Consider the following 102,743-nt stretch of genomic DNA (forward strand, 5'->3'; position numbering starts at 1 on the left):
GCTGTGCGGTTGGCACCTGCTCACCGCGTTTGCGACTAGGGTGACGAAGACTCCCCTTTCCCACGCACGCGTGAAAGCGTGTGGGTGCGTGTGCGTGGGAGGGAAATGTGTGCATTGTAGTAATTTTGTTGGTATTCCAGCTACCGGTATTTCACAGTCGCCTTGAACTTTTCTGGAAGGTACCGACGAAACGGGGACAGGGCCTTGTGAGGGGTGCGCTGAGGGGGCAAATCCTCAGGTCCCAGTGACCCCCCTGGGCCCACTCCCACGCTCAGGCCTGTTCCCGGGTGGGGACCCCCCCCCCCCCAGCTCCCCCCTCCCGTCCCACAGCGGCCCCTGGCGGCGCGGGCCGGGGAGCGGCGGCGGCCGCGCTCGGGGGTTCGGGGCTCGGTCGGTGCTGCCTGCCGCCGCTTGGCGTTGTGGCAGGCAGTACGAGCCGCGCGCTGCGGGCCGCCGGGCTACGGCGCGCCGCCCTCCGGGGCCGCCCGGCAGCGCCGCCGCGCATGCGCGCGGGGCACGTACCGCTCGCGTCCCTGCGTGGCCGCCCCGGGGGAGCCGGGACCGGGCCCGTTGCTGCTGCCGCTGCCGCCGCCGCGTCCTCGGGGCGAGGAGGGGGGGGGGCGGTTGAGGTGAAGCGGGGCGCAGGCTGAGGCGGGGGGCGCGGGCACTGCGCTGCCCTGCCCGGAGCGTGCGAGGGGCGGCGGCGGCGGCGGCGGCATTATGTCGGCGACGGGCGGCGGTTCCTGCGGGCCGGGCGCCGCGGCCTGCGGCGGGGGAGCGGCCGGCTCGGCCTCGACGGCGGGCGGCGGTGTGTCCATGTTCCGCTGGCTGGAGGTGCTGGAGAAGGAGTTCGACAAGGCCTTCGTGGACGTGGACCTGCTGCTGGGCGAGATCGACCCCGACCAGGCCGACATCACTTACGAGGGGCGGCAGAAGATGACCAGCCTCAGCTCCTGCTTCGCCCAGCTCTGCCACAAGGCGCAGACCGTGTCCCAGATCAACCACAAGCTGGAGGTGAGGTGGGGGGGCTGAGGAAGGTCCCCCGAGATCTCTGCTCGCAGGTGGGGGGGCTGAGGAAGGTCCCCAGGGACCTCTGCTCGGAGGTGGGGGGGGGCTGAGGAAGGTCCCCAGGGGCCTCTGCTCGGAGGTGGGGGGGGGCTGAGGAAGGTCCCCAGGGGCCTCTGTTCGCAGGTGGGGGGGCTGAGGAAGGTCCCCTGAGACCTCTGCTCGCAGGTGGGGGGGCTGAGGAAGGTCCCCAGGGACCTCTGCTCGGAGGTGGGGGGGCTGAGGAAGGTCCCCTGAGACCTCTGCTCGGAGGTGGGGGGGGCTGAGGAAGGTCCCCAGGGGCCTCTGCTCGGAGGTGGGGGGGCTGAGGAAGGTCCCCTGAGACCTCTGCTCGGAGGTGGGGGGGCTGAGGAAGGTCCCCAGGGACCTCTGCTCGGAGGTGGGGGGGGCTGAGGAAGGTCCCCAGGGACCTCTGCTCGCAGGTGGGGGAGCTGAGGAAGGTCCCCAGGGACCTCTGCTCGCAGGTGGGGGGGCTGAGGAAGGTCCCCAGGGACCTCTGCTCGGAGGTGGGGGGGCTGAGGAAGGTCCCCAGGGACCTCTGCTTGGAGGTGGGGGCAGTGGGCTTCTGCCACCGGGGTCCTGCTGGGCCGGTGGCCCCCAGCCCCGGCTGGAGGTGGTGGGGTGGCTGGCAGGGGCCGTGCCCTGCCCGTGCTGGGAGCTGTTGGGGGGTGTGTGGGGGGGTGTGGTGGTGGTGGTGGTGGTGGGGGTTTAACCTGGCCCCGCGTTTTGGGAGGCAGTGTGCAGCCCTTCGGGATTCGGGCCTGGTCATGCCGGCCCTCTGGTTTGGGTTGTTACAGCGTGGGCATGAAGCGATGCATGCCAAAAAAAGAAAATAAATAAAAAGTAGTTCTCTGATGTTGAAAGCAGCAGTCTTGAGCAACAGATGCTGCTGACTGGTCTTCTATTTGCATTAAATCCCTCGTGAATTTGGAAGGCCTTTTGGAAATGGGACAAAGACATATGGTTGAGATGCTTAAAGCTTGTAGTCAGTAGTCAAAATGAGGACATTATTCCTTCTTACAAGTAAATGAAACAGAAAAATGGATTGGGGATGGGCTTTGACAGGTCTTCTTGTCCCTTTGTACTCCGAGGCAGATCATATATCTCTCTGCCAGACTTAGTGTCAGAAAATTAATAGTGGATATTGCACATTGTGCAAGGAGAAGAATAACTGTCCATACTGTTGGAAAGTTGTCTTCATGCCTAATCTAGAATTTCAGTCAGGGTGGGAGGAAGGAAGCGTCAGCTGGAGCCAAGCTGGCTGGTGCTGATGCTGCTCAAGAGGCAGGGCTGCAGGTCCTGTGACCGATGCAAGAACTGGAGCCCTCTGGAAGGAGTTTCTGGGGAACTTTAGAGTCATTTTATAACTGTCCAACCCGAGTCGTCTTTGGTTTAGTAGGTGATGTCATTTGTTTTGTCCTTAGCAGACGTGGATGTTAACTGCCCTCTTGCCTTTCTGTTACATATTAGAAGACTGTTGATGTGTCTTCCCTCAGTTAGCTCTTCCCTGGGCTTTATAAACCCTCCAGTTTATTCAGTATCTCTCGTACATCATGCTTTTTAGGGTTGTGTTGCTTGTTTTACTAACTTCTAAACATATGGAAGTAAGGGGAAAAACTTCAAAACCAAGAAGATACGTGCTTTGTAAGAGCTTCAGCAGACGAGTAAACCACTGAATTCAGTTATGTCAGTCCTTTGTGTTATATTTAGTATAATAAAGGAATTTAAGAGCCTCCAAACAGTAACCTCTTCTGAAGGTCTGCCTTGCAGTAGGAGGTAAAGTAAGTAAACTGGCTTTGGTTTTAATCAGGCTTCTTCCTGGTGTGAAGACTTTGTTATGCAAAATAATCCACAGAGTTTAGCAGAGGAACAGGCTATCTGAGGGTAGAACAAAGGCATCATTAACCTGGGAGCTTTTTTCATTGCAGTCTTTATTTCACCAGAGTACTTACTGTAGTGATGTTCATGGTATTCTTTGTGTTTGTACTGCTATGCTGTCATACACATTTTAATATTGGATATGTATCTATACTGTCAACCTATACAGTAGACTGAATTGTATAGGTGTAGTAAAGTAAGTTTTATGAGTTTATAGTAGACAATCAGTGTTTATTGCATATTACACAGGGATGGTGGGTGTTGTGTACAGACTTGTAAAACAGATGAGTTGACAGGGTATTTTAAGAGAATGAGTCAGAGTCAATGCTTGGTAAATATTTATTTGAAAAGTTGTTTCAAGCTTAAATATTTTGAAAGGAAATGACAAAACTCAGATCCTGAAAGGTATTTTGGTATCTATTTAAAATCATCAGGGGCACCTAAATGACTGAAGATTCGTGCCTCAATCTCGAATGAGTTGAAGAGGAAAGGAGCACAGTTAGTAGCTGTAATAGCATAATTACAGTGTATGTCTAAGAGCATGAAGTAATTGTTTGGTAAAATGATACTGAGAATCCAGAGTGAGTGCTTCAGAAGTGAATAAAGAGCCTTTTATTTTGTGAAATATTTTTATTACTGATAATAGTACTAGGCCTCATACCTATAAAGGAGTTTTTATCTTTCAAACAGACCTTTAGAAGGTTATAGTATTGTCTTCAAGGTTGTTAATTTTAGGACCTCATGATTATTAGAGTCATAAACTTGAAATGAAAACTGCCATTTAAAATCACCGAAAGATGGAGCTGCTATGTTGAGAATGGGTGTCTTGTCTTTTTACGTGCACAGATGTCTAGTCAAAAGCCTCAGTGTCCAAAATGAAAAATAGTGGCATATTTTGAAAAAGTTACATCAATACTGGAGTTTAGAATGTGATCAGCGGATTTACTTTTTTTTTTTTTTAATCATGCAAGTTGCTGTATTTCATATAACTCTTAAAATTGCAGCCATTTCTTAACAGCTCATAATTGTAACTTTATAGTGCTTGGACATTTTAATACAAAGCTTTCATCACATTCATAAAAGTGTCATTAGTCATAGTTCACTTAGGTACAAACCCTTATTCAAGCCAGTAAGTTAAATTCATCTTCAGAAATATGCCTTTATTTGGCTTAAAATAATACATTGACTGAATGTGCCAGTGACTGTTAAAAGATGACTTTACTCTTGCAGCTGTGTTTGCTTGGTGTTGTCTTACTGAATGAGTGATATTATTTCCTAAAGGAAAATCAAATTAATAGTTAAAAATGATGAATATTGTTCTGTTGTGTGTGGGTTCCATTTCCTTGACCAGAATTGTTGGTTCTTATTATAATATTACAGACAAGAACAAAGAAATGGGGTTCGGACTTTGATTTATCAACTTCATCAGCTTAATATGCATTCTCTGATTGATACAATTGCTTTTAAGAGGCACAGCATAGTTGATTTGGTGAATGGAAGCTCCTGCTGTAGGAGGCAAAAATTGTTTTGGCATTATGGTGTATAACTACTGCTAGAGATGAGTGTAGGTAAAATATTGTATGAGGGATGTTTCTGAATAGTGGAAGTAGTATTCCAGGAGGATGGTAGTTTCTAAGGAGGAAGTTATATGTTGCCAGTTCAAGGGTAAGTTATTTTTAGAAGGAACCTGAAGGTATGCAGATGTACAGTGGATGTATGCAGATAAATTTACTTGTGCTTTAGAGTGGTGAAAGGCTATAAACGTACTGCTGTGCTAATAACATTTGCAGTCCTAAATTAAACTAATTAAACAAAAGGGGAGGAGGATTTGTTTTCCTATTTTTCCTGCTGGTCACAGTAGGACAGAGTTGAATTAAGTAGCTTATCAAAGAGGGGAAAAAAAGTGTTAGGTGGTAGAAGCAATTGCCTTTTCTGAGATCAGCTTCACTTCAGTATGAACAAATGAAGTGTATCGCGATGGAGGACAGTAAGGGTCTAAGGCTGTTAGAACAAAAGGAGATGACAGACATTTTAAAGGAGACTTTTTGTGATGCTGTGTCTCTCAGAAAGCATTATACATCAGCAGGTGCAGGCTGACAGTTAGTGTGTGAGATTTCAGTAGATTTTTAATTGAGAGGATGTTCATAGGATTTGTTTTTCCTGTTTGACAGTCACTTGAGGTGAAGAAATTACATGATGCTGTCATTGTCTAAACGTCCATTTCAAAAAAACCAGAAGTTCTGTATAGTGCTATTTTGTAGAAGTAAAAGAAGTAGGTCAATGTGCCATTGAAAACTGAGCTTGAAATCAACTCTGACACTGACTGCCAATCTGATTCTGTAATTTTAAATGAGCAAGCTAGAAAGGAATGTCTGGTGGAGCACACCCTGTATCTTGGTAGTTGTGTTAAGCCAGCATACATGCTAAAGTTAAGTAAGAAATTCAAGTATATGTCTAAGAAGTTAATCACCTGTGTAGTTTTATGTCTTGGATGAACTTGTAATCAGTTAGCAAGTTTAGAGGAACACGTACCTATAAGCTGAATTCTTCTGAAGTAACTTGTTATCATGTTAGCTAAAACATACGTAGTATTACGCAGGTAATCTGAAGGTCCCCATTAAAAAAAAAAAATACATCAAAACCAAAAAACCTAAACATAGATGGCTTCTGTGCATGGTGACTTTTCATACAGTGTGTGAGTCCATCTTGGGGAGCACACTGCTGGCTTGCAGCCCTGCTTTGTTGTTTAGCAGTACTGCTTAAACCAAGGTAGGACCATATACCTTCTTATGAGGGTTGGTTTGGATATTTTCCCCTTTCTCCTTTGCCTTGTAGTGAGAAATGCACCTGTTAAAGACCAGGATACTTCTTTGCCCCATGACAGATGTGTCTATAAAACTGGGAACACGGTTGCAATAATTTAATAAGAAAAGTAAATTGTTTAATTTTTTCAAATGGAATAAAATTTTCCAGTGTTTATTGAGATGTTACTTTATTCGTTGCACTTTTAACTCTGAATACATTTTTCTCTTTTGGAATAGAAATCTGTTTGTACTAGATAGAATGTGGTCTTTTGGAAAATCAGTTGAATGAGATTTGATCCAGCTAATTTTATATCCTAAAATGTGAGCAGTTTTCACATATTGGGGAAGTGGAATTACAGGTTTGCATAAACTTTCCAGTTGGGTTATATACTAAATTGTCATTAGTTTGATACATATGACTTATCTTACAATAATTGCACACTTTTTAAAAGGGGTCACTTAATTTATATTTTCCTGTATCAGAAGTTCTGGAGTTCTGTACAAGTTTAACTAGCTTACTTTAGTTTCTGTCAGCAAGTAGTACAGTGTTTTCCTTTTATCTGTCTTGTTTGTTAGGAATTGACAAAGAGTAATTGATAGAGAGCCAGTATTTAAGTTTATATTTCTTAGGTTTTTTTACTGTTATTCTGTATAGCTAGTATGACTTTCAAATAATGGCAGTAATAAAACTACCAGTATCACTTCTAAGAACAGGTTTGTGCTGTCTTAAACAACTAGAAGCATGGGCAACCTGAAAAAAATATCTTTGTGACGCAGATGGAAATTTGGCCCTGGCAGTAAAGTGTACAAGCAGTGATTTAAAAAAAAAAAATAAAAAATAAAAATATATATATTAGTTAGTGCTTCTGTAAGTAAGTGCAAACAGAATGATACAGTTAAATACAAAGTAAAACAATGTCAAGAAACGGTACATAAAGCAAAGTGAACACAGTAATAGGTTGCTGCAGTAACAGATATTTCAGTGATAGAGATTAAGAAAATTAGTGACTGGCATGTAAATATTGGTTGATGTATTCATTTATGTAAATGGCAACCAAATTTTTAAGATGCTTTACATGTATTATTATTATTATGTTATCTTTTAATTGTTGGGAGGAAAAGTGTGCAAATAATCAATACCCAGAACGATCTTCAGCAGAGAAGATAAAAATGTATGAATGTTGTTTTGCATCCTTTTAATTTGCTGATCAGTCTTCTAGGATGGAATCTGAGAAATGGAGCAATTAGTTTGTACATGTCTCATGTACTTTGTATTCTATATGGGACATATTAAAAGTAGACTATATTAATTTATGATTCATTTGTATGTTCAGTTTCATACACGGCATTTTTACTGCTGTAGTGTGTATTTAGGGAGTCAGTAGTCATAAATTTTGTTGTTCATCTTATTAGCTGCATGATAAAGACCATTTTGTTAAATTTAAAGCTTTAATTAAAAACTTAAGTGACATGGGTCCTTTTTGAGGTCACAATAATAATGACATAAAGGGTTTTAATTTCATTTCAAAGTTTGTAAGTACAGTCTTTTAAAATAGTTTCTTGAAACAGGCCAGCCATTTTCATCAGCAGCAAGTGGTAAGCATTCTTTGGTTGTGTTGAAATCAGGGGGTTTTTATCAATAAAAATTATGGTTCCCAAGTGTATGGTTTATTCAGAAACGCACATTTTTACAGTGCTGTCACGTTTAGTTTTGCAAGAGATTAATAGGGCTCTGATCTGTTTCATGGTTTCTCATTCAAACCAGTCTGTTAAACTTAATAGGGTTGTCTGCAAAATTGCAACAGATGTTGATTATTAATGGACAGGAAGAATCAAATAGTCAAGACTGAGGAAAGGTAGAGTGTTCTTGTCTTTTGGAGAGCTGTAGACGGAGTGGGCAAGTGACACTGCTGAGATAATGGAGACAATCCTTTCTTCCAGCAATTAGAGAAACAGTAGTTAAGAAGAGTTTTGGCTATTTCACATCTAGGGGCTGATGCCACAGTTAGGGATCCCCATGAAAGCTTAGTATGTGGGCTGCAAGGTTCGTAACTGTGCAGGGCAAACTCTCTTGTTGTTGAAGCAACACCACTTGCATATCTAGTCTGTGGGTATGCTTAGGCCTCGGGCTGTACGGGCTACAGCTGTCATATCCTGAAAAATTGTTTTTTTCTATCCTGCGGTTGTGTAATGTTACGGGAATACTTAGGTATAATGATTTCATTGTTTGGAAAGCATAATTGGGGGGGTTTAAACCTCCTTTTGCCTTTAAGTGACAGTTCTGTCTTTAAAAAAATGCCTCCAAAAGATAATGTTAAACAAATATACTAGTGTTGTATCTTGATAGTTATACTGCTTTTCTGTGCATATACTGGGGCAGAAGCCACAGAGTAATTCCAGCATTGTAGTGTGCTCTGTTTTGTTGCGTGATCCTAGATCCTTCAGCCTTTAAATCAGATGGTTAGTAGTCCGTATCTGGAGTAAATACGTAAACACATAAGTCAGTAAATTTTCTGGAGCGTAGCATAAATTATATGAGCACACACTGCTGAAGTAGTGAAAACACCTCATATACTTTTTTTGTCTATCAGTTTTGGTTTGCTCCTGTGGCAAGATTCATAGGGACCTCTCTTGTAAAGTTAGCTATTAAAATATATATACCAGAGGAGTTTTATTGGTAACAGAATCAATGGAGCTTGTGAAATCTCACTTCCTACTGATTTGTGGGGAATGATTTGTCCCAGTGCAAACGTCGAGCACTTTCTTGAGTCACTAAGACCTTCCAGTTAAGGCACCCACAGTTCTCTGCTATGATCCATGAATTTCTGTGCCACAGCATCCTTTGCCTTTTCATCTATCCACAGTTTTGGTTCGCACGGTCCCTGGCTCGGAGCTGCGTGCGTGGTGCCTAGCTCTTGTCTCTGGGTGAATTAAACAAACTAGCGAAGGGTCTCACGTTTCCCTCTGCGAGGGCACTAATCCATCACTCTTTCCTTCTGAGCAGTTGTTTTGCCCAAAAGGAGTCTGTTTGTAGGGACTTTAATCATTCACACCTTTACTCCTCTAACGGATTTGTTTGAATCTCAGTGGATTCAGTTCAAATCAGCAGGGAGGGAAGGCAAAACAGGAGAAGCTTACGCATGCAGATAAAATGATGGTACTAGACTGCCTTATGAAACTAAGATAAAAATGATGAAATGGTACAAGTTTTTGTGGGTTTTTGTTATTGCTAGTCTGCTTGTGTTAGATGTTTCTTGAAGTCCTAGCTGCTGGCATCTAGAGATTATATGGTGGAAAAAAATCATGTTTCATTTAAAAGAGACAGTTTTCAAACTTCTATGAGTTTAGAAGGCTTGGTATGAGGATGAATTAGGTGTACCCTAAAGGCCTCAAATGAAAGGAAAATTAAAAAAATCTTTAGAGAATATTTGCTACTTTAAAGGCATTTGATGAGTGCTTGGTTTATGACTTTTAGTCACAAGAGGCTAGTAATAACGATGGATATTTTTGTATGTATTTAGCTTTCCTTTTATGAAAAGTCTGTGTGTTTTCTAATATGTGCATTATGCTTAGTGTTTTTTTTTTCAGTTAGAAATTGATATACCGAAAAGTGCATCATTACAAGCCTCGAAAAGCATTCATTACACTCTGAAATTGGTGTGGTGAATAATGCTGCTGCCTTGTCCTAGATTATTCAGCCCTCTGACCTAGCCTTCCGATTCAGCTTGCCTCCATTTGGAATCCTCATGCCTGGGCAATGGATAAGTCTTAGATACTGTTTCATATCTATTAGCTCAAATAAAACTCTTATCTGTACTGCAGAAATTATTGGAAAGATTGCTCAGAAAAGAAAAAAGCTTTTCCCAAAGCTAAACCCATTGTCATTATTTTATCTGACGATGCCATCTCTCTGCCCCCCACCCCCTGCAACTGGTTTCTCTTTCTGTAGTGAGAGGTAGATTGTTTCCTGTCAACATGGTAAGTTAGTCACCATCGTCTCACTTGCTGAAGTTTTCTCAGTCTCTGTGTGCTCCCCCTGATGCTTTAGATCTCAGAGGTTGCGATACTGCCATCTTCTAATGCCTCGTTCAAGCAGTGATGGTTATGAGAAATGGTAACTTGTGGTTTTAGCGTGCCATCTGCCTCCTTCCTGTGGTGCGATTCTGTACACAGATACATCTGTATTTGTACTTCTCTTTCATGTTACATTTATTCATCGTTTCCTTTGTGTACTTGCATTGCAAGTTGTTCAGGGGCAAGATCCACGTTTTTATTCTTTGTGCAAACCTGGCATAGGATCTTTGGATATGACTCTGAGATCTTAGAGAAATAAATGATTTTAGGTTAGTTATTCTAATGCTCACTTTTCTATGAAAAATGTACAGGTGGATGAATGATTTATTTCTTTCTGAGAGTTCAGACCATCGTATGAAAAAAATTATATGCTAGGATATAAAATAATTGGAAGAGACCTCAACGATGTTTTGTTCTAAGGCTCCTAATGAAAAACACTAGTTAAGATTTTAAGAATTCTGTGACTGTAAATGCAATCAATCCCAGCATTTAAGCTGACATTTATTGTATTGCTAGTTTAAAATACATATTTAGCATAAGATCATCTGTAACAAACACACCTTTTTGATAACTCATCACTGCTTGAACAGAAAATAAGAACTGTTGATTAAAAATAGAAGGACATTGTCTGGACTGTTTTGCCTAGAGGTTTTTTTTTTTATTTTATTTTTTATTTATTTATTTTGGCAATAATATTTTTCAATGCTCTGCAAAATAAGTATTTATTTATTGCTCAGTTCCATGATTTATTTTCTTTTATTTCCTATGGGGGGGGAAGTAATTTGTAAATTCTTGAGTTATTTCAGTTGAAATTTGGTCTTAATTTTCATAGGTGTAAGATCTATGTGAAATACAAAATACTTGGTAAATGGCAAAATAAGCCCCAAAATTGAGTAAATACTTAGTTAGCCTTTCAAAATTATTCTGATGTCACCACCCGTGTGTTAAATTGTTTGGCAGATAAATACTGAGTTTTACTGTTTGATTAATTTGACCAAGCTCTGCAGTGTACTTTAAGTAGTACACTTGTATTTAGAGTTTAGAGGTAGCTTGATTATAGACCAATGTGGTAATAATATGAAGCAGTGGCTCTTTCTGAAATGGTACATGTTTACTGGTACTTTGTGGAAGAAAAGAAAAAACAGACTTAGGGAGTTACCTCTTCTCTCCCCACCCCAGACAGATCAAGTCAGTCTTAAAGGTTGTTTTGTTTTTTTATTCAGAACTGCGAGGAGAAAAAAGGTAAGAAATCAAGGAGTCTATCTTGTATAGTTGACAATGTATGGATTGTAATGGGGACAGTAAATACAAAGAAATTAACAGTAATGTGTCTGGTAATTATTGATAAGCTGGAGAACAAGCCTGATTGTCAGTAATGCTGTTCTTTTTTTCTCAGTCTATTCCATGTTGACTCCTTTACCAAACTTCTCTGAATTCTCAGTCAGCATCCAGTATGGAACTGAAGCGTTTCTCAGAACACTTCAGGAAAAGTTAGTGATCGTTGTCTATCACAAGAGAGGTGAGAAAAGTGGATCATTGATACAAGAGGCCTGACTTCCTTTAACAAAGAAGAAACTTGGGTTATTTTCTGATTTATCTCAGTAAGCTTTGGTTTCGATTGTAAGGCCCAGATCAGGCACTTCCATTGCCATTGGCACTGGATTCCAGGTGGGGATCTTGGTCTGAGAAAAGTATCCAAGATTTCAGTGAGTCAGAGACAAACGGGCATATCTCAGAAAGCATTGACCATGCCAACATGTGTCAGAATAAAAGGAAAAAAGAGCTGCGCAAATTCTCTCTTGTGTCCTGTCGATTCATCTAGCACTAGGTGTAGGTCTTCAGATTTTCACGATTAAATGATGTTTCAGTGAGGCACAGTCCAGTCCTGCTACTGTGTGTTGCCGGGGCCATGGACTCACAAATGAATTAGGGGAAAGAAACTAAGGTGTTACCTTGCAGTATGATACTTGCTAATGCGTGATAATTTCTAATCTGCACAGTTGTATAATGCCCTAAATACAGAAGAGTTCTTCTTTTGGCTGTATCAGCAAATTACTGTTCAAGGATGTTATAAAGAGAAACCTACTTCAACCTCTGCCCCTTATTGTTCCCCAATGAAAGTTTCTGTTCTCTGTTTGATGTTTGGTAGCTTTTCCCAATCTCTCCTAACCATAAAGCTCAGTGGTCTCCAGTGGGTGAGTGTTCGTTGCTTCTGCCCCAACTGGCTTTCTCCACAAATTGTAGAACAGTTGCAGGTGACCTTCAAAATACATGACATCTCTCATTCAACACTCTTGTTGGAAAGTACATCCAAAAAGCTATACCAATTAAGGGATTGGTACAGTTGCTTTTTCCACATTAATTTATCCTCGTCGTGCTTATGCAAATTGAAACATTATAATTGTGAGATCTGGCATAATTTTTTCTGTAGGAACCATGCCTCATGCAGTGAATTGTGCTCTTGGAACAAATGGCCTTACGAATAGTTATTGTTTGTGCTCGTCATTTCCTCTGCAGTCTCTGCCCTCTCTCTGTTTTCTGCTGAGTCGCTTCCAAATTTGAATGTAGAGCTGTTGAATTTCCAGTGGTGTTTCCATATAATTCCTTCATAACAAAGTAAGGGAATGTGGATAAAAAATACCGTTAGTAAGAGTAATATAAAAGAGAATTAAGTGAGCTGGCCAAGCTGAGAAAGGCAGAACTTCTGTGAAATCAAGAGAAGGGTGGCTAGGAGTTCAAGGGAGGTGATTATGCCCCTCTACTCTGTTCTCATGAGACCCCCCCCCGGAGTCCTGTGTCCAGCTCGGGGGCCCCCGACATGAGACGGGCACGGACCTGCTCGAGCGGGGCCAGAGGAGCCACGAAGATGCTGGGGGGGCTGGAGCAGCTCCCCTGGGGGGCCGGGCTGAGAGAGTTGGGGGGTTCAGCCTGGAGAAGAGAAGGCTCCGGGGAGCCCTTCGAGCAGCCTCCCAGTACTTAAAGGGGGCTACAGGAAAGATGGGGGGGGACTCTTTATTAGGGAGTGTAGGGATAGGATGAGGGGTAATGATTTTAAACTGAGAGAGGGTAGATTTAGATTAGATGTAAGGAAGAAATTGTTCCCTGTGCGGGGGGTGAGGCGCTGGCCCAGGGTGCCCAGAGCAGCTGTGGGTGCCCCCTCCCTGGAAGGGTTCAAGGCCAGGTTGGACGGGGCTGGGAGCCCCCTGGGCTGGGGGAAGGGGGCCCTGCCCGGGGCAGGGGGGTTGGAACCAGATGATCTTTAAGGTCCTTTCCAGCCCGAACTGTTCTATGATTCTATGAAATGTAAAGATTTGTCAGCCTTCATGTAAGTAGATCACAAGATTTGAAAGCAGTTTACTGTGTTTGTTTTTTTGGTGTGACTCTTGTATCTGCATCTGTTCCAGGATAGATTTATGACTTTTCATAATGTGTAAACAGATTACTTCCATGATGTGCACTCATACCATTTCTCATTTTGCTCTCTTTATTAAAACATCAGGATATGAATTTAAATCCTAGGTCATATGCAGAGTACTATTTTTTCATTATGAGTTTGACAGTCTCTTTGGATCCCTTTGGAGCATCATTCATGTCACAAAACTGGTAGCCGTTGTTCTCACAGTTTTGTAATTTGCACAGGGAAATAACTTCTTTCCCTCCCCTCCCCCAAACTCTGTTCTGTCCCTTACATGCCATTCTCTACTAGGTGAAACTGGTGTAATTTATCTGTTCTGCCACTTTCTGCTTCTTCAGTCATTTTGAATTAGAATGAATGAATGTTTGTGTGTGTGTGTATATAAAAAAAGCAATAAAAGTTGGTACATTAGCCATTAGTACCTGTCTGAAAGGATGAAGACATTAGTGGTCTTTTTTTTAAAGTAGAAGTAATATCATTATACATTATATAATAATAATAAAGTAGAAGTAATATTGTTATACGTTATGTGAAATTGTGTCTGGGTCAAACTGTGCCTTCATTATTAATGTCTTAGTTATCTGCTCTGTACTGTATCATCACGACTCTTACGCTGGCAATATTCTCTTTTGCTACTTTAGTTCAGGTGTGAGTCTGCTTTTGTTTGAGAGTGGATAATCCATAGCATAGAGATTTTAGCAGTGGCTGGTCATTGGGGAGAACAATGCAGTTTTGTAACCCATTTCTCTAAAATTTTATGGCTTTGTAGTATTTTAAATACCGCCTTACTATAGAAGGCAATTTCTGCTTTAGAGTTCCACGAGGGTTTACAAATTACTCAAGTTTTCTGTCTTTCTGACAGTTGGGGGGGGGTGGAAATGGGTGCAGCCAAAAAGTAAATGCTAACCTGATTTGTTCAGGCTCCATCTAAGAGGACAGGGAGGGGTGATTCTGCTCTGTTCTGGGGGGTCGGGTCAGGAATGAGCAGAGCTCATGGACAGGGCATCTCCCACCCCCCAGTCCCAGAGGTGTCGGCCGAGGGGGCATAGCCAAGGGGCAGGAGGGGAGATCATACTTTTCTTGGCAGCAGCAAGCTGGAGATTGGCTTGACCTGTCTCATCAAATGGCACTCTAATTCAGGTGCTCTGAATCACCTCTGGAAGAGCCTACTTATGTCTGAATTATGCTGGAACCTTAAGGAGGCTGTCTATCTAAATTATGCACCTAAAGTTAGACCCCCAGTGAGTTACTCCCCACTGATAGTCAAATCCTTCCTGCCATTTTTTTTTTTTTTCCCTTTTCTCTTTTAACTGGTACAGTCATTTTAAAGCAGTGATTTACATAGTTGAATGGGGTGAGCATTGGCTTGCGACTTGATATTCATTGTGAATTTGAATATTAGTATAATGTTGTTAAAATATCTGAAATACCCTGCTTGAATATGAGAAGGTTTTTTTAAGAATTAGTTGCTTTTCCATTTTGCATTTTAGTTCCAAATTTTGGAAGAAAAATATACTTCAGGAATTTCCCTAAAATTCCCCTGAGATAGTATGTGGGTTTTTTTTTGGCAAATAGTAGCTTTAAAGCTTATGTAAATGTAGTTTATCTTATGAAATGCTGCTTGAATTTAAGGATAACAAGTAACTTGGTAATCACGTTAGAACTTGTTCTTTTATTCCAGATATAAACATGCAAACTGTATTTAAAATGTTTCAAACCCACTTTTTAAAGAGTTAATAACTAATAATGGCTCTCTACAAATGCATTTTAGGGGCATGTAAATTCACAGCTTCTGGTTTGCCCACCTCATTTAATATTTCAGTTAAGCTGTTGGTAATAGACCAATTGTAAATTGGGTTATTTGATTTCATCATCGCATTAGTAATTGTCATTTTACTTGGATCAGTGGGGGGTTTTTTTCAGTAAGTTTTAATAATTTGAAAGTTTTAAGTTGTGTTTATGTTGCAATAGTTGTAACTTTTACATAGGTTTAATGCCATTGCCCTGTTTTGGAGTTGACATCAGCATCACATTCCATTGTTTGTGTGAGGAAAAACTCAGCTACTGTTAGCATTGGCAGTATGGTGGTTTTACCCTGGGCCTGTGGACGAATGAGTTTTGTGGCAGTTGGGGGGAAAAGCCTGCAAATGATCTAGTGCTTCAGTTAGGGTACAGAGGAACTTGTGGCAGCACGTACTCTTTATCTGTATTATACCATGTACATACAGTATATATGTAGCAGCAAGTGATGTATCTCTGTATCACAGTTCTGATGACCCCATTTAGTAATTGCTCTAATTGCTGCAATGGGTTGTATTTTCACAGGCACAGTTAGTTGATCTGAAGTCTGAACTGACAGAAACACAGGCAGAGAAAGCGGTGTTGGAAAAGGAAGTGCATGATCAGCTTTTGCAACTCCATGCTGTTCAGCTTCAGCTACACGCCAAAACTGGTCAGAGTGTTGATTCTGGGGCTATTAAGGCAAAACTGGTGAGTATGGTGGCTTGAATAGAGAATTATATTATACTCTTTCCTCTCCTGACTGAAGTTCTTCCTTGGAAGGTACAGATAAGCTGATAACAAATTTTCACATTAAAAATGTTAGAGTTAACTTTTTCTTTTTTAAATAACCTCTATGGCTGGTTGTTAGCAACCATTAAAAATAACATAAATAACATCAGAATAATGGATAGGAATTTAAGAAGTTGTTTTTACATAAACTGGTTTTTAGTGGTTTCTTAAATAAGAAAATATTTTGGTGGTTTATAAAGCTGTTATGGAGACAGAAGTTGCAAAAGCTAATAGCTTCCAATAATATACAGATACAACCAAGTCTTCATGTATCTTAAAGCCTAAAGTGAGGTAAGTCTGTTATTTTTATTGTAGTTATACTCTGATAAGAGTAAGAATGGGATTGCTTTGCCATACAGAGAGAGGGTAGATGGCATCACAGTTCTCTCTGTTGTCGTTCTTTCTCTTTAAGAATGCTACAGATGCATATACGGTGCTATCCGTTCCTACATGCAGCAGACTGTCATAAAAGAACTTGATAAACCACTGATAATTTTGTACAATATGTTTTTTAGAAAGTTAGACCTTTACAAAGCCCGCCAAAAGTTAACAGTAAATAATCTGTGCAATTAATTGGCATTAACTGATAACGAGAGTGTGGTCTGCCTTGTTACTAGCCGCAACACAGATTCAGGCTCTACTATTAAAACTTTGTAAATTGGAAACTAGAGTAATGTGGTACAGATTGGGGCTTCTAACTGTTGGCATAAATCAAAGCCTAGTGCTCTGGCTGGTTTTAAAATTGCTTCAGAGGTTGGTTACAAATACATACTCCCAACATATGTGGGACAAGAGATTAGTCTCCTCTGCTATTTTGTCCTGTTAATTAATGTATAATAAAGCACACTAATAGACTAAAAGGCTTAAAGGCTATCTAGGCTAATCACTGAATAACAGGAGGAGCTCAAATTCTTCCTGTTTCAGATCCAAAAGCTGTAATTGAATGAGAGCTACATACTTGCATATTCAGTATAAGGGTATTTTTTTCTGGATTGCCTGGCCATAATTTATTCTGTATTATAGTTTAAACATGATGAAATTTGTTTAGAGCTGTTAATAATTCTTATGCCTCTGTAAATAAGCATTAGTTAACTATCACCAGCATTTTGTAAGTGTTAGGCTGCAGGTTTACATAGCAAATTTTTTAAGCCAACACATCACTGTGAATTATTTCAGTCCCTAAATTTTATTAGTGAGGCTTAACTTCTGAGTGCAGAGAGTAATACTTTTAACCTTCTTGTTTTTCCTTACCTTGTTATAAACAATTTCTAAAGATATATTTCATCTCCGTACTATTGACAGCAGTTTTTCTTCCTATGGGTGACAATAAATACATTTTACTTGCATTGTTTCAGATTTTTATCTGTGTTGAAATTGAGTTTTATTAACATCCTAGACTGATATTCTCTCCTTAATTCTAGTTAGTTCCTCTTTTTTTATAAACATCAGGGCTAATCTTCTGAGTTTGCTTTACTTTGCCTTCAGGGATTTCATGGTTTTAATGAAGAGAAGCTCAGCTTTAAACTGTTCTAGATGCAGAAAGCTATAAAGGTCTGGGATGCTTGAACAAGCAAAACTGAGGCTGCTTAAATGACGGGAAAATGGGAAACCTGAGTTTTGGGTAAATAAAAACTGTCATGCTGACCTTCTGGCAATCGGAAAGCCTCAGGACAAAGGAGGGCTGTGTCAACAGAATATATGATGGGGAAATAAAGATCTGTACGAGTGAACTTCCTGCTTGCTTTAACGTCACCTGCTCTTCTTTTGTACATAGACTGTTAGCATAAATGTATACACTACACACTGTAAAACTGTACATAGTGGTGAACTAAGAGATTTGTAAATGTTTCAGATTGCAAAGCAATTGATAACATCATGTAGGTAGTTTAGGCCAAATCCCTTTTTAGGAGTGGTGTATCTGCTTAGTCCAAGAACAGTAACTCTTTGTAAGAATATGAAGTTGCCTGATTGAATTATTTTTTTTCTTGAGTTCTACAGCTGATATATCTAATTTGCTACTTCTTTCTGTCCTTTATGTCCTCCTTGTAATACATATTTTGTTATTCTTTCTGAAAGGAGAAAATTTATTACCTGTATAACAGATGTTATATTACAGAGTGTATTTCCTATGATACTTTCAAAACTGGTTTCATGCATTTCACATTATCTTGCTATTCTCTGTAAAGGTTCTTGGTATTTTATGGCAAAGTATTGTTTTTAATACTACAATAAGGTTAAAATTTTAATAAGATTTTTAATTCAATTTTCACTGCAGAATACTTAAATTGCTGCTAAGTACACTTATAGCAGTGTGCTTGTTCTTTATGCCTTCTAATAAAATAATTTACTTTCAAGTAATTCATTTATGTTGCATTTTCTTGACGTTCCTATTGACTGTTTCTCTAATTATGGAACTCTTTTCTTCTGTCTTAAGTCTGTCCTTTCTGTGGATGAAATGGTAAGTATGGTAATTGCCTTTTTTTTTTTTTTATGTTTAAGCAGTGCTTTTGTTTTGTGCAACAACTTATATATATGTTGACCTCAGAAACTGGCAAAACAGATCTGGCTTGTTCCTTCTTCCTGTCAGTTGTCAGGATGCTGTGTAAAGAATTTTCTTCCCATTTTAGCTTTTCTTTTCTAGTTTTGGTGCCCTCTTTCCTAAGTCTGTATGTGTTTTTATTTATTATCACCTCAAATTAGCTGTGTCGATATCTGGCAACTTGACATTCTGAAAGATTGTTCTGGCAATATCTCAAAAAATGCTAAGGTGCTACACAATTTCTAAAGCATAAACACTGTACATATTTCAGTGTAATATAAAGTATTCTATGCACTGTATTTAAAAAAATAATAATAATCCTGTCAACTTTTCCTTGCTTTTCCCTTTCTCAGTTCTTTCTGTGGGCATGATTTAATATGATTTACTGGCTTATGTAACAGCCTGAAGAGTATAAACACGATAATAGATAGATAAGAAGAAAAAGTGAAGCAAAGTTAACTTCTATCTTTCAGTCCTTCACAGTGATAGACTTGAAAGGTTTTTAAACAGCTTTTCCACTTTTATTCTGTTATGTACCTTATCATTACTCAATATTTGCTCTTTGAAAACCCATGAGATAGCTGGTAACTGTAAACTTTGATCTTCAACATTGCAGTTGCATTTTTTTTTTTTTTTTTTATATTCCCAACAGAAAATATATTTTTTGCTATTTTGCAGAACCTGTGCAGTACTGTGGACACTAGAAAACATGAAACTATTCCGTAACTTCCTCAATTTTTTAAACATTTTTGAGACTTCTGTCCCGTTTCTCCACAGTCATTCAAAACAAGACATGTTCTTTCAGTACATTTTCAGAGATTCTGTATTGGAAACCTTTTGATTTTTTTAATTCATGTGGCGATCAGTTGGAAATAGTCCAAAGAAGAATAGCTTCTGAGTATAATTCTTCACCTCAGTCACAGAACAATAGTGATAGTAATGGAGAAAACAGGAAGGAAACAATTTTGTGGGATTACATCGTTCCATGTATTTTAGGCATAACATTTACAATGCATGACTTCAAGTGATTCCACTTAGAAATGTATCATTTGAGTTTCTGTTTAAATGACAAACCAAATTCAGAGAAAATTAATGGAAAATTTCAATTATGATGAGAGTTTTTAAGCTGGCTACTTTGTATAAATAAAGTGTGCTATATTTGCTAGTGTAATCAAATATTTTGGATCACTTCAGCAGCTCACTTTTCTGGATGAGGTCAGAATTCTTCTCCCCAGTCATATTTCAGATACATCAAGGAACTCGTGCATCTCTAAAGCTTTTTTCTGAATAGAAAACAGGACTGGTACATTCTAACAAATTATTGGCAGAGATATTATGAATTTTTAGTTTATGACATTTTATTCAGTAAATAAAGCATAAAAATACCCAGTGAGGAAGCAGATGGAGGTTTGGGTGTGAATAATGTACCTTCATATGTCTGTCATAAATTATAGTCTTCATATATTTGTCAAATAAAAGATGTTCTAAAAGTGAGTACGTTCACAAACGGGGAGCCTGTACTATTTAGAGCATCTTGATGCAATATTGGCAGTATGTACGTAGCCAATGTAAGTGTTACAGGAACACTTTACCTGTACATGGACTCTCCAGCCACTGTAAAATGTGCATTATGTCTCAAGTGTGACCCTTCTTACAGCTGAAGTGTGTGGCAGAGGCAGCGCAGCGTGTTGGCACTCTTGAATTCTTGTAATTGCCTTTTGGCTACTGGCAGTATATATGAATTAAAACAGCCCAAGACCATCATAATAATAGAGAGAATTGATATCATTTTAGAAACTCCAATTCTTTCAATGTAGATTAGTCAAAATTCTTGACTTAGGAGTGATCCTGCAGTTCAAAAAGCGATTTGTTGAAGCATCATCTCACGGGACAATCCCCAACCCAAAGGCCAGGGACCAGAAGTGGCTTTGTGCGACGTGTTTTCTAACGGGCATATGGAGTCAAACCTGATCTGAAACTGGGTCAATGTGGGAATTACAGGAAGTGAAATACTGGCAGTTTTCAAGCTGTCTTTCTGCTGCCCCTCCTGAGCAGTATGCCGGGCAGTTTGTGGCCAACACGTACGCGTGTGTCATGTACTCTGTTCATCTAACCCGATAGAAGTATTTAATCGATGAAGGAGGTAGTAGAGTCCATCAAATTCAGAGTCCACTTTCTGGAAAACAGCTATAAATGCTTACATATACCTATTGTGAAAATATCTCTCTTTGGAAGGACCTACGTTGCTTAGTTTCTCCGATGTGATAGTATCAACCATATTCATGGTTGTGTATCCGGTAAAAAAGCATATTCACAATTTGGTAACAGATTTGTCTTGCCAGTTCTGTAAAGTTTTGTTTCTGTCCTATCGCTTCTTCAGTAGCACTTCCTGGGTTTATTTGTGTCACAATATCGTTGCTACAAGTACAGAGAACAGGGGTTTTTTTAGGTACTCTAAATGTCTTCAAAAATGCGGTATGGTGAACTTAGTTTTACTGCTGTTTCAGTTGACAGCCATTCTTAAAAAGAAGTGGTGATAGATCCTGTGTCTCTGTCCTGGTTTGTGGTGGGTTTTTTCCCCACTTTGTAGAAGGGATATAAAACATACAAGTAGTCGAATATGCTGCTCTTAAAGTAGATTTTGTAGAATAGCAATCTGAGCATTCTAATTCCTTCCACTCCAGTGCTCTGGGTATTAGAAAAGGTAGACTATGCATTTTGTGTACATTTGGGATGGAGCATGGTAGGAGTAATTTATATTTCCATCATTCCTTTTTCACTGCGGGGGGCAGGGAAGATGGAAGATAACTTGTTTTAAGTGGGGTTTCATTGTGGTGGGGTTTGGTTTGTTTGTGTTGATTTGTTTTTTTTAACAGATATTTTGCACTAATTTATCTTTTAAGCTTCTCAGGGTGGGCATCTTCATGTGTAGAATTCTCTGACTTTTTGTGGTCTTCAGTCTCTAATTTGGAAATGTCTCTGGATAGACATTTCTTAGTTGTTTGCATGAAAATAACTGTCATTTTAAGGGCATACAGACTTACAGAACATTTCCTTGACATCATATTAAAAATCATATTAAAATAGTTAAAGAATATTGTCAAATTGAAATATTTAGTGATTTTGTAGTTACTTTTTTATTTTAAAAATACTCCTTTCTTTGTATGAATCTCCTATTTGAACACAGGAAAGAAGGATGATATTCAGGCAACTTAAGTTTTGCCACCGTTGTGTGACAGGAAGAAGCATTGTTGTTAATTTTCATCCATGGATTTTGAATTAGTATATGCATTTTGTGCCAAGGAGTTGTAAACTAGATAAAAATCATGTCGGGGGCACAAAATTGAATGCAAGGCCTCCTTTCCTCAGAGGAGAGTATCCAAACCACTAGTTGCAGTGAGAGAGTCCCTGCTTTCATTTTCTTTTTCCTGCATGTGTGTCTTGTACGCAGGAGAGTGATTTCAGATTGTGTGTGCAGAAACAGTAAATGCTCTTTCATTATTAACTTCGATAAAAGCCTTTCAACTTTTTTTTTTTTTTTTTTTTTAAAGGAGAGAGAACTTGAGGCTAACAAGAAAGAAAAAGTGAAAGAAGCTCAGCTGGAAGCTGAGGTGAAGTTGCTGAGGAAGGAAAATGAAGCACTTCGCAGACACATAGCTGTGCTTCAGGCCGAGGTTTATGGAGCAAGACTGGCCGCCAAGTATTTAGATAAGGAACTAGCTGGGAGGTATGTGAAGTCAATGCATGCCCTTTAGCATGAAGTGGTTTTTGTTGTTGTTTTCTTCCTTTGCGTCCTCCCCCACAGAGGCAGGTCCAAAGTTAAGACTAAGCAGGAAAAGTCTCACATCTGCAGTTAGCTGAATAAAAGGAAATAACAAAAGTCCTCACAGTTCTTGCACTAGTTGCTGCGTGACTGCGTGCTGTAGCCAGATGAAAGGTATGAGTTGTATACAGCACGTTGGTTTACTCTTTTTGTCATTATGTAGAGTGCAGCAGATTCAGTTACTGGGCCGAGATATGAAAGGACCTGCTCATGACAAGCTCTGGAATCAGCTTGAAGCAGAAATACACCTTCACCGTCACAAAACCGTTATTAGAGCTTGTCGAGGTCGGAATGATCTAAAACGACCGATGCAAGCACCACCAGGACATGTAAGTTGAAAAGATGAGCCATTCTTCCATAATTTCGAGCCTTTGTGGAAAACAGATATGAGTTATTTCTTAATTTTTGTGATTGTTTTAATTTCAATATTGCGTTCTTTCAAATGTCACTTTTAAATATATAATTATTTTCTGTGCCGAAGGACAGTTCCATGCTGAATAGCATGTCCCCATAAATGACCATGAAAGATGATACAATTCCTTTGACTTACCTAGGAACATGCAGTCCTTTAGAAAACTGAGCCTCTGCTATGTGTGTGTTTAAAAATTAATTTAACAGCATAATTTTGTTACCCAAGTTTCAAAATGTGGAGCTAACTTGTTTACAGAAAACAAGAATAACAACGCTTTTAGGATTAGATTGAACCGAAATTAATTTTTCAAAAAAATTTTAAGAGCCAGATAAATTGACACTGTAAAAGAACTATTTTTTTTTTTCCCTCCAAAAGGTATGTATTTTAAAATAAAACCTTTAAAAGGCATTTCACTGTGGGTAGCCTTGTTAGAACTCACCCTTCTTGGCACATGACCTATTAATCAGCCCAGTGTTGAGTGCATAAAACCAAACATTTTCAGGAAAGTGCTTTAATTTTAATCAATTTTAAATACCTTAGTTGGTCAGATGGATCTTAGTTCTCATCTTGCTAATTGCATATAAAATGTTGGTGGACAAATATTTGTGATTTCAAGAGTATGTGTAATGGCAACAGTGGCTTAACAAAAGCCTTGATTAATTTACAAATACCTTGATTTATTTAGTCCCTCGTAATTTGGAGTTGAGTGACTTTTGTTATGGTTTGGTTTATTTTTTATAATAAAAACAATCTTGAGCAATCAGTCTCTTCCTTGGGACTGTATTACATCATCTTCTAGCATTTGATTAGTTTTAAATTGCAGTTTATCTCATAGAACTTTTCAGTAATGATCAGCATTCCTTCATGTAGTCCCTTTATATTTTTAATATGCAGCTGATTTACTACTTTTGAAGTTAAGTTCTGTGTTGTGCATCACTCGGCACTGAAATAATTGAAATAATTATTCTCATCAGGAGTGCATAGTGAGGAATCTTTCTGAGTTCATACCCTCTCTGTAAAAGAGCGCAGTAAGTTTGTCCTGTGTGGAGCTAGTCTAAAACTCTTATTGTTGATATACTGCCTGTATATGATTAAAAAAACCTCAAAGTGCAGAAATGAGTCACTTTTTGGTTCACACCTTTATATTTATGCTTTTTTTTTTTTTTTTTTAATCAAACTAGGATCCTGATGCCTTAAAGAAGAGTCAAGGTGTTGGTCCAATCAGAAAAGTTTTGCTAGTTAAAGAAGACCATGAAGGACTAGGAATTTCAATCACAGTAAATACTTGCATTTATTTTCCACTGCAAAGAAGCAGCAATTTAAATTTGTATTTGTACTTCTGTAAAATATGTGGATCAGTGAATGTATTGTTAGAACATACAAAAAAAAGCATACGCAAATGCATAGCTGTGGCCATAGAACTTGAAGACTCATTTTGATAGATTAGGAAATAGGTAACTGCTACTTTATGTAAAACTTATGTTTTCAACTTATTTTTAGGGTATAGACACTTCAACAGATTAGCCAGTGCTGAATTTGAGGTGTGGTAAGTCTGTAGAAGAGCAGAAACCACCTGAGAACTAACTTTCAAAGCTTAGCTGTTGTGATTGTGACTTTTTTTTAAATATTGGTATTGACATCTCACACCTCACAAAACCAGTTTTAACTTTTTACAACAAATTTTGAAAATGCTGACTATTACACTTTCATTCTAAATATGAATATTGTTTGTTGCAAGCCAATATGGTGCCTGATAGGCTTTTTCAATGAGGTTTTGATGTTGTCTCATCTGCTTGTATATAGTTTTATACTGCTGTTATTCAGAATTATGTCCTTTCACTCTTCGAGTATATATTTGGAATTTGTCCATTGTTTTGTGGGGAGAAGAGTTAAGTGAAGCATCTCATGCATTCTTCTTAAGCACGCTTTTTTGTCTGAAGCATACTTTCTAATTGTCTACAATTCAAGTTGAAGTAAGCATGTTAAAAGCAACTACCAGAATGTTGACCTTATGCTAATGGACATCTCAGTTAATTGAAATCTTCTAATCTTTCTCTTTTTTTTCTTTTTGACAGGGTGGGAAGGAGCATGGTGTTCCAATACTGATCTCTGAAATCCATCCTGGACAACCTGCTGATCGATGTGGCGGGCTGCATGTTGGCGATGCTATTCTGGCAGTAAATGGAGTTAATCTAAGAGATGCCAAACATAAAGAAGCTGTAACTATTCTTTCCCAACAGGTCAGTTGGGACCTGTTGTTACCCACAGGCACATTTAGGTGCTTCCTGTGTTCTGCCTATTGAATTACCTTGAATTTTAATGTTTTCTGTTAAGCACAGTGTTATTCTAAGCTACAGTGATTCCTGAAGGTGTATCACCTTACACTTCTTGTAATTGAAGGACAAAAATGCTGGGTCAGTGCTGGTGCAGTTAAACCCACGTATTGGCTGATGATTCTTTAATAGGGCTGATGGAAATCAGCTTGTTACATTGCCCCACAGAAATAATTCTCTAGTGACACACGTTTTATTCTTTTATGACTGAACACTTCCAGCCAAACAGTGTTTCTTACGTGCTTTGTGTTAGAATTTTCTTCCTGCCCTGCTTCCCATCTTCAGACAGTTAACAGGCACACTTAATTTATCAGAAAACTTACTCACTAGGAGTCACCGTTTGAAATATATTGGTACATAACTAAGAAATTCAGGTAACTGGTAAATCTTAGCTGCAAAGCTGTACTTGTTTAGTTGGTAATAACTTAATTGAGATACATATCCAAAATATTCAACACAACTGTAAATGTGTTTACAACAGTGAAGTGTATTTGTTTTAGTAACCTGGCTCATCTCGGTAATCCCGTATGTAGCTGTGCAGTAGTAAGTAAATCTGTAATTTTTGTTGCATTTTAGAGAGGTGAGATTGAATTTGAAGTAGTGTATGTTGCTCCAGAAGTTGATTCGGATGATGAAAATGTAGAATACGAGGATGAGAGTGGACACCGTTACCGTTTATATCTTGATGAATTGGAAGAAGGTGCAAATTCAAGTTCTAATAGGAAAGATGCAAACGTGGATGTCAAACCCTCACAAGGTAAACCTTCTAAAATGTGTTCCATGCAGTCTGATTCTGAAGTCTCAATATGCAAGCCAGTTTCTAGAAAATGCTGGGTTTATATTAATTGTAAAATTAATCTGTTAATTCAGTTAACCTACTAGTAGGCTGTCAGCTCGTTTTGGTTGGTCCCTTACTTACTGGCCTGGTTTAGTTTGATACAACTGAATTAATCTGTGGGAGTGTTTTTTGTGATTGCCTTCTCCCAAAGGTTGAAATTCAAATTTATTCTTACATTTTCCTGACTCTGGTCTAGGAGTAGTTGATTCTCCTTAACACTTCATGTTGTTGGCTTCTTCAAATACTTTTTTTTAGATCAGAGAGGTATAGAAACAGTTCCTTTTTTTTTTCTGTCATACTACGTTCTGTTAAAAATCTATTAGCTCTTATTTTAGTAGTCATTTCAGCACACTTTCCAGTTTCTGAAATAAAGCTCACTGATCTGTCCTTGCCAAGATTGCTTCTCTTCCTTAAATAAAATTTCTTTTTAACTTGCAGTGTTTGATAAGAAGCCAAGTATTGATGGACATGAAAATGGAGACCTGAGGAATTCAGTTGAAGCTGCGTTAGAAGACACTGCACCCAAATTAGCCCGTTCTGCTGAGTCTTTATCCTAAAAACAAAGAAACAAAAAATTAAACTGGACAGATCCCATATTTGGGAACAATTGATAATCAATATTGACTGCTCCAAGTTGCATATACTAGTGTAGGTTGTAAAAGGATGATTAGATGTCAAAGGGAACTGTATTACTGTTGCCTGGAAAAAAGGCGGTTACCTCAGGGCTTCATTGTGAGCAATCCTAAATGTGGAAAACTGTCTTTTGCGTGACACACAGTGGTTATCTAACACATGGCATGTGAAATGAATTTTCTTTTAATAATAAGCACCAAAGCATGGGATTTCTAAAAAGGATAACCTCAATACATTCAACTATCAATCTTACTGATGTCCCCAGGGAAGTAAGAATAAGATGTGGCCAGCTTAATTTTGACCCTTTGATGTCGTAAAGGGACAACTACTATTCAGTTTGGTGTGAAATAAGCTTTAACTCTAGAAGGATGAGGGGGGGGAATTGTACCATTGCATCCATGAGTTTTTGTACTTAGGATTTTTGAACTGTAACTTCTAAAAGAGTTTGTTGTTCTTTTTTTTTTTTTTTTTTTTTTTTTCTCAGAATAGTAAAAACCAGAACTTTCATTTGAGCAAAGACTATCAAAACCCAAATGGGACAGTGGAGTAACTTGCTCATCGTGATCCTTCAGCCCAGGGTCATTTTATGAGTAAGATTTTTGGCACTGTTTTAATGAAATCACTGCCAATTGTTCCATTTGAAATTTGCTCCAAAAGTATTTAAACAGAGTACTGTGGGGTTTTAAAAGCAAAATTAGTTTTAAAACCACTCAAAATTATGTGGGTCCTTTGGTATTTTTTTCTGAGCATCATCAATTTAGTGTTCATTCTTGAGTGGATATGGTTACTGCTAATGCAGAGTGGTTTGAGTTGGTCATCATCTTGACCTTATCAAATGCTGAGTGCTTTTGATGAGTACTGAGCATATTCATTTCACATTAAAATAACCTTTAAAGAAGTGAAAGTCGAGTGCACAGTACTTCACAGGAGGTGCTCAGAATCATACGGTGTCTGGCCCCTATCTGTGTTATGTTATGGCAGTCGTATTAACCTATAATTGTCTTACTGTTGAAACAAAATGTTACTCCTTTCGTACGAGCAGTGTATCTTAAAATAGCTTTTAATTGGTGTGCATCTAAAGGCCCACGGCATGGCTGCAAATGGGAACATTGAGGATGGTTTCTTGGCCGCTTTCTCATATTCCATTTGTAGATCTTTTGGTCAAGTGCAGGACTCTCCGCGTGCAAGTTCTACATTGTAATTGCATTTATTATTTCAGCATGCAATGCCGGCTTTCCTGTTCACTGCTCTGCAGGCTGGTGGACTGTAATGTGAAGAGATAAGATTTTGTACGTTGAGAGAGGAACTAATGTGAAAAGACGTCTTTGCAAGTTCTACTGTGCAGGATGTACACACATAAGACAAAAACCTCAAAGGCCTTTAGAGTAACATCAACTAATCTTATGTTCTAAATTGTGATGTAGAACACAGTTACTTGTCTCTCCTAGGAGCACTATATATATATGTTTATAGAAGAAGCCTAAAAATGTATATACTTTATTCAAAGATTTTGCTATTTATAAATCCCTTAACTTCGCTATTTACACGATCGTTTTGTGAGTGTGTGCGTGCGCGCATGAGTTCCACTTACTCAGTGGAATAACGTTATCTGGTTCATTTTTTATAATAGTCTTTGTCATACAGCATACTGTTGAAGGTTTTTAAAATAGTCAAAGCTGTACAGTTCTCACCAAACAGAAACTAGTATTTAAAAATAAAGCTGTGTGAAGAAGAAACAAGTCCCCAGGCATGTTTCTTTTTCTGAAGCTCCAGAAACTTGAGGACACATTAGCTGTGTGTTAGCAGATGAATCCACTGCCGTAACTTTGCATCCAGATTTGTGTTTTTTTCCCACAGTTACTCAAGCAGAATGTACTCTGAAACTGTCTGTGGGTCTGTGGCCTGGAACACTCAATGTCCTCTCTGTCAGAGAGGATAGTTCAGAGCCAAGTAGGGATCTTGTCTTTGGAAAGTCACTGCTGTATGAACTCTTGCTGCGGTTGTAAGAAATGAGACTCATCCAACTAGTCTAGGAACTTTTAAAAAAGAGAAATTTGCCTGTACAGTTTCCCTTTATTTGAAGGAAAAGGGAATTTTTTAATTTATTCATCCTTCTTTACTTCTTGGCCCACCTTATTTTCCAGTTAATGCTTTTGATCAGTTTTAGCCTGAAGTGGGAGAATGTTTCCAGAGTTACTTTTCTAACATTCCTTGTCCACCAGTTGCTCATGATACTGTGCTCTTTTCCTCATCTTCTGGAAGCTACTGGACACTTTCTCTGCTCTTACCTTATCTATTTTTAACCTATATACGAGATCAATGGAAGGAACAATTGCTGAGGAGAATGCCTAGGAGTAGACAAATCAGGTAGCAGTAAATTATCGCCAGGTTTCCTTCCCTGCAGTTTTTATAATCTTTGTTTAGAAAGCCCCGAATGGGAGGATTTTGCTCAGACACTACAGTCTGTCTCCATGTACTCCATACTTCCTACCAGCTGATTTAGCATGCTGGTTTATTGTAGTCATACTGAGATGCTTAGAGATTAATATTTAAACTGAGAAAAATTTTGCAAGTTGGGATTTCCAGATTCAATAGACAAATGTGTGTTCTTCCCTTTGTCAGTAACTGGAAGACCCAGTCCTGCTGATTCCCAGAGACTGAATGAATTAGGCTTGGGAGAATTTCTTTGGAAAGTCAGTATTCAGACTTCATCTTTATTTTTTAAAGTGTAAAATGGTTTACTTGTGTGTGTATATATATTTTTACTTAAAAAAAATAAAATAATATTCTAAAGAGAATTTTGCGAATTTTTTTTTTTGAGTAGATAATTCCGTGCCTATTAAAAAAAAAAATCTTCAGTGAGACAATTGTATTTTAAGCTAAAGGTGGACAGTGTTTGTTGGTGTCTGGGACCAATGTTAATTAAAAGCATGTAAGTTAAGGAAAGTGCTTTATGGCAATAAATTTAACTCTGATCAAAGACTGTATGTAGTATTTCCTTTGTAGAAGTGTATTCTTGGCAGTGAAAAGGGTTTGTGTCTGTCTGAATATATGTTAATCCACAGTTGTACCAAACAAAATTCAGGTATTTATTATATCTGTCCAAACATTACCTCATGGATTACTCTAATTTCTGTAGCAGCTAGAATATTTTCAACAAATATATACATCTAGTTAAGATGAATATAACATATTTTTATTAGCCTATATTTATTTAGTCTTCTGCATTGCAGTGATTTTTGCACCTAATTAAGTTTGGTATTTAATTTTCTTCTGTTTTTATATGTAAAATACAGACACCTAGCCCTGTGTGTGATCTTTTTCTGTTAAGTATGTAGTCCACACCCAGCCAAAAAGCTAATATGAGGGAAACCAAAACCACATAACATGAAGTTTGACACTAGTCCAGCCTTGGCCAGAAATGGCTAATAGCAAATTATATTTTTAGAAAGGTAAGAGTTATCGGACATGTCTCAAATTCCATTGAAATGCATTTTCTGCTGAATGTTTTTCAATAAAAGAAGAAAAGGAAATATTTGCAGTGTCTGACTGTATAATAATACCATAAATACTCTGAAGCCTTTGGCTAAGAAGAGCTATAAAGACCCAGATCTGTCAAAGGATTAAGTCATACGGGTAAAATTACGGAAATTGCCTTTTTTCTGTCTTTTTTGTTTTCCATGCATTAGGAATAATAAGTATTTTCTGAATTTTCCACTGAAGTTACAGATCACTTATCTTTAAATTACAACTTTTAGTCCTGATATTGAAGGTGGTTTGTTCAGATTGTCTGTTTTGTTTTTTAAATTATATTTAAAAAATAATAATCTCTCACCTATACTTGAGTGGCCGTCTTGCCCTAAAGTGTCAAGTTCAGCTGGATGAACAGAGAGCTCAAATGAGAGGTGATGGTACAATAACTATGGTGGTAGTATCGTCATGGTAGTACTTAAGGACTTACTGAGAATGTGTAAGTAGAGAGTAGGAGACTGACGGTAGGAACTGTCTCAATAGATAAAGCTGAGCCATGTTGGCTGAAAAAGATGTATAAGACACAATTGGTGAGGGCTAGAACTGCAAGTACTTGTTTTTTAGCTCTAAAATTTTTAGAAGGGTTTAGATATGGATGACTTCAGCAGATGGAAGGAAGAGGGAAAGGAGAGAAAACTTACACTTACTTGAGCTGTCATAAAACACGGAGCATTATAGGCAGCTATGAATGAGGATGAAAATGGATAGAAAGGGGAGGAAAAAATAAAAAGAATCTGTCATCTGGGGCCAAGGAAGGTAATTCAAAATTTCTTTGTATCCCAGTGTCCAACTGAAGGACCTCAGGCGCTGCTCCCAGTGACCGCCATCACTGAATTGTCGGCTGCGTTTTTTTCCAGAGATCTACACGTGATGGAAGAGAAATGCGACCTGCCTCAGGATATGTGTAAGGAATCCATTTTTGCTGGTTAAAACCTCAGCTCAATGACCCGAACAGAAAATCACCTAAAATATTTCGAGCTTTCTGTTGTCTAGAGCGTTTCTTTTCCAACACACCATGAATTCAAATTCTTCAGAAGCTTCACAGCTGGAAGGGGAACCCGGGAGTTGAGAAGTGGCGAACATGCTGACTTTGAAAGAAAAATAATCAACTGCTTTGCTTTTTCTTTTCTCAGCAAGGCGGTTAGTTGTTGCTGCTTATTCTTCAGTGTACTCTGGCCTTTCCTGTGTCTGTGGCGTGCCCCTGCCACAGACGTCCTCCGGTATCTTGCGCCCACACCTGTACAAGGGAGACACAAACGGGGCTGAATGAGGCCAAGCGATACCTCCCAAGAGTTTTCCCTTTTTGAGGGGAAAATTGAAGTCGCTTGGGTAAATTTTCCGTACACTTTACAAGAGTTTAATTCAATCATCTGTCAAAATTATTTGATGTCTCTTTGTCAGCCTTCTGTTTAGCGTGCTGAGCCTCGGTTCTCCCAGCTGTACTGAGGGGAAGCATCAGAGCTGCCAGTGTTTTGAAGGCTCTTCCAGTCATCTGTGAGAGTTGTGTTAGAAGTTCATTGATCCCTAAAAAAGAATCCAGAAGAACTGGTTAAAATTGTGCTGTTTTTCCTTTGTAACTTTCTACTGGAGATAGCGTTCGCACTTCCCTCATTAAGTTTTTGGTGCTCTGTATTTCTTCAAATTTCCCTTTTGAAATGCAAAAGCACTGCTCCTCCGAACTGCAGCCTTGAGCCATCCTCCCCAGCTTCCCTCCACCAGTTGTGGTTTTCAGTGGCTGGGTCTCAAGCAGGAGGTTAGGAAAAGGTAAAAACACGAGCAAAGTGAAGGTACAGGCATTCACAGAGATGTTTTGACTGCCCGTAGCACTGGGGTGCTTGGGAGACATCTGATAATTTTTCTGTTAAATTGCAAGTCTTCAAATTGTTAACAAATATATCTGTAAGTCTCTTAAATCCTGTTGATTAAATCTTGATTTTTTTTTCCTATTAACTGTCTAAATATTTGCACAAATACTACTTCTGTAAAATGAAATAAACCAGATTGGCATGAAAATATTTTTTTCTAATGATATTTTATTTGTTGTTGTCCAAGTGTTTATGTTATCAATTTCTTTAGGGGAATGGAAGCGTTAACAGTCATGCTGCTGAACTGGAGTCGTTATGTATTTGGTCCACTGGGCCTACACTGCCTGGAAACGTCCTTACCCTGAACGCTTTTCCTTCTGACAAGAAATGGGGTGTCCCTGTTCACTCCCTGTCCGAACAATCTGTAGTGAATTTGCCACTGTTTACCCTTCCCCGGCTAAAGGTAGGAGAAGGCGACTATTCTGGGTTGCCCATGCTGATCTGCTCTTGGTTTAATTTATATTTTACGTGGTTAATTATGGTTCTGTGGGAAGGAATTCCCAGTGGGTGCTGCGACTTAAGCCCTGCGATGGGCACACACCTCGGCTGCTGAGTGTTGGCAGCTTTGGGCTTGGACCTGAGGAATGGACTTCTTACATATGATAAATGGGGATTTTTATATAGCTGTCGAGTGTTACTGCACAGTTTCCTATTTATTTGATCTTCCTTTTTGTCCAATGTGACAGTTCAGAGTTTCTGCTAATTTTTGACCGACGTAGGGTGTCACAAGACAATTCAGGGAGCTAGCAGAAATTTCTCAGACCCTTTGTGCTCCCAAAGTGGTTATTTTAAATCCAGGTCATGGATTACTAACTTTGAAACTGATTTTATTTTGTAATAAAAAGACATGGCACTTCTCTGTGTTAAGACTGCTACATCTCAGTAAGTTAATGTGGTTGTCTTGAGTGATCTGGTTAAATAGGGATGTGTACCTCTGGCTTTCTCAGTTTCATGCTGTTTTCAACACCAAAACTTCTCTATTATTTAGTAATTGCAATTCGTGATCAAGTCAAGTATATTTGTGATCCAAAGCAGTTTTTAGTGCTCAGTATTTGCATTTGTATTTAGTGCCAGAAGGGGGCACCAGCTTCATTCAAATCGTCAGCATTAACGAGGCTTGGCGAAGCAGAACCGGTTGTTTTCTGGGCTGGTCGGTGTGGTTTTTTTTCCTAATTTAATAAATAGAAAAACTTTATTCGTGAGAACTATTTCTAGTACTAACATGTGCTCTTAACATAACAATCACCCAGTCTAGTTCACATCCTGTGTCAAGTACTTTGCAGATGATACACCTTACGGTAAAAATCGTCCTCTATATCAGTGTAACATATGTAGAAGCACACATAAACACGCCCATACAGATACTTATAATTTCATATAACTCTGGATTCATGACTTGTTAAAAAGCACTTAAATATCCCCATCAGTTACTTTTAAAATGAATGTTCTGCTCTCTTACAAACTCACACCCAAGCAGTGAAAAGTTTAATCTCTGTTTGTTGGGTAGGTTAAGTCTTTCCAAAAGAAGGGACCAAATGCACTGATAAAACACCAAATGAGATATTGGGTAGGTTTGTAAACACTCCTGCCTGTACTTTGTCAGTGGCCTTCAATCATGATACGCAATCAGCCTTGTCGTATTCCCGGGATCTTTGCTGGAACAGAGGCTGCCCATGGTCATGTCAAAGTGTGGTGAGGAGAAATGAAAAAAAAAGTTGATTACTCTTTGCTCTGGTTTAGTTTGACAGAAGCATCTTGGTCAGAGGAAAGAGGAAGGTCAGTTCACGTTGACCCACCATCATCTTTTCTCTACTGCTGTTGGTTTCCAGTCACCACCAAACGCTGGTGCAGTCTCCAGATCTTGTTTGTTGTTGTTAACCGTGTGCTCAGTGAATTTGTCAGCAAAATGTTCTGTGGCGTAAAGTATTTCTGTCCTTGATGCTGGTCCTTGTACAGCAATGCGATTGTACTGTTAAGGGGGAGTGGGATGTAGTGTGACTTCATCTGTCAAAAGTTACCTATATAAATGAAATACTTGCCCTAAAGAGGTACCTTTTGTGAATGAAATTGGTGAGGCGTTTGTAAGATAGTAGAAAAGTTATTGCAGCATTGTTACCGAAAGTGTGGCTCGCACTGTCTTGTGGCATGTCAAAAATGCCTCGTGCTGCCTTTTATGAGGAGATGCTGAAAGCACTTGGCTATCTGTGGAAGAGAAATTGCATGAACTGTCCACAACCTTTCCACATCCATGTATGACTCTGGCATTCCCATAAAACAGGCATGCTTTATCCAGGTCACCTTATTCAAATTTTATAAAACTGTCTGTCAGAACAGATGGTGTCACTTAAGGATAAAAAGCTTAGCCATAGATGTGAAGAAAAGCTGCCTCTTCAAGTGAGGTCTGCTAGTTCATCTTAGTCTTCATCACCCCTCTCTTCTCTCTCTGCATGACAGAGGTCTTTTCACAGGTTTGTGACTGATGTTTTCAGGGGCCTTGAAATTTTGGGGTGGACTTGATTTGTTGCTCTGGACAAGTGGCAGCATATCTGTCTGTCTCAGTTTGCCCATCTGTGAAATGGCTGCCCGGGCCACGGGAATTAAGATGTGTAAAAACCATTTGTAAAGGCAGACGTTTCTAGTACATGCTCAAGGCGTTAAATTGTTCAGAACGGAGGCTGGGTGGTGGCTAATGTAACTTACTGCCTGTCTGCAGTCTTTTCTCCCCTTCTTTTATGGTAAGCACCACCATCTTCTCTGCTATCTGCGACTTCTCACGGAGGAGGACTTCTGAAAAGCTCTCTGTCCTGGGTCAGGCTTCAGCTGTTGCTGGATGTTTCTGTATTGTTTGTATTAAATTGTTCTTGGTGTTTCTTTTGAGCCTAGAATTTTGGCATTACTTTTTTCCTACCTTCTAGTACGCAACATACTTGTATGTTTAAAATCTACTATTGTCTGCTGTCATCTGATCTGGCTGAGAGGATGTCACAGGTTTTGAATAGTTTGTTATAGTGTAAGTTTTCTTCCTCCTTTTAGTAGCTCAGACTCATAGGAGGAAATGCTGGGTATTCAGGGATACTGTTCCTCTTCAGGCCAGCAGATAATGCAGATCATTAAGGGAGTTTTTCCAGTAAGGTCTGTTAAAAATTTTGTGTCTGGTTGAAATTATGGATTCCTGAGGTCAGTTCAGGTTGGTTTATCAGGACACAAAAGCCTTGGTAACAGTACTATGTCATATATGCTGGCTTATATTTTTTGCTATGCTGAAAAATGATGTGCTTTAACTTAATTGTCTCCTTCCTCGATTTCTCTTTTTAATACCTGTGACTGTCTAAAAATAAATGGGATGATAATCTCTTAGATGTCACATGGCAGCTCAGTAGCTGTGTTGCGAGTGTCTGAATAAATAATTAATTAACTCAGTCCAGGATAAGAGGTTACTGAAAAACCTCTGCATACTGTAGATGGCAAATATTTTTCAGGATTTACAGACATACAATGTGAGGCCAAGCCTAAACAAATATTCTGAAGTTTGATTGAAAAAGTCTCTAAATTCTCATGTCCAGACTATACAATGAGATAGCAGAGAAAGACAGATGCTAGGCGTCCTTCTTATCATGGATAACATGAGTTTTTCCCAACTAAGGATATCTTCCCTCTTGACTTTATCTAGTTTAGAAATACTTTCTGACCCCTTCTCACGTGTCCTTTATGGATGGTAGGACTGTGCTGGGAGGCTTCAAAAAGAAAGAAGCCCTCAGGAGAGATTTTTGAAGTTTGAAAGTGATTGTGCAGCAATCGTACCTTCCCTTTAAATAAACATGTTCCTTGAAACTCGTTCCATCTTCAATAATTCATAGGCATTGCTGCTGCTTCTTCATAATGTTGTTAGTCTTGTTAACCCCACACAGCTATGGCAGGGTAATAATCAGTATAGACATCAACAACACTGAGTTTCAAACGAAGCGATAAATTCTGCTTTCACTTACCCCATGCTGTAGTTTTGCAGAGGAGGTTGGAGGTCAGTACAAGTTTACATCATACCTGACATTGGAAAGAAAAGGGAAGTATAGAACTTTTATTATGGAAAATCGTAAGGAAAAAAGGAATGCAACAACATAACCTTGTCATTCCTTGGGTCTGAACGAATGACAGGCTAGGGGAGTCCTTAAGATACCCACTCACTGAGCAGACCTAGCCTGGGTTTGGGGAGAGGGTTAACAAAAGAATACTGATGGGTTTCCACGTGGGTGCCTGACTGCTCAGGACTGCTGTGAGACCCCTGCCTCCCTTCTTAGATGTGACAAAAGTCTGTTCATTTTTACGCTTTTTGTTCCTTGCCTTCCTGAACTGAATTGGAACGCCCTGGAGAAGATTACCAGCTTGCCTTCCCTTTGGCAAAAGGCAGGACACAGACAAATAATTGCCCTTCGTTTAGTTTTTATTAACTACCTCAGTGGTAGTTGCTGACATGCAGCACAACTGCTTTAAGGTCACAGGTTGTTAGTGTAAACAGTGTAATTTGTTATGGCAGTAGTGGTTTTCAGATCCCTCGGAAATAGCGAGTGAGTGAGTGAGTCCTCTTCTGAGAAGATTGCCACCAGCACTATACGGGTACAAAATTGGGGCTTACCGGGGCTGTCACAACAGAGCTGACGTGGGGATTTCCTTAAGCACTTCTCCCATGCAACAGTGGGTGTAGGTCAGAGGCACAGACTTGCTGATACTCATCACCTGGTTTGCTCTGTGTTGCAGATGCAGGTTAGATCACCTGAGCCCTGAAAGGCCTCCGGTGACTTCTGCAGTCTTCTGCACGGCCACAAGGCCATTTTCCTCCAGTGCAATGGAGATGTAGTCCTGGAGCAGCTCGGCTTTTGGTAATGTGTCCAGAGAGTCTGGCAATGATGGAGCGGTGCTGGGGAGTGTGCAGCAATCCTTGCCATATGGGATAGCAGTCTCCAACACCATGGAAAAACAAATCATATATGTTTTAAGGATAGCGATCCACCAAACAGTTCAGCACGGTTAGGTGTCTGCTCCTGTAACAGGGCCTACAGCCTGACATTCTCATCCTGTGTTGGGAATATTTTGTGCCTCCACTAAAATCTGCCCACGGGGTGGAGAACTGCCAAATGGCAGTCAGTAGGAAAAAAATCTAAAGAAAGTCTGCATTAAAATCTCAGCCTTCCTGGGGTTTAGCCACTCCAGTAATGCAGGCAAGCCACGGGATTCACAACCTGCTCCCAGTGGCTGGAATCCAAACCTCATGAGTCTTTTTTTTTTTTTTTTTTTAAAGAAAGAAACAGGGATCCCTCATTTTAGAACTCACGGGTGCTAGAGGCACTGCTGTGACTCCTGCCATGTTAGGTCAGTGCTTACAATACTCATCAGATGCAAGGAATGCGGGTTGGCCCCCACCCCTGCAGAGGCTGCTGTAGCCAGTGGGCTACTGAGCCTGCTGAACCCACCCTGCGGATGGGGTCTGGGGGGGGAGGTGAGGCCAACTGCTTGATCCAGAGAAAGACAGTAAAAGAGAACAGGTGGTAAGTGAGTAGGACATCCACTGAACTGGGGAAATCCTGGTTTCAGTCTGCGAGTCGGGGACTAATTTTAATCTATTGCCTGTTGGATGTGAAGAACCTGGCAGGTTCTAAGGGAGGTTTTAATATCTGTTGTTAAAACTCTGTAAACTGAAAGAAACAGAGAAATACTATTAAGAATTACACTTGATAGGAAAGCAAAAAGCTTTTGTATTGAGTGTTGGAAAGGTGCTTGACAGAAGAAATAAGAATTTGCAATCTATTTTCCGGTCTAAGGAGGTGAGAGCAAAGAACGTTTGTATTTTTGCTGTGGTGTTTGAAAACTTGTTCTAGTTGCTTTTGTGTGGGGGTTGTTTGTTTTTTAAATACAAGGCACAAGCTGGGAATGCATGCAAAGCTGTCATTTTTGGGTTTCGGTTGTAGGTAGTGTACATCAACTTTTATACTTTCTTACCTCAAGAGCCGCCTTCTTCAATTCCCTCGGCCAGAGACACGTGCAGTTACAGCGTGTGACCCTGCTCCTGGCAGAGCCAGAGGCTTGCTGTCAACTGCTGCTGGAACAGCCAGGCCCTTAGTGCTATGATCAGTTAATATTTAACCTTCTTGTGAACTCTGGCTAGGTTTTGCCGTTCCAGCCTACTGGGAGTGCCTGCTCAGGAAAGAAGCTTTGGTTGGGAAAGGCTATTGAAAGCCACCCGTTGACCAGAAGCTCGGACTCCGCTCTCACACAATCTCTAGAGACGTTGGGAGAGACCCAGAGCTGACGCAGCCCTTCCGAGTGTGTAAATGTCTCAAAATGGTGCGTCCTCTAACCTTCACTGGGAAAGGAGGGTTTTGAAAACGTGTGATGCTTGGTAAGGGTGCCTGTGTTATACCTGTAACTGGTTTTGATGGTGAGAACAGGCCGATGGAGACAAACTGGAGTTTGATGTACCCGTATGAGAGAAGTCATTCAGAGGAGGAGCGTGAGGATGAGCCACTACCACGGGGAAGATTCAGGCAGTCCCCTTTCCATCCTACACCAGGATTTAGCATCTCCACCACCATCAGGATAGAGAGACTATGCAGGTAGGAAGTTCCCCCGTGTATCTGCTGCTAGGGTCAGGTCACTAAAAACTTCCTATTATTTCCCAGGCCGAGGTGGAGAAGGCCAGGGCTTTTTTACATTAACTGCCCTCAGCGGTCCCTCAGACGTGACCCATGAAGCACCGTGGCAGTGCCCGGGAGCTGTGAGCACCTTCAGAGCTGCTGCACTGCCTCCGTCCCCGCCAGCACCAAGCCACTGTGACACAGGGAGGATGGAGATGTTTGGGGATTTATTTTAAGCCATCTTTTTGCAGTTTTGAGTGGGTTTTTTTGTTTGTTTGTTTGTTGTTTTTTTTTTTTTTTTTGAGGAGGATAGGGATGAAGGCAAGGTGCAAACTGAGACCCAACTTTTCATGAGACTAAACCAGCTGTGGCAAGACGGGTTTTAACGGCTGCAGAAACGGGCCCGCGCTACCAAGAACCTTTTGACACTTGTGCTACAGATGCGCCAAGCATGTGGTGGAGGCATGCAAAAAGTTTATTTTAATACAACCAGTGTCATCCGCGGCCTGGTCCTGTCGCGCTGCTGTATTATCTAGGTGCCTGGTGAGGTGGGGAGTAGCCCTGCTTACTGAGCACTGCTGATCTGTAAAGTGACCTCAGGGTAATTAGCTGTGTGGGTGGAGTATTGGTTTCAGGCTCTCGGGGAGGGCATCCTCATCCTTTCCTCAATTACATGCACCCAGCAGCGGGGCTGGGCGCAGACATTTGTTCGTGGGCGCTGCTTCTGTCGACCTGATGGACAGAAAGAAAAGCTGGGCTAAATGGGGCACGGAGAGACATTTTTTTTTTTTTAGCCTGTCACAGGACCGTGAATTGCAGCAGCGCAACTGGCACTTTTGCAGGGCGTAAGGAACGTTTCCTTCTCACCCTGCGGGATATGTGGCGAGAGTGGGCGTGCAGTGATGATCGAGTCACCGAGTTAAGTAGCAGGCCTGTGTGACTGATTTACAAATACCAGTGTTCTTTATTTACACAGACATGTAAACAACAGAAGGTAAACAACACCACCCAGCTCGGTCTAACAAACAGGCTGCTGCTGTTTCACTTCAGGACCTGAGGTGTTTTAGACATTTCACAGAAACAGTAATGACAGCAACCACAGGAAGGCTACAAGGTTACCTCGACTCTTTCTTTGCACCGGAATGGCATGCAGGGTGCGGCAGGGTGAGGGAATGGCACCACTTGAGGCCACAAAAACAAGTGTACGCAAAGAACCCACCGAGAGCTTGCCTTAAGGTCGGATGCGGCTGGAGTTAGGACTATCTGTGCGTGGTATCACTGCGGCTAGTCCGTACTCCGACAGCACTTTCCACCCAAGGATCTGAAAGCACTCTGCGAACAGACCACAAATCTTTCTTGCATCCTGTGCAAATTATCCCCAGTTTACGTGCAGGGAAGTGGAGGGCCTTCAGGTAGCGACTTTCCCAGAGCTCAGGTTTTACTGGTCTCGTTTCCCAGCCCTGTGCTTTAAATATAGCACCGTTCTTCCCTCCCAGAAGTATATCACTGCTTGACATTTTAGGACCAGCTTTCGAAGTGCCGGTCCAAGCGCTGCAGGTAGAAGGGCAGCGGTCGGTCCCAGTCGCTACCAGAAGCTGTTTCACTTCAGTGACGCCTCTGCTGGAAGAGGAGTCAGCTACTGTGCGATACATTGCACCCATCCCCATGCTTTTTCAAGTTTGTCCAAAACCAGAATTAAGGGTAACATTAGCTGCAGAAGAAAAACTATTTGAAAACAACTGTGCTGATCTGCTGTCTTGCAAATTTAGCTGCGACCGTAAGCCATACACACACTGTTTTACTTAGTTGAAATATTTCAAATAGAAATGCTACACTCAGTTTGTGAGACAGAAAAATACCTAGTGGAGCAATGAAGAGTTCAGGAAGTTAGCTGCTTTATGGCAAGGAACAAATTTCCTTATAGTTTAGCAGCAAAAGCATCAGCTAGGGCTTGAATAGGACTTAATTTGCAGGTGTAAAATCATATTTTGGTTCCACACACCCTTCCTTACAAAAAAAAACCCCAAAAACAAAAAACAAACAAACAAACAAAAAACCCCAACCCAGATTGACAGGTGTTGGGTTTGTTTGTTGTCTTTTTTCTACTGCAGAGTGATCACCATGGCTTGAACTCAAAAGTGGTTTCAGCCTTTCTACCTGTTTCTAACATGACTAGCAAGTTAAGCAGGCTCAGCTCATATGCTAGATCAAATTTGAGCACGTAAGAATTGCGGCTAAAGGAGCAGCCGGGAAGTTGGGTTTGAGCACAGTAGTTAAATGCTCAGCTGCCTTCTCTTGTGCATGTTATGCTTCAAGTAGTTTACTTCTATCCTCCCAGAAAGAACTACAGTGATGCCCTATCTTCAGTTATCATAGGAAAGGAGATGAACCACCACAACCACAAGATACACCATTTACAGCTGCCAGTACAAAAAACAGGTAAAATAAAGACAGAGAAGGAGGCCTGTTTTTTCTTAAATAGGCTTTTCTGCAATCCTTCCGATCCCCCAGGTGAAAAGGAAACTTAAGAAATTCTCCTTAAATAAAAGCTATGTACAAATTGCACACATTGCAAATGGAGCACTGAGATCAGTTACAGAAAATAAGATGTACAGTCTTCACTGATAACATCTCTCTTGCTATAAACAGTGATAAACAGCATATGCTTTCTTCAGATGTCAGAACCCAGCAAGACTGCAATATTATGTACACAGGGCTTGTTTGCCTTCTGCCTCCCGCAGCAGAGTCCCTCCAAACTCTGTTTTCACTTCAGAAAGCTGTGCAGCCACGTTCCTGCGCACCGCGTCCCTCCTGCTCGGCAGATCACAAGAGAGCCGTCATCGCTGTCTGGCTTATTGGTTTTAGGCAGTCTCTGGGCGTGGAGTAACCCTCGCTCCCGAGGGCGTTGGGCTGAGGTTTCTGGTAGTCTGTGCTGTAGCTCACGGAGGTCAGAACACCGTTAACTTTGGGTTTGTCGTAGTTTATGACACTCTGGGGTGTCTGATAGTCTCCGTTCCTGGTATCGGTCTTACATGAACTGGAGAAGCTGCTGGCACAAAGGGATTGCTTCTGAGACGAGACGACAGGTACGTTGTAGCCGTTTTCAGAGGGGAAATTATTTTCTCTTGCTATGTGCCGCTCTATGATGGGGGTGGCGTATTCGGGCTCTTGGCTGGTCAGGGGCAGAGCGTACTCGTGCCGGTTAGCTCTGTGTGGGCAGTGATAGTGATTTTCAAACTCTGAACTCCCCCTTCTTCCCTCGTCTTTGGTGTCCATGGGTCGAAAAGTAGATCCTTTCCGCGTTACTGTCCCCGTCCCGATCATGAGAGGCTGCTGATAATCTGAAAGGAAGCAAGAACTGCTCAATAAGGCATAGACTGGTTATTTTATGTATATAATACTTATGCATAGATAGGTATTTTATGTTGAAAAACGACTCGGTTATTGTATCAAACGCGTGGTAATTAGGGATGTGAGGAAACCTTTCCCCAACACTGGTCCTGTAACCTCCTTTAGCAAGCACATGTTGCAGAACATGGGAGAAGCTCTCCCAAGGAGGAGCTCCGTTCTGCCACCTCCTTTCCTACTCCCTCCCTCCCTCTCTCTCCCCACCTACCCACCCAAATAAATTAACATAATTTCTGGAGTGTGCTCAAAAGTGCTAAAAAAAAAAAGAGAGAAATCAACAAAATATTAGCAACAAACTGGACAAAGGACACTTCACGAAGATCCACAAACAAGAAGTTCTCAAAAACAAGCGTTCCACTTTCGGAATAATTAAAATGCCCGGAGGATTCTTAACAAGCCCGACCAAGTGCCGACTTTATTTAAAAGGCATCTCGCAGTAGCTGACTGACAAGAAGGATGAAGTTAGGCGGAACAGCAGCCAAGAGAGTCAAGGGAAGTGTGAAATGCACTAAGCCAGCTCAGCACTGCTGCGGGCGCGCGAGGGGGGACGAGCCGGGGGAGGAGGAGTGGGACCGGCGCTGCTGGAGGAACTGGGCAGTCACCCCAGTCAAGGGGGTGGCACGGATGGAGCTGGGGACGGGCAAAGGGCCCAAGGGGGAGCAAGGAGCGAGGTGGAGGAAATGTGGCCTCGAGAAGCATGTGTTTGCACCTCTAGTCGAGGCAGATGCGAGGCTGCCGTGCAAGAAGGAGCTCCGGACTGAAAGGGTTTTCAAAAGATCCAGTAAAACTATGATGAGAAAATTCAGCGTTCTAACTTTCTCGCTTTGGTGCTAGCGACAATCTCTTACAGATACATACGGTGGCCTGAACAGCTCTAGTAAATGACACTGCTAAAGTATCATGTTTTGACGCAGGCGTGAAGAAGTTAGCTCAGTTTCTCTTCTGGCATCGTGGTTCATCTGACATGAGTGTCGAATTCGATCCCATATGTCCTGTGAATCTTTTTGGCAGTTCCTGGCTACGTCTCAAACTTCAGCATGTAGGGTGAAGGTGTTATGATATTTCACTAAGTAAGTGCTGCAGCTCTCCCCGGCGTCGCTGCCGCCATCCCCAGCAATCTCCCTCGCTCAGGGTGAAGCATCTTGACTTGTGCCCGGCTGCCTTTGGGAACCAGCAGGCAGCCGGGGATTCGAAGGGAGGGAACATCACGGACCACGTTAACCTGTCTGCAAGTTGCATGCTGTCTGCAATCACATTACTAAATGGCCCATTTCTGGGCTGCGTTCGCGTTTTTATTTCGTGTTTCTTATTTTTTTCAGGAGACCGTAGGTGAAATGCTAGGGTGGGGACATGCTTGGCCAGGCAGAGAGTTAAGACTTCCCACAAACATGGCAGGAGGGGAGGATGGAGAGAGCAGAGGGTCCCCAGACACAGCCAGGGGAACCAGATAACCGTGATTTGTGAGCAATCTTTATTCATTCCCTTTCCTTCATGAAATAAAACTGCTTTATAGGTCTCTGCATATTTATATTGAAAGTTTCTGTAAAGGATTTAAACCATCTTTGAAAGATATCCAGGGTAGCACCATATGGAATTACAGTAACCATCCATTTGTTTTTTAAATGTATTTCTCTGCCAAATGCATTGGAGAAATTCTAAGGAATTTCTAAGGTTTGGAGGCTGGAAACAGCAAATTAATCTTCCTGGAAGATTGCTGCTCACTGACCCCACGGAATGGCTGGTCTCACTAGACCTTCTAGACAGACTAAACTAGGCACGGATAAGATGTGTTAAGAGGATGATTTAAAAAGCCATCCCTTTGGGATGCAGATAGCACTGCTGCGGGGATTGGCTCTATCTAAACAGTGACCTGCAAAGTAGCGCAGGAGAGAAGCACAGTGGTTGATTTTTATCTTCTCTCTCATCTCCAAAGTAGTTCAGGCACCAGGAAAGCTGCCCAGGGATCTCAGCACAACTTCCACCTGGACATGAAATCCCACCACAAACCAACTAAGTAATTTTTCTATTTGCCCAGCAGCAAAGGACATTATATTTCGTTCTGTTTCCAGAGATATTTGTGTTTAAATCAGAGCACAAAAAATTATTCAGCAAACTATCCTATTCTAGACATGTTTTTGCACTGTATCCATGCCTGAATGCCTTGGTTATCTTAAGCCGTAACTGTTTCAGAGCTGGGAAATCTTTCCAACAACTGCAAGAAAAAATTTCCAAAATAGTGGTCTTTTCCCCCTAATATATCTAGCTGTTTCGCTGTATGTCTGGGATGAACACAGATAAATTTGTTCCTGGGCCTCAGCTTACATAAGAGCTGGCCCATCCCTCTCCCTGTTACTTGTTCTGCACCCAGAGAAAAATGAATGCATCGCAGGGGGAGCAGTTGTTACCTGCCATGTCACTGGTGACCAGATCTAGTTTTTGTGGTGTTTCCTTCTCATTATTATAGCTGATGGTAAATTCAGTTGACTGATGTCTGGTGAAGGGCTGCTTGATTTGTTTCCAACAACCTATAATAAAGAAATAAAAATAGAAGGCTTATCAGCAAGTTAAATGCTTATAATCAGAAGACTTGTCAGAGAGTTTAATTTTTGGTGTACTCATTGCTGTCAATATATTAAGGCAGTTAAAAAGCAAGACTAAAATGGGCTGTTTGTAAAAAAAGCCCCCTAAATTTGGAGGTGAAAGGGAAAAAGTGAATCATCAACTGGGATTTCCAAGTGAAAACGAAACGTTATAGAGGATATTCTTGGCAAGAAGGGCTCAAACTCTGTACGTGCCGGCACTGATGCCTTAACAGAGTGTATCAGTAAAATACCAACTTTAAATTAGTTACATGTTTTTCCATTGCTTTTGTGGCAAAAAGGATGCTTAAAATTTCTTTTTTTTTTTTTTTTTTTTTTCAGTAGACTAGTATAGCTTCCCTTTCCTTGATATCTGAGCACCTGCACTCATCAATTAATTTGTTCTCACAACATCCTCGTGAGACAGAAAAGAAAAAAATCCAGAGTGTCAGGCACTTGCCTGGAGCCTGCGACAGGAGGTCTGTGGAGAGTTGGGTTCGGCTCCCAGCTTTCTGAGTCCCAAACCTGGCTCACAAGGGCTTAGAAGCTTGATTTATGAAGCACAGGCACAACAAATGAACTGACTGGGTAAGACACTGTCTCCCGTTTCTTGGGATTTGTCCTCATTAGCAAGTGAGAAAGGATTATGATGTGACCTCAAAAAATCATATTAACAAATATGGTGTTAAGTACAAATTAATTTTCTAATGAGGGTGAGCTGCAGTGGGTAACAGCATTCCTTTCACTGACGTCAGCACCTGCTGAGGGATGAAATTGCGGAGCTGAGCTACTGCAAAGCACTTGTCAAGAGACATGTGAATTGCTTAGCGGTTTCTTTTTTTGTGGAAAACTGAGATTCACAAGGATATTCCTCTATAGAGTTGGCTGGTCAGGAAAGACAGCTAAACCCCAACTTCCAAGCTGATGGGAGAGCACACGCCAGAAAACATTATTGAGCAAGACAAAGAATATACTGCAGGGTTTTGCAGGCATCTCCTAAAGCAGAGTCCTCAAGCCAATCCCCTGTTCAGATTTTGCACGTGAAGTCCATTTCAGTATTGTTAGACTTTATAAATACAGCCCCAACCAGGGAAGGCAGTGAGAAGGAAATATTAAAGCCATAAAAAATTATTAGCCCTTGCTCTTTTGAAGAAAGGCAATCCCTTCTGCTGTGGGGAAGAGAAAAGGAAAGCAGCAATTTTCTGCAAAATAGGTATTTTGGAGGAGGAAAGGAAAGGGAGGACACCTGGGAGCAGTCTTATGTGCTAATTTATGCACTCTGTATAATAGATCTTTTGCTAATTGCCTTTCTGTCATAGAAACTAAATTATATTGTTTCTCAGGGCACTGTGCTAGGATGACACAAGTGGGACTGTAGTTTGCCGTTCCCCTTGTATGAAGATGTGAATTTGCATGAGGAAACGAAACGGGGATGCTATTTCATAAGCATTTCTTACTTCATTGCATTCCCATTGGCCCAATAGGCAGGACAGGACAAAGTGCATTATTCTCCACTAACCTGATTTCTGAGCACTGGATAATCCATAAGAAAGTCCTTTGGCTTCTCGCCTGCAAGGAGAGGAAAGCATTGATAAACATCTGCACTCGCAGCATTTCAGTTTCATGCCTAAGCTCCAGCAGAGAGAGCTTTTGTGTTTAGCAGCTGAGGACGATGTTTCACTTTGAGTTCCTGGAGGCTGGTCTTTACTAGAACGTCAGGCATGCAAACCAGCGTTTTGACATTCCATTTTTCCCCATCTACATGCAAGTTGTGAGTGCCAGCATTCGAATTTCTTGTGCCTGGCGCTCATCGACTTGATGCGTCCATGTCTATATGTGTCACTCCAGGTTACGTTTTGGGTCTGCTCTTCTGAATTCTTTGGCTAGTTTATACATTTACTGGGAATCCAGGGCAGAGCTGGCTACCCCGAGTGATGAAGCAACATCGACAGAGCATTGCTTATACTTCCAAATCCCCATCTGCTGACAGAAGCATTTCCCAACTCTGCATGCAAGTGCAGAGTGAATGGACACCTAGGAGGAATCACGGTTATCAGTGTTTCTTCCAGTTCTCTGACTTGTGAAGTGACTTAGCTTTAGCTGCTTACCAGTGTATGTATGCAACTCCTTAAAGCTGGGCTCTGCTTTCAGCCCACTAGGTTAAGTGCTCTAACTTAAGAGTCTGGGAAGCAGAAGCACAACAGGAGGGAAATGATAGAAAATGATCCAAATAGATAGCTTAAATCCTCACTTTACCAGGGTTTTTACTTGGCTTTGGTGTGGAAGCTATTCTGTCTTCAATTGCTTCATGCCTTAGTATTTGTGGGTATAGTTAGGCTGAAGAGAACAGCCGGTTAAATTGGACTGTAAGTTGGGGTGTGCAGTTCTGACCTGCTTTACCTTCATTTTTGTCCGACTAGGGGAGATGTACAATAAGAAATACAATGTAGAGAGACACGACATGAGATCTACTTAAAAGGAAGACTGCCACACAGGATCAATTTCCAGCTCCCTGGTGAAGACGCTCTGGGAAGAGGGCATGTAGTTGGACATGCTAACTAGGTAGCCACAAAGGTCTCCTATGACAAAAGCCAGTGTCTTACTTGCGTAGGGCTGCACAGATACAAATTCCAGAGAACAGGAACAGACACAGCACGATGAGGATGGGGACAATTATAGCTGTAAGCTTTAAGCCTGCATGAGGAAGAAAAGGAAAAAAAAAAAAAATAAAAGGATAAAAGTTTAAAAGGCAAATTACTCTGAAGCTGGTAATTTTTACTACAGAGGCTACAGCAAAAGGCAGATAATCTTGCAGAAATGCTCCTTGCAAGCCAGCAGGAAGATGTAAAACTAGAAAACTGCAAGACCACTCCTCAAATATACTTGGTTGCCAGGTACCTGTGTGGAACAGTGTTGAGATGAAAGAGTTAAATACACTTTCTCAAGGCTGACGCTTGACTTAACATCTATATGCATCCTTACAAAGAGCAGTTCTTATTACACACTAGCTAACTTTTTAAAAGCCGCTTACACACACTCTGTTTTCAGTTGCTTATAAAAGTACCAGATGAGGCTGTAATTTTACATGCCGAGTATCTGGCTCAAGCTGAACTGGTTGAAACATTTCAGTCAAAATAGTTCAAAGATTTCCAGGAGTGGAGCTAGGGAAAAACCTGTTTAGCCCCTGTTAGATTCTAACACAACACGGTTTAGAGCAGGGATTTGAAAATTAGCAGTGGGGTGGCTCTTGTGTCAGGAGTGTGCCATTTGCTATTCCTCCAGACGCTTACCAGGCCACAAGAATAAGGTAGTACACATGTCCACAGGGTATTTACAATTTAGCAGATGAAATCTCAGTAGATTTCATTTTCAGTGAACATGGATACAATTTACCCATACTGCTGCACAGATGAACCGAGCCTGCTCTTGGCAAGAACAATGTGGTTTCAGAAGAGCTTTTTTTCTTACAGTGATTGCTTCTTACAACCTTTTTTTTTTTTTTTTTACACATTCCTCCAACTATCAGCTACCTAATGAGTAGCAGCATTTGGTATAGTGGGTCTGCTAATTCCTGCCTGGCTATGGGTCCACCAAATAATCAGTATAAGCAACAAATTTTGTTTGTTTGCTGTTTAAGATCTAAGAAGTTAGCTTCACAACATTAAAAGATGAAGACTGCAAATTCAGGGAGAAGTACTAGAATCAAGATTGTCTAAGCCCCCGTGAACACAGGCATTATGGAAAAATGTTTAATTACATGACCGTGCACTACTGTATGCTGCTTAGAACTGGGGACCTGCTCTGGGAGGAGTCATGGCTGCACAGAGAGAAGGTAACATTTTTGTGAGATCACTGCCTCACATATTACAAAAATTATAAAATATAGGAAGAGACTGAGAAAGACGCCTCAAAAAGATGCTGATGGGTGCACAGTGTAGTCCCTTGAACCACCTACGAAGTGATGAGGGAAACCAAAACCTGACGTTTCACACATCAAGGAAAATTAAGGCTTTCCATCTTCTGTGCATTAAGACAAAAAGAACCCATGCTACTCCCTCTTCTCTCTGTCATTAACCTTTAATAAAGTCTGAAGGGAAAATAAAAGTTTTGTTTTGTGAGAAAGCTTAAAGTTCACTCAGGCTGGGCTGGAGACGTGATACACCCTAGAGAAAATGCAACTCTTGGTAGTGTTACCCAAGTTAGTTTCTTCCGACGGGATGGGCTCCGTCACAGTCCTGTCTTCTTTTCCAAGGGAGGTTTCTGTGCTCTGGCTTGGTTTCTGCCACATTGAATGCGTAAACGAACTATTAGCTGCAAAAGAGAAGGGGGCATCAGTGGCACTGTGGCAGCACGGGGGGCTTTGGAGGCACTGTGCCTGGGGAGCACTGCTTACCCCTTACCTTGCATTATCCGACAACCCATCAGCTCAAGCTTCAGTGCTATTCTTTGGTTCCAAGTTTGAGGGAAAATTCGCACGTAACGGGCCACTATTGGAGGGATGAAGTTATTGCGTACTACATCACCAGAGTTGGAGTTGCCTTGGAATACCTGCAATGGAAAGTAAGCACGTTGTTCGCTCCGTTTTAAAAGTCTCTTTCTTCAAAGTGCTCCATACATCCAACTTCAAAGATCTGCATTATCCTAAAACTAATATAGTGATAATCTGGGATGCAGCCACATAATTTTTGGAATTGAGAGTTCTGGAAAGAAATCATCTTTTTAGTTCTGACAGATGATCACATTTTTCTGTTAGCTCAGAGAAGTAAGATTATCACTGTTTCAATTCTGTATAATTTCTAGTTAATGTATGCTGGTATAATGCTATAATTTTTGATTTAATAGCACTGCAGCACCCATACTTGGGCAACAGGGCATAAAAATGTAAAAAGAGAAAACTGAAGTGAAATATTTCTAGATATTTTAGTAAAATGGTCAGTTTTCTGTATCAGGCCTGAAAAGTGACTATGAACTATGCGGTCGTGTCTCCTTTTCCCTGCGTTTATACAGTATTTCCCAGAATCAGCCTAGCCCATGTGCAGAACAGTAGTCCTTGCAAAATTAGTTCTTGGAGATGCTTCAGTATGATCTAGGAAAACTTAAAAACCTGACGTGATAGGGAAGTGAGCTCAGCATATCTTAGATAAAATGCCGGGCCACATAAGGTTCTGAAGAGACAGGTTTTGTCATGCACCTCATCTGAAACTGAGATCATATATAATAATTTCATAAGATTATTTGTATATAACAAGTCGTTCTGGAAAACTTCAAACCTGGATGTTTTAAATAGCTAGCCTTCCCAGTTCAGCCACTGCTAGGTTGATTTGTCACTTTTGGGCCCAACACCTCCTCAGTTTAACACATAAAAAATATGAACCCAGTTAACATTGTGCAGTGAAACACCTTGCTGCACAAGCTAAGAAAATCAGAGCTAGTAGGAAATCTCTTTACACCTCTAACAAGTTTTTAAAAACTGCTGTCAGGACTGAGGACCAGGTAGACCTGAGGACCTGAGGCAAGCTGAGCTCCCTCATCAATGACGAGTGAACGTCTGACTTTGAACGCCGCAGGGGCAGGGGGTGAGGCTTTTGGGTTGGTTTTTTGTTTGTTTGTTTGTTTGTTTGTTTGAAAGGAGACATGAGGTTTTCAGGGGAAAACGTTATCAGACAAACCTGCGCAGCACATCCTCTGTCTGCAGGAACTAGTTGCGGTGCTTTTATCTGTTTGTTGTTCAAGTCGCCCAGGGTCTGTGAAAGCTGTGGTGTGGACAGGTGTTTTGGTGTAAGGGCATTTATTTTACATTCAGTTACAGGTGCAGGCTGTGCCCAGAGACTCGTGGCAGAAGACTCCTGCCAGCCAGGGGTGGGAAGCGGGGCAGTACCTGATGACCTGAACACAGCCCCAACACAAGCTGGGTCCGCAGGGGCAGCTCCACCAGCAGCACTGTGCTTTTACCAGAGTAATTTTTTTTTTTTTATTGCTTGTTGGGGGGGGTGGGGGGGTGGGGGTGGGATTGACCATCCTGGTGCATCTTGAAGCTGACTTTCAGCTGTGCTGGTGCCGTACCAACCAATGCTTCTGCGCTGGTATGGTGCTCCTAGCAAGGGCAGGCACCGAGCTGAGCTAAAGACTTTCCCAAACAGCCAGTGCTACAGCTTTAACTACACAGTTTCTTTAAAAGAAGGATACACACATACACATGCCTCCCTGTGTGTGTGTCCCAACTTCAGCAAACCCCGGCCAGATAGCTTCCCTGTTTCGACAAGCTCGTTACCTACTCTACGGCTGTAAATTACACTGGTGAAGACAACATATGTCTAGACAAGTCTGGAACTCCTAATCTTTCTTGACAGTGAAAGCCTGCCCTTCAATGTCAAGGCAACGTATGCATTATTGCTCTGTGCTTTCCTACCCCTTCCACTTTCCCTTACCTTTTCTTCATTGCTCAGAATCCCTTTGTAAGTTCTCCATTTTGAGTTGTTATTTTTGTAGTTCATTGTAAATGTCTTTACGTAAAAGTTGAAATTCAGCATAGTGGATCCAGAACCAGTGGTCTTAATCCCTTTCAACAAAATGCAAAATACGTTTTCATTTGTTAGGTGTCTTTTTAGAGGAACATTTTCAAATGCAAACACAGAAGCCAAAACAATTCAGAGAACTTTGCCTTCAAAGTCTTAATTCATGAATTTAAAAGTTGGGTGAAGAATGGAAATCAGTTTTAAATTGTGAATTTAGAGCAATGGAATTTTTAACAGAGCTTAAATTAATGACTCCAGAAATGGTAATAGCTTTTTGATATTATGGTCCATTTCAGCAGTCTTTATATCTTTAGTAGCAACTGTAATTTACATTTCTACAACTAAACCAGGAGTCTCTTTCACCTGGGCCATTATTTCGAAGGCTATAACTTTAATGTTTCTTATCGATTCCAGAACTGCATCATTAATAGGTCCTAAGCAATCATCTATCATTCATCCAGACTCTACTGGTCTCTGTGTAAATATTTTGTTCCGAGCCTACAGCATGTTTACGGATCTGGCATGCATGACAGTTGAGCCCAATCCTATATCCCTAGAGGAAGACCAGTCTTATAAATAGCCATGATTTCTTAAGTATGAAAATAATATTCCTCAACGCAGAACACTTCATTACATTTAATGGAAAAAACGCCGCATTAGCCCATTATTAGCTGTTCAACTGTGTTCAGTTTCTTCTCCTGCTGAAATCCCAGCTTCTAATAACCAGACAGTGACATACCTGTTATTCTCTTCTTCTCTCCCAGGTCTATCTCCAACCATTCACGATTGCTGCTGTGGTTAGAGGCCCAAGCCAATCCTGGGACTTGAAGCCAAGCCTTGTCAGGGGTCCACTGGAATAGTTGCCCAAATTCGTTGGTCTCCTCCCAGTAGGAAGATGCAGTAACCTGGCTCTTGGAGAGGAATCCCTCTTCCAGACTGAGAGATTTATTGCAGCCTAGGAGTCCCCACACAGACAGGCAGAAGGAGTTGTTTTGCATTTTCACAGCATATTTTTACATTAGGCTAGCAACATATGAAGACCACCCACAACAGCAAAGTCAGATGTTGCCTAGTCTAGTGCTAGCCTGATGCTATCCATTAGCTGTAGTGTTTGCCAGTCAATTTGTAGTGGATGATCCAGTCCCAGACTGCTGCGGTCCCTCTCTTTTACCAATGTAACTCCTACATACATGACACCTTCTGACTACATCTGCTATTTTTGTCATTTTGTTTTTTAATCTCTGCAGTTTTGTCTCATTCCCGTGAAGACTTCTTATATTTAAAAATTTTCCTTCTGAAACATAATATTTATGTTTTGAGATTGGCATTAACTAATTTTGCTGTACAAAACATTTCTCAGTTGAAGGCACTGTACTGAAAGGAACACTTTACTGTAAATATTTCATGATTTTCACCTGCAATTAGGGCTAGGAAAGTTACTCATTAGAGAAGCTCCTTGATACTGCTGCCAAGAGGTGATATCACTGAAGATAATAGCTGCAGGTAAGTATTACAAACTCCACCAAAGAACCCGCAAAATTTCTGCACATCAAGGTTCTTCAGAGAAAACAGGCCAGTGGAATAAGGTTTCAATGAAGTTAAAAATAATTCCCTGGCAGTTTCAAAGGCCTATACATGCTCTACAGTTTTCAGTGGAATAGTAAATGATTTTATCTCAGATGACTGAAATACAATTCAAATGAACGAGCACGAACTTTTCCCCCCTCTTTGCTATGTTTTATGCAAATGAACAGTTTGACAGATTAAAGGCGGTTTTGCATCTTGGAAAGTCATAAACAAAATCTTGTTCTGTATCAGTGCAATGTAAATATCTTTTCATTCCTCCTATGTTTTCATTCTCTTCTCGTATAACAAAGATGGAATTTATAAATGTCTGAAGAAAAACTGCTTTCATTTTCTACCTCCTAAAGTACATAAAAATGGGATTATCTGATTGCCATTTTTCATATGCTGGCACCAGAAACGTAACAGCAGAATACTATTTCTTTTTCTTGTCTATGTGTGTATGACCTATTCCCATTCTGTGGTTTTTTTCCTAGCTCACTTCACATCCCTTCAACTTTTTTATTCACTTGCCAATTTAAAAAAATTGCTGTCCTAAAACTTCCTTCCTAGACACAACCTGACGTTCTGCAGATTGCTTTTCAAAACTTTTACAGAAAATACTTAAAAAAAAAGGTAAAATTTGAATAGCTAAAAATAAAGCCATTATTCTTACCATTTGAAGTAAATATAAACCGCTTATCTGACAGCGAACCACTGTAAGAAAAGAAAAAGGTAATTCAGCCTTTCAGGAGGTGGTCACGGGAATGACGAGGTACAGTTTCAGAACCACAGTTTATCTTGCAAAATATCTCTGGCCAGATAGCTGCTTACTTTGCCGGCTGGTTACTGACCCCAGTAAGAGCACTCTCGCGCATCTCTCACCGTGAGTGAATTCAGCTCAGGTTTTTTTTAATGGTTTTGAGCATTTGTTATGCTTTAAAGTGACTCCCCATCCCATCAGCCCGTTAACCTTGCTGCATGCTTCAGCTTTTTGCCTCCGCACAGGTCCTGCGCTGCTGTGGGAAAGCTTTCCCCCTCTGCCCCTCAGACCAGCAGCATACGAGCATTCAGAAGAGCCGGGATCGGGAAATCTGGCAGGACCTGGAGCTACCGGCGGTGCACAGCTCCAGGACAGGGCCCGGCTCTCTTCTCACCTACAGTAGCTTAAATTAGAGCAACTTCACTGAAACCAAGGACTTCCGATTTTTTAAGTCCGCATCTAGTTTGAAGAAAATCCGTCCTTAAGCAAAGTGAAAGCGTTACACTTGATAGTGGCTAAACCACGCCAGCTCTGGCCATTCCTGCTTGGACTACAGGTGTACCATGGCCAGACTGAATTAAAACTGCTCCGTGTTTTAATCTGGGTGGGAACCAGTTCTGTTATAACCACGACCAGCAGCCCCCATCAGGAATGGTTCTTTTTGCTCCATTATCAGCACCACACCTACAGCTCCTCTTTTCTTCCTCCTGACGTGGACTGCTTTGCTTCAGGAGAAAAGCCATTTCTTGGGCCACTCCATAAAACCCTGCACAATGCAAGACAAGATAAAATCACCACTGCAAGGGAAAGCTGAGCTTTCTTTGGCCTCCCATGGAGCCACTTTCTGATTCCCAGCGAGATGCCCCTGAGGTTTCATTCCAGAAGTGATGACTCTGACTGGCTGCCTAATAAAAAGAAAAGCCCGGGCTTTAACGTGAAATTAGTTTGGATTTCTTGAAAATCTGACCCCTGCAACGTCGCTTCGATTAGCTGCACGCATCACTCGCCCCTTTGGAAAAAAGCTTTGGCCAGCGTGACTGAGCAGTAAAACAACTTCTGCACTTAAACATCACGACAGCTCCCTTTCAGGCTGCCCTTTGCTGCTGGCCAGGAAAATTTCCCCCGAGGTACCGTCTGTGGGCTAAGAGCAGCGCGCACGGCTGCGTGTTTTGAGAGCACTGCAAACGGGGAATAGGAAAGTGGTCCCGTGTCAAGGTCAATAAAAACACTTCTTCTTTTTGTCACTGAGGGAAAACTAATGACTACAGGCAAATGAAGCCCTTCGGAGATGACGGAGAGCACTGGGAGGGAGCTGATTTATTTGGGCATGTAGGCGGTAGAGTAGCTAGGAGGGGAAACTCAAGCCCGCCCTCCCTCCCACATCTTCCCCCCAGGCAATCCTCAGGGGCGATCAGATGTGCTCTGCTCGCTTCAAACCAGTTCAACATTACAGCCAAAACAATTTTTGCTTTCTTAGTGAATACAAAGCAGCCCATTTCAAGAGAAAAGAAGAAAATAAAACCCCATGGTGATCAGTAAAACCTACCCAAAACAGAAATCACAGCACTCCTCAAATACTTATTTATGAGATAATGCTTTGTCAAGAAAAAGTCACCAGGATCCCTTTCAAATAAAGGGCTTCAATTTAAGCAAAGAAAGGAAGGAGGTTAGCATTTCTAAGGTCTGTAAATCTACGAAATCAAGCTGAAATATTTCTGCTATAATTCTGCAAGTCACTGAAGAGGACAAACTAATTCAGTAAGTGGTAATTCATCAGTTTCCTAATGTGGCAGGTGGCATTTGTCACACAAATTTCACTTTGTCCTTTAAGGGATGGTATCGCCCCGTGCTCATCTAACAACCTTCAGGATCCTGCCTAGCCAACAGCACCAGTGGTGGGACTGCATGGGAGACCTGTGCTGGCAGCTCTGCAAAAAAAGGATGTTGCTTCCCATAATAAATTTCTGCTAACATCAAATATGTTGTTTGTTGTTTTTTTTTTTTTTCAGAGTCTGTCTCAAGCCAGCTTTTGGTAAGCAGTGCAGGTTAACCCCGAATCTCATCTTTCACAATTCACAAGCGTGCAGTCTCCTGCATTTTCAAAGATAAATGATTTCACATGCGCAGACGTGCAGTCACAGGCCAGGTCACATTACGAAGTTAAACCCCCACGTATTTGTACTGGGGTATCAGAACTGCCCAATAAATCCAGCCACTTGATCTTCGTTACAGCATTTGCGGGTGCAGGTTCACGCATGGATCGTGAGCACTGAAAACCTCACAGATGCTGAAGCGTAACAAGTACACCGAAAAATGGAGTTGGGGGGGCCAAGGTCAGCTCTTCTGGGCTGGTGAGCGAGCGAGCCGTAATTCCACCATCACATTAAAACGCAGATATTTAACAGCTCGATACACTCCAGCAGCAGCTTTTGATGAGGTCAATTTCGGCTCAAGTCGCTAAATAATTTAAATCTTTAAAACTGAAATCCACTATAAATGAGATTTTAAAAACTTGAGTAAGCTTTTACTTAAGGGCATCTAAAAAGCTCTTAAAGCACTGCTGTTCAAACACCAATTTTTTCTCACCAGCGCTGGCTGCTCCACAGGAATTTCTTGCAGTGTGTAGGTACCCTGAGGACAGGGAAGCCATGCAGCTTTGGAAATACCTCTTATAAAAGGCTTTTTAAAGCATGAAATGCATTGGTTTATTTTCCTAGCAAACAGGCCCACTGTTTCTAAGAACGCTTTTTCATGTTTTGAAATAAAAGGATTTCCCTGCATCCTCCAATTTCCCTCTCCTGGGATAATGGGCTCACACCAGCAGTGTCCAGGACTGTCACAGCTTCCAGGAGCAGCAGAAGCAGCCGGGAAAGCGCCGTGCTCACGCTCCCCCTTTTTTCTCAAAATCTCTGCCATCTAGTTTGCAGGCATCCAACCCTGTATGAGTCTGTTTACCTGCGGCTCCCTGTATAATCTGTAGAAAGCAAAGGTTGCCTGCTCGGGGCAATTCAGTCCCTTCAAGATGCTCGAGGAGGGGCTGCACCCCTCCTTAGGGTGCTCTCTCCGGGGCCCCACATTAAATGGGCTGAAGCCGAGCCTGGGTGCAGGGTTCAGCTCTCCTTCCAGTAAGGGGTAGTCTTCCCGCTTGATGTAGTAGAGACAAGTTTGCATCTCTGCGGGTACTTCCATCACCCACGTGAAATATACAGGGTATTTTGTGAATAGCAACATTAAAAGGACGCTTGGCAGTTAAGGTGATGGGTTAATCACACAAACAGCGGGTTTCCCCCAGCACGTGTACATTTGCTGACTTACACACTTCGTTCGTTGCCCACTAGCTCTTGTACTGTGAAAAAAAAAAACCACAAATGGGAATCCCAGCTGCCTTTCATTAGACTGTTTTCTGTGCTACTGTCTGAGTTACTCCTTCTGGGATTCTCAAGGATCACAAACATATGAATATATGTAAACGGTTCTGTAACATCTTTAGATAAGGCACAAAATCTTTAATTTAGGGTTTCACTAAGCTGGCATGTGTGATGGATGGAATTTGTATTATTTGTTTTATGGAGGGGCTTGCTGCCTGAGCTGAGCTCACAGTCCTGCTTTGCTTGAGACAAGTTTATATTAATTGTCTTTGGCAATTTCTTTTTCAATTTTGGCAATTAGTTTTCTAGAAAAAAATAAAATATTTAGGCTTTACAAAATTTTGGCTAGTGGTCTACATGCTACCCAGCTTTGTATGCTCCAGTGCCACTACATATAAAGCATTTCAATCTGTGCTGAGGTTTAAGCACAGCAACAGATCGAATGAGTGCTTGGTTTTGGTTTGGTTTTCTTTTTTTTTTCATTAATGAAACCATGGCTATAAAATTGTCAAGAGGGTGTGGAGAAATCATGGTGAAAAAAGGAAAAAAGTATAAAAAAGACATATTCCCTTACTTCTTGTAGGCTATGGGACTGAGGAGATTTCCCTTCCTACAGAAAAAAAAACAAAACAAAAAAAAAAAAACAACAAACAAACCCTTATGTACAATCCAGATAACATTTGAAAATTAAAAAATATAAACCAACAGGAATGACAGAGGCAGTTGCTGGAAGGGCTTACTGTGCTGGATAGAGATTAGAGGATTTATTTCTACTTCAACAACAATGCAATTAAAAGTCAGAAGATAAGTGGTAAATATAACACCCTTGCTATAAATATTCTAAAAGGGAAGAACTCTGAACATGTCACAAGCACAATGTTTAAGAAGTTGTTCATTAAATCCCCTATGGCTCAACGGTACTTTTTACTTATTCATTCTTCCTAGCTTTTTTTAATCATGAATTTATCATGATTTATTAGCACGTCTATTAAAGGTGTTTGTTGCAGAACATTGTACTTTCATGCATCTGCTACGAAAGTAATTTGCAAATATGTTTTGGAAGGAATAGGAGAAGCCGAAAAAAAAAAAAAAAAGCAGAAAATACTGCCCTACATGGTACAGAGCCTCTGAAATCTTGGATCATTTTCTATATGCAATGCCAACACCATTTGAATAAAGCCGTAGAAACCAAGCCCAAAAGCCCCTAGACCCACACCTAACACCTTTTTCTCCCCCCAAAAAGCCTCCCCACCTGCCTCTGCTGAGGTGGGCAGTGCCCTCTGCCCGGGGGCTGCTCCTGGAGCCAGCCAGGCCAGGGCGCCAGCAGTACTCACTCGTGTGAGGGGTACTCACTCACTTGTGCGAGGGGTACTCACTCACTTGTGCGAGGGGTACTCACTCATTCGTGCGAGGGGTTCTCACTTGTGCGAGGGGTGCTCACTCATGTGAGGGGTACTCACTCGTGCAAGGGGTACTCACTCACTCGTGCGAGGGGTTCTCACTTGTGCGAGGGGTGCTCACTCATGTGAGGGGTACTCACTCGTGCAAGGGGTACTCACTCACTCGTGCAAGGGGTACTCACTCACTCGTGTGAGGGGTACTCGCTCACTCGTGCGAGGGGTACTCACTCACTCGTGTGAGGGGTACTCACTCATGTGAGGGGTACTCACTCACTCGTGCAAGGGGTACTCACTCATGTGAGGGGTACTCACTCATTCGTGCGAGGGGTACTCACTCACTTGTGCGAGGGGTACTCACACTCACTCGTGCGAGGGGTACTCACTCATGCAAGGGGAACTCACTCGTGTGAGGGGTACTTACTCGTGCGAGGGGTACTCACTCACTTGTGCGAGGGGTACTCACTGGTGCGAGGTGTACTCACTCACTTGTGCGAGGGGTACTCACTCACTTGTGCGAGGGGTACTCATGCAAGGGGTACTCACTCGTGCGAGGGGTACTCACTCACTCATGCCAGGGGTACTCACTCATGTGAGGGGTACTCACTCATTCGTGCGAGGGGTACTCACTCACTTGTGCGAGGGGTACTCACACTCACTGGTGCGAGGGGTACTCACTCGTGCAAGGGGAACTCACTCATGCAAGGGGAACTCACTCGTGCGAGGGGTACTTACTCGTGCGAGGGGTACTCACTCACTCGTGCGAGGGGTACTCACTGGTGCGAGGTGTACTCACTCACTTGTGCGAGGGGTACTCACTTGTGCGAGGGGTACTCATGCAAGGGGTACTCACTCGTGCGAGGGGTACTCACTCACTCGTGCAAGGGGTACTCACTCATGTGAGGGGTACTCACTCATTCGTGCGAGGGGTACTCACTCACTTGTGTGAGGGGTACTCACACTCACTGGTGCGAGGGGTACTCACTCGTGCAAGGGGAACTCACTCGTGCGAGGGGTACTCACTCACTTGTGCGAGGGGTACTCACTCACTTGTGCGAGGGGTACTCACTCGTGCGAGGGGTACTCACTCACTCGTGCGAGGGGTACTCACTCGTGCGAGGGGTACTCACTCATGCAGGGGGTATTCACTCACTCGTGCGAGGGGTACTCACTCGTGCGAGGGGTACTCACTCATGCAGGGGGTATTCACTCACTCGTGCGAGGGGAACTCACTTGTGCGAGGGGTACTCACTCGTGCAAGGGGAACTCACTCGTGCGAGGGGTACTCACTCACTTGTGCGAGGGGTACTCACTCACTTGTGCGAGGGGTACTCACTCACTCGTGCGAGGGGTACTCACTCGTGCGAGGGGTACTCACTCGTGCAGGGGGTATTCACTCACTCGTGTGAGGGGAACTCACTTGTGCGAGGGGTACTCACTCACTTGTGCGAGGGGTACTCATGCAAGGGGTACTCACTCGTGCGAGGGGTACTCACTCGTGCGAGGGGTACTCACTCACTCGTGCAGGGGGTACTCACTCACTCGTGCGAGGGGAACTCACTCGTGCGAGGGGTACTCACTCACTCGTGCAGGGGGTACTCACTCACTCGTGCGAGGGGAACTCACTCGTGCGAGGGGACGCCGTTGGCGACGACGCCTTCGTAGCGGCTGATGCCCTTCTGCTGGGTGACGCTGATCTGACCGCCCAGCTCGTCCGCGATGACGCCCGCGTGTATCGCCGACTTGCACAGCAGCGAGGTCTGAAAGGCAGAAGCCGGAGCTGGGGGGGTCAGTCTGACAAACCGCTAACGCTTTCACTTCCAAGCCACTCGTACACAGGTGCTACAGCTCATAAAATCCAGCAAAGGCTCAAGAGGAATAAGAGGCAGGGGAGGTAGAAAGAGCAGTAATCTTTGAAAAAAAAAATACGTTTCCAAAAGTCATCTTTTTTTTTTAACCTTTCAGTTGAAGAAGGAAATAATTTGCTTCGGAGAAGGTGCCGTAAGATTTTAACCTAATAAGTATTGTGTCACTCCTTGGGAAAACTAAGTCAAAGGCAAGTCAACTCTTTGCAAAGAGAAAAGGATAATTACTCGATGGACTTGCCTGAAGGCAGACCTATCTGTTACAGTGCTTTAGGATTCATGGCATACAGGAGGAGAGTTGGCTATGTGCGGACTGGCTGCTGCTGGCTTTTCAGTACAGCTCATTTGCCAGTATCTCAGCTGGGGTAACACTGAAAAATACAGGGTGCCAAATAGGTGGCAACGACGTACCTAAGGGGCTAGGGCAGAGCAGAGAAGGGCCAGTGGAAGGTGCAAAGGAGACATTCCCAGGGGCTGCGGGCAGACTTTGGTCTCGGGCACACCAGCCCGGCTTGGGCGACGCTGCAGGGGTGCTGGGGTGTCCCCTGCAGGGAGGGCTGGGGACACAAAGGCAGCAGGTCTCCAGGGGAGCCCCGCAGGTTCTTTCCATCAGAAAAGTTGAATCCGCCCTTGAAGGTGGAGGGAAAATTTCTTTCAGAAATTCCTCAGCGTAGATAAGATCTGCATGAGGTCATGACATGCAGCTGCTTTTCTTTCCTAATCGCCCTGGTGAAGGGCAGGAATAACTCCAGCTCAGCTCTGCCACTTTCCAGGCTGGAGTGGCATGCTTGAATAACTGGATGAACAGGTTAAACGTGACCACTGACTTTTTGGAAACTCAGCAACTGCTATACTTGTGATAGGGTGGGATGATTCAGTGGTATGATTAAACTTACTCCACCGTGAGAGACCTAAAGATTTCACAGGCATGACAGGAGGAGAGTCCAGAGTGAGGGGCAGAGCACTGTGTGAACTGTGGATAAATGCAACCACTCAGGCAACTTCTCTGGTTTAAAGAATGAGCAGTTACAACAGCCCCAGAGGTTTGTAGTTATGGGTGGGATGTGATTAGGCAGTGTACAGTATTTATTTCATCTCAGAGCACATTGCTGGGATACTGCAGGCATAGTATTATACAAAGCCCGCGTGTTACCAAAATGTATTGTTTTTCCTACAAGAGAGAACTTTAGAAACGAAATGCACATGGACTCCAAACAAGTAGAAGCTGAAGTCATAGGAATATTTAGTACATTGATGAGCACTGCCTCACGAGGGACAAACACCATGCGTGGTTCTTCCAGAAAGCCAGAAGCCACAAGTCAGTAGGCGTATTTGACAATCAGTGGACTTTATTCTCACACAATTGATTGGCCTGTTTGAAAAGTGCCTCTGTGTGCTTGCACACCGATAACATATTCATATACTGATAATAAAAGGTAAATCTCACACAACTGGATAGAATTACTGACAGAAGTCAAGCAGCAAAAGTTGAAACCAAGTTGTGCTATGCTATTTCCCCTCATTATACTGTGAACTTACATCTCTGTATCCTTCTCCGATATCCCCAGAAATGTCACCTGCTATGTCTCTGCAGCCAGCAGGACAGTATCTGCTGTAGTGAGAGAAGAGAGGCTTGTTTAAAATATGAACTGTAGTGACGATAGACAGAAACAAACCCGTACAAAAGAAATGCCCTCAAACCAATAAGTATTTTAACAGTAAGTTCTGGTTGGTGAGTCTAGGAGGTAAATAAATTGGCCCTTGAGATTGTGAGTGGACTGTACACAGCAGCACACAAAGAGCCAGAAAAGCAGTTTTGCAAGGACAGTTATGTTTAATTCTCTTGTTCTAGAAATGCTACCACAGGAGTTTTCAGCACAGCTCAGATAAGAAGCCTACATGCAACATCCAGACAGCAGCCATAAGAGCACAATTTATTACCATTTCAAATCCTATCACAAAGTTCAAGGAACCAAGAAATGATAGCTTGTCCTCAGATAATCTTGTAGCAGCTAGGATGCGATCTGCTCTCAGAAGCAGCACTGGAATGTGAGGCTACTTTGAATTTCAAAGTGGAAACTTTTTACATATACCATGTATATGTATGCCCTAATGAGAACTGCTAGGAGCTCTGTAACTCCATTCCCTCGTTTTTCTCAGTCCCAGATTCCATGCTGCACCACTGCTTCTCACTACCAGGCCTTGGACTATTACAGCATCAGAGCTCAAAAAAAAAAAACAAACCCAAAACCAAATCACTTCTCCAGAAAACCAAGACTGTACCTGCTTTATATGGTATTTTCTAACAATTGGACCGGATGACCGATACTGCAAAGCAAGCCAGAGCGCAGAGAGCTGCAAACCCTCTTTACCTGTATTCAGCCTTTGTGTAGTGGTTTGCTCGTTCCAAACACGTGATTAGATCTGTGAACAGTTCACAAACGTCAGTCCCCATTGCAAGATGTAGAAATACAGACAGATATTTGGCTAAACTTGAAATTACATTTAAAGACCTCGCTGCATAACACTTAAACGATTTTATTAGCTAGAAAGCAACAGCTATGGTTTTCCCTCATTCTTTTCATCTCCTTCTTCTGCTCTTCTTATGTTTTACACCTTCAACAAAGTTGCGCATACTGCCAGAATATTAAATGTAGGAGTCAAACCTTCATCTTCCCTATCCCTTCATCCTATCCTTGTGTAGTAGAATACAGTGGAGCTTCAAGGAGAAGGTACTAATTTTCTCTTTCACTGGGCCTGTATTGCAAATTGTCTAGGTAAGATTTCAGCAGCTATTGTAGCTGGTTAATGTGACAACTGTTTCTTGCACATATGTTATTAAAAATATCATGGTTCATGCTAATCTGGCAATATTTAGGACCAAACATTTTGGCTAAAGTCTCTGTGTGTAGAGAAGATAATGAAATAGGGGGGACTGTGCCACTAATCCTTTAGTACTTTTGGATTTCACTTTACCTGGATGATCACTGCTGGCATAGGACAACAGAAAGCCTCGTCCTGACACGTGGGATCCACTCTCAAAATGGATAGTTGCTTCATTGCTATCCAGAATGATTTCTTTGGGGACGGGCATCACATTACCACAGTATGGCCCTACAGGCAGAACAAAGAAGGTTTCAAAAGTTTAGATCACATAATTAGGATGTAATATTCTCATGATAAGCAAGGAGTTTCATAACACACTCATTCTCCTTCAGTACCAATCCAAATGTTGACAAAAGGGTTTTGGCTTCAGTCCTTTATGGCTATGAGCTCCAAAGTTACCGTGACAAGGAGTGGCCAGGATCCAATTGTCTCTCCATGGTAGCAATTCCAGCATCCACATCTCTCATCACATAAGCCTTAAGAGAATGATTAATGCCCTTTGAAGTACAGCATGCTTACAACAGCAGTAACTCATTAGAGAAAAGAACGCAACATTCAAAGGCAATCCAAGGGATCTGCACGGGGTCCCCTAGATAAACTCCCCAGGCACGTACGCCTCGTGCTGCTGTGGCCCAGCAGTCATTCAGGAAAGGTTAAGATCACAAACTGGGTACCTGGATTTCAAGGACCTATGTGCCACAAGACAAATAGTACTACAAGGCAGTACTACTTTACTCGGAAAATTTCTTAATTTATTTTCCTTTTAAAAACATCATCAGACCACTGAAGCTCACAGTTCAAGCCTCTAGAGTTTTAAACAAAAAAGAGAGGGAGAGAAAAGGGAAGATGAAGGGAATGGGGCAGGGAGACAATAGCCTTGCGCTTACATTGAATTAGATAAGGGTTTTATAGCTACCAACTGCAGTATCTTGGATCAGTCTTTGGGACACTCCTTTCTTGTGACAGCACGCATGCCCGAGATTCTTAATAATTACATTTGCTTCTTCAGAAGTCAGATCCCGAGGGGAGCTTTCTTTTGAGATTGCCACAGTCTTTGCTCTTGCCTTCTGTTACCACACCTGGGTGCAAACACTTGTCCCTGGCTGCCCTCAGGCACAGATGACACACAAAATCCAAAGCAGTTTGGATACACTTTTTTGAATTTATGAGGATGCTTACAATATAAACTGCTAGGGAGAGGTTTTTGTAAAACGGCAAACAGGTTTTTTTCCCAAGAAAAAAAAAAACAACAAAAAAACCAAACAAGACCCTTTACAAGTCCTCAGCCCATCTGTTCTGCTGAGGTGAATGACAGCTTTTGTGTCCTAAAGCAAGTCCTTGGGATGAAAAATGATCACTTTGATTTTTCCTAAGCAACCTCATTTTATTGGTGGTGGCTACTTTAGGGCAATTTGGAACTGACTTCTGTGGTAGATGCAAGAAATTACAGTCACAGCAGGACACAAATCTGAGTGATACACTTCCTAATGGGCTCCTAAAAGCTTCTTCATTTTGCTCGATACTCTTGGGGGGTTCTTTCCCAAATACTTAATTGGCCTGATAACAACTATAAGATCAGCCTATAGAGTAGCCCAATGGGAGCCAACAACAACCAATTATCAGCAGAATGGGACATACCAAAGCAGGGACTCTGTCTTCTGACTTATAAAAATCATATGGCAAAGCCAGGCAGGCAAAGAAACAAGAGTCGAATGTGACATTTCCCTGGAGTACTCATGTATTGAAAATGACTCATGACTTAGTCAGAGAAAACAATGTCTATAAAAAGGGTTAAACAACTTGCTTAGGAAATGAACTTATCAAAAAGACAGCATCTGACACTGTGTCATACCAGACAACTGCACGAGTGATTTATTTGCAAAGGTCTTTTGTGTCAGATTGCAGTGGGAGAAGTAAAGTGCTAACTTCTGGGTATTTTTTCTTTCAAGAGAGAGAAGGGGGAAGAAGACAGGGAGGCACTGCATTTCTTCAAAATAAAACACCTGAGAAAGCTTTAGTCCTTTTCTTCTCTCAAGGACTGTCTCTACGTATTTTCTCACAAGTGCTCTTTGGCTTTCTCCCTGGCAGCAATTGGCAGTGACCTATCTACTCTGTAGGTGTAATTTAGATGGCTGATTCACTCAACCACACGCCGGCTGGATCAGAGCTATGTGTCTCCTCCTGTAGCAAGTCTACATACGTTCCAGATAATTATACAAACAAATCACACATGTCATAAGCTGAAACAATAAAATAAAAAAAGTCTAGACACATAGAAGTGTATAATTCAAACCAATGCCAAAAATTCAGAAACAATCGTATGCAATGCCTAAAGACAAGTTTCTACTCTTAAGTAATAAATCCAAGAAGGGTTACCAGGATATGGTTGTCTCCTGCCAAGAGCAGTTCTGGTGTGCCCAGAGACTCCCATGGGTAGCTCAAAACTAAGGGGACCTAGGATTAATTCCTTAAAGGACATAGAAACAAGAAAGAGTATGCACCAAAAAAAGGAATATTTTCCAAAAGTTTATCAGTTTTGTGCATCGATTTGGAAGAAAAAAAAAAAAAGAAAAAGAGGCATTTCTTAATACTACAAAACATTCACTTGTTCTTTTGTTGCAAACTGAGGAAACCTTGCAAAATATTTCAACACTTTTCTTCTCAATAATTCAGGTGATACCATATCAGCACTACACCGCCACATCTTCAGACTTGCAGATCTATCAGAGTTTATTTCTGTGCTACCAAATACAGAAATGAGCACTAAGAGGCAAGGTTTAGAAAAAAGTGTAAACATTACCTCACCTCTCTATTGCTTTCTTAGAGAAACCGATCAGATACCAGTTTGGCTTAGAGGTTCTTTACTCCCTGAAAGATCTAGAGACATGTCCACTCAGTTTTTAGGAAAGGGTGCTGTTGCACTCTTTTCGGTGCTTACTGTGTTTAAAATGGCCAGTATAAGCACCTTTCTGTTTTGATTTATCGTTTATTTTGATTTATCATTTTACCATTTTAGCTTTAGCATCACCTCTCTCCATTTTGCAGAGTGGCCTTCTTAACCTCAAATTCTCATTTTCCCCCTAATAAATTTCTTTTATATTGATGGTCTTCCAAGAAATTCCCCAGGGGGACAACTAGTAGTGCTTAGAAAATAAAACCGATTCAGGGTCAAGACAATTCTTTGGGTTCAGTTTTGAGTGATGAGAGAATTTTATGCTTTCATCTGTTTTTCAATTTTCTTTAGAAAAATACCTTTCCTATGCACTTCCATACAGCAGTCCTCCGCTTCCTTTAGTGTTGTAAAGCCAGAGAAAGGATAGCATTCCAGGCTTCCTGCATTTCAGCCTGTGGTGTGCCTGAATTAGATGCACTTTCTATACACATAGTAACGCCTAGTAGATTTGCTCTGCATTGACTTACCTATTACCTTGAATGCATACGTTGTGAGATTTTACAGATGTTAGAAGATTAAAACCAGTGATCATCTGTAGACATTAGACTTCATCTGAAAACTGTATTTACTAGTCAGCATCTTCCACTTGCAATTGAGGTGACAAAAGTACTACTTTATCGTCTACTTTTAAAACTCATATGTTCTCCCCATCTTCTCTGTCCATTCCACCTAGGATTTATTGATTTCCCCAGGCTGCCTGTATAAATATGGTACAACCATAGTGGAGAGGATGGATGATGGAGAAAGCTTTAGTTTGTGTCTGGTATGAAAATGAGAAACTTGTTTATAGGCCCTGTTAACTTTTACTGCAGCATTTGGACTTGACTCTGGATAAATATTTAATTCCTAAACCTGGGACTAAGCCAAAAGTTTTTTAAGATCCCTTTTGAGAACTGCCAGATCACGTTATCAGTTTTTCATCTTCTAATGTTAGTTGTGAGGTGGGTTGTTTTGCATATTCGGCTTGAAAAACGAGTCATGAATGCTGATCTCTCCCTGTTTCTTGTTAAAGTGACTTGGCTGGGGCTCTGCTGGGGTAAGTAGGCAGGATTATTTGGTTTGTTTACTAAGAACAAAGAGTTTGATTTAATAAACAGATGTGTTACATGTCATGAAACTGAGTAGGTGTTCTCCATATTTCAGTATTGCTACCTCTAGATGCCAGGGCCTTTTCTTCTTTCCGTGTCTCATTAATGAGTTGACTCAACCGTGGTTCCATCTGTTCGCTCCAGATTCTTTAATATATATATTTTTTTAAATTTTTGCAGGAGAGCTATTAGGGGCCTAGGGATTTCAAATGTACCTATTTTAATATTCTCTATAATTAAACTAACATTTACTGCCTTTCGTCCAGAACTTCTGATCTGTCTGTATGGTTTAGGTGGCTTAAATGAAATACTTTTATTTTGGAATCACTGTCTCCAAGCAGTATTAACATCCTGCAAGATACATGGTAAATTGTCTTGTGGATATCCTTTGGCTAGCTCCTCTGGAGACTGAAGAGACTATTTTACGTGTTGTTTATTTTTTAAATGTTAGGAATAGTCTACTGCTTTTGTCTTTTTCATAATAGTGTTGTTTTGCAAATCTGATGATCTTTACAGCATTGTCTGCTTTTATGAGGTCTAGTTTACTTCTACTGTCAACGAGGCTCTGGCATATTTCCTGAGATTGCTTTGTTGAATTATGTTCCTTTATTTTTTCTGCTTCCTTTAAGAAGTGATGTGCCTAGAGGACTCTCTTCTCTCACACCAGCTAGCAATGCCTACATGCCGTTTGCCTCTGTAGTTCTTAATAATTTCTGCCTCTTCTGTAAGGCTTTTGCTTCCTTTTAAAAGTAATTCTTTCCCTCTGTAGCTATTGCATATCCGGCTCACTACGCTCATTCTGCTTTCAAATTCCCCAATTTCATTTGAAATCTGCAGTTTGACATTCACAGAGGTCTTTAGGAAACTCAGTTTAGATGTCAACTCACGGTGTCCTCTGTTCAATGGGGAATCTTCTCCCTTTTTTCTGTCTTTACTTGCAGAGTAAGCTATGGCTGGCGAGCAATGTATAGCAACAATCCCATGGATCTGTCTCTGGGATTACAATTTCCTAATACATTTGTTTGGGGAAAACAATTTTTTTTTAATTGTGATCCTTATATTCAGTAGTCTTTTCTCAGATAAAGCCATCTGGAAATACCTCAGTAGCTGGGATTAGGCCTGCTTCATTTCAGAGCTAAAAACTCAGCCAGAGCGCAAGTCTTTCACAAGCAGCTCACAAAACCAGCAAGGATTTGTTGTATGAAAACATCTGCATTCCTGAAATTCATCTCCATCCCACATTCACACAAATGCTTCACTTTCATAAGCAGTAACTCTTCCTCTCCGAGGAGAGAGGGGAAAAGGGAGAGGAGAGCTCTTCTCCACTCCAACCCTGCCATGCACATGCGTCACCCTGCGAGGATATGCCAGGAGAGGAAAAGTGCTGCTGTGTCCTTCCTCGCAGGACGGAGGGAAGGTGGTGCTTAATACGCAGTAGATACGAGTTGACAGAGTAGTCGGGATGAGACAGCCCGGTTATTCAACACTCAACTCTGTGCAACACAGTCTGATCTCAGGCTGAGTGGTAAGCATTTCTCATTTTAGGAAAAGCAAATGTAACTTTCGGTTAGTGTTTCCAAAAGGGAGCAATAAAGGAAAGAAAAAGGCATCCAAGTAGAGTCAGGCTGAAGGAGTAATTACGGTTTAAAAAGGCAGGATCTGGGCCACCTGCACAGGCTGTAGGTTTGTCTGCTTGACCTCAGGTGAGATCCTCCACTTCTAACATGGCTGTGGTTTTAGCCAAACCCAAAGACAGAAGCGCAGCAACAGTGAGGAATTGTTAGCAAAGAACTGTAGCTGTTGAAAAAAACCACAGAAAAATAGACAATACATTTTATGCAGCTTAGAGGGAAAAAGGGTCCATTTAATAAAACAAACGGACATTCTTTGTTGCATAAATCTTTCCAAAGCTGAAACCTCAGGATACTGCAACCACTGAGGTGAAAATGAACTGTTAGGAGAGTTTTAACTGTTAAGAAACTGCCTGACTTGATCTTTAGCAAGAACTTGTCCGGGCATTTCCCTGGATTTCCTGAAATACCAGAAACAATACTGTAATAACAGGTTTCCTTTGAAGGGCAAAACGAAACCTGGACACACCCTTTATTCAAGCAAGACATTTATTACAATACATAAGGGAAGACTGGTTCAGTGAATCCCCTAAAGTCATAATGACAGGTAGGAGGCATCCAAAGGCACACGGTTCTCCTGCACACCCGTGCACACACACACACACACACACACACACACGTGTGCACACACTTTCTTGGCAGCCATCGGACACTCACGCGGCAGAAAATGCTCAGTTTGTCTAACAACCCTTAGTGACTGGGTGCAGGGAAGAGAAAGCATTTTCAGTAATTTCTCTATTTCACACTAGTTACTGGCTGTAAATTATGCAAGAACAAGTTAACTGCGCTAACTCTCCAAATTATTACTAGTCACTCAGCAGATCTGACATCCACCCCAGAGGAACACATCAACCTCCTACTGACTGCAAGTGAATGGAGAAGTAAGTAGGCACTTATCTCTTCTTCAATCTATCTCTCCAGTCAAGACTGATGATCATCTCATAAAATTAAGGGAGAAAAATACTAAGCCATTAGTTGGGGAAAGAGAGGGGGGAAAAAGCAAGAAAAAAGGGCCAAAAGAGATACAGAAATCTGGTAAAGACATGAAAAGAAGCTGACTGAAAGCAGTTCCTGTCAGACTTAAAACATTTATGTTACACCTTCATAAATAGTGTAAGTTTTGTTCTCGAGAACTAAAGGGCCCACATGGTTAATCTTGTTTCCCCATAGCCCTTTAACTAATTTAAAAATCAGAAGCTCTTATTCAGAGCTCAGTATTTTAGAATATGCTCACATAATGCAATTAACTCAAGAAGAAAAGCATTTCAGTGAAGGTTGCACCTTGTTTACACCATGAGATCATGCTTCATATTAATTTTTATTCCAGATTCCTTTTGTCGGACAAACACACACCCCCCCTCCACCCCTCCCCATATTTTCATCCAGTGCAAAGCTATGCCCTTGAAACAGAACACGATCATCTATTTGTTTCTCCTAGAGGCAACACGTGCAAAGCTGTGCTAATATTTAAAGGTCTGTCAGACAGAGGTGACTCAGTTTCACCAAAACTGGTGTTAGACTGCTTTTGCTGACTGACAATATTTTCACATCTAAGTCTGGATACAAAGCTAACAGTTTCAAAGAAAAAGCTTGTTACAGGTTCTTTCCTCCAGTGAACACTGAAGAAAATAGTCTGCAGAGTAATAACCCCAAGATAGTGTTTGGCCACTTTGTGCCTCCAGTTTTAGAGCTTCATTAAGATTATTTAAAGACCATCTTTTGATTGCGATATTGGAGAAATCTAAACGGAACGGCTGCCTTCACAGATCCATCAAAGCTGAGAAGTACCAAAAGTGAGAACTGTAGTGTCATGTTTGTGTCCCAGTTGAGCAGGAAGGCTTCAGTAGATCAGCATATGGCTCAGTGCTACATGCTTTTCTAGGAAGGAATTAAATTCCTAGTACTCTCCTATCCATCTACAAAATTTGAAGAATGCCCTGAACTTAAATAAAACCTGCATGTAAGTGCTCTAATCTGTAGTCACCGACTTACGAAAGTAAAGAAATCAAAGGAATTAATGTTCTGACTAACAATAAAACAATTAATCCATTCATTTGTATATAAGTCTCCCCTTACTGCATGGATCATAAATATCCCAAACACAAATTGAATTAGTCCTTGAGGTATTGCATGAATCCCAGCGGAAGGTTATAACGATGAATGAATCACAGTTAAATGTAAAGACAGCACATGGGAGAAATCTGAAAGGAAAACAATACTCTGTCATCTGAAGACTTGTTTACACTAATTTTATATTTACACGCATGATCTAGTGTTTTGCCTCTGACCAGTTTTCCAAGCTTCACATACACTCTCAACAGAGGTTTGTACACATACTGACATTCACTCTGCTGTTTTCTGTAGAGCTGAAGAGATCAGCATGGTATTTAAAACATATTTCCCTTTGGACCTTTTTGTCTTATAATTGCAAAACTCTTAAATAAAGAGCAAAGGCTGCGCTTGGCTAGTTTGAAACATGAGCAATATTCACACTGCCAGCTTTCATACTTAGCTTTTTAGGTTTTCTTTTTTAAACCCAGGTCAAATACAGAAAACATGTAAAGATTAGTTTTTGATTGCTCAGATGTTGTCAATGCCTGCAAAACCTTTTCAACTCTCCATCATACTATGAAAGAAGTTTGATGGCAAAGGTCGGTATCTTCTTGGCCAAAGGGAAGATATTGACCTGCCTGCAGACGTTCGTGAAGAGGGAAGGGTTGTGAAGAGGAGACCTGGGCTCAGAAACAGCTACCTAAAAGGACACTTAACAGACTGAATGGATTTAGCAGTGCTTACTCACAGAGGAACTTACATAAACGCGTACTAAAATCCAGAGCTATAGCAAAACTTTTGAAACAACTGACTTAGAGAAGCTGTAATCTCATCTATCAATTCCCGTGTCTTTTAAAACACAAGCGATACTATGAATATATGCATACAGCACTATTTCCACACTGTTGTTCTGCACGGATTTACCTGAATGCAGAGCAGAGACTCTGTAGGTATGCTAGTGGGAAAGTCTACAGCAAGCTGCAGACCACAAAAACCATTACAGATGGTATGTCTGCCTAAACTATAAAACTTGTTTAATCAGATATGAGCAAAATCTGCTAATTGTGCAGTTCGTTACCGAGAATGCAAATTATAGTCCACATGCATCAGACGTTACCAATCAGATCTGAAAATGGGTGTGGGAATAACTTTAGAGGAATTCATTATATGGATTTGATTGCATAATACACAGATATTCTGTGTTTACAGGCTGAATAACTGCAGGACTGAACTATGTGAAGATGTCTTCAGGCTGATGTGTAAGGAGCCAGAATTTCAATCAACATCCAAGCTTCATTTTTCACTTCAGAAAACAATATATTGATATATATATTTGTTTCCTAGAAAAGCCTTTGAATAGAAATGTCAAGATAGCATCAATAAAAATTATCCAAATATATGATAATGCAATACTAAACACCTATCTCTTACTGCCAAGTCAGACAGACTGCTTCAGGTAGACACAACTCATTACTTACAGTTCTGAAATTAAGTAAACAACATTAAAAAAATCCCAGCACACAGAAGCAGAGGTGTTCCTTATGCCTCAAATCAAGCTCTATGCAATCTTAGTTATTAACATGTCACTGCCCATTCTTAGCGAAGGCTGTTTCAAAATGTAATGCCTCCCCCGTGAGAACAATAATTACCTTTACCTTCGTTTGTGAGCAAGGCTTTAATACCTCACTTGATCTTATCTTACCAGATGAGTGATACGCCTATCATGCTCATGAATGAAAGGCAATCATCCCTCCTTACGACTAAGTTACCTTGCGAGTCCTCATCTTAGGAGAACCACACACTTTACTGAGCCCAGGGATGAGCTGGGTGATCTGGAAAACCTGCAGAGGCTCTGCTTAACTCGGCCCTTCATCACCCTTTCCCACTGAATCCATTCTGCTTGTTAGGTCCAGTACAGCACATTCAGCTTCAGCTGCCTGAAGGGCTACCCCCCGCCCTCAGCAGAGAACATTTTATGAACTGTTGATTCGTGAGTTTATTCCTGCATTGTAGAGCCCCTTGCAGCCCTGAATTTAAACTGGACTTCTGAAAAAGGGTGCGCTGGCTTGAAAATCAGTTTGACTGTTCTAGAAAGAGCAGATCAGAAGTTTCAGCGACAACTGGGAAAACCAATTTGAGGAAGGCCTCAGGTTCTCTCTGGGGAGGATCCTGTTGTCGTTATGATTGCTTTAAGTGCACAGCTATAGCAGATTACTCGCTTATCTTCCTGTGCAAATCTCTTACAGGAGGTCACACTGGCTGCACGCATTTAATATCTGCAAGTATTAAAGCCTGTACATTAGCAAAGGTTATCAGTGACTAATAGCTAGCAATAATAAAGGTTATCTCCTCTCGGAGCCCTGAACTGCCTAGGAAATAGAGACGTGCAGGATCGCTGACTCCAATGTCTCATCTTGTCTCCGTCTAGTTCGTGGGCTAGCTCTTCCCCTACGCGAGACGGGTACAGGGCTGGTGTAGATCCACGTACCTGCTGTACCAAAGCTGTGAAAATACAGCTCTGCAGGTCTGTGGGCAGAGCCCTTGGGGTGGACGTGCCAGAGCCGGGCACAAGCCCCTGTGGCCCCAGTGTCCAGCACGGCAGCACCCCCAGCCTCGCCAGAACCACACTTGAACATTAAAAGGAGAGGGGAAAGGACAAAAGCTGACATTACTGGCACTTCGCTGAGCTTTTACTCACACTTTTACCCATTCATGCACTGACCGCTGCCTTATCTTTTGCATACCATGCAATGTTGACGAGCTCTGGATGGTAAGGTAGCTGGATTCGCATTTCTGTGATTCGATATCCAGGTCTCCAATTTTTAAGATCAGGCGTTTTCCTGGAGGCACTTGGATTTTCTTTTCACAAAGAGTGTAGTTTGGGTATGTACCAGGATAGTTTTTGGATGCCAGGGTACCACTGTCTTGATACGTCACCATGTGCCCACATCCATCCCCTGCAGTAAGAGAAGAAGCAAGAGAAATAAAATGTATTCCTCAATAAAAAATGTCTAAGAAAATAATGGCCACATAATCATGTCTCATGCACGCTTCCACCTTTTAAAAAAAGTATTTTGTAATATTCTACCTCAGTTATGCTGTTGTTGGAACGTAGGTAACTAAAATAAATACAGTCATATTTCTCTTGTAAAGCAGTAGAAAGGAGGGTTGGAAACACTCACAAACTAAGATGTATTTGTCAGTCCTGTACAAACTGAGTCTCTCTGGCTTTCTATTTTACAGACAAACCCTACTGGAACCTCAAAGATGCAATTCCACATATAATAGGTAGGATCCTTCCTTAAATAGTTTTCTCCCAATTATCATTCCACATTTTATTTCCATAGAAAGAGCTGTGGGAGAGAATCATACATGAAAGCAAGACATGATTTAACAACACACTATCACGGGCCTGACTCATCTTACTTTCCTGTTGGTTTTCTTGTGCCACTTGCACAATACAAAAAGCACAGGGGACGAGGTGAAGGCCACAAGAGGGGCTTCAAAAGTAGGATGTGCACTGCTAATGGTACGCAGGCTACTTCACGGCAGCATGCCGCCTTGCTCAGGGGGTGATGGTGGGCGCCCCCAAATTGCGTTTCTGTGGCACTGCGTAGGAGTCAGCTCGGCTTTGGAACCTTTCTTGCTGGAGAGGCATCTGAGGAGCAGCTGCAGCAGAACGTAAGACAACAGGAAAAGGCACATGGAAATACATGGGGGGGATGTGGGGACCGACATGGAAAACAGGAAGCATCCCCGGAGGGGAAGGAAGCAGGTATCAGATAAGAGACCTTGACTACTGCAGGAAGCAATTTTTACTGAACTATTTAAAATTATACTAGTAACTTAAAATTTATACATTAAAGCTTGAGCCATTACATTCTGTTGAATCTTCCAAATAATGGAAAATATTGCAACAGTGAAGCTAGTGTCATATGTACACGCACGTAACAGGCAGTTCTCAGTTTCGGGTCAGTTAGGGCACAGCCACTCCTCACACAGGAGTCTTGTACACTGTTACCCTTTATCACTGCAAAGATGAAGCTAGTCCTAAAAGCATTAATAAAATAAAGAATCCTGCAGAGCTGGAAATTCACAATGTTCACTTTAACTACCCAAAATTTTACTTTTGGGGATATTTTGGTTAAACTGTTTTGCTCTGTGCGTTTTAATTACTGTCAGAATTTCCTTTCACAACCACTAGGAGAAACAAACTTAAGGTTTGATAAGATTATTTAAAAACGAACAACTAGAAATGAAGTGTTGATAAAGAAACGTGCCATCCTGGGGGTTGGGGGGGAAGTGGCATGCCATGCAAAGATAAGGTCCATGCTATCAAACTTTGACTTGCTACTATGTAATTATACTGCCATTTCATCCAACTCACTCAAACTGCTTTTTCACAAGCAATGGCACTTATTTTGAAACTTTATCATTATTATTAGCTTTGTTGACTGCTATTTAATTTTGTTGCAGGTTCATGCTTGGAATAGAGGTGAATAGGAGACATAGATCCAAAATCGTATCACCATAAAACATATTAAATGCATTTTTTTTCAGATCTGCTTGTTCACATGTTTTAAAAAACATCCGTTGTTCGAGTTTTTTCTCCAACCACTACTGATTTCAAAATGCATAGGTAAATACTCAAGTTGAAAGGCAAACCGGCCTCTTGAGCAAATCGCCTTTTAATGGAAACTTTCTACAGCAGGAATAAAAATATAAGAAGCAATACAATACATGAGCTATCAATTTTCTGAACCCAGAAAGGGGTCCATATAGGTCCAGGCAGTGTAAAACCAAATCACTTATAGCAGGACATAGGACAACCTTGCTGCCTGTATAGCTGACTGCTGTGTAGTAAAAAAGAACTGCCTGGGGCGTTTAATTTAAACTGCATGTTTCTAACAGTAAGCATTTACTTTAGCTGGTTGATGAAAATAAAGTAACTACAATCTGGAGCTTGGTTTGCAACTTATCCTTATTGAGAAAGAAAAGAAAAAACAAAAGGAAAAGTTACATAACCACAACAAAATGTCATGGGGATGAACTCCTTAAAATGAAAAGTCTAGTGTGCACGTACTCATCTTGTTGGGCTACGTTCTGGCCTGTGTCATCTTGGTACAATCCCAAGGATCCTTTGTGGTACAAAGCACTCCTCAAAACCTGAAAAGATATTGCTATCATGGTAAGACCCTGACAACTGTCCAGGGTACATTTCTGCAGAAAGTGTAAAGGCAAAACTGTGCACCAGAGACCTTAGCCTGCCATTCTCCTCTGTCGAGGTTAAACAAGGTCTTGTTCCCAGGGAAACTCCTTTTTTTAAAATCTGCCTTCAAGTCAGTGTTGAAACATATTAGCACCAGAACATCTTTTGTGCTAAGAAAGCATAAATGCTATTTTCTGACTTTTCACTGGTGGAGCAGCATCATTCAAACACTCCAACGGATTGAGGCAAGCATGGCATCGTCCTGCACCTGTAATGTCCCTTGCTGCCTCTGTTCTGCCTGCCTGCCTTCCTCAAAGGAAAAAAGCTTGTCCACCACAAGAACCGAAGCAACATCCAAAAAGCCAGACCAAATCCTAGTAACTATTGCTTCTTACAGAGAAGCCTGACCTCAGCTCTAAATTTTGAGTTTCTCAGCAAGATTACCAGAGCAAATGAAAATCTTGCACTGAACTTTGCTGCAAAAGGTACCTCAGAAAAGGAGTCCGAAAGTATAGAGGGAAGGTAAAATAAAACTCAGGATCTGGTAATTCATTCAAAGAGAGACTTAATGACTAAATGTAGTAAAAAACTTATAACCCCACTATATACCAAGGGCTCAGAAAAGGAGGCAAGTTGTAAGGAACTCAAAATGTACACCCATTCACATTTTCAAATAGAAAGTGTGAACAATACTACCGTTAGTTTTGTTCCACATGAAATTTTGATTTTCGGAAATGTATTGGCCAAGCCTCAGATAGATTAAGGTTAAAACAACTGCTTGTCCTCATGAAAATTATGGTGTAAATACCTGATATTGCACTCTTTTCTATAGGCACAGCTCTTCTGGCTGGAAATATGTGTATCCAACCAGTCAGTTCAACTTGGGATTTCTTGCTAATGCTAAATTATCACTTAGCGTTACTTCTGAGAACTGCTTTCTATCACCCCATTTGGCAAGAAGCTGGCAGCCTTGCCTCAGACATCCAGGTTTCATCACTTCGCACTGGACGGGAGCAGAGCAAAATATTTGAGCAGGAGGTACTCAGCAGCCAGAAAGTCTAAACACACTTAGATTTAATAAAATCTCTCCTCGGCACCAGGACTTACTAAAAGCACATCAAACAAGCTTTGTAAACCAAGTTCCCGTGGCCGTTTGAATCAAGATCAAGACGGTGGTCTCTGGATTGTGGGTCCCTGCTTGTCGGCCTATGCATGGGTTGTATCAGAGACCACATGGCACTGGAATTAAGGCTGTTTACCACAGATAAAAATAGTCTCCTACTGCAGACGATGGAGATAACTCCCCAAGAAGTGAGAACCACGACCGGTACGCCGGCACACGCTGCTGTGATGAAATCCATGCCCACAAACAAGCTCCGGCCCCACACCATGAGCTGCTGTGGGCACAGCCCCTGACAGATGCTGTGGCTTTAGCCAAACAGCGGTAGTCCCAGAAGGAGCAGCGTCGGTGATCTCTGAAAAGGATGCCGGTTCCTTCAGGTAACCTCCTGCTACCCAAAATCACCTGGCTAGGCTGCCTCCCTCCTCCCCTCTCTTCCCAAACCCAGGGCCCAAGCCGAGCCCTGGCCTCTCACTCCTCTGCTCCCCGGGGCTTTTCCACCCCTTGTTCACACGCACAAATGGATGTGAGCAGCACCCCCATCCAAGCACTCCGCCCATCGCCCTCTCAGTTAGGGAAGAGGCCACAGTTTTTCAAGTAACTGCTTTAAAGAGCTTCCCCTTTCACCAAGCATGTTTGTGCCACCAACTACAAAACGGTTACATAGCATGATATCAAAGCGAGTTTTCAAAAGCATTGCTACAATATCCTGGCAGCAAACAGCTGCCTTTTTCATCCTTCTGATTCACCCTTGCTAAGCAATTAATAACGGACTTGGACTCGCTCCAGTGCTAAATACGTGTTATACCTAGGCATGCTCATGCACACAGCCCGCGGCTCCCTGCCCTCTTCCACCCCGCTGCACAAGCGCTGCTGGGCACCAGCATTTCTCTCTCAGCCTCTCTGGCTGCAGAATCCTGCTACATGCTGCCCCTTGGCTGCTGATCTCTTCCTACCGGGTTCAAAGACCACCCCCAAGGCAACCTTAGTTCCGTCTCTGCCTCCTCTCGCCCACTTCGACAGCCTTTTGCACGCTCGCCTTCGCGGTGGTGCGTGGGGCGAGGTGTGCTCCCCCCCCACCCTGCGTGGAGGCCAGGGTGCAGCGCCGGAGGGGGGCTGCCAGCCTGTCCTCCTTCCTTCCCGTGAGAGGAGAGAGCAGAAAACTGGGTTTGTACACCCATACTTTGGATTCAGGAAAAAAAAAAAAAAAAAAAAAAAAAAAAATCAGTGTTTTCTGAAGAGCCACACCAAAGTGAAGAAAACACCGTTGAGTCGAGGGTACAGCTTTGTGAGCTCTGAGGAGAAGACCCATGAGGGGAAATGAGATTTGTCTCATCTACCACATTGCTTTCCCTGAAGTAATAGCTACAACTTATTAAAAGATACAATAATAACTGAGTCAAGAAGGAGTTCTGTGCCCGTGTTTGAAAGAAAATTAAGATTATGCATAAGAACAGATAAGTATCTAAAAAATAAACTAACTCTTTCCAGTCAAACCTGTGCCTTCCCAGCTCATGTGGGATAGGAGAAGAGACCAAGGGAAAAGCAAGTTTGCCATCCAAATCCACCGGTGTGGTTTGACAACATTTTAGGTTTTCAGACAGCTGCTCTGACCTTCATCACTAACAAAATCGTGCACGCTGCAAACACCGACAGGTTTGTGCCTTCACCACTTTCTGAGGTGAGGGAGTAAAATCCAAAGTTAAGCTCTTCATCTCTAACCTCTCTGCTGCCAAACCCGGGTCAAGAGCATTAGTTCTTTACTGAGCCACTATAACAAATGAAAGAGACCACTATGCGACCGGGACCGAAACCCGTCACTTCTGCAGAGAATGATGAAAGATGTCAGACCTCTGCTTTTCCTGGCAGTGGGCTCAAGCAGGTAACAAAAATGAAGGGTAACACCATAAGCCTGAGGCATCGCTGGGCAGGCAGGTACCCCCAGCGCTCCTCCCCGCCGGTGCAGGGGCCCAGACCCACGGGTGTCATGAGGGGCAGTGGGGAGTGGGGTGACCACGCGTCTGGGGATTTCACAAACCACCAATTTCAGGGCAGATGCCATTCACACCAGATGAGCTGCTGGCTGAGCCCTGCATCTGAAGAGGTATATAAATCCACAGCAGCTTTTTTCAGAAGTCCGGCTTTACATTCTTTACAGTATTTTGTGGATACAGCAAAAACTAGTTTCAAATAAGGAAAGAAACCACTGAAAATGAAGGCAAGTCTATAATCATCTGAAAAAAACAGTGGCTGCAATCTTCCATGGCCTTTAAATTAGTATTAATACCTTTTCAAGTCAAGAGGTTCTCTACTTTGCAGCACGCCCTACTGCAGAAGGAAAAATAAATAGTGTGTAAACTTTTTCTTTGCATTGCATTTTCATTTGTTTGACTACATTAGATTCCCAGGAAACATTTTAACCCCTGTGCTGCAGCAGCTTTTCAGGACAACCATTTTGCTGCCCAGGCTAACCAAGCAGTGGCTGGGAGGAGGGCCAAGAGCAGGAAGGGAAGGTAGGGCAGCAGAAGAAACAAAGGAACATTGTGGAGTGCTGATTTCGTTGCCCAAATTATTTACTTACCGACTTCAAAGGGATGCAAAGGGAGAAGGAGGTCAAACAAACCACAGCATGTTTTTCCCTCCTCTTCGCAGACATTATTTACCGTAATGCCCCTCTTAAAGTAGGAATGAGAAAGCAGCAAATGATCGCCAATTGGTTCCGCAGTGGTTCCATAAATCACAAATTCCCACCACACGCCCAGCTGCGATCGCTCGCCCCCCCGGCCGTCCGGGCTGCGGCTGCGGGCTGGCTTTCCTCGGGGTGTTCCCTGCAGCCGGCCTCAGGAGATGCTCTGCCTCAAACATTTAAGAAGTTATTTTGGTAACCAGTTGGATCACCATCAAGTATAGGAAAAAAAAAAAAAAAAAAAAAAATCCCTGATAACCATTCTAAGTGCCTTATCTAGCAAAGTAGTTTGCAACCATACTGCCATTTTCCAAAGTTTTTTCAGCAATTGCAGGCACAGCCATATGCCAGTAGCTGGGGAAATCTTTCCAGCTGTGCTAACCTACATGGCAATGACTTTGCTGGATTGCCATAAACAGCCTGGGCAGCTTTTACTCCCCCAAAATCTCTCATCTTTGAAGAAGTCTGCAAAGACAAAAACCTAGCAAGACGTGACATTTCATTTATTTAGCTGCTAAAATGTCAAACAAAAGCAAAAATTTCCTCATGAGCAACTTCTTCAATCAACAGGAAGCCATACTCCCCTAAAGAGGGAACTTTACACTCAGCGTTCAGGTTTGCAACCTTAACAAGTAGTAGAGAAAGTCTTACTTAAACTAACGCAGATGTGAACCAGAAACTCACACAATGAAACACTTCCAGTTTCGCTGTACCCATAAAGACTTGATTAATATTGCCACTTAATCAAATAACTTTCTGGAGAGCAACCATCTCATCTCCATATTCATCTTAGGGACTTATGTCAGGACAAAACCTAACACTACCTGGCTACGTTTACTCATGAGACCTCAGTGACAAGATGATTCAGATTACTGTAGAAATCACACTGCTCAAAGGAGAGAACGGCAGTTACAGCCTGGTAATCCCTTTCCAATGAATTATTTATGAGGACACAGGATTAAGAAATTGCTGCATTCTGTAAAGAACATGATCCTGCAACGCGTAAAGGACAAGGTTTCCACAAAAATGTAAACACCATCATAGAGTTTTCTTGCTTTGCTTCTATTAAATACCCAGAAATAGTAGCAAACTAGGTTTGCCTTTGCTTTTCAGGATCACTATCTGGTTCCATCACAATCTGTGAAAGACAGACAGTATCGGAGTACATGTCAAAAATAAGTATGTTTTAGTTACTGCTTCCAGGACTTAGGCAGTATAACCAAATGTAGCCCTCCAGAGAAGCAAGTTTCAGCACTGGAATTTGCTTTTCAGCACTCTAAATACAGCACTCTCAAGCCTGTGGGTGTGAGAAAACTTCTATGCCTTTTTAACAGCTGCAACAAAAGAGATTTGTAATTTTTAATTTATTTATTTTTTCCCTGCGTAGCCGCACTTAATATTTGTGAATGCTTTTCTTTTATGGATGCAGCATATTGCTGTGATTGACCACTTCAACGCTGTATTAGCCCGTGTGTTTTTGGAAACAGTAAAGAGAATGGAGCTCCGCGTTTACGGAAATTTCAGAGGAACCTTAAGCATAGGGTCCCCTTTTTGCAAAAGGAAAGTTGATTTTTTTGTTTTCTAACAAACGCCTGCCTACTTTAAGATACTCGTCCACATTATGCACCTCAAGTGCAGAGGTGCTGAGAAGGCACTGAGTTCATTGCCCGAGCGCTTGTAACCGCACGCTCAGAAGGAACCTTGAAGAACTAAATAAATGGAAAGACAGTCATGTTCCTCCACCAGCCACCCGCAAAGAGTGACACCACTTGGGACCCTGGTGAAGCTTCAGTGCTATAAAGGCTGTGGGGAACAAATATCCCAGCGAGGGGTTTCTTCCCTGTCCCTCTGCCCACACCATCCCAGCAGTGTGGCACGGACACGGGGCCACAGCAGGAGACGGAGCCCACCACTTACCCCATCGTGCTGGGGTCCCTCCGGGTTGGGGGGACATTGTGCCATTAGGGCACCTCCTCTGATTCTGCTGATTTGGGAAAACATGCGGTTGGATTTCTATTAAGGGCTTTTCAGGCGAAGTAGGAAATGCTAATCTTAACTGAGAGACATATCATATATATGCAAATTGTTTGCTCTACTTTCTCCATCTGTTTTTTTCCCAGGTTTTTCTCTTTGCTATGTTATACTGGAGATTAACTTACAGTATATAGCACCAAATTTGGACTCTGTGGGAAACATATGCTGCAAGCTCAGGGCCAGACTCGAATATTGGGTTGCACAGGAATAGGAATATTCACAGCAGTGCTAAGGACTGACAAACCCACAGGGACAGGGAATGCAGAGACACCAGGGTAAGGAGAGGCTGAAGCAGAGCTGTTCCAGTTACAGTAGCAGGTGGGAAGGCAAGATTTCAAAACAGCTTTAATTTGGGTAAGAGGAAGTGGCTGAACGAGATAGAATGAAACCACCACCACTCTTTTTTTAATATGTAATTCCCTTGTTAGTGTGATACAAATCAGGCAAGATCGACAGTTACCAATGATTGCAAGTGGTCTTTTTTCTTGGAAGCAAACCTGTCCTGGCTTGCTTGAAAAATCACACATTCACCTTTTTTGCCTGTACGCCTAGGTGAAATATGTGATTTGTTAGTAGAAAGGGACAACAGAAAGCACACCACTTTTCCCAAAGCAAGTTACGCAACCCCCCCCTCCTTATCCCCAAGGTATAAATTAACAAATATCTCAACAGAAAATGAATTGGCTTGTGATGGAAACAATAATTGCCATTTATTACCAAGACACAATTTTCTGTTTTGCCTTTTGACTCAGTCAACCCAACTTTTGGGAAATTAGCTACTTCCTCCATGGTTATTGCAACCTAACAAGTGGCTTCTTACAACTCCAGTAGAAATGGAAGCCAAAATTAACTGAACTAAGATGAAGAAACATCCAAAGAGCTACATTAGGCTTCTGACCTGGAGCACTGAAAGCAAGAAATACCTTTTCCACTATTCTCATCCGACCAGCCTGCCTGAAACTTGTCATCAAGGTATTAACCAGAATGGCATGCTCAGAGGCTCCATAACCAGGAAATTCTGTGATCTCTGGTTCACTGTGGTTACATATAGAGTTGCTGTGAAAGACAGCAGAAAGTAAAAAAATAAAGGAAAGCAGCCACACCATTACTTAAGTACTATAGTGCTGGTTGTGGCGCTGTATGGTCCACATCATCATTTGATGATCCGCAGCGTCATTTCTGTCTCTTCCGTGACATGTCAGTACGAGACTGCATAAAAGGTATTTGCAAATGGATGTGAAAAATAGCGCAGAAACGAATTTTTTATGCCATCCTGTGTACACCACTTATACTGAAACTCCATAGTTTTATTTTATTTGACTGGATTTTTTTATTAGCAGTAGTATCAAACAATCATGTTCTCAAGTTTTGAAACAGGGTACAGCAGAAAGATCTGAACAGTCTTTCACTCATCTCAAGAGTGAATACCTCAGTGTAACTGCTCAATTTATTTTGATACAGTATTATTTTGCTTTCCACCTAGAGAACACAGGGACTGAATTTCATCTAAAAAAAATAGCAGATCCATCTTCAAAATCCATTTTCAAAACACCAGCATTAGAACTTCTTGAAAGTCAGTATCTTCTCAGATACCTGTTCTAAGGACCACGAGTTTAACTATGCCTCTTCTGTCTGTAACAAAATACTAATAGATCAGCAAGTGCTGACTCTTTCTTGGGTTTGAAACTGTTAACTTACGACCACCCAAGTACTCATCACATGTGACACAATACTTCATATTACAGCTTACGTACTGAAATTCTGGTTTAAAGCCTTCAGCACTGTGGCTCCCAGGCATTTCAATGTCAATTCCCCTGTACTGTGCTGACACAAGAAATGTGGGATAATACAAACTCTTGGCTTTAGGAGCAAGCTGAGACAACAGGGAGGACAACAGCTCCAGTGTTGGACCATGGACCTTGCTGCCAAAGCCTCCCAGAGGAGGGGGACCCACAGCATGTTCAAATTTATTTATTTTACAGGTGAAAAATGTATTTTTTCATACCTGAAGGACAAAATGGACTTTTTTCTTTTTTTTTTTTTTTTTTTGTTACGAGCTTGTTTTACAAATGAAACACAGCTGACTATTAAGCCAAAGCAACCCACCAACACAGAACTTGTGTGGCACCAGAGCAAAATACAAGTAGTATTATAGTAAAATACAGAAGCCGCATGTCTCCCTTCTGCACAGTTACCGCAGCTGCAAAAACAAGACTCAGGCACGTAACAAAGCCATTCTGTTCAGATGGGTGAAGAAATCCACCTATGTTCCCAGTATTTGGAGGTCTCTCCTACTATATCATGAAGAAAAGTTTTGTTTGATTTCTGACAGGACACACGGGCCTTTGTATAGCATGAGGGATTGCATCCAGAATTCCCCATGTGTTTTTGTAATTTGAAATAAAACAAATAAACACAATTTTTGTTCAGTAGACATGAACATCTGGAAGATGACATCAACATGACTTCAGCTTTAATGTCAAAGCGTTAGACTGAAATCCAATATCGTTGAACAATTTGTGGTGGAGGTGCCAGAAACTTGAACATCACAGATTAAAACTGTGATGGAAACAAGGTTTCTGCAGCAGCTGTGGGAAGAAACAACGTTTTAGAGCTTTACTAAATGCCTGATGAACATTACTGTAATTACAGTAGCAGCTTGAGCCTAAACGTGTGATATTAAATATCAAAATGAAGAACCCAGTCTTGTAGGAGGCCTTGGGCCTGGGTTTCTAGCCTTGTCCTGCTCTGCTTTCCCCATTTATCCTTCTGTCCCTCTTCATGGTGCATGAAAACACCTTTACTGATGCTTTTTGGAGGTGGTCAAAACCAGCACAGCCTGGGTGTCCTCATCCTTCCTTCTGCTTATGTGGAGGAGCAGCCCCATCCCATCAGGGAAACAGAAATAACGAGCAGGAGCGCACTGGGACTGGAAATCCTGCCCAGGGAGGATGAGAAAGTCCCACCACCACCAAACTAAGCCTTCACATCTTGGAAGGAAACTCCTGAGAGGCCAAGCCCTGGTTCTGTCGAAAGAAGAGGCAGGGAGGGAGGGAATGAAAGACCAAACTGTTTCCTCCTCCTCCTAACACTCTCAGCTCCCAGGCTTAATTATACAGGATCAACAATCCTAACCATAACTACTGGCAGCCTCTCTATGTGCAAGCATTCAGCCAACCTCAAAAATGCGGCTTTAGCGCTCACACAATTTTCACAGACAAAAATCAGTTTAATTAGAGAGTTCATAATTTATTCTGAAAGCAAAAATTAAGATATCTGTGTAGTCTTAAAACTAGTCAAACCACTATCCTTTTTTATTTAAACATCACTATTAGATTGTCCCAATTTGAGTTTCCTACTCCCAGTTGTAATGCTAATTAAACCTTTTGGGGAAGTTGCGTGCTCATTCTTATGCACTGCTATTAACATTTTTTATTGCAGATAGTTGGGATCCAACGCAGTTCCACCGAATCCAGTCGGAGGGATTTTATTTTGATTTTGTCTGGCTTGTTTTATTCTTAGCAGATGGTGCAAACTCATGTGTTGATAAGTACATGCCACAGGAGAGCATCTGATATGATACAGCCGGCCCCAAACTACAGCGCTGTCTCTGCTGAGGACTTCAGTGCCCGCCAGCACTCAGGACCCCACCGCTTGGCACGGTGTGTTAGCTCAGATGGGCTTTCAAAACTGTACTGCTTCTGGTACCTGAAATAGCTTTGAGAGGCATCTCTACACAGTCGTGTAAGCATCCACAAAGTCAGTGTCTCTCAAACTGTATTTTACCACACTACACATGCAGCTCCAGCGGACTAAAGGCTGCACAGTTTCAATAAATAGAATGTTTTGGGGTTTGTTTTTTTTTTGCATACACAAATCAACAAGTAATTTGCATGAAATACGGTTCAAGAGCCATGTGTGTTACACACATGTGCAGGTAATAACTTCCCCAAGGCATCTTTTCCTCCCTCCTTTGTCAGTGACACTCCCGGTGGCCTCCCTGTCTCTGATTTTGTTTGCAATATGGCCCCTGATAACCTGAAGAGAAGTAGATATAAAGGGCTTTAGAGATATTTATAGCAAAAGCCTGTGCAACTGAAAACATTGCAGTTTTCATGTGGTGGGTACATGCATTGCTTATGAACTGCAGCCGGAAAACTGTTGCCTCCCTCTTTAGCGATTCCAGTCAGCATTCACAAGGCAAGCTAGAGGGAGCCAAGGAAAGAAGCAGACATAAGGACAAAACGCAAACAAACTGAAAATTTACCAATCGCTTATAGTCAGAAACTGGAGGGGGGTGGGTACAGGAAAGATTCATCTCGTTCTGCATTTCAAACTGCTGGAAATGGGCATGCAAAATGGATTAGCATGATCACACCAATATTCTTCCTGTACAGGTTTTGCACAAGCCCCTGAGAACAGGTATAATCTCTCATAATTACTTAATGTAACTACAGGGTGTGCAGTAACAGCCTCGCCTCCAAATGCTAAAATGTTAGAAAAAGCCCATCAATCCTTCTAACTGGGCACTGGGCGCAACTGCCGACAGACCCAGGAATACTGCAAGCGAAGTTCACATTCAGACGCTGATCTGCAAACCCCACGTGAACTAGTTTCATTGCTGTGCTTTATTTGAAGTGAAAATAAGTGAGTTATAACACGAGCAGTGGCTTAACTCTTGTTTTTTTCATAGAGTAAAATCCCCCTTCCTCTTATACCTTCCTACAACCGACCAACCGTCAGATCAGTTTTAAGTCCTGCTGGCCAGCAATGTAATTGAAGACAGACTCGGATTCAACTCCAATTTAGATATCTGCTGCCCACAATTACATGGTTCAAGGTCTCGCTCAATGAGAGCAGACTTAAAAACAGAGAACAGTGAAAGGCAAAGATAACGTGTTCAGGTTTGCCTCTTTTCTGCCTTGGGTTCGAACTGCTGGAAGGAGATTTTTGAGAAGAGATACCAGGTCAGGCACAGCTGTGTGAGGTTTGCAGGCAGGGAACAAGGTATATTTTGCAGTTGTCAGCAAAAAACTGGCAACTGAAACCACAAGAGAAGTTAAGATCAACGTAGAGCAGAATAAAAAGGGAAGAGAAGAAACTTTTATTATAAATCCCAAAGCTATTTATTACTCACGCACAGTCATAGATGTGATATTTGTCCCCAGGTGAGACCTACTAAGCTTATAAATATGTTTTAATTAAAATCAGTTCCCTGAATGCTCAGCCTCTCCTATCATCCTTCTATGAACAACAAAATTCCATGTTTCATAGATGTCCTTAGACAACACGCACATTTAACATATTTTCAAGTGCAGACACCTGGGCTCTGCAGCCACACTCAGCTACGAGCCATGAGATGAAGTAACCAAGCCATAGTAAAAACAGGGGCCTTTCCTTTATTTAAAACTTAAGAGAACAGAAGCTGTAACAGCAGCTTCATCCTTGTTCTGTAGCAACCCTCGGGAAAAACTGAAGAGGAAGGCGAGCTGGTCATGAAAAAAAGCAGGTTATGCATCCAGCTCATGAGAAGCCAGAAAAATGTACTACTTTATTTTTAAAAATGAGTATTTTTAAATCAATATATTTAAACCAGCGCATCTTTCTTTGAACCAGCTGGTGGGAGACACCAGTGGTGACAAGATACAGAATTAACTGAAACTTGAGCCTGATTCACTCTGGCACTTGTCCTGCTCCATTGCAACTTTTAAATCAAGTCAAGAAGCTTGTGTAACAGGAAGTTTGTATCCACTTACCCTTATCTCCTTTCTCCACTGGTGTGACTTTAGAACACTTAGCCTCTAATTTATAGGGCAATATCAATAAACAAACAAATAAAATAGCTGCCCCCTAAGGAGAAAGGAAAGACAGGGGTCAAAATCTCTTCTGCTTTTCAGACAATAGACGGACTGTCTGGTAAATTCGAGTTTGGTCCAAAGAGAAACAAGCAAAATATTACTTGTGTTTCTGTGCTGTTGGTTTGATAGTAGAAACATTTTTAACATCAATACAACATAACTGCTTTTACCAATTGATTTGGGAAGACGGACCAGGAGTAGGATTCATACTTACTGCTTAGTGTCACTGTATGCACAAAACCCCCCAGAGATCCCAGCAAATTTACTATTTCTAACTGACTCTCCAAATGACTTTCTCCTTGATGTCATCATGTGGGAGACAAACATTGGTGAAGGAGGAAGCAACCAAAAAAACCCGCCAAAACAATGATGAAGAGAGGAGATCGAGGGAATATTTTTCCTTTGCTACACATGTTTCTGGGAACATATCAACTTGGAGCCTCAAAACAGGGAAACATATTGAGGACAGAATAGCAAAGCTGGCATGAAGCTGGGAAGTGGAAAGGCGACATAACTCACACCCCAATTTTCCCTTCTGTAGAGATCTGTATCAGAAATCTGCATTAATAGGAAGTTATGGAAAACACAGGTATAAATCAGCCAAAGTACTTTGTACCACTGCCTGGATGAAATGCTAATGCACAGCACTGGGTTCTGGAATTTGCACCCAAGTTGGAACATTAATACCGGGACTATTAATTTATCTGAACGCGCTGCCAAGCTAATTACGATGTTTAATTTCTAGCGTTAGCTATTTTACCAGTAGCTGTCAGTGAACTCTTCTACCACGGATGCATCAGGCCATGCAATGCCACAAGCCCAAAGGTTGCAGCTCCCCGGTAGAAGCCAGCCGTACTCGCAGTTTACACCCGGGAGCCGAACCGCGAGCCGCCCCTAAACACAGCGCGGAGGGGGCAGTACCCGGGCCCTCGTTTTAGCAAGCAGCGGCATCGCAAAAGGGCTCGTAAAATCCCCTTCAGATTGCGACGAAACTCCGTCCCGCCGCGAGTAAAGGCATTTCTCTTTCCGAGCGAGGGTGCAGCTGCGGGGCAGGGGCTGCCGGTGGCCCAGCGCCCGGGCTCCTGGAGGGGGGGGGGGGGGGGGGGGGGGGGGGGGGGCAGGGTCTTTTTTAAAGTCGAACAAGTGGTGAAAAAGTCCTAATTAACGAAAGACCCACGAAAGCCATAATGCCCGTTTACCGTACGGCCGGTCACCGCTTTAATCTCGCGGCTACAAACCCGGCGGGGATTAACCAGGTCAGCTACGTACAGCCCCCCCCACCCCCCCACGCCAGCAGCTCAGGCTGCGCTCCCGCGGAGCAACAAGGCGGGGATCCCCCCCCCCCCCCCCAAACACCCCACCGCTCGCCCCCAGCGCAGGCTGCCCCCCCCCCCCCCCCCTCCCCGGGACTCACCCAGCGTCTCCGCCCGCAGCCAGAGCGGGGCCGAGGCTCCGAGCAGCAGCAAGAGCAGCAGCGAGGGGGCAGCCGGCGCCCCCCCGGCGGGGCCCATGGCTCCGGCTCTCGGCGGGGCGGGCGAAGCACAACTTCCCCACTTCCCTCCTGCTCCTTTCTCTTCCTCTCCTCCTCCTCCTCTTCCTCGCCGGGGCGGCTCCGGGGCCGGCCCGCGCTCCCGAGGAGGGGGGCGGCCGCCCCCCGGCATCCTCCTCCTCCTCCTCCTCCTCCTCCTGCCCCCCCCCCCCCCCCCCCCCCCCCGCAGGTGTTTGGGCGGAGAAGGGGCCGTACGGGGCTGCCGGTGGCCCCGCCGGTGGCCGGGGCTGCAGCGCTGCTGCCGCCTCCCGCCTCCCCAGCCCGGGGCTGGGGGTGGAGAAAGGAAGCGGGAGAAAGGGAAGCGCCACTATTCCCATTGGGCTGCAGCGCGGGGCACCTCCTCCTCCTCCTCTTCCTCCCCCTCCTCCTCCTCCTCCTCCTCCTCCTGCCGCGGACCGAGGGGCCGGCTCGGTTCCCCCTCATCCCCCTTCCCCTCCGCTCCCGGGTGCTGCTTCTTCCACCCACCGCTGCTCCTGGGCCGGGGGGGGAAGAAGCTCCCCGAGGTTGTGGGGGGAAGAAGCTCCCCGAGGTTGTGGGGGGAAGAAGTTCCCCGAGGTTGTGGGGGGAAGAAGCTCCCCGAGGTTGTGGGGCTTCCCCAAACCGGCGCAGTCCCGAGCATCGCCTGCGACCCCCCGAAGTTGGCAGGCCATATATCTGGACATATCTCTCTATATACGCACCCATGTAAATACATATGTATATATATATATTGAAGCGAATAGGGTTATTTTGCCGTTTGCAGGCTAATTCCCAGGCGGCGCTCCCGCTGCCACAGCGGGAAGGGGGGTCGTGGGGTGCGCGGGGATGGACACGAGTGGGGCCGGCGGGCACGCAGCCGTACGGGGGCAAACGGGAGGGTCCGGCCCCTGCAGCGGGAGCTGGGGTGGTGGTGCCGGGGCTCCCCGCTCCCGTAACCTGCCCCGGGGCTGGTATCCCCACGCAGGGGTGCGGAAGGCGCGTTTAACCGTGGGCGAGCTTTTGTGCCGTAAAGCTCGGGGCTGAGTTTTGTTTTTTTTTTTTTTTTTTTTTTGTTTTTTTTTTGTTTTTTTTTTAAAAAAAAAAAAAAGGCTGCCGGGCTCTGGAGAAAACCTGGGGCATAAGTGGGGGTCGCAGGTGCGTAGTGGGGAAAAGGCTGCGGTGTCAGCAGCAGCCGCGGGAGACTCGCACATTAAACAGGCGCCGGCGGTTGGCCTTTGAAAAGTGTGCTGGAGAATTCAAAGTAGCCTGTCTGACTCTTCTGCAGCCTCGTCGGGGCCGGGCTGCTGCGAGGTGGGTGGATTCGTGCTGCTGGCAGGTCAGAAACACTGCGCTGCTGTGCTAAACTGAAGTATGTCATTAACTTGCATGTCCTTGAGACGACTGATAATTGTTAGATTTTTTATAGCGCTTTAGAACAAGTCAAGTTTAGTAAACCTTTATTCTATTTGAGCTCTTGTTTTGTAAGTGTTAATGTCTGGTTTTTAACTTTTCAGACACCATATGCGATCAGGCGTATTTTTTACCATGTAACCGGTACATTGCATTCTTGGTATATGTATTTAACACAGGGTTTTAGTATTTGAGACTTACCCCTTCTTTGCAAAGGAGAGTTTGGAATCTAGACTAAAAAGTTGGACATGGTGTGAGGCAGAGCGTTCCTTACTGCGGCAGTTTAACAGACTAATCCTCGCTGGACCTTGTCAGCAAATGCCAACATCCTTCTGGCTGAAGGAGGTTGTGGTGGGTCTCTCCCTTCAAGACTCTGAAGGCCGAGAGACTTTTAAAGAGTCCATGTGAATAAAAGTGGCCTGTTCCTGTATTTGTCTCCCAGATTGTCAGGAACAAATGTGTACAAATGAGGATGATTTGTACACGGCTGGGTTTAAAAAGAACCCAGAATTGGTGAAAATATCGTGATCATAGAAAATAGCTTCTTCACTACCAAAAGCTGGTTAAAAACCTACAAATGAGACCCAACATAAATGAAAACACGGAGGAAAGAAATAAATCGGACAATATAGATGTTGCAAAACATGTATTACCTTTGAAAGAGCTGCAGTTATTGAAAATCAACATAACAACGTAAGAGCATGCATTGCTTTGTATTAGTCTCAGTGGGCAATCAAAACCAGTCAGTCATACACAGGTTGCTACTGGGAATTGTACTGATTTGCATTCCATCAACTGAGATCTAGAATATATTCTTTAATAACAGTGCCAGGTTTTCATTGTATTTGTAAAGGGTCATCATAAATGTCGGCATAAAAGTCCTGCAAGTCAATCCCAAGTAACCTTACGGAGGCAGTGCTGCAATAACCTGGGTCTGGTGATCCCGGGCAATTTAATATGCAAAAACCTCTGCCATGGTGCTTGTGCTGAGCCCTCAGCAGAACCCGGGTGGTTGGCAATTGGTACGGGCAAGTTAGCAGTCTTGGAAGCTCCAAATGGTTCTTGCCTGTCACAACCCTTGTTGGAGGTTTGGCTATACCCTCTGGGACAGATAGCTAGAGAATAATTCCCTTCACAGTTATTTTTATTCCAATGATTTGGAATAAACTGATAACTCACGCCCTTGGAGCTGAGGCTGTAAAATATGTGGGAGTGGTATTTGTTTTCCTTTTACAATTGGTGAAGGAGTTTATTGTTCAGGAGAGCACTGGTGGAAGGGCAGGCAGGCTGCCTCTTCAATCTTCTCACCACCCTGGGTTCAGCAGGAGCTGGTTGTGTGTCCAAGGCCACATGTTTCTCCTTGCAAACATGTATAATGCTCAGGTGGAAGCTCTGCACCTCTTTCAGAAGGTGTTGGAAACACGGCTTTCCTATTGACTTCAGTAGGATAATGAATAACACGATCAGTGCAGTATCTTCTGTATTATTTATTTTGCTATTAATTTCACATTACTTTATCATGCCCTCTCCCTGTCAGTTTTCAATATGCTGTAGGCCAGGAACTTACTGTCAGCTTCCAAGATTAAATAATCATTAAGATGAATGAAGTAGTCTATGGCTCTCAAAGCTGTTATTCAAGGACTTGTGTAACCCGTCACATTGGTACATTAGTTCGTGGGTACTTTTCCAAATTTCCCTTTGTAAGGAGGAGAACTAAAACCAGCTTTTAAGTGAATACAGTTTTAAAGGGAACGGCTTTGACTCAAGGCAAAAGATTAATTCAGAAAGAAGGCATACATCGAGCCTGACTAATAACTTTGTGGGGGTGTCACTCTTGTGGGGATGTCACACAGTGGGAGCTTCACAACCTGAAAACTCCCTGGCAGACCACTTCTGACAGCTCAGTGCAGCTGACTTTGGTCACTGACTTAATTTGGAAGAGACAGGATTCACCCAATGATGTAGACGAGCTACTTTTTACCATGAGCATGTGCTCTTCCCTTACAGTTAGCTTTCTAAGCATACAAGTTAGGAATATTTTGTGTGTTTCATGCAAATGGTATTAGCTGAATCATTTACAACTAGATAATGTATCTCATCTAGTATTCATTATATGGATACCTTTACTGTGCAGCCACCTGCAAATGAGAAATTATGTTATAACTCCACAGATGTCTGGCCTCAGGATGAACAACAAAACAGGACAAAAACAGCTCAAAACACTTTAGAAGGTGGTTGGTCAATATGTTGGGGACATACACAGGTTTCATTTATAGAGTTGTACAGTATATAGTTTCATGGATTTACCTTCTTACCTATACTTGTATACTGTTACATACTTGTATATAACTCACACTGAAAGAGCTGCTTCTAAGCAGATGTAAAGCATCTAATGAGTCCTTGTGTATCTTGTGTGATGTTAAGCTGGTAGTTTGTCTGGGGCAAGGGTCAGAGGAGGAAGGAAAGACACACTGAAGAGTTTACCTAAGCTTGACTTGCAACAGGCTTTACACTGTATACATACTTTCTTTCAAAAGCATCTTGTTTCATACACGTTCTAGGAAAAACAAAAAACAAAAAACCAAACAAACCCAAAAGATGTCAAAAATCTGATTTGTACAAAGAGGTTTAAGTTTCATCATATTGGAGCAGCCTTGTTTTGGGTGGCTAACAGGGAAGTTCATGTTTGTCATAAGTTGTAAGCACTTTCTTTGCTAACTGTGTGGAAGAAGAGGGAGGAATGGGAAGGCATTGTGAGGTGGAAAGGACCTGAAGTCAGAAATTAAAAAGCACAAGAACAATTCTAGGGATTTGAGAGGTGTGTTAATCTCATCATTTAGCAGAAGGATAGCTTGCAGGTCGAGAGGCCTGTTAACGGTCTTCATACCTGGGCCAGGTTTTGCATTTTCATTGGAGCAAAGCAAATAGTATAATGGTTTTGCAGGGTAAAGCTGAGAACAAAATGCTCTGGTTGTTGATCTCTGTGTTCTGCCAGGAGTGTATGTGGTGGTTGTATAAAAAAAGTCAGAAAATAAAACGCATAAAGTAAAAGCCTGAGATGTGTCTAGGTTCAGCATTTGTATATGATATGTGAGGAGCCCTCCTTGGTAAAAATGGTTAGGTTACAGCAAAATCAGTGCTGCTGCAAGGCTATGGCATGGCTTAGAAAGTCTAGAAAGTTCCTTGAGGCACACCTGAATTATTCTGTATATGTAGAGTATTTAATGGACACAGTATACTGTGTTGTTTTTATCGTTGGAAGGCTAAGGCCGTGCCCATGGAGCAGCAAAGACATTTCAGCCTCTGTAAGACCACCCTCTATTAAGGTCTGTACACCATTAAATCAGCTGGAGATGGACTGACCTCCAGGACTCCTCTGGGCTTCTGGATATTCACCCAACTACTGCTGCAAAAAAATGTCTTCTCCATTTGTAACAGACTGCGGGGCTGAGCTCTCCTTGTCAGAGCCAGCCTCGGTTCGGGTGAGGCTCACCTTAGCAACCTGCATCCTTGCTGCCCGTAAGCATCCCTCTCCGGGTGTGAATATGGACAGGAGCGAAGGAGTCAGTAAAATCACATTTTCACTTTTCATGTAGTTCCGAACAGGTAGCTAAGAGGATATCATGACTGAGCGCTTCATTACTTTAATGGAAACACGAGACAAAAATCACACAGAAATAACTTCAGATGGAAGAAGCAGTTTAACCTGCCCACACCCATACGGATGAGCTGGAGCCGTAATACTGGCATTATGCAATTACACTGGTGGCAAAAAACCCAGGGGGGAGAGACCATAAATATTCTTAGACCTTAAAAACATGGAAGAAGAAACTGTGGGCAATAAATTCAGGTAATAATCTCTGGGTGAGAAAACCAAACTGCAGCAGGCTTCAAGACTTTTGTCCTTTTATTTTTTTTTTTTTTTTTTTTTTTTTTTTTTTTCCTCCCAGCAGCAGAGAACTGACAGGTCCTCCCTGAGTGGAAGTGGTAGCAGGGCCCTTACCAGCACTGGCAGGGGATGCCTATGGGATAATTGGATGCTAAGAGGGTATGTAGCCTCATTCACTACAGCAGTAGCAGTTGGGTGTAACTCTAATGAGAGCCATACAGGGGATGAATGTGCACTTTTAATCACTTTAATTACTGTAACCTATCCAATCATGTCACCTATTATGATGTGATTATGAGACCAAGCTGAAGACTAATCATTTGTCCCACTGCCACATATTTTGCAGTTTCTCACAGCTGCTTGGCTGTCTTAGGTCATAATTTTTCTTACTTTCAAGCAAAATTAAATAAAGTTGCTAATCATCCGGATTTTGAAGACAATCAACCAGACATGCCATGCTGCTGTCTTAAATTCTGTTAAGAAATATGGGCCAGAATGTTCCTCTTCATTTAAACATATTGTTTTAGGGTTGCCTTGAAAAATATTATGATCTAGAGATTCACGACACTCTTTGTCAAAACAAAGCCTACGGTTTTCTAACTTACTAGTTGGCAGCATCCTTGATCAATTTGTCAGTGACAAAGCTCTCATTGTTCCTTATAGGTGTTTTAAAAAGTTTTCCTGTTTATGTAAGGTATTAGCCCTCATACATTTGAAAAATAATAACTTTTCTCCCCTTAATACATAGGTAGCATGTAATTTTTAACTAGCACTTTATTTTTTTTTTTCCTTGGGGGCAGTTCACAGCTGAATTTGCATAGTCTGCATTTTTTTTCCATGAGAAACAAGTAGTCTTAATCATTTACTCATGTTTATGAGGCTGTATCCAAGTAGGAGCTAAGAAATTACTTGTGCAAAATATGAAGCAATCCTGCGGTCACTTCCAGGAATAACAAATTATGTTTGAATCACACTCCTTTTTAATAAAGACAGCAATCAGTCTAGTTATATTCTTCCAAAAAAAATGTGGAGTAATGGAAGGTGAATGCAAGTAAGCAGAGTTTACCCATTTCTAATATAACGAGTGTGACACTTATTCTCATGTATACTAGGGAGGGCAGTTTACATAGTGTTTTATTGATCACTATACCCCTGGCCATATGAGTAAGAGCTCAGAGAGCTGAAAGCAAATACAAGTGTGAGCTGAGTGACTGCCTGGTTTAAAAGAAATCATCCTGCTTACTCCAGATCTAGCCCTTCTTCCTAATTTCAAGTGTTCATGCCACATTGCAGTTTTCTTGCAGGGTGAGATATGACCTCAGGTAGAAAGCCTCAGGGGTTGCAAAGTAAGTCCAGAGATGGCCCTCTTACCCTTCAGTTGATTCCTTTGAAGAGGGGTGGGAATCACGTTTATTAATTCATCAAGTAGTGATGCGTGGGACTGTGCTCCCTCCCCATGCTCACTTTGGGCCCCGTGGAAGTCTGCACTCCTCCGGAACTTCACAGAAGTAAGCCAGTTATGCATAGTGGAAGCATGGCTCATAAATCTGCAATAATCATTATGTACTGAGAAAAAGCTTCTTGTGCAACTTTTCCCATAATATTGGAGCATAATTCATAACTGTCACAGCTGTGGGTTACAACTGTATATATATATATATATATATAGGTTAAGGGTTCACTATCAATTGCTTTTAAGACCAAGCTATTTATTAAATGTAAAAAAATGATCAAATGTAATCTGTCTTTGTAAAGATCTTTTTGCCTTTTAAAAAAATAATTTAAAAAAAAGTGGGCTTGAGTTTGAATATTTTCTCAATTTTTTAATTATAGTATTCAATGTATTATTGTGCCTGTTTATGAAATAAATAATTTGGAGCCTACCCTAGGTTCCTTGTCAAAGATAACTGGATAACAGAAAGTAAACATAACAGGTTGATGAATGCTCAAGTAGATTTTAAACATTAATTCCTTGTAACATAATAAATGATCAAGAATTGAGAATTTTTATCACTTAAAGTTAGGCTTATGTGGACTATATAATTTCTCAAATAATCCTTCCCAAAGTAAGAACTTTTGGTATCCCTCTGTCTATTTCTTTTCATTAAATACATTGTATCTTAGTTATGCTAGCCCAGTGGTTGTTCTTGGCCCCAAGATTCACAGATGGTCCTAGAGGCCTTTTTGGAATGCGATATATGTAGTTGAAACCCACTTAAGTCTGCCTGCTAGGCTTAAATTCAGCCTGTATTTTAATTCTTTGCTCTATATCCAGTATGGCATTTGTCCACCAAAATCGGGTGCGATTTGCCTTCCTTCCCTTGAGCACGATGGTGCTTTTTTGTGCAGGGTGGCAGGGTAGGGCTGACTGCCTGTGTGGATTCAGCCCAGGAATTCACCTCCTGCGGGCTGCTGCTCTGTGCCCAGGGCAGACGTTAGGGTCAGGGCCAGCTTTTCACGGGGTGAGCAGCTCTGCTGCCTAATCTTCATTTCTCGCTCTTGCTGCCCGGGCACGTTGAGTTCCCACTCTAAAGGCTCTGCAGTAGGTGTGTTTTCTTACCTGTTCCACACACACTTGTCCGCAGCAGTTTGAAAGGTCTGAGTGAACACTTCATGGCTTCATCCGAAGACATTCCTCCGGTGGATAAACAGCACTAAGAATCTAGGAACAAGAAAACCTTCTGCTAGCATGACCGGCCCTGTCAGACAATACCTGTGTGTGGCCAAAGTCCCTGCAATGATGCCCGCTACCCACGCGCCCAGAGAAACAGGCAGCTTTGCAGAGGAGATGCCGTGGGGCGGCTCGGCTTAGCGCTGCACAGAAAGATGCAGGATGCACACCCAGAATCCCAGATGGTGAGCACGGTGCTGGTGCAGTCAGCCTCAGCTAAGGCTGAGCTGGTGGCTGCTCAAACCAGGGCAAAACTAACCTATACCATTACCTGGTATAGTCCTGCAGTGGAAACATATGCCTCCGGTCTCTAGAGAGGACCTGAGTCCCTGCAGCTTCTGACTTTCTCACGCAGCACCTGGCTCATCTGGGCAATACAAGGACTCGTCACCTTTTCAGGGGTTACCATAATCTCTTAGGCTCAGAGTTCTGCTGTCTACATTTGAATACTGTACCATTTATGCATTTTTAAGTATTTGACATACTGTTTCAAAAAAGATGACCGTGCTGTATTAATCAATCACCAGGATTCATGCTGGCACTGTTTTCTGACTGACTTTGTAGATTTTACTTGGAAAAGAGAAAGATCAAATGGATTTTGATTCATTCTCATGGCATTATCTGATCCCTCTCCCACACTCCCGCCAATATGCCCTCCTTACTGGGGATCTAGAGGCAAAACCTATCCTCTAAATGAGCAGGAGCAGGAAGCCTGGCTGCTCTTCAGCCCCCTCTCAGTTACAAACCACTGTTGGAGTGCATGTAGGTCATCCCACGTTGGTTTCCACCAGTTGCATAGGCTGGGTGTGGTGGACCATGAACCTTCACTTACTTCCTCACATCTTAAACCCAGTATTTTTTCTTAATGTTTCTTGTTCTGCATTAGTGTCCTGGGGATATTTTGTTGTTGTTTTGATCTGTGGAATTACATTAATGCGATGAAATAGCAAACATTGAAGTAAAAGAAACAAAAACAGCATGACAGAGATACCACACTCAGAAAATAGTGATAACATTCGCAGACAGCCGTTCTACCAAGTGAAGGCTAACTTGTTGTTACACAAAATAAATATTTATAGCTATTTTGTTTTACCAGTCTTATAAAAATACACACATAGACAATTTCTCATGTATATTGTCTTTATCTGAAAAACATGTGCAAAAAAGCAGTAAACTATTTTGATTAGCATACAGATATTGCAGTGTATATGCCTGGGCACTCTTTCCGGACTTAGAAACACTACCAAAGGAAGCATTATTACTTAGCAGTCCTGCTTGTGGCAGAGTCTCTGCTTTTAGCTTAGTTCTTGGCCTAATCTAAACCACCTTGAAGTTAACGGGGCAACCTGTGTTGACAACAGTGCCAAGTGTTCCCTTTGGGCCCGTACGTACTTTTCAGATTCTGATGGTGTAATGTTTCAAGATATTGCTGTACCCACAGCTCTCCGCTATGTGCAACTTTGTCAGCTTGCAGAGCAATGGTAGAAAGCATGTGCCCGCACCTCAGCTGTTCAACCTTCACTGAAATTTATGTTAGGATGGGTATCCACCAGTATACTGGACTGTGAACACAAATGCCTGAGAAGGTTGAAAGGTACAGTCTCTTCTGTAGTCTCTGCTGTGGATTACTGCAAAAGGGCACATTAGCCTTTTCACAGAATAGTCTTTCTCTGGTTTGAAATTTATTCCATATCCCCAACATTGCTGGAAAAGGAAAAAAAATACAGAAGAATCTTCTCAGAAATGGTTATTGCAGTTATTGTTTTAAAATAAGTAATTCTGTTATGTCTGTTTTGATCTAGAGATTTTCTCTTTCTAGTGCATTCCTTTCTTCTTTGTGCTCTACTTAGTCCTTTCAGCATTAGAAGAGGGGGGTGTGTGCCTTTTTTCTGTGCATATAAGCAACACTGGAAAAATAATATACTTTTCATAATCCAAGTTATATCTTTAATCTTGGGAGCATAAACATATGAACCAGTATGACATCCCCTGTTTAATGCTTCTCCTGTTTTAGCCTGTTTTACCTTGAGGTAGTGTGGGTCATTACAGCTTAAGCATGTCATTGTTTTGCAAATCTTTTGGGAGTCCAGATGTGCTCACAATTAAAGGCCAACTCTTATTGTTTGTATTTTCATAACGCAGAGAGAGGTCACTGCTCTGTTGTGCAAGATCACATTCAAACAGACCATGAGCAGCAGAACCTGCTCCCCAGGCTTCTCTCTATTAAGGGACAATGATGTATCCCCAGACCTAAATTTAGTTAACAATAGCAGCTGTTAGAGTGAAGGTTCAAACCAGCTGGGTCAAAGGGTCTCTTTCTCGGCCTTACTTCCCCTCTTCCTGGTGCTCACCTGATGCTGTGTTGAGTCAATTCAACTTGCTGAGCTAGCAGAACGTTTTCTTGACAACAAGGTGAATGGCTTTCTGCTGTGTCAGTGACCTGAATTAGCTCAGTAGAGAATCAAAAATCACCAGAACCGGTGCGAGGGGGAATGACCACGCTGCTAGGGCAAGGCAGGGGAAACTGAGGCCTCAGAACATGGAGTGGGGGGAAAGTGGAGGAGGAATGTCAGGGCTGCTGTCTTCCACAGAGTGATAAATCCTCTCAGTCTTGGTGTGCACCCTCACTGTTAGTGTTCAGGTGTAGCTCTGTGTGCCGACCCCTCCTTGCCCTGGCATCTGCCTGACTTCTCAGTGAAGGAAACTTCCTCAGGAAGGAAGCTTCCCTCAGCTGGAAGGAAATTTCCTCAGCGAAAGAGACGGTAAAGCTGGTTGAACATCCAAACAACTGTTTTGCTGTGAGTCTGATGGCACATCGGTGCCAGCATGAGGGGCCGCACACACTGGCTGGGGGCAGATAATACTTAAGCTGTTTTAAAGCATTATAATGAATTTAAAATCAATACATCTAAATTCAAGCGACTGCTATTGCATTCAATGGAGACATCAGGCTGGGTTCAATGGTCTAAACAGAGGCACCTCCTGACTTTTGAGATGCTTGAATGCTCCCTCTGGCTCCTGGGTGACCCCTGCCTGCCTGGGCCTTGAGGGGAACCCTCAGCCTGGCTGTCCCTGCCTGTACCCCCAGGGCCCCCCCACCCGCCAACAGCCCGGGACCCCATGTCAGCCCCCTGGAACCATCAGCCTCTGCCCCAGCAATGCCACAGCAGGGCCGGTCTCCATCTCCTACACCCCATACCCAGGGAGGTGCCCGATGGTGCCCCCCCAGTTGCCCTGCTCCTGGCTGGGGATGGGACAGGCCCTGCCCTGGGGACCCCCCGGCCGTGGTGCCCAGACATCACCAGTTCCGAGGGAACCTCTGGGATACCCTAAAACAGCGCGGGTGTCACCAGCGACCTGTGCTGGGGGAACAGGACCAAGCCTCAGTTTCCCCAGAGCCAGAGGGCAGGTGCATGGTCGCAGGGCTCAGCACTGGCCACCTCTCGGCAGGGTGGATCTGAATTTGGGGGTGCTGGAGGAATGCTCAGGTCTTCCCCTCTGCCCAACGGAGTGAGGAAAGGCCACATCTTAAATAATGGCAGCTGTTGGTATTCCAGAGAGGTTTGAAACCCTTAGAGGATAAAATCAGAGGAGTTGTCTGGGCTGCCTGTGGTATTGGCACATATTAGTGAGTCGAACAAAATGCTGGCCCTCCCACAGCATTTACCATTTCAGCTCTTAACACAGGTGGAAATGAGATGCTGGGTGACTACCCCCAGGATTTCTCATGTCAGTAGTCCCAGCTAACTGTGGTCTTCCCAAGGGAAGTTTCCCTCTCCCTCGAGGAAGAAGGGATCAGATACATCTCCAGTTGTTTGCAACAAGCCTGTGTTTGTCTGTTGGGGGCTCAAAAACATTGTAGAGAAATGGTTTAATTTTCTATTTATTTATTTAGTTAGTTATTTTACTATGAGTAGCTTTCCTCTTGCATGTGTGGAGAAAGCAAACTACTTGTTCCTGTGGATCAGTGGCAGTGCCTGTACCCAGGGGCTCTGCTCAGCCAAGGAGAGGAGGGCGGGAATTTGTAGGGTAGTAGGGCTGAAACTCTAGATATTTACCAAACAGTTAGCGAGCAGTGCATCCAGACGGCACTCCAGCAACACACTTTCACAAGCAGGTGACTGAAATGGTCAAATCCAGCCCCTGCTAACTCCTGTTTCCATGGTGGGCACTGTTGCTTCTCCAGCTGTCAGAAACTCCATACAGATGGGGTGTCTTCTGGATTGCTGGATGAGCAATTTCTTTTTATGAAGCTACTGGGAGATTAAATGTTCAGGTATTTTGGAACACCATGGAAACCAGGAGGTGTTAGAGGTAAGCTTTTTATGGTAGATGTTTATGCAGACTGAGCATCTGACTGTTCTGAAGATCTCTATGAGAATCATGTAATCTACATGACTGCTTCTGCTCCTTTTGTCTTTTTCTCCTAATCTTGGCTTTATATCTTCTTATACACTGATCTACATGTTCAGAGCAATAAATCACTCCCTTTGCAGTATGCAATCTTTCCTTCTGTTCCCCTCTGAAAACCTTTGCACATCTTTTCCATGCAGTCCTCTTCGAACATGCTGCATCAGGCCGCTTTACACTTACACTGTTGCCCTGTCTGCTACTTGTGGATGTTGAAATCTAGTTTTCTTCAAATTTCAGATTGCATGTTTGATTAGTAAAATCAGAGGATACCTAACAGATAATACAGCTGAACAAATCACTAAGGAACTTTGCAAATACCTTGCCAACATATCCTCTTTAATCATAGAATCACAGAACGGTTTGGGTTGGAAGGAACCTTAAAGATCATCTGGTTCCACCCCCCCTGCCCGGGGCAGGGCCCCCTTCCCCCAGCCCAGGGGGCTCCCAGCCCCGTCCAACCTGGCCTTGAACCCTTCCAGGGAGGGGGCACCCACAGCTGCTCTGGGCACCCTGGGCCAGGGTCTCATCACCCTCACAATAAAGAATACCTTCCTAATATCTACTATAAATCTACCCTCTGTCAGTTTAAAACCATTGCCCCTTGTCCTACCACTACACTGCCTTATGAAAAGTCCCTCGTCAACTTTCCTGTAGGCCCCCTTTAAGTACTGGAAGCAGTTTGTATTAAAGCAATACAAAAAGCAGCGCAAACTTTATCTACTTAACAGCAAGGTTTTTATTGTCACTTTGTGCTAGCTTGCTTTCTCTCCTGATGTCATATAGGATTACACAAACTTAATTTAGGAAGCCTTGATATATATATAAAAACGTATTTTTTTTTTTTTTAGATTTGATTTTTTTAGCAGCATATTTATAGATCAATGTTACCATTTAGCATTCCTTATATTTTCTATCCTGGCCTAGCTTTCACATCTCTTGCTATTGTTAATCTCCATAGCTCAAATTTGCCTAGTCTGAAATCCATCATTGTACATCGTTTAATGAGACATTTCTCCAGTCATCATTACTGCAGATGAGTAGAAACAAATCCTTGTCTCCTGACTGGTTTAGCTAAGTACCTCATGCATGACTGTCTTTCCAATTTGATCCAGTTTAACAGTCTGCTTCTCCCTCCCCCCAGCCTCACTTCTCTAATCTGCAGAGATAGATATAAATCTTGAGCCAGACTCCAGGGGGTTTCTCTTGTATGGTCTTCCCTCTGTTTGTACAAATCACTCCCTGAATGACTGGCTGTTATTGCCAGACAAACAGCTGTTTTAGTAGTTGCACTAATAAATAGAAAGGGAGGGGGGGCGGGGGCAATGGAGGGAGGCTTTTTGCCCTTAGGGTCCTTGTTCACTTACTTTACTGAGAAATTCAAAAGCTAATGAGGGCCCATTGCTGGAGGGAAAATGAGAATAATCTGTGATCTTTGGAAAAGAGTGAAAATTCATCACCACTATTGAGTGCT

General features: G+C 42.3%; 2 protein-coding genes across 3 annotated transcripts; one reads left to right on the forward strand and one right to left on the reverse strand.

The window, feature by feature from the left end:
- The first annotated feature begins 649 nt into the window (after nt 1-649).
- Nucleotides 650-29,365, forward strand: GOPC (golgi associated PDZ and coiled-coil motif containing). 2 transcript variants are annotated; one of them, XM_042795968.1, is made up of 9 exons: nt 650-1,014; nt 15,562-15,726; nt 18,242-18,265; nt 21,898-22,073; nt 22,333-22,498; nt 23,763-23,858; nt 24,657-24,821; nt 25,491-25,671; nt 26,191-29,365. In XM_042795968.1, the coding sequence occupies exons 1-9, from the start codon at nt 721-723 to the stop codon at nt 26,307-26,309; spliced, it is 1,386 nt and encodes a 461-aa protein (XP_042651902.1). In that variant the 5' UTR covers nt 650-720; the 3' UTR covers nt 26,310-29,365. The 2 variants fall into 2 exon arrangements, with proteins under 2 accessions (XP_042651902.1, XP_042651903.1); XM_042795969.1 differs by lacking the exon at nt 18,242-18,265 and having other exon boundaries at nt 651-1,014.
- Nucleotides 29,366-39,348: 9,983 nt separating this feature from the next.
- DCBLD1 (discoidin, CUB and LCCL domain containing 1) lies at nt 39,349-89,050 on the reverse strand. Its single transcript, XM_032992887.2, has 15 exons — nt 88,797-89,050; nt 73,220-73,432; nt 62,842-62,979; nt 62,238-62,289; nt 61,405-61,477; nt 59,627-59,760; nt 53,149-53,189; nt 51,649-51,864; nt 50,823-50,953; nt 48,795-48,942; nt 48,589-48,705; nt 46,998-47,088; nt 45,914-45,963; nt 44,221-44,340; nt 39,349-41,748 (listed from the first exon to the last, which is right to left on the reverse strand). The coding sequence occupies exons 1-15, from the start codon at nt 89,041-89,043 to the stop codon at nt 41,231-41,233; spliced, it is 2,289 nt and encodes a 762-aa protein (XP_032848778.2). The 5' UTR covers nt 89,044-89,050; the 3' UTR covers nt 39,349-41,230.
- Between the last annotated feature and the right edge of the window lie 13,693 nt (nt 89,051-102,743).

The sequence above is a fragment of the Tyto alba genome, unplaced genomic scaffold, assembly GCF_018691265.1.
Source record: "Tyto alba isolate M040663 unplaced genomic scaffold, T.alba_DEE_v4.0 Super-Scaffold_22, whole genome shotgun sequence".
NCBI classification, from domain to species: domain Eukaryota; kingdom Metazoa; phylum Chordata; class Aves; order Strigiformes; family Tytonidae; genus Tyto; species Tyto alba.

Excerpts from the sequence above, each read along its gene's own strand:
- DCBLD1 (XM_032992887.2), bottom strand. The coding sequence starts at position 89,043 with ATGCCGGGGGGCGGCCGCCCCCCTCCTCGGGAGCGCGGGCCGGCCCCG. Across the intron at positions 61,478-62,237 it reads TACACAAAGGCTGAATACAG|CAGATACTGTCCTGCTGGCT; the intron begins GTAAAGAGGGTT and ends CTCTCACTACAG. Across the intron at positions 47,089-48,588 it reads GTCGGAAGAAACTAACTTGG|GCTTAAAGCTTACAGCTATA; the intron begins GTAACACTACCA and ends TTCCTCATGCAG.
- GOPC (XM_042795968.1), top strand. The coding sequence starts at position 721 with ATGTCGGCGACGGGCGGCGGTTCCTGCGGGCCGGGCGCCGCGGCCTGC. Across the intron at positions 22,499-23,762 it reads TGCAAGCACCACCAGGACAT|GATCCTGATGCCTTAAAGAA; the intron begins GTAAGTTGAAAA and ends TAATCAAACTAG. Across the intron at positions 25,672-26,190 it reads GGATGTCAAACCCTCACAAG|TGTTTGATAAGAAGCCAAGT; the intron begins GTAAACCTTCTA and ends TTTAACTTGCAG.